The sequence below is a fragment of the Chelonoidis abingdonii genome, chromosome 1 (genome assembly GCF_003597395.2).
Source record: "Chelonoidis abingdonii isolate Lonesome George chromosome 1, CheloAbing_2.0, whole genome shotgun sequence".
In the NCBI taxonomy this organism is placed as follows: domain Eukaryota; kingdom Metazoa; phylum Chordata; order Testudines; family Testudinidae; genus Chelonoidis; species Chelonoidis abingdonii.
This window is the reverse complement of record NC_133769.1, coordinates 89,762,803-89,906,981: the sequence shown is the minus strand read 5'-3', so window position 1 is coordinate 89,906,981 and position 144,179 is coordinate 89,762,803. Positions and strand designations below refer to the sequence as shown.

Sequence of the window (144,179 nt, the reverse complement as noted above, 5' to 3'; positions counted from 1 at the left end):
AGCCTGCTGGCTAAGGTGGCATAGAAAATATAGTCCGGTGCTCTGGCCCTCTGGGCAGGGCAGAGCATGGAGCAGTCTTTAGCCCTGCCTTCTGGCTAGGTGTGTTGCATGGCCAGAAAGGGTTAAACATCCTGCAGGATGAATGACTCAAATTCAACCCTTAAAAACATATGGGGAGATAATGTTTGTTTTTTGTGTATTTACATATATATGGGAAATGGTCAATAATGTAATCAACAGTCCGTCTATGCTGTATTCTGTTAATTCAGAGATCAAAAGAACTTCCTAGCATTTAAATGAACTATGAACATTGGAAATCACTGTATTCATCTCTCTTTGAAGTGTATAGCAAATCACCTGTGAAAGGTGGAAAAACAGGCAATTGCCTTATGTTAATTCATATAGCTAAGTACTGGTGATAAACCTGCTTCAGAATCACCCTAATTACCTATTGTTCCCTGAGGGACTCCCACTTGTCAAAGAAGACCTGAATTGTATAAAAGATGTTTGGGTCCGAATCCTTCTGGTCTCAGATCTGCTTAAACTTCATCAGGGAAAGTTTGAGTCACCAGGTTTAAATCCCAGTTATGCTGGTACTCCCTGAAGGTGATATTGGACATTGGCTATAACCTACAGACTAAATTCTAAAGGATCTCTTTGCAACTACAAAGTTCACCATCTCTGCTATGAATCTGAACTTCAAGAACTGAACTTATGTCTGTATGTATATTGATCTTTTAACCATACTCTCTCTCTTTTTTCTTTTTAATAAATTTTAGTTTAGTTAATAAAAATTGGATGTGAGTGTGTAGTTGGATAAGCTCTGGAATATTCATTAACATGGAAGGTAATGTGTCTGATCTTTTGGGATTGGTAGAACCTTTTCTTTTATATGATGAAATAAGATTTTCAGAAATCTTCATCATATTTGACTTGGGTACCTGGATGGAGCTCTGAGACTGGGTTTTACTTCAAGGGAACTGTGTTGTTGGCTTCTGGGCAACCAGTGAGATAATAAAGAAGCTGTTTTATGCTGGCTTGGTAAATCTAAGTATTGAAAATATACACTAGCTTTGGGGATTATCTGCCCCATTCTTTGCACTTCACTCTATTTGAGTGACGTTAGCTGTCCCTCACTGGGACACTGGTCACACTAGGGCAGGCAGCAATCGACAGAGACAGGGCCCTGAACCTCTGGGTAGGACAGGGCAATAGCAGTCATTAGCCCAGCCCTCTGGCTAGCAATCAATATCATCAGAGCTCTGACTCTCTGGATGGCGCACAGCAATAGGCAGTCTATGGCCTAGCTTTTGGGCTGGGGAAGATAGCAAACACACACAGTCTAGCTCAGTCCTTTGGGCGGGGCAGAGCAACAGCAGTCTAAGGCCCAGCTCTCCAGCTGGGCAGACAGCAGACAAACACAGGCCACTCAGCCTAAGGTGGGGAAGCTGCCACCCCAAACAGCAAAACTGGACTACTGTTGTTTTCCCTTGCCTTCTTCCTACCTCACTCCAGGGATAGGGCTCTGTAGTTCAAGGGTCCTCCATCTCCTGGCGTGCTTGGCAGCCAGCAGTCCTAGAAGCTCTTCAGGGTACTCATTGGACTGCAGTCCCGGCAGCTCCTTGGGTTCCTCCTCCAAGAACAGGGGTTGGTTCAGCATGGTCCCTGTTCCAGAGGCCAGCAGCAAGGTGGAGGTGTCCAACTTCTTCCCTGGCTCTCTCCCAACTGAGCTGGAGGCTCTGCTTCTTATCCTTCCTGTCCTGCCTCTCAGCTTCTAGTGCAAGGGACAGGCCTGGCCTGGCTCCACCCACCAGGAGGTGGAAAGTGGCCCCTTTCACTCAGACTCAGAGAGAGGCCGCTCCGCCTCTCTACATCAAGACTGAATGTTTTCCTATGCTATGGGATATATTTGGGGGGATTTCTATGGCCTGTGTTATACAGGATGTCAGACTAGATGATCACAATGACCCCTTCTGGTCTAGGAATCTGGTATGAATCACTCATTACTGAATCTCCAAATGCACACTGATCCATTCACATAGCCCCTCCCTGGCCAACAAATGTAAGAGGGGCATCCATTGACCCTAGAGTATGTCCCTTCATCCATGCCAATTCACTGCTGAGGCCCAGCTGTGCCCTTCCAGTGGGAACTGGTCATCCCCCTTTGGGCCAAATGAACAATCACATGTCCAGAAATCCAATCACCAACTAGTGTGACCTGTTCTCTTGGTCCTGAAGAAAGGAGTAAAGAGGAAGACTTTAGCACATTTATACCACTGAATTATCATCCCCAATAGGGACCTCCATACCCTTGTATGCATTTGGATACCACCGCTGACAGCCCTCACTATTTAGTCTCCAATTCAAACCTATGGCGTGGATGTAACCAATCCAATCCTAAATGAATGGGATACCAATTCACCGGGGTAACCTCAACAACATGCGCTCTTTGACATCACCACGAACTGAAATTTTCTTTTCCCACAGTAACTCTCTTCCCCTGAAGAAAAAAAGGCCTGACGTCATCCTCACACTCTTGTAGTACTATGACTCACGTCACCATCCCTTAACTGTTTTTTTTGACTCTCAGAGCCAGGGTGTCCTATCCCCTCACTTATTGCCAATGAAACACCACAGCCCGATCTGAAACGATTCGACCTGCCACAATTCTTCCCAGGGAAGAGAAAGGGCTTATAAACCTTCCCCCCTTAGATGTGCAGGAACCAACAGGTCAGTCAGCAACAGTGATTCCCCTCCTCCAACCCATGAGGAGGGGAAAGCAGACACAATCCTTAAAGGAACAAAAGTCTTTCTTTCCCCTGCTGACCCTGACAGAGGCTCCTCACCTGAGGTTGTGGGGTGATTATTGTTCAAATAGAAGCGGAGAAATGGAATAATCTCAGCCATCTCTTAGTCCTGTGTTTATAATACATATCAAAATGACACTTCTGTGGGCAGGATAGGCTCTTGCTGAGCTATACAAACATATCAGCAAGGCTACAAAGGTTAATTTGGTCTTTTCTATCAAGCTTCTTCCAGAAATGAAAGCTGAGTGGAGGTTTTATTATAATCTGTGGAGACTTCCTCCATAGTGTAATAAAAAGAGACTACGGTATAATGTAACCCTTCTGCCAGGTGGTCTTGGGTACAGTATCTAGGGATTTCTCTTAATGATATAAAACTGAGCCAGCTCATACCCCACCAACAATTGTGGGAAAACTAAACAGCACCTAAGGGTGCTTCTATGAGGCAATACATCCCCACTGGCAAGCACTGAATCTGAATATAACAAAAGAAAAAATTTATTAAAAGGGAAAGGGAATTCAGCATTGTGGTGTGGGTAAACACCACAAACATGCTTCAAAAGCATGTAACCATAAGTAACATTGACCCAGAGTAAATGTCCTTTGCCTCAGTTTCCTACCTTGTGATTTGAATGTCTGATGAATGAATGTCCCTTTAACATGCCACTCCCCTTTCCCTCCGCTGCACCCCACTTGCAGTTGGTCATCCTTAGTCAGTGATGACTCAGAGTTCAGAGGTTCATTCGTGTGAGTTCACCTTCCACCCCTGAAAAGGGGCTTGGGGTGCCAAGCAATTCCTTTGCTGCTACCACCAGTGCGTCTGCTGCTGGCTTATTACTGCTGTTCCCTCTGTCGCCACTTGCCACTGCCATTGCTATCTCTGCTGCCGGCGCTCACTGCCAGTTCTGTGATGCTGCCTTCTGAGGTTCTGCCACTTAGCCCAACTTTTAGTATTTCAGCTCTTAGTAATGTCACTGCATAGCAGAGAACATCGGTGCTACTGTGTCTTCATTGTCTTTCTGTACAATGATGCCCCTGGCTCCAATTCACAGCTTCTTATTGTTAATATTTGGGCTAAAATGTTCTACCAAGCAATCCATTTGTCCTTCTAGGTCGGGGTTCTCAAACTGGGGGTCGTGACCCCTCAGGGGGTCATGAGGTTATTACATGGGGGGGTCACGAGCTGTCAGCCTCCCTTCTGAGCCTCGCTTTGCTGTCAGCATTTATAATAGTAATAAATATAAAAAGGTGTTTTTAATTTATAAAGTGGGGGTTGCCCTCACTGGCTTGCTGTGTGAAAGGGGTCACCATTACAAAAGTTTGAAAACTCTGGGGTGCTAGGAAAACCATCTTCACTTTCTCAGTTTCTTGTTGTCTGTTGCTCCTTGTACATTTTTATAGACTCTTGCATAAACAATCTATTTAAAGACACCAAGAAATAGAAACACCTATAGTAGCGTGTGATTGTGCTGGTGGTTGTGGAGTTACCTGCATTTTATCTTCCTTTACCTTAATATCAGCCAGCTCCAACTTAAATAAGATCTCTGTTAGCTGTTCCAGAACTGCTCTCAATTTATCTATATAGGGTTTTTTAGGAATAAGGGGAACTGTGAGATACTGTTGCCAAACCTCTTTTAATCTCCCTCTTGCTCTCCTGCAAATTTGCCTTTCACTTCTGGCTGTAGGTTAGCATCTCTGTCTTGTCAGTGCTCAGATTCAGCCAGTCTGTCCTGGAATAAATATACTGGGACCTTTTTATCGAGTGTCTTTTTTCCCCCTTTGGGAAAGAAATAAGGATGGATGACAATGAGGCACAGCCCGTCTGACTTTTGAAGCCCACACTAGTTAAAGATGCAGTGATGTCATCAACAGTGCTGGTTGCCCCAAAGTGGTCTGTAACATCCTGCAAAGGAATTTGCTGGTTTTCCATAAATTAATAGTGAAAATCCTTGCCACTGGAACAGGTTCACCACACTTTTCAGCTGACTGCTGTATATGATCTTTTGCCCATCTACACGCCTACCCATCTGTTAAGATGGAATGGTGCCTGCTCACAAATTGGACAGACCCTGGCACAGAGGTGCCAGATGTCGAATGGATACCTGAATAGCAGAGAAAAGTAGCTCACAGGCACTCCTGACTGCCAGCAAGATAAGGCTGTGTTACAGAAAGCACAGAAAAAATCAGCTGGGGCTAACATTTCAGAAAGATATAGCTGATTTACAGGTGCAAAACAGACCATTACCCAACCAATCAGATGTGTGAGTGCATCTGTAACATTTTCAACAGAAAGTGAATACGAATTAAGACTTATTGCACACAGAAATAAAAAAAACAATAGTAACTGGGTCAGCCTTGGGGCATTATTAACTCTATTATTTTCAACATGCATATGAAAGGTGAAAGGGGCACTGACCAGTGTCCAGTTATCAGAACAAAAATTCCTTACTGAATTTGCTGAAAATCTAATGATAGGTTGCACACACCACTGGGTCCACTAAGAAGTTTTACAGCTGAACAGTGAAAACACTCTTATTTCCAGCTGCACTAGGCACCTCAGAAAATGTTATTTGCATGCACAGCTTTGCACATCACTGCCCTAATTGTGTGCTTAAAATTACTTTTGAAAATCCTAGCCCTTATACGTGTCAAATATTATGTAGCAGAATCCACTCCATAGGCAATCGCGCCGGGCAGAACCTAACCTCCAAGGGGTGAATTCAACAGTGCTACAAAGAAAGGCAATCCACTCCAGTGTTAAGTCTGCAACTATATCAGGCTATGATTATGTTTATATTTCCCTTGGCACTAGACTGGGACTCTGGATATCTAGGGTCAGTTCCAGGATGTGCCTCAAGCTTCCTGAATAGCCTTCAGCAAGTCACTTAATTGTTCTCTGCCTTAGTATTTCATCAGTACTATCGGGATGATAATACTTCCTTTGTCTTACTTTTTCGCTGTCTGGTCTCTTTTTTGTTTTCTGGTCTCTTCTTTGTAAGCTCCTCAGGGCAGAGACTGTCTCTTACAATGCATTTCCATAGCACAATGTGAGGTCTCTAATTGTAGCTCTAAAACGAATTGCAAAGAATAATAATGAAGAGCAACTATTAATACTAAGTGACCTACGTTGGGTGGAAATTTGAGACTACTTAAGAATAGTAATTGGGTACCCTGTTAAATGTATGTTTTCTATTTTTATATCTATCTAGTTACTTTCATGTTCCTTATCATGATAATATTGAGCCACATCTAAGGTGCAGTAACCATTTGATAATTTATAGCAAAAATACATAGCAGTTCAGGGCAGGAAGTAAAGCAGAATATCCATCTACTTGAAATTGCAGGAGAAAAAAATTGGTTTGGCAGAATTGACCTAAACGACTGATTTGCTGAACAGTCTGAACTACCACTGAGTTGCACACTTAGTATTTCATAGGATAGTGCCGAACGTAATAATCTGATCTAGAAGCAAAATTGCACCCCTCTTCTTGCAAGACATGCCATAATGGCCACAGACAATCAAGTGGTACCTCCAGCAACACCTCATATCTTCTGAGTGCAGAGGGAAGATCAACACCCACTGAATTATAAGCTGCTTCATGGCTACTTTAAAAACAGCTCAACAGATAATCAGATCAGATAATCAGAAACGGGACATCAGTACTTCAATGAGAAATCTCCCAAAAGAGAGCTGGAAATTCGGTTGATGATTCAGTGGATGTTGATCGTCCCTTCTGCACCCAGAAGAAGTCAGGAATAATGTTCCTAAACTAAAGCTTAAATTCGTGGGCTAAATTTTCTTGGTCAGGGCTTTGTTTTGATCAGTCTGCCAGCAAAAGCATCAGACACCTTAGCAAGAAGCCACATAAGTAACCATGTTAGTGAGTTTGGAATACCTTTGAATCTTTCTGAGGATTGCAAAATCTGGTTGTTGACGGTACATATAAAAAAATCATCCAGTATTCAAACACAATCATAAATATGAATAAAACTTTAAAATGTGTGCTCTGGAAACACAAATTTAAGCTAGATATCTTCTTCAGTGTTGCAAGCTATAACTTTATTGTTTCTTCTTATGTTGACTGGGTCTTTTGATTCCAAAGATATATCCATCACTTTAAATGCTGAATTGTAAATCTGAATAAAGCTAAAGAACTTAAATGTCTCCTTTAGTTTTTTGATCAAGAAAAGACAAAAGCATTTAGTTGAAACATTTGTCTTCAGAATGTAGTGTCTTTATATACCAAGTGGCATATTCTACACTCATTATGTGTGTGGAAAGAATGCTGAATATTCTCCCAAGAACAGGAGGAGCAGCCATTTACCCTGTTAATTTAATACAAGTCATCTTAGATTGGTTATCCCTGAAAATCATCCCTTCCTTTTTTTGAGAGCCATTCAAGTAGTTCTGTTAGTAAATTTATACTAACCTTAGTACAACTTATAACAAAATATACTCCCCTTCCCAAAGTGTTGTTTCTGATCCTTTCTCTTTTATTTTGATGGGACCTTTAATTGTTGGTAATGGCTTGTGAGAAACAACTATTTTTCTGTGCCTACAAAGAAACATTAATTCTGCAGGCATCAACATCCTAGTATTAGAATGACTGATGTATTGGTTTTCCCTATCATTCATGAGTAAAAGGTGAAGTTGCTTTATCATACCACAAAGTTATGTGGTTTTGGAATGCATGCACATGAGTACGCATTTATTTTATTCAACCTTGAATTGCTCCTTAGCCATATAAATGGGGTCTTTATCTGTAGAAATGTTTGAGCTGCCAAAACATAGACTTACTCAGAATAGATATAGTAAGAAAGTAGCTTCTGTCATCAACATCTTTGTTCGTTCAATGTCTTCAGCTGCACACAATGAAGATAGCTAGAATTTATAGCCTATAATAATAACAACATTTATTTTACATTTTACTTACCATGGAGAACCACAAGAGAAACCCAGGTATGTTCTGTTCCAGACCTAATAGAATACTAAAAGCACAGTACACACTAACATTAACATGAACATTCAACCTAATTGTGCTAAATAATATACTGTTTCTTGTTACCTGCACCATATATTTAAGTACTCAGCTAAAGCATTTGTAAACAAAGGAATGAATAACCACAGAAGATTTTGATTCAGTCTACATCAGGAATGCCACCTCTGAAGACACCAGTATAACTGAAAGAAGAATCAGGTCCAACAACTCAACAAGACTCCTAACATGATGTGAGTTAGCATTCCTAATGAGAGATTTACCAAACTTCTGAACATCCACAGCAAGTTAATTCACTTCTTAAGAGATCCATCATTTTACTGTTTCATTCTAATTAGAGCAATTTGTGGTTAAGACAATATTGATTTTCGATTATAGCTTCCTATTGTATTACTCTAGGCAGCATTTCCCTATTTCACTATGTCAAATGCCACTAAAACCTATTCACTAAAGAGCACTGCAAAAGCAACTTTGACAATTGAGAGAAAAATCACTTAAATTGCTGTTAATTGTTCCACCCAATAAATAAATATAGGATTTAAACTATTAAATTAGGATAGAAAGGGACAGGATGCGCATGTTTGACTTGGCTAGATGTTTCTGCTGCAGCAGTGATGGTTTCTTGGTGGTTGTTTTTTTTTTACTATTGCTGTATCCTCTAAGATCATTGTTTGACAAATCTGCCCTGTGTTGAAGAGAAATATTTTTTTTCAGGTTCATATCCCACTGTTAAGTCTCACAGAGCATGCTGATCTCAAAGATGACAGCATAGTATTTACTCATCAGCATTTGCAGTTGCCAGCTAAGCATGTACTTTCAACACTCCTAACATCTATTGGTACAAAATGTTTGGAGCCCATTCATAAGGGTTCTGACGGATCAGACCATCCTTTTGGTCACAGCGTGGAGCCCTTCAAGATGCAAAGACTGGGAAGTTAGAGATTGATGTGCTTGTGAATGAAAGTACAAGAACAGCACCCTGGGAGTTCAAAAAAAGCAGCTGTGCTGCAGTGCATCAGGGTGATGCAAGTGCAGCTGTTTACCTCCCCAAACAGGCTTCATAGCTAGGAAATCAACTTGGGTGTGGACAGATGAAGTAGCAGAAGGCGAGCACCATGCCAAGATCAGCTCTCATTTTACACACCAGGTGCGCACTGTAAGATTGCGAGGGACTGGCAAAGGCTACTTTCCCTTGCTGAGGAACAATTCCCAAATGGAGGCTGTAGGGAAGCAGACCTATTACAGCCCGAAACCCACCCCACACATACACAGTAAAGAGGACAGCATCATTGCCCACTTGAGTGTCAGACTGTCCCAGGAGATTGGTGGGAGAGAATTCAAGGGGAAAAAGGGTGGGAAAGGAGAAGGTGGGGAAATGAAGGAAAAGGTTAGCATCAAGGGGGGGAGACTCTTTGGATAGATTGTGACCTGGTTATTTGAGCACTCATGCAGAAACTAAGAATCCACATGAAAATGGAATTTTTTGCAGAAGTTTTCCTACTTGCTTTAGTTTGCATGATTACACACACTTGCCGTATTGACTGGAATACCTTACGTTTTGTTACAGCCAGAAACGAAGCAGCTAGCAAAGGCACGTTCCTTAATCTTTAGAGTATTAGTGCAGCCCAGGCCATGCCTTTCTCAAACTACACATTTAGTATGGACTTGTGATTGCTGCAATATTCATAGAACCATAGAATATCAAGGTTGGAAGGGACCTTGGGAGGTGATCTAATCCAACCCCCTGCTCAAAGCAGGACCAACTAAATCATCCCAGACAGGGCTTTGTCAAGCCTGACCTTAAAAACCTCTAGGAAGGAGATTCGACCACCTCCCTAGGTAACCCATTCCAGTGCTTCACCACCCTCCTAGTGAAAAAGGTTTTCCTAATATCCAACCTAAACCTCTCTCACTGCAACTTGAGACCATTACTCCTTGTTCTGTCATCTGGGTCCACTTGAGACAGTCTTTCTAGATCCATCCTCTTTGGAATCCCTTTTCAGGTAGTTGAAAGCAGCATCAAATCCCCCTCATCTTCTCTTCTTCCGCAGACTAAACAATCCTAGTCCCTCAGCCTCTCCTCATCAACCATGTGCTCCAGCCCCTAATTATTCGTGTTGCCCTCTGTTGGACTCTTTCCAATTTTTCCACATCCTTCCTGTATGTGGGGCCCAAAACTGGACATAGTTGAGTTGTGGCCTCATAGTTGAGTTGAGCCAGATGAGGCCTCACCAATGTCTGATAGAGAGGAATGATCACATCCCTCGATCTGCTGGCAATGCCCATACTTATACAGCAAAATACCATTAGCCTCTTTGGCAACAAAGGCACACTGTGACTCATATCCAGCTTCTCATCCACTGTAACCCCTAGGTCCTTTTCTTGCAGAAACTGCTACGCTAGCCATTCGGATCCCTAGACTGTAGCAGTGCGTGGGATTCTTACCATCCTAAGTGCAGAAACTCTGCACTTGTTTTGTGACCTCATCAGATTTCTTTGGACCCAATCCTCTAATTTGTCTAAGTCCTCTGTTCCTATTCCACTACCCCCAGCATATCTACCACTCCTCCCGTTAGTGTCATCTAGAAACTTGCTGAGAGTGCAGTCCACGCCATCCTCCAGATCATTAATGAAGATATTGAACAAACCAGCCTCAGGACTGACCCTTGGAGCACTCTGCTTGATACCGAGTGCTTGGAGCACTCTGCTGAACTAGACAAGGAGCCATTGAGAGCCCGACGATCTAGCCAGCTTCTAGCCACTTTATAGGCCATTCATACTAGCCCATACTCTTTAACTTGTGGCAGAATACTGTGGGATACCATATCAAAAGCTTTGCTAAAGTCAAGGGATAACACGTCCACTGCTTTCCCCTCATCCACAGAGCCAGGTTATCTCATCATAGAAGGCAATTAGGTTAGTCAGGCATGACTTGCCCTTGGTAAATCCATGCTGACTGTTCCTGATCACTTTCATCTCCTTGAAGTGCTTCATAATTGATTCCTTGAGGACCTGCTCCATGATTTTTTCAGGGACTGAGTTGAGGCTGCCTGGCCTGTAGTTCTCCAGATCCTCCTCTTTCCCTTTTTAAAGATGGACACTACAGCAGCTTTTTTCCAGTCATCCAGGACCTCCCTCGATCGCCATGAGTTTTCAAAGATAATGGCCAATGACTCTGCAATCACGTCCGCCAACTCCTTTAACACCCTCGGATGCAGTGCATCTGGCCCCATGGCCTTGTGCTCGTCCAGCTTTTCTAAATAGTCCTTAACCACTTCTTTCTCCATAGAGGGCTGGTCACCAGAATAAAGAGGAAATTCTAGTCATTTGGATAATCTTTTATTTTTAATTTTTTTTAATGGGGCATGCTTAATAATTATGACTCTCACCCATGTTTTCTTGTATTACATTCCACATGGAGCAGTGCACAGTTCCTGCAGTCTCCGTACCCATTGGAATAATGGGTTAAGCTCTCAATTCCTGATGGGGCAAAAACATTGTTGTGAGTGGTTTGGGGTACATGTCATCACTCTCCCCTCCCTCCCTCCCTCCCTCCGTGAAAGCAACTGCAGACAATCATTTCGCACCTTTTTGCCTGGGTTACCCATGCAGACCCCATAGCACAGCAAGCATGGAGCCTGTTCAGCTTACCGTCACCACTGCTGTTGTGAGCATTGTAAACATCTCGTGCTTTATACCGCAGTTTGTGCAGAACCTGGCTAAGAGATGGCAGCACAAAGATGATTGTGATGAGGACATGGACACAGACATTCCTGAAAGCATGGGCTGTGGCAAGTGAGACATCATGGCCACAGTGGGGCTGGTTGATACAGTGATATGCTGATTCTGGGCCTGGCAAACAAGCACAGACTGGTGGTACCACATAGTGTTGCAAGTATGGGATGATTCCCAGTGGGTGCAAAGCTTTCGCGTGTGTAAGGCCATTTTCCTGGAACTCTGTGAGTTGCTGTCCCCTGCCCTGAAGTGCAGAAATACCAAGATGAGAGCTGCCCTGACTGTTGAGAAACAAGTGGCGATAGACCTGTGGAAGCTTCCAACACCTGACTGCTACCAGTCAGCCAGGAATCAGTTTGGAGTGGGCAAATCTACTGTGGGGACTGCTGTGATTCAAGTAGACAAAGTAATCACTCACATTCTACTATCAAGGGTAATGACTCTGGGAAATGTGCAGGTCAGAGTACATGCTTTGCTGCAATGGGGTTCTGTAACTGTGGTGGGGCAATAGACGGAACACATATCCCTAGCTTGGCATCGGACCACCTTGCCAACCAGTACATAAACTGCAAAGGGTACTTCTCAATGGTGCTGCAAGCACTGGTGGATCACAAGGGACGTTTCACCAACATCAGAGTGGGATGGCTGGGAAAGATGCATGACACTCGCATCTTTAGGAACTCTGGGCTGTTTGAGCAGCTGCAAGAAGGGACTTCTTCCCAGACCAGAAAACTACTGTTGGGGATGTTGAAATGCCAATAGTTATCCTTGGAGACCCAGCCTACCCCTTGTTCCTATGGCTCATGAAGCCATACACAAGCAGCCTGAACAGTAGTAAGGAGCAGTTCAACTATAGATTGAGCAAGTGCAAAATGGTGGTAGAATGTGCCTTTGGATGTTTAAAAGCTTGCTGGTGCTGTTTGCTGACTAGGTTAGATCTCAGTGCAACCAATATTCCCATTATTATTACTGCTCGCTGTGTGCTCCATAATATCTGTGAGAGTAAGGGAGAGACATTTATGGCGGGGTGGGAGGTTGAGCAAATCACCTGGCTGCCAATTTTGAACAGCCAGACACCAGGGCGATTAGAAGAGCACAGGTTGTCGTGCTGTGCATCAGAGAGGCTTTGAAAACTAGTTGCATGACTGGCCAGGCTACAGTGTGACAGTTGTGTGTGTTTCTCTTTGATGCAAACCTGTCCCCTTTGTTGATTTTAACTCCCTGTATGCCAGCCACCCTCCCCGCATCAATCACAGCTGGCAAAGGAAATAAAGTCACTATTGTTTTGAAACCATGCATTCTTTCTTTATTAATTTTAAAAAAAGAAGATAACTGATAAGGTATCCCGGGTGGGGTAGGGGAGGAGGGGAGGAGGGAAGGACAAGGCCACTTTGCTTATTATAGCCACACTACAAATCAAAACTCTTTGAATGACAGCCTTCTGTTGCTTGGGTCATCCTCTGGAGTGCAGTGGCTGGGTGCCCGGAGCCTCCCCTCCCACATTCTTGGGTGTCTGGGTGAGAAGGATATGGAACCTGGGGAGGAGGGCAGGCAGTTGTACAGTGGATGCAGCAGCGGTCTGTGCTCTTGTTGGCTTTCCTGCAGCTCCACCAGATGCCTGAGCATGTCCGTTTGCTCCCTTATTAGCCTCAGCACTGCATCTTACCTCTGCTCATTGCGCTCACTTAGTGCTTTCCTGGACTCTTGCACTGAATGCCTCCATGCATTCAGCGCGCCCTAAGTCAGTGAGAGACTGCATCGATGCTTCAGAACAAATTCATCACGATGCATTTTTTCGCGCTTCTAAATCTTGTGTAATAAGGGATGGAGATGTAGGGGAGCATGGAAATATTTTGCACCTATGGGGATAAAAAGGGAGGGTAAAATTAAATGATGAAATACATTCTGAAGAACAAGAGGAGACTTTCACCAGTGAATCAAGCAATTACACAGCAGACTCAGAACATGTGCCTTAGTTACAAGTCGCAGTTTCGCCCTCTTATATTGAGTCATCCTAACTTTTTTATTTTTACCTGCCGGTATGTGACAATCACACAACAGCTGCACACACAGATTGTTTCAGGCAGCCATGTGTCATGGTACCAATTCCCCATACTGAACCTTAGCGTTCCAATGAGATGGGTTACCAGCATGAATCTCTAAGTTGATTTCTCTAGCATGAATCCTTAAGCTGAACGTAGCGCTGGCCACCAACCAGGGAATTCAGTGCCTGGTACACTATGGTCCCTCAAACACATCTGCTGGGAAGCCCAAGGACCCGCGGAGACCGTCTGGATCTTGACACAGGACAATGAATATTCCTTTCTCCGCCGCACGTGCGTCGCCAGTTGGTTGCTCCTTGGCCGTGGGTACCGGGAAGATCATCTGTGATTCAAACTTCCTTGAATCTTTAAACGAGAGAGGAAATTCACACTCCCCCTCCAATTCTCTTTCCCTCCCAGATCTTCCTGAGAAGGCACAGATCCTGACAAGAGAGATTACCTCTCTCTCCCCACTTGCCCTCCTTTCTCCCACCATTCCTGGTGAACCAGACCCACAGCCCGGGCTCACCAGAATAAAAAAATCAGGCGAATTACCTCTTAAAAACTGTCTGAAATTTAATTAAAAACAGAAAAAATTATCTTTGTTAAATTTAAAATGAATAGTTACAGGGTTTTTCAGCTATAAGACACTGGAATACCCTCGCCGCCTCAAGGATTACAAGTACAATTAAAATCCTTCAGCAAAAAATACAAATTTTGAACCTTCAGCCAATATACGATTAACTCCTTGCAGCCAATGCACATTTGCAATAAAGAAACAAACAAGCCTTAAACTACTTTATATTTTAGTCTCACTATTTGGAATCTATAAGAACCTGTATCAGGGAGATTGGAGAGAAACCTAGTTGCACGTCTGGTCCCTCTGAGCCCCCAGAGTGAACAACAACCAAAAACTAACAGCACACACAGAAACTTCCCTCCTTCAAGATTTGAAAGTATCCTGTCTCCTGATTGGTCCTCTAGCCAGGTGACAGCCACGCCTACTGAACTTGTTAACCCTTTATAGTCAAAGAGATATAAAGTACTTCTGTGCTATTAACTTTTTTTATCTGTTTATGACACATGGTAAGCCAAAGGGTATGCGGGTTTGGCTTCTAATGCCTTCGTAACATGTGGGAATGTTTTCAAACTGCGGCACCCTCCTTTCCCAAAGCAAGCAATGCCAGTTTAAAAGGAGGGGCTGTGGTTTTCAGGTGGATGTGCAGCACATACTTCCCCCCATCCCTCCACATGGCTGTTTGGGATGATCCCTTCACCCCTCCCCCTGCCATGTGGCTAGTCTCAGGGATGATCCCTTTTAGCCAAGCACAAACAGCCCAGCATGAACAGGCTGTTCCCTTACTGTTCCCTTACAAAAAATCCCCTATTTCAATCAGATTACCGTGAATGATATCACGCTCCTGAGGCTAACACAGAAAGATATAGACTGAACGTTGCTTGAATGCAACCAAAACCCAGAACCATTTGCTACCATGCTTTGTGCTGCAATGATTCCAGACTACTTGCTACTGGCTTGGTATGGTAAAGTGTCCTACCATGGAGGATGAAATAAGGCAGCCCTCCTCAGAAACTTTCTGCAAAGGCTTTCAAAGTACTTCCAGGAGAGCTTCATGGAGATGTCCTGGAGGATTCCCGATCCATCCCCAGACATGTGAACAGACTTTTCCAGTGGCTGTACTGGCCACAAATGCATCCCAAATCTTCAGGGCAAATCAAACATTAAATACTATTGCTTTTAAAACCGGTACTGTAGTTACAAATGTACACTCACCAGAGGAGCCTTCCCCTGCCTTCCGGGTTGGGGATCCTGCCTTGGGAGGGTATTGGCTCCAGGGTGATGAAAAGATCCTGGAAGAACAGATTCATCACTTGCCTGCTGACCATTCTCATCCGTCCATCATGCTCTGTGCAATTTTGGCATATATGTTAGCATTTCTTCTTTTTGATAGGAGTTCTACCTGCACAGATTCTTCTTCCCACACAGCAATCAGATCCAGTGTCTCCCGTTCACTTCATGCTAGAGCTTGTTTGTGATTCTGGGGAGACTGCATGGTCACCTGTGCTGCTGAGCTCACCACACTGACCAAACAAGAAATTAAATTCAAAAGTTCCCAGGCTTTTCCTGCGTAACTGGCTAGTGCATCGGAGTGGAAAGTGCTGTCCAGAGCGGTCACATTGCAGCACTCTGGGATAGGTCCCAGAAGCCAATAATGTCAATTTGTGTCTGCACTACCCCAAACTCAACCCTGTAAGGTTGATTTTAGCACTAATCCCCTCACTAGGGAGGATTACAGAAGTTGATTTTAAGAGCCCTTTAGGTTGACGGAACAGGGTTGTCTGTGTAGACACATTCATTATAAAATTGACCTAACACAGCTAAATTTGACCTAACCCTGTAGTGTAGACCAGGCTAAGGGGAAGAAATTTTGGAGGCCCTGGTGTACAGCATACTGTTTCTGCATTTAGTTTTGTACTTCCTATCAGAGAGAGTGTCCTGTTTGAGATGCTTTTGGAAGAAGATAAAAATTATTACACCAACTCTAATTATAATAACTTATAGCTATATCTTTTTTGTTGATTTACGAGTAAGCCCACAAACACTAACACACATTACCAAACATAAAAGTTGCTGTAAGACAGAATCTTTACTGGGTCTCCAAGTGTATTTTCATGCTGTCCATTTATAATATTTAGGCCCAGATTTCTAAAGGTATCTAGGTGTTGCTCCACTTAGCTTTGCAAGTCCTAAGATATGGCCAATCCCACTTCCACAATTTACTTAGGTAGTTAGGGGCCTAAGATCCATTGAATTTCAATGACCCTCCTAAGTGCCTAGGACCCAGATCTTCCAAGGTATTTAGGTGTCTAACTCCCTCTGGACCCAAGTTGCTTTTGAAAATGAGACTTAGCCATCTAAATCACATAGGCCTGGCAACATTGAGCAGCACAATGCCTACCTCTGGGCCTTAGATTTTAAGTTAATTGTAGCAGAGGCCAAATTTTCTCTAGCTGTAAATTGTACAGTCCTAACCACTTTTTTTTACATGCTTGACAAAGAAAATTGATATTCAGATGAAATTTTTGTATGTAGAAATGAGGGGAATTGGTCGCTGATCTTGGATTTAAAAGACCCTGGAAAAATGAGGTGGGAAAAAGGTGATAGATGTTAAAATTAAGCTATAAATTATTATGACTAAAATACCTAAAAATAACTGGCGTTAAACTTAAAAATAATTTGGGTTCACAGGGTTGAAAAAGGTTCCTAATGAGTTGCAATATAGCAATGGTGGAACAAGATGGCTGGTGCACTTGGAACAAAGAACAGAGAGGAGAGGAGCTTAGAGGAAAACACTAATGTATGTAACTTTTGGCATTTTGCTTATCTGTTTTTTGTTTTGTTTTTTGAATGTCAGTGTTTGCTTGTTTTGTCTATTTAGAGTTGTAAGTTAGGGACTGTCTTTGTTTCACTCACTTATAGGATGCCTAGTCTAATAAGGGTCTGAATATCTGTTTGGGACTTGTAGACTCTACTGCAATATAATATAAATAATAATGACAAAATCCTTAAATGATACAAGAATGTAAATGTTAAACGATATATTTTTCCAATTCATATTAAAGTATAAAAAAGCCATTGTAAAAATGCTGCCATATAACATGGATGGTACTACGCAGCAGGAACAGTCACTGAGAACTCTCATACCATTAAATGCTATTTTATATAACATTTAACATTAGGAAATTGTCTTTCCCAGCACTAAGAAACCAATCTTGCAAGCTTGACTTCAGTGAGAAATGTACCTAGAGATGGATTGCAGGACTAAGAATAATGGGGCTAATGTGGTGTTATACAATTACTTTAAACGTTCCTAATATCAACAGTAAAAGGCAGGAGAGAACTGTAAATGGGCTAGACCCAATAAAATTACTTTAAAGCCATCCCAAGATAAAAGTCTGTGTTTTGAAGAGGCAAACTTGGAATAAAGAGTTGCTTTCACTCCTCTGACCATACAGGTTAACAAACCTGAAGATGATCTTTGACACCAACTATCTTCATTTCAGTAGCAATTTCCCTTCTTCCAATCCAGCTGAAATGTCCTCAGCAGGTAAACAAATTGTCAAAATCCTAAACTGATTGCTGGACAGTAGATAGTGTATAGTATGAATGAGTGGACTTCCAGATTAGTACAGACTGGATAAAATCTTCAAAAGTGCCCAAATGATTTAGGAGACTAAGTCCCACTGACTTTCAGTTTTGCCCAGCATGTCACCGCCAGCTTCAAAGAGAGGCATGTTCCTTTTTTATGGGATTAATTTTATCACCTGAAAATGTTCTGTCTGACAGAGGTAGAGAGAGTCAAAGTACAGTGCAAATCTGTTTTTCTTGGATCACACTGGTGGGGAGCAGAGGGTTTGGAAAGAGGTCTGGAGTGTTTCTGGTCCTGGGGTTCTACTGCATGTCCAAGAAAGCTGGTGCATCTTTCTCACTGATAAATTCAGGGATAACCTCTCTTGCAAATTATTTCCTATGAGAGAGAGACTCCAATGGATAGCTAACAGTGCTTTCAGATGGACCAGCAATTGAGAAGGAGTGAACTTTCTTTGTTTTATTTTCAGAATAAAGTCCAATTGCATGAGAAGATTCAGTGAACTACTAGCTATGCTTCTGGAATGATGACGCCTTTACCAGTCAAATGTCCAAATAAGGAAGGCTGTGGCTTTTTCATTGACAAAGGGCAGAAGAGTATCTTTGACACAACACTGGAGGCTGAAGCAAAATCAAAGGACAAAGTACTGTACTGAAAATTTTCTTGAGCTAGATGGCACCTCAGGACTATCCATTGTGCTGGGGAAATTGATAGAAATGCAGAAGTTTATTGATGCTAAGACACATCTTAGTTCAACTGCAGCTTCAATTGATTGAATTAGCTATACCTTACACATAAATTGAATCTCTTCTGGTCCAGGACAGAACCAGCTTCCCTTCCCTATATCCTCCATAGGAGCAGTGAACAAAAGTGTATTCCTGAGAACCAGTCCTGTTATGGTTGTCATGAGACAGGACGTACTGGGTTCACATCTGTTAAATCCTTAATATACTGCCATTTTACCTTTTGCTCCTTAGAGTAGTAAAAGATGGAAAAGGCACAGATCTTTCTCTTTGCTGGCAAAATTCAAGTCCACAAAACATCTTACATTTATCACTGACAATAGCAACAATCTTCCATTATACAATCTCAACAGAATCTCTCCAGTGGGCGAGAGGAAAGGTTTACACTTCCATGGGAAGATGTTACAGAGGAATGAAAAAGTGATTTTTCTTGTGGGGAAAAAGGGCAGTGTTAAGGAGCACAGTACTAGAAAAGCAAAAAGATACATTGCTATGAAAAAATTGTGGACAGTAGTTTCTAAAATGTGTATTTTCAAAAGTAGTAAAAAGTTGAATGAAGATTTCTGGGTGGTGAGAGAACTTAAAAGAAAAGGAGAAAGAAGAAAAATAATCTTAGATCTTACTTTTATTTCTTGTTACATTTGTGGGAAAGAGATAAAAGTCTTTTCCACAACCGTAACAAGAAAAAAAAAAGGTAAGTCCTAAGATTAGCCAGCTGTTCCCAGGTTCAGTTCAATGAATTGACTTGCTCAATTGTGACTAAAGTAGATTACTGTTAATGGGTTTCTTGGACAACAGCACATCTTGATAACATTTTAATTAAAATGAATATATCTGTAATTTGCTTTCTGGAGTCTCTTATGTGACATTTTAGAACATCTACCCTGTTAGATGCCAATTTTTTTATTAGTTGGTTTATAATTGTACATGAGCGGCTGGGAAGAGAGGAACTTTTTTTTGTTCTTGGTTTACTTTGATTTTTTAGTCTCAATTGCTGTCAGTGGGTGCAAGACGAATACTTTCCCCTTGCAGACAGGACACTATGTTTAACTTACTAACTGACATTGTGACTTTTCTCAGACTCAAGATGCCTCACAGCATTACAGACTACATATACACAGGTAGAACTTCACTCACCATCAGAATACAAGCACCCTTGTGGAGGCTACTCCCCAGCCATTACAATGCCACACAGTAATAATCCATAACAGTTTAGAGCAGAAAATACAGAAGAATACATTAACCAGTCAAACCCACATGGAGCCTTAGGGAGAAAAATCTATCTAAAATAAATTTGGCCAGGACACCAAGGGTTATAGCCCTACTTTTTGAAAAAAAGAGTTCAATGGAAACTTTATGTCTGTCCTGCTTAGGTACTTGTATGGCCCCATGACCACAATATCTGATCACTTCATTATCTTTAATGTATTTATCCTCACGACACCCATGAGATACATAAGTACTATTCCCATTTTACAGGTGGGTAACTGCAGCACAGAGACTTGCCCATGAGAAATCTGTGCCAGAGCAGGAAACTGAAAGTGGATCTTCCAAGTGCCAATCTCATTAACCATGGCCCAACTTTCCTTCCAATTTTAACAACCACAACTGATCAGAATCTGTTTTACGTCATCCAAAGGATGCCTTTTGTAAGACACATCTAGTGAGTGTTCATCTCTTCTTGGTCAGTTCCTACAACATGACCTTTTTCCCCAGATACACAGTAAGAAAGACAAGATACAAGAGATGTGGTTTAATTTGGCCATAACTTTATTAATTTAACCCATCTGGGGAACTATCTAGTGAGAACTAGGACAGCACAGGTCATCATTCTTCCTTAATTGTTTCTACCTTTAAACATCAGCCCCCCTACCCCCCCTCCAGTGCTACTCTGATCCCCAAGTTGGGAGGTGGAAGCACCAATCTGGTTGTTAGAGGGGGATCTGGCCAGAGAAACAGAGTTTATAGAGCCACTTTCTATGTACAAGGGGGTTAATGGCTTATACAAGTCTCACTGGCCAGATCAGCTGATCCTTCCAGCCCATTCCCAGCTCACCCTCCTCCCAAGTCTAAGGGGGTTGGGGGAATACCATAAAAGGAGCTGCTACCCTTTTTTCCCAGCACTCCAGTCAAAGACTTTGAGGTTGCCAGGGTGCATGCTTTCCCTTTCATAGTTAATTGTGTAGAAGTGAAAAAAAAATCCTCTGAGGGTACATCTACACAGCAAGTCCTAGAGTCTGACCCTACAGACTGCGGCTTGCTCTACAGTGCTAAAAATAAGTGTGTAGATGTTTGGAGTCAGGCTGGAGTTCAGGGTCTGAAGCCAGATTGGGCAGGGGTGAGAGGTGGAAAAATCAATCTTGAAATCCAACAGGAATAAATGCAATTTTTAAACACAATGGTTTCCTGAGGGATGATAAATTAATTGAACCCAAATATTTTATCATAGATAATGTTTTAGTTTACTGTTCAAGAGTTTTATGATTCTAATCCTGCAGATTTGTAAACAGATCTCCTATTGAAATCAATGGGAGTGAGGTTTTCAAAAGACGGGCTGAACTCACCCTAGGATGATATCAGACTGTGCATACATAACAGCTAAGAAATATGCAGAACACTACTCTCTATTGTGCCCCATCATAGATGTAGGTTTTAGGTGAACAGTTTATCTTTAAAATACTTTTGAAGTGAATCAGAAACTTTGAAGATTCTATCAGAATAAAATCATGTTTTCTATCAAACATCTGCATGTGCATTTGGCAGATGCCACACACCAATAATTTAAATTAAGGCATTTTTCATTCTTTTGCAATGTAATAATTTCAGGACATTTTTTCCATTATATTTGTAACCTATTCATTATGTCATTTTACTACCTAATGATGATAAATGTCAACAGTTTAGCAACAGATTTGGGCAATGACAACATGCACAGTAATACAGAATAATATGACCAGACCCGCAGGTTCTAATTGAATATTTTTTTTTGATCCTTTCTCCATTAATCTACTTTCCTCCTGATTCATGTTTAAAGCCATGTTGCTTTTATCCTTTCAAAGTGCAGGTACAAAATGTTTTAAAGAAACAGATCCTGTGTCTACTGTGGAACTGGGTTTTTTCCTTATCAATATGTGCTGTTTATCTGACGATGAACCATTGAATTTCTGAGGGAGGGACGAGCACATAACCTAGACATGGCACTTAATTGGTATGCTAGCCCACACAAAGCTATCTGCTTGCATTTAGTAACTGGCAGGGACAGAAAGCATTTCCAAGGGAAATAATATCTAGCTGTGAATGTGGGAATATGTGTGCAAGAACTGAACAGTAAACACTAACCTTAATTTTAATATCTCACATTATGCAAAACTTAAAAAAGATGAGTGCTCTGATATTCAAGCAGACCCCTGTGGGATAGAAATGTTATCATAAGAATATGTTGGGAACCAATGTCAAATACCCAACTGCTGTGAAAAGCACTGAGCATTTTAGTGGCATCAAACATTCCTGAATCACCATTTTCTTCAATAAAGGAAAGTATTTACCTATTAAGAGCAGCAAAATTCTGTTTCACTGGGCTATATGACTGCAGGCAACAGTGCCTTTCAGGTTAGGCTTTTGATAGGTCAGCTTTTAATGGCCTAAATAGCGCTTAAAAGCTGCAAGGTGGAAATGTAAAACCATAATCTAGCTCTAAATGGTCATTTTACAAATGATCAGCCAAAAGCTCAGGAGTGCCTTTAGCTGTTTATGAGGCTTTCCAGTTAAAATAGTTATACTAGAAATGTGTTGAGGCTGATATCTATTTAATTTTATAGTGATTTTGTTCCTCTACAAAGAAAAAAGATGGTTAGAACTACAGGAAGAGCCAAATTCTGCTCGCCTTATTCACACAAATAATCACACTGATTTACAATGGGACTGCTCTTGTAAGGCAAGCAGGATGTGGCCTGAACTCTTATTGCAACCATAACTTACCGTCAATTATTTTACCTTTCAAGCAGATTCTCCTTTTGTCCTTTGAGCTAATTATGTTTTAGCCAAAATGTTACTGTTATGTTTCCAAATAAAATATGCAGTAGACCAGTTGTTCTCAGCCAGGGGCCTGGGGACCCCTGGGGGGCCACAAGCAGGTTTTGGGGGTGGGGGGCCGCCAGGCAAGGACAGCATTACACTTGCTGGGGCCCAGGGCAGAAAGCTGAAGTTCCAGCACATGGGGCTGAAGTCCAGAATCCTGAGCCCTGCACCCCGGGGTTGAAGCCAAAGCCTGAGTAATGTAGTTTTGTGGAGGCCCCTGTGATATGGGGCCCCAGGCAATTGCCCTGCCTGGGGCCATGGGGTTTTTATAGCATGTTCGGGGGGTGAGGCTCAGAAAGAAAAAAGGTTGAGAACTCCTGCATAGACACCAGCAAAGATTGGACAACAGCAAAATGAAATGAAAGTTTAGAGCTGTAGATTCATATTTAAGCCTAAAATAGCCTACTGAACACCATTTTACCCTAGACTTCGAAGGAAATGGTAGGGAGAGATTTATATATACAGAACAATTCAGACTATACATGTAAGACAGAATCTTTAGACATTCAGATATAATTATGTGGAAATCCTGACACATTCCTAAAGCTATTGCAAATGTCAGCAAGTATTTATAAACTTTGGTTTGGGGGCTTTTTTTTTTTTTTGATTGTGCAACTAAAGATAATTAAGTGCTTATCTGATTGGACAGTACTTCAGACTAATGAAACAAGTAAGCACGAACTGCCTGCAATATATAACTTGTTGTGTAAAGACTGCCTGGTGTACAGTCATACCAGCTCATGCCGTGAGCTTTTCACTTCTCACAAGCTAAGCAAGGGCAGGCTGGGGCAGCACTTGGCTAGGACACCTCTAAGAAAACCTACATGGTGCTGTTGATGGTAGACTGACTTAGCACTTAATCAATGCTCCAACATAGCTTTTTGGAAGAGCCTTACATCTGAGGTTTTTATCACTTTTAATAATTAAAAATCTCACTGTCCCTGGTTGAAAGAGTAGGGGTGTTAACCAGTGTCCTGGAAAATTTCAGTTTGGATAGCTTCAGCTCTACCTGTCTAAATTCCCTCTGGAGGTTTAGCTGAAAATGGAAAATTTGTTCCTTGATTCTTTCCTTTTTAGGAGTGAACTCTCCCCTAATCTAGCACCAGTGGGCTTTGACTCTCTGTCTATTATTACTGGATGAGGAGGAGAATTGCCCTGGTTTGTGCACTTTCTTGGCGATCTTGGCCCTTCAGACTTTTTTTTTATTTCCTTGGATTTTTGGGGTGGTCGGAGAACCTCCATATCCTGGGGAGAGGAGTGACTCCTTTTGGCAATGTCTAGTTCCCTTGTGGATCCCTTATGTTGGGAAGAAATATTATGATCCTGATCCTCTACCTCTGACATATAATTAAGAGAGGAAGGCAAGAGGTCAATTTCCAGAAGAGCCCCAACCCTCATCTTGGGAGGATAATGAGTCAGATAAAAAGGTGGGCTTTTCTCTAGGGATTATGGGAATGAGGCAGACAGCACTCTGGAAATTTTTTCCCTTAGAGGAGGGTTGGTGCTTGGTATTGTTGAGGATTTCCAGACTTAACTCTGTAGAACCACTCAACTGAGCCTTAAAACCAGAAAAAGACTAATCAGCTGAGAATTTGGACAAGTGTATCTAAAGAAGCGGCAAAGAGTTCTGTGGCACCTTACAGACTAACAAATGTTTTGGAGTATGAGCTTTCTGGGTGAATACCCACTTCATCGGATGCATGTCATGCATCTGACCCTGCATCTGACGAAGTGGGTATTCACCCACAAAAGCTCATGCTCCAATACATTTGTTAGTCTATCAAGTCCCACAGAACTCTTTGCCGCTTTTGCAGCAGACTAACACTGCTATCTCTCTGATATGTATCTAATGAGTTTCTAACTTAAAGGATTTTTAATATTTTAGATTATTCATTTCTTTAGGAAAATCTATTAGTTTGTGTGGGGGGCAGTCCATGGCATCTTTAAAATCTATTCTGATATCTAAAGCTTTGAGGAGCACCCAACAAATCTCCCACAGATTACAAGTCTAATAGATTTTAAGGCCTGAAGGGACGATTATGATCATCTTGTCTGACATCCTGAGTATCGGAGTCCACAGAACCTCACCTATCCACTCCTGTAATAGGCACAGAAACTCTGACTTAGTTACTGACATCTTGAAATCATGACGTAAAGACATCAAGTTACAGAGAACATACTCTATAGACTCTACACTAGCAAGTGACTCATGCCCCATGTTTCAGAGGAAGGTATAAACCCGCAGGTTCATTGCCAATCTGAACGTCTGAAAAAGTCTAGTGGTGATGGAAAAGATCCTAAACTGATATGATAATGGGGAGTTCTTTAGAGGATGGGTGAATAACAAACCTCTCCTTTTCTTCTAAAACTGTACATTAAGGTTTACTGGAGATAATCTCTGTGCACTATTTTAGAAGCAAATTCATGATGTCAGGCTGTGTCAAGGCAAAAAGGAACGGAGATAAACGGTCACCCTGCATCATAACTTTGCTTATTGCAAATTAAGCACAAGTACAGTCCCTGTATTCCATGTAATGCCCTGACATTTCAATAGGTTAGGTTACATCTTTGAATAAAAGAAAGTTTCCATAATTAAAGGATTACAGAGTTGACAGAAATTCTTAAACTTCTTGCAAAACACTTTTAAAAAGGTTGACGGAATGGGAGATTAGATTTGTCTAAGCATAGATGTACTGTATGTTATTTGTCTGATGTTTCCCTCACACATTTTGCTATGGAATGCCCAGTAGTAAATTGGGAGAATATGCTAATCTTGGTGCATGTGGCACCCCATACTTCAAGATAAGATAATATTGTTCCTTGAGCAATTACTTTTGAAGCCAGAGGAGCAACGGTTTCTCCTTGAACATCTGCATTGATCAAGTACATGCATTTTACATGGTTTAAGGTATCTTCCTGTCTTGTCCAGCAGAATCCTGGGAGTATTGTGGTTTTAAAAGGCAATTTCTTTCTATTCTATGGGCATATTAACATTTAAGAGGAAAACATCCTTATGAAGGTCTTCAGAAAATCCATTAATCCAAGACATTTTTGTCCATAGTTTCTTGCAGTGTTATCAAAGTGGCTAGCTATTGACCTATAATTCATGAATAGGATTTTTAAGCATTCTGTTATGGGCACGCTTCAGGAGAGAGTGAACAGATGAGTAGGATGGTCACCTCATTGCCGTAACCTTTGCCTAACAAAGCTGATTAATTCAGCCTTTCCTGTTGATAAGGTATCAAGTGTGGTTTTGTCTACAGATAATTGACTAAGATATGAGGCAGGGAGAGTCAGAGAAGGTGGACATCAAAGTTATCTAGGTTAAATCCTTAAGACTGAATAGTAAAAGAAGAGGTGATTTGTATGGTTCAGGAAGTAAATCACCATACATTGGTGTAAGTGTATGCTAGCTCAAGTTAGTATAAATTACACAAAGGTATGGAACGGCAGAATGATGACTAAAAAAACCACAGAGAGAACTGGAAATGACTGTTTCCAGTTACTGGAGTTCTCCGAACACATTACCTTTCCAGCCTCACATTTCATTTATTAGCAGCAAAGAGTTCTGTGGCACCTTATAGACTAACAGATGTATTGGAGCATGAGCTTTCGTGGGTGAATACCCACTTCATCTGGTTAGTCTATAAAGTGCCACAGGACTCTTTGCTGCTTTTACAGATCCAGACAAACACGGCAACCCGTCTGACACTTGATTTCATTTATTATTGATCATGTTTGTTATAGTAGTGCAATCTGAGAATCGGGGGGCATTGTGTGAGGCACTGTACAAACATAATGAGACACAGTCTCTGTCCTAAAGATCTTACAAACAAATGTAGAGAAAAGAGAGAGAACATACAAGGAGAGAGAATAATGGGATGGCTGCAAACATCATGTTAGTTCTATGTTTGGTTGGTTGTTGTTGGTTTTTTTTGTTTGTTTGTTTGGTTGGCTTTTTGCAGGGGGGTGTTTGTTTGTTTGATTATTTACATCATTTCAGTGGGATTTATGTTAGAAATGGGCTTAGCAGTTGTATGTCTGGCCTTATAAGACATGAGCCATTTATAGCAGTGGCAGGGTGCATGCATTTGCCACTCTTAAAACAATCAGGGACACTCACCTGCAAACAGGCTCTCAGTTCCTCTGAACTTCAAGGGAGGCAAAATACAATAAAGCCTCAACAGGAGGGAATTGTGTAGCTCTGCAGAGGATATATATATATTGAAAGCACTCACTCATAAATAACCTTCCTATCTTCCTCATAAACTTACCTCTATGTGCCCCTTTAGACCATATTAGCTAGAATGTTCTAATAATTTTTTTATCATCAAGACAAACCCTAGGAGACTAAACAGTCACAAATCTCAGGAGGAGGGCTGAGGTCATATCGCTGTGGAAAAAAGTTGTTCGTTGTAAGGGTTAATTATATCCCATTTACTGAAGGGGGAAGCAGAATATTAGACTCATATCTTGGCAGGTAAATGGAGGACAAACTGTTTTTGAAATATTTAGTTTTACAATATACCTTATAAATATCCAATCCTGCAAACTGCTCTGCAACAGTGACTACCTGAAGAAGAGCCCTGCGCATGTCGGAAAGCTTGTCTCTCGCCAACAGAAGATGGTCCAACAAAAGATGTCACCTCATCCACTTTGTCTCTGCACAGGTAGTTATTTTTTGCAAAAAATGCCATTGAACCAAAATCACAATAGTCTGTCAAAAAACAGTTTAGATGGAAACATTCTGACCAGCCCTAAAAAACAAAACATGCCTATACAAAGGCTTTGGGTGCCTGGACATGTCATTAAAGTACAGTATCCCTGGGAGCACTAAAAAGCATATATTCTGAAATGGACAACAACTCAACTTGAATTAGATGGCTTTTGCAGCATTGATGGGCTACTTCAGACCAAGAGGTCAGGGAGCAAATTCCATAGCTGTGGATACCCTGCCGGCTGCCTCTTTTATAACAAGGGGAATCCAGCTCAAGCACCATTAAGGTTATAGTGAGAGGATTAAGCCATTGTCCACGTAGTTTGCTTTGCTCACCTCTGGAGCAGGAGTGGGTGCTATAATAGGATTTCTTTGGCAAGGGTTGTATGTCCCTGGCTCCATCAGACATATGCTGGCATGGATCTGAGTATTCTTTATCCATTCTGAGCAACTGCCTGGATTTTAAATACATTTATAACATAAAAAAAAAATCATAAATGCTAGCACTATTTGGCCATAAACTGCATCCTGCAAGCAAGAAAGCTTATCTGCAAACCAAGATCTTGAAACTTATACTTTATTTATTTAAGTCGCTTTATCACTTATAGTCATATTGTACCTTACTAACTGTAACAAAGCCAATTTCCAAGACAGAAGTTAATATTTTGGCATATTGCCGTCTTCATAAGCAGAGAAATATGCAGTATTTTGAAATGTTTAACTTAGCCTTAAAACATTTACATACCTCGATTTCATCTAGGAAAACAATAAAATGTCTTTGTCTGGCAAACAGCTGCACTCCTTGTGTTACAAACTATTAACGCATTTGAGTCCAGTGCTGCCTCCCACTGCATGTGGGCACTCCTAGGCACAAGTCAGTGGGACTCCACAGGGGGGGTGCACAATGTGCCCATGCACTGTGAATTATAGGATTGGCACCTTAAAGAATGATGCCATTTGGTAGTGGATAGTTGTGTGCATGACATACCACACAGAGGTGTGTGTGTGTATTAAAAGGGGAATTTTAGGAACTAGAATTTCAAGAAACATGCATAGACAAGTGATGTTGGCTAGTAAGTTATGTATAACGTGTTTGGAAAGGGGAGTATTTGGAGAAATTTTGTTCTCTTTACTCAAGTGAGTAATACCACCAATGTCAGTAAGGCTATGCATGTGAGTAAGGCAAGCAGGATTAAGCCCAGTGTCTTAATTTTAAAGCATGTAATAATCAAGAAACGAGCTTGAAAATTGGGGTAGACTTGAATATTTATTAGCACAATTATTTTTGCAACCATTTATATATTAGCCACTGTTTTTGCTGCAATTTTCAAATCATTGGCACACAATTTAGTAGCATCTTATCTTGGCTATTAGACAGATTCTCCTTAAATGGAAGTCATTAGCAAACACTCCATTATAATATTGTTTTCCATTATGTGCTCAGTGTATTGACTTATTTTGTAAAGTAAATAACTACATACAAAACAAATCACCATGCATCTAGTAAAAGTGATTTAGAAGTCTGACCTAATCTAGTCCATTTTTGTATTATGTTAACAAATATTTTCAGCTTTTCAACTAAATAGTGGAGTTTATTGTAGATCATTAACTATAACAACTGATTATTCTCAGACATCCACACTAGAATATGATATGTTAATCTTCTAAATCACATCAGGAATGAAATGATTATCCTATCTAGAAATTAGTTTGAGCCATATCTTTATTGGTTCTTAGTGTGGCTCATAACTTATTTTGAATTATTAAACTCATCTAGAGTCCTAAAGCAAAAGGAAAACCAGTTCAATGCCCTGTCCTGCAGTCCTCCTTCAGGCAAACCTCCCACTGATTTCAATTTTGTCAGAAATTTGCATTCTAAGTAGTTCAGGAACAAAACCATATCACTAGGTTTCCTTAGAAGAGCGACTCGAAGTTGCCAAAGATTTTTTCAGGAATGGTAATTTTCTTGGTCATTACAGCTCCTATATGATTTATTTGATTTAAACAGAGAACCAAAATGATGCATGGTCTCACATTCTGAACTTCATTGAAGGACAAGTTCTCAGGTTAACAGCTACTCTTTTCTATTTCAGTGGTTTCAAACATTTCCTCGCTGGGACCCCAAAACCACCAGCTTCGGTTTCTTGCTGAGGCCCATCCATTTCTCAGCCGGTGGCTGCAAAGAACTGTGTAACTGGGGTCAAAATAAGAAAACATGGCTGTAGGGGTGGAGTAGCTGGGGGTTGTTAGTGTGGTGTTAGTACATCCTGGGTACTATGGCTGCTGGTGGGGTTGTTGTGTAGGAATACTAAGGGGCTAAGGTTTAAGGGCATGGGAGACAGGTGGTGCTGAGTGGGAGAGGGTGCTCTCTTTTCCCCTCATCCACCTGCTTAGCACTCAACTTTAGGTCAGTGCGGCTACAGGTAGATGTGGCACTCTCCTGAAGTGCCTCTTTTCCTCCCCTAGGGCTGAACGATGTGCAGACAGGAGAAGAGTGAATAGGTGACAGCTTCACTAGCATTAGTTAGCAGCAGTAAAGGGTCCAGGGACAGTGTGGAGCAAGTCACCTCTTCCCTGGTTCCTGCTAGGCCCTGGCACCTATAGGACTTTGGGTTTCTTTTTTGTTAATCCATGTGCTTTGAAAGACACTTGTGGGCCATGCCCTACTGACTGAGAAACACTAGGGTGACAGTCTGTGCTGTGCTATAAGAAGTGCAGCACAGAACTCGCAGCCCAGGGGAGGGCTAATGTGGCTTTAAGCCACCTTTGAGACCTCCCAATCCTGGGCTGCTCTGGGAGCTGGAGAGACCCTGGCATAACTTAGACAGCCTAAGTTATGGCTGTCTCCTTGGGTTGTCCCGTGTGCCCCAGCACTGCCAGAATCTCTACTACAAGCTGCAGCTCTGCCCCAACATGCCCCTGACCCCAGCCTCAGCACTCCTTCCATACCAGGTTTTGTGAGGGGATCCTTGAAAGACAAACTTATGGCTGTCTTCCAGCCCCAACACTCGTTTCCCGGCTGGACTCTGCACTGTTAGGGTACATCTACACAGCAATTAAATACCCTCAGCTGGCCCAGGTCAGCACACTCGGGCTCATGGGGCTCAGGCTGCTGGGCAGTAAAACTGCTGTGTAGATGTTCAGACTTGGGCTGGAGTCTAAGCTCTAGGATCACACGAGGGGGGGATATTTAATTTTTAGCCCTGAAGCTCAAGCCCTGTGAGCCTGAGTCAGCTGGCCTGGGCTGGCAGTGGCTGTGCCATGGGTCTTTTATTCCAGTGTAGATGTACCCTTAGAACAAATCATGTCAAACCAACCTACTGTCTTTCTTTGACAGGGTAACAGGCCTTGTGAATGGGGGGAAATGGTAGATGTGGTATAATCTTGACTTTAGTAAGGCTTTTGATACTGTCTCGCATGACCTTCTCATAAACAAACTAGGGAAATACAACCTAGATGGAGCTATTATAAGGTGGGTGCATAACTAGCTGGAAAATCATTCCCTGAGAGTAGTTATCAGTGGTTCACATTCAAGCTGGAAAGGCATATTGAGTGGGGTCCCACAGGGATCACTTCTGGGTCCGGTTCTGTTCAATATCTTAATCAATTATGTAAATAATGGCATAGAAAGTACACTCAAAAATTTGTGGATGATAGCAAGCTGGGAGGGATTGCAAGTGCTTTGGAGAACAGGATTAAAATTCAAAATGATCTGGACAAATGGGAGAAATGGTCTGAAGTAAACAGGATGAAATTCAATACCGACAAATGCCAAGTACTCCAATTAGGAAGAAACAATCAGTTGCATACACATAAAATGGGAAATGACTGTCTAGGAAGGAGTACTGCAGAAAGGGATCTGGGGATCATAGTGGATCACAAACTAAATATGAGTCAACAGTGTAACATTGTTGCAAAAAAAAGCAAACATCCTTCTGGAATGTATTAGCAGGAGTGTTGTAAACAAGATAGAAGAAGTAATTCTTCCACTCTGTGCTGATTAGGCCTCAATTGGAGAATTGTGTCCAGTTCTGGGTGCCACATTTCAGGAAAGATGTAGACAAATTGGAGAAAGTCCAGAACAAAAATAATTAAAATTCTAGAAAACATTATCTATCAGGGAAGATTGAAAAAACTGGGCTTATTTAGCCTGGAGAAGGCAAGACTATGTGGGATCATGATAACAGTTTTCAAGTACATAAAAGATTGTTACAAGAAGGAGGAAATAATTTGTTTATATTAACCTCTAAAGATAGGACAAGAAGCAATGGGCTTAAATTGCAGCAAGAGCAGTTTAGGTTGGACATCAGGAAAAACTTCCTAACTGTCAGGGTAGTAAAGACTGGAATAAAGTGCCTACAGAGGTTGTGGAATATTTGTCATTGGAGACTTTTAAGAGCAGGTTAGACAAACACCTGTTGGGGCTGGTCTAGATAATAATCCTTACTCCTGCCATCGGTGCGGGGGACTGGAGTAGACTCCAGTCCTACGATTCTATGATTCAAGCTCCCAGCCCAGTGTTTTAAATACAGGAGAACATGCTCTCTTTTCTTCCATTGGTTTGTCTCACTCACTGATCGGCCTATGCCTCGAATGAGGCATGGGTCTGAGAGAGCAATATGTGATCGTGTAATTAAATACTGTATCATAATGCATATGCACAATAATACTTACATCTTATATAGCACTTTTCATCAACAGATCTCAAATGTGGATAAATTACTGCTAACATTAATTCTGTCATTTTCCAAGCACTTGCCTTTGTAACCTTAACTTTATTTTAATATTATCCTTAGTTTATTTTTTAAAGGAAACTGAAAATAAGAAATCCCATCATATAGAACCACAGTGATCCTAGTAGTGGTCATCAGCAGAGAGGAAGCCAGAACATTTAGCTTCATAGCATGGGCATCTACCACCACAGGTGCTGACTCTGTGGGTGCTCTGGGGTTGCACCACCCATGGGGAAAATTGGTGGGTGCTCTGCACTCACTGGCAGCTCCACACCCCGCACCCTTGCCCCAGCTCACCTCCTTCTCCCTCCGCCTCCTCCCCAGCTGTTTCACACAGCAAGCACTGGGAGGGGGAAGAAGGGGAATGTGGTGCACTTGGGGAAGAGGTAGGGCTGGGGCTGGTATTTGGGGATGGGATCGAATAGGGGCATGGAGGGGGTGGAGTTGTGGCGGGGACTTTGGGGAAGGGGTTGGAATAGGGGTGGGGAAGGCTGGAATTGGGTCAGGGCAAGGGGGGAGCACAAGCTCCCACCGGCACCAGGCAAAGTTGGCACTTATACCTGCCACTTGAACTAAAGGAAGAATAATTAATAACAATAGTAGTCTGTATCTTCTCTCTGCCCCACTAGGTAGGGCCATGGCAGCACTTTGCCACTGAATTACATAACTATTTGCTGCCTTGGAGAGATTTGTTGAGAAGCAAGGATCCTGGTTTACATTCTTAGCTGTGGAGGGAGGGTTGCCCTAGTGGTAAGAGACAGAACACAGAAGCACTTATATTTGGCATATTCATTCTGAAAGGCAGTGTAGATCAATGAACAACAGTTGCCACATTAGAAACCTGGGTTTTATTCCCAGCTCCACCAGAAACAATTTTGTGCAACCTCTCAGTTACCTTATTGTAAAATGAGTGTTACTTCCTGACTTCCTATGGTAGGTGTTATGAGGACTTGCTCAGAATTGACATCAGTCAGTGGAAGAACTCATGGTCTCCTATCCAACGTACCTTCTTCTGGGTCAAAAAGGTGGGAAGCTGGGGGATGGGCTGCTGCAGTCCAATGTGTAAATCTCTTGTACCTTCTATGCAGTGAGCTCTGTGTTACTGGAGCATTTAGGGAATAGTGTGGGCATGCTCAGTGCAGGTAGACTGTTCTGAAATTTCAGCAGCTTCATCTTCAGTTTCAAATCCTGCTCCTGGAGGAGCTAGAGCTCTTCAAAGAAACTGTTGGGGAAAAATTATCTTTGACAAAACTACTTAGTTTTCATTAGACTAAACCATTTTCACTGAAACTTGAGGGAAAAAAATCAGCCTGTGGCAGAGAAGTAAAAAAGATTCAGTATGAACCATTAAAAGTCTGACAAAGTTATATGCAATTTAAAACTGGAATTTATAACAGAAAGTTGTTAAGTGTGCTTAACTAGAGGCATCCCTCCCAGCTGCACCTGCAGTACACTGGCCAGCATCTTTCTGATAGGTGTAATAAATAAATAAATAAATAAATAAAACTCACCACACAAATCATTGGCTCTAAAAACAGTCATGAAAGAAGAGATTGTCACATCTGCCATGCTTACCAGCATGGTGCAGAGGAACTAATCTCTAAGAGTTCACTTTATAGCTCTTAGAATTGTTACAATATCATCATGTCATATGAAATGCAGGCAAGGCAACAACTCCTATCACACAGCTGGTTGCTTGTAGAACAACTCCTATCACATTGCTTTCCATTTGAAATATGTTTTAACATACATGTTATGTTCAATAACTCTTGGCTGATAGTTTAGGCGCACTGTGTATTTCCCAGTATATGTAGGCTTCTGTGTGTTTAAATGCTCAAAGCAGCCAAAACAGTTTGTGTGTCATGGTTTATTTCCCTTTGTTCCTCTTCAAGGTCAAACAGACACTTAATTGTATTCTTGTAGGTGGATTTTCCACATAGCATCTTTCTTCCTGAGCCTGTGTGATGGTGTTTTTCTTGTTAATCGAACTGCTAGGAGACAATTTGGCAACCATAAAATGAAAATAAACTAAATACCACTTTTTTAAAAAAAATTGTTTAAAAGTTAATGTACTTTGAATTCCTGGTAGGTTTTCAATGAGAATAGCCTTTGCCAATGAATGTTTTCTTTAAAAATTTTACTTGCATGCCTAGATTTATAGCTTTGAATGGTCTCCACCCATTTGCTGACAGTGTATGCAAAGAAAGGAAGAAGAAGCTAGTAAGAAATGGAAGAGATTAAGTGAGGTCATGCAAAGATGAAAAATGGAGAATAAAGAGAAAAAATGTCTTTTTAAATCCAACCTGTGTTCCTACAAGCTTTCCAAGAAATTTATGAAATATCAATGCAATGCAATATGTTTAATATGCACCTGTATGTCAGGTGTCCAAAGACATTAATTTATCTTAATTATAATGAAATTATCCTTATAGGAGGTGTATGATTATATTAGTAGTTTTACTTTATTCCAGTTTGGGTTCCAGTTTGCTTTAAAGCACTTTACACTCTTGTACAACATGGATATTGAATCCATTTTGACTCTGCCACCAGGCAATTTAATCCCGTAGCCACACAATGAGTTCCTGAAGGTTAACAGTCAAGTCAGATTTTTTTTTCCTATGGCATCCTCATGAACTTCCTACAGAAACAGGGAAAACAATATCACATTAAATTACAGGATATCGTTCTGCTACAATATCTAGGGGTTTGAGTCTCAATCCCTCAGACATCAACAAGTGCTTAATCATCATTTACTCATCAGTGGCTTTTTTTTTAATACACTATATCCCAGACAGCTACATTTTTTCTCTAAGAAACAATCCATTAGAAATTTTATTTCCATTGTTTACTCATTCATACTAGGCTTTCCTTCCTCAAAGGCAAAATTGGGAAGTTGATCTAGGGATGCAACCCTAGATCAACCCTAGATCAACTGTTGATCTATGGAGGCAAAACCACCATTTAATTCCATATGATCTATTACTGCACTTCCCCATCTGTCAAAACCACTGACTGCTGGCATTGCTTGTAAGTAGGATTTTGGAATCCAATCATGAATTTCATCTCCCCGGGGATTCCCTAATTTTCCCCAGGTCCCAGCACTAATTTAAGAGATACATTTTGCTATTGCACAAAAGTTATTCATTTATAAACTTTTCTGCTTGGCTAAAAAGGCTTTCTTAATTTACTGGCCTAGAGATGAAGCATCATCCATTAAAGTTTGTCTTAACTTAATCAGATATACCCTCCCTTTGGAGTGTTTCACAGAGACAGATACAGGCTTACCATGATAAAGGTACTCTTGCCTAGGATGACCCCGAATGAACCACTACAAGCAATTTTATTTCTTCCTCTAATAACATGAGTGCAGTTTTCAATCTTTGTTTGGTAGATTTTGAATACAGCTAAACAATGATCTATTATTTTGGTTTTCTATGCTACATAAATTGCATATGATGTGCCTAACACAGCTACTTCTCAGGACTTCATTTTCCTTTCTGTCATTTCCAACAGGTTTCCCAATATCATTATCTCCTTGGTGTTCTATTCTTCATCTTATTATCTTTGCTACACTATTCTAAATAGTATGTATAATTGTAGATAGAACAAAATGGAACAATTGTTAGTTTTTTAAAAAATTATAAACAAACAGTTTTTTCAACAGAAGCCAGCAATTTTCCAACTCATCCTAAGGGGGTGGAAGTTTCAGTCTTTAACTTAGTGAAAAAACAAAGACCAGATCATCCTGTCCTGTCGTAATAAGGCATGGGAGGGGCTCTGAGGAAAGCCATTTTCACAAGTAGGATGAACAATTTTGCACATCGGTGTCTCCCAATCAGCCAGCTGAAAAGGGCTGGGGCGGCAGGGTGGAAGGGGAGGAATTATATGTTTAAAAGAAGGAAAGTATCTATCTCTGCTGACAAGAAATCAGTGGTGTGACATTGCACTCCATATGATTTTATGAAAATATGCTAATGAGTGTGAATATAATGTAACTGGAATATGCTTCATGCAAAAGGTCTCTTGTAAGATATCATTACAAAGCTTATAGTTTACTGAGGATGGTTATCCAATTGGTATAAAAGTATCATTCTTATATCTGAAACTAGGAATAGGAAATATAACTCTGAGGTCCTATTGTAATTATGCAAAGTGTGGACCATTAATGGTGGTTTGGAATCTTGATGGCTCCTATCAACTAAGACAATTGATTGTAGCTGGCTTTGTTTACTTGCAAGCCTTCCTGTGAGTTAGGCCAGGAAGAATGAAGGCTTGGGGTCTCACAGGCCATGTGACCATGTCACCTGGTACTGGCATCCATCTTAAACCTGGGGCTTTTCCATTTAGAAAGAGGGGTGGGGACTCAGAGAGACAAAAGATTCCTGCCTGGCGCCAAAGCTATATACGGAGGTAGAACAGAACAAAGGAGGCTGCAGTCATGAGAAATCCCCTAGCTACAACCTGAGCTGGAACAAGAACTGTACCAAGGGAAAGGATTGGGCCCAGACTAGAAAGGAATCTAGACTGTGAAAGAAGCTTATTGGAACATCTCTGAGGGTGAGATTTCATCTGTAATCAGTTTCTTACTGTGTTAGGCTTAGACTTGTGTGTTTTTGTTTTATTTTGCTTGGTGACTTACTTTGGTCTGTCTATTATTACTTTCAACCATTTAAACCCTACTTTTTATATTTAATAAAATCACTTTTGTTTATTAATTAACCCAGAGTAAGCAATTAATACCTGGGGAAGCAAACAGTGTGCATATCTCTCTATTGGTGTTATAGAGGACAGACAATTTAGGAGTTTACCTTGTATAAGCTTTATACAGAGTAAAATGGATTTATTTGGGGTTTGGATCCCATTGGGAACTGGATATCTGGGGGCTAGAAACAGGAGCACTTTATAAGCTGTTTTCAGTTAAGTCTGCAGCTTTTGGGGGACGTGATTCACACCTGGATCTGTGTTTGTAGCAGTCTACCATGTCTGGCTCAACAAGACAGGGTACCGAAGTCTCAAGCTGTCAGGGAAAATGGGCTCAGAGGTAGTCTCAGCACATCAGGTGGCAGTCCCAAGGGTCTCTGTGACCCACCCAACCAGTCACAAATGGCATTTACAACATAGGTAGGACTGAGGCAGCAGTCTCATTAGCTAAATGTCCAGTTTGTGCGAGAATAGCTTGGCTTGAATCTGTGCTACTTGTAACTACTTAACTTTTATTAACTATTTTTTTTATATAGTCTAATGGGTGGACTATCATATGCCATGGCATGTCGCATTTGGTAGATAATTCTGAACTTCTCAGTCACTAGCAGTACTAAACATCAGCACACCAGCGCATCATCTGTTACATGCTATTACTCACAGTGAGGACCTCCAAAGTGTTTGTAAAAGTACAGTGTTCTGTACTTATTAGACAAGCACTGTATGGCATAGCAAAATATCACTCAACTGTAATCAGAAACCATGTACTCTGTTGGCCAGTGGTTAACCTAAGTATCTAAGGCTACACTTTATCAACTAGTTTAAATCAAAACTCATCAAAATTTGTTTTCTTCATTCAAACTTTTCAGCCACCTCACAAAAGACCCCCAAAATATAGCAGTTGATTGAGAATGCACAGGTGTGGATGGGATCAAATGACAAGAGTCTATTTTCATGTCAAGATTGCCATCCCCCCTGGCACAGCAGTGTGACGACACTTGAACTGTATCTGCCTATGCTATGATTGAGTCTAGTTAGTAGCAGCAATCTCTCACTGTTATAAGGACTAAATTGGCACCAACACCAAAGGAACAAAAATCATTGTGACTGATCTGACTGGTAAGGATTCCAGTGTCTCCACTGATTAATTTGAACAGAGAAAAAAGAAGCTAAATACTAATATTGTGTGTTGACTTGGCATTTGAATTTCTCTCGGCAGGTGCTGTACCAAAAAGCAGCGTTCCTGGAGAATTAATAACACATCATCATTATAACAACTTTTTGCAAGTCTCATGAGAGTGTGTAATTAACAAGTTAAGCTGTACTTAAAATGATATAAAGTATCATTATACGCGGGAAAAATAATTCCTAATTACTGAATTATTTGTCAGTAAAATTACTGAGGTAATTTTCCAAACTTTACTAATAAAAGGTTTCATGCACTGGATAGAATGAGAGCTTTCACAATTATGAAGTATTGCCTTATAAACCTAAATCCACACTGCACATGCTGTTGGGGAGAAAAACCAAAACCAAAACCAAAAAACCAATATTAACACTGGGCTAAATTCTAAAGCTATGTCTTCACTCCAAAAAAAAAAGTTTCTATACATTGAGATAGTGATCTAGAGTTAATTAAAATTCTAGTGGAGATAAATCACAGGTAGCTTTTATCTCAGGGTAACTAGTCAAGGTCAAACCCAGCTAGGACTATAGGGTTGGTTGGCTACATAGAGATAAAAGCTACCTGTGATTTGTCTCCACTAGGATTTGACACTGGGAACTGATGACAAAAGGGTGTGGCTAGCCCAAGCCCAGCTGGAATCAATGCTTATTCAAAGGCTCCCTGAAGAGGCTATCAGGATTAACTGTGCTGTATGCTGCAGCTATGGTGGAAATTAAAGTGGCAGCTCCTCCTCTTTCCAGAGCTTTTGAGGCAGATGACAGGTAGAAATACTGTCTGCTTTCCAGATGAGGGGTGAATTTCCCTCTAGAGAAACAGGCTTAGCGGGCACAGGATAGGGATACACAACTGGGGAACACTTTTCACCTCCTTACCCTGCCCTTCATGAATTTGGCAGATTAAATATACTTTGCTAAAGGCATATTTATGAATATTCTTTAAACAGTTTGACAAAAATACATAGCATCTGATCTTGTTATATTTAAACTGAAAAAATCTGTTGTTGGGGTTGCTTTTTTGTTTGTGTGGTGGGGCATTTTTTTTTTTTTTTTTACAAACCAATAGCTATTTTGGCACAATAAGAAAATACTGTATAATGTAAAAATATGTAGGCCCCATACACATACAACTGATACACTTAAAACTTGATTATTACTTAACTGTAGCAACTCATTAGGGAAGACACCTGTACCTTATCTATAAGTCATAAGTCTGTCAATACACAAAAGTGGTTCTGTAAACTATATAGAAAATTGCATGCAAGAAACATTAAAAGAATGATATGGTTGCAAAGTCAAGTACTTGAAAGTTAGGAAATGCCAGAATTAAGGTTGTCCATGCCACACATACCCCCCACCATCCCTTGTGTGTATGCATTATGATACAATCCTTAATTCCACAATCACATACTATTTTTTCCACAGAAGCCCCTCCTCATTCTGTGCACTGAATGGACTACACTTACTGAATGAGCAGTTATTCAATATTTCACTTCATTCCCATTGTTTGATGTGTAGCCCTAAGCTTTATTTACTTTACACTATTCAAGCCTCCCTTTGAACGCAGAATTATTAACTTCCTCATGGGATTTTCTCTAGTGCTCACCACTACAGTATCTGAGTGTTTCACAAATGTTAAACAAATTGATTTTCACAACACTTCTGGGAGGTGAGGGGGTGGTATTGTTATTCCCATTTGACAGATAGAGAGCTGAGGCACAGAGAGATTAAGGTCAAAAGTATCCACTAATTTTGGGTCCCCTATTTGAGATGCCTCACACCTGATTTTTCAAAGAATTTAGCATTTTATGTCACTTTACATTTAATAGATTCCAGGGCCAGAAGGGACCACTGTGATCATTAGTCTGACCTCCTGTATAGCACCGGACATAGAACTTCCCCAACATAGGTCCTAGAACAGATCTTTTAGAAAAACATCCGATTTTAATTTAAGCATTGTCAGTGAGTCGGAATCTACCATGACCCTGGGCAAATTGTTCCAATGGTTGATTACTTTCACAGTTAAAAATTTACGCCTTATTTCCATGCTGAATGTGTCTAACTTCAGCTTCCAGTCATTGAATCATGTTCTACTTTTCTCTGATAGACTGAAGAGCCCATTATTAAATATGTGTGTCCCATATGGATACATCAAGTTCTTTAAAGGTCACAGATTCAAAGCATTCTGAATTGCTTGGTAAACTGGGTATAAGCAAACAATATGCATTTTAATACAGTTAAATGTTCATCTAGGAACAAGAATGTAGACCACACTTACACAGGGGAGAGGGATTCTATCTTGGGAGGCAGTGACTCAAAAAGTTTTGGGGTAATGGTGGATAATCAGCTGAAGATGAACTCCCAATGTGACACTATAACCAAAAGAGGTAATGCAATCCTAGGATGTATAATCAGGGAACCTTGAATAGGAATGGAAAGATTATTTTACCTCTGTTTGGCATTGGTCTGGCTGCTGCTGGAATACTGTGTCCTGTTCTGGCGCACGCATTTCAAAAAGGATGGTGATAAATTAGAGAAGATTCAGAAAGGAGCCACAAGAATGATTAAAGGATTAGAAATCCTAGCTTGTAGTGATAGACTCAAGGAGCTCGATCTATTTAGCTTACGAAAGATGTTAATGTCGATTTCAGTTTATAAGTAAGGCCATGATTTTGTCATGCATATTTTTAGTAAAAGTCCCGGAGGAGTATTTCCAAAAGTGGGAGCTGAGAACAAATCCAAGCAAAGCTGCAGTATCTACTTTCCACCTTGACAACAGAATTGCACAAAACACTCGGTCAAGTTTTTTGGTGAAGCTATGCATTTTGACCCAAAGCCAACATATCTCGGTGTCATTTTTGACTATACACTGACCTTTCATGACCACCTCAAGACAGCAGCCTCTAAAGTGAAGACTCATGTCTCTGATAGCAGGGAAAATTTCAGCCTAAACAGTTAAAAGTTAGCAGTTATTAGCAACTGAAAAAAGGATCTTATAATGTAAAGAGTCAGGCAACCTTAACGAAAGGCTTTGCTTCCTGTCTGCTTATCCTTATAACAAGACTTAGCTCCTATATAGTGCGTTTCAGCCTTCGATTTCAAATCACTTTACATACATTTGTTGTGGCCCCTACTGGTTGGGATATGTTTTCACTACGAAAAAGGCATGTTCTTAACTTGGTTTGTGATACCCGTAGAATTCTTTTCAAGACTTGTGAGAGATAGCAGGTAACTTCCTCAGTGGGGAACTGCAGAGACAATTTCATGAGGGTGAAGCATTAGACTCAAATACTTTATTAATGTTAGAAAATCCTTGAGACTGAGATTAGTCCTTCTACACACCACTGTCAGGGAGTTTCGTCATTAAAATGCACGTTAACAGGACTTTACTGTCAATTTGTCTGTGCGCTTGCCACTAAGCTCCAATATGCCTGTCTCTGAGCAGCACTCTGAAGCAGAGCAGTATGTACAGTTAGGCATCCTCAGTATCTGCAAGTTTTTAATAGAACAAGACTTCACAGTTGAAGGGAGAGCAGGAGCTCTTTCCCCAGCTACTCCTCATTATCTGATGTTAAATGTATTTTGATGATGAACTGGCTCATCAGTGTTGAGCTGGTAAAAACAAGTGACCTTCAGCCCATCTTGCTGCATCTAAGCTGGACCCATTACGTTGTCTACATAAACACTTGACATTAAGTCACGTACTTCTTCCAGTGACAATAGAGGACAGCAGAAAATTGAAGTTAAAAATTGTTGTTAACCTACTGGATTCACAGACACATATGCCCATCCCCCAAGCATTCATTTGACAGGAAGCCTGGAAAATACCAGTCATGTAAGGGTTAAGAACATTTCTGACAACATATAGCGAAGTTCAATTTTTCTATTGGCACCAAGTGATAGGAATATAAACATCTGGGCACTTTAAAACGACCTCTCTTCACATGTTCTATTGAAATGATAGAAAATTGCATTGATACACCAGGGGAGGTTTAGAAGGAATGTGACACTACTGGTAAAAATGTGAACTGAAACAAAAATTACTCAGGAAAGAAGCATCTACAACCTTTGTTTCAAAGAATCTGCATTAAGCCTGAAGAGAGCAAATAATAAGCAATGAAAGGAGTCTTTGTTATTCAGTGATTTCAAAGCTCTGCCAAAATGTCAAATAATCCATTTAATCAATCAGAAAATTAAAGAATGTTGTAAATTCTCAAGGTAGCTTGAGGTTATAGCTCAGCCAAGTAATTCCACTACTTGCATCAAGCTTATGTCACAATAGCAATTATTTAATAATTCATTTTTGTCTAACTGCACTGATGTAAAAATACAATTCAGTTTCCAGATTATTTGCAGCTGTGCTCATATTTGAATTCAGCACACGCTACTCTCAGGAGAGTTTACATCAGCTGCTTGGACCACTGCTGTAATGAATTTGATTTTTTATTAGCAAACCACACCCATCAGAAGTGCTTGTTAACTGAAGAGAACAAGAAAAGTATTCCTTAAAACATAGCTTTAGGTGATCAGAAAGGAGACATAATCTGTTTTGTCAATGTGGGCTTGATCCTGTACCTTTTGAAATCAGTGGTAAACACCCATTCTACCCTAGGACCAGGCCCTCTATGAATGCTTACATTTCCAAAAAGTTTACCCATTTATTTTAAGAAAGAATGTATATCTGAGTCTTGTAACTGTCAGAATCCTAAACTAGCCTTTATACAATACTCCGAGTAACACTTTTATTATGCACTGAGCCTCCCCACTTGGTAAGGCAACTACCATCTTTTCATGTGCTGTGTATTTATACCTCCCTACTGTATTTTCCACTCCATGCATCTGATGAAGTGGGTTTTAGCCGACGAAATCTTATGCCCAAATAAATTTGTTAGTCTCTAAGGTGCCACAAGGACTCCTCGTTGTTTTTGCTGATACAGACTAATACGGCTACCATTCTGCAACTTTTGAGAAATCTCCTGAAAGGAACTAGCCTCAAATAAATATTTATTGGCATGTAAACAATTTTTATGTTCATACGTATTTTTTAGTTTATTTTTGCACTATCCCAAAGGGCAAATTGTACAGACTGGTTCCCATAGGGTACTGTTGCTTCCAACATCCCCAGTACAGTTACAGTCTAATTGGCAAACCTTTAGTTAAATACAAATAATCTATTAAACAAAAAGGTTCAATGAGCAGTTCAGATTCAGTAGTATATATAAATTATCATAACTGTTGACCACACAAATACTCCGCTACTATTACCACAAAAATGAAATTTCCAGCCTACTTTTCCCAGGTCTTCCCCCCCACCCCCAGCCTACTTTTCCCAGGCCAGCCCCCTTCAACTTTAAATTAGGTTTTGTTGTCCAAACATTTCTGAATACGTTTCCAGGGACTTTCTGTTTGAACGTGTAGTTATTAGTTGCATGGAACACACACTGTCTTCGTATTAGAAGATGGGTATAATCAATCCTTCCTCCCACACACAAAAAACCAAACTGGCACTACAGTCAGAAAAGAGCCATACATTCTGACAATTGCATAACTCTGCTTGAATTTTTAAGGGAAACCGTTTCAAAACAAAACAAAGCCTGACCTGAGTTCATAGCAAAACTCATACTCTGTCCCAATGGTAAAAATGAAAGTGAACCAAAAACTGTAAAATACATGCACTGAACATATTTAATAGCAATATACCCCCCATCCTATAGTGTTAGTAGAGAATGGGATTGTCTCTATAAAAAGCCAAAATAAATGTTAATTGAAAAATAACAAATGCCCACGTGGTGATAAAAGTTGTTCGTGCCTACTCAAGCAATGATCATTGGAAAATATATTTGCAACTGATCCTGCTCCACTGAAGTCAATAGCAAAAACTTCTATTAACTACAGTGGTTCCCAACCCTTTTTAGTTGGAAGCAAACTTGCTACAGGTTGGTTGATGGTTGCTCCCCCATTCCATCTATAGAATCCCTCTCCCTGTACTCTTATCTGATCCAGCTATTGTGCCTCTACCTTTTCATGTCCGTTCCCACCCTCTCATTTCCCTTTATGTCTCTATTCATCTTTCCCCTCTCATTTTTAATTCATTTTTCATGTCTTTCTTTCTGTTTCCCCCTCCCCACCCATTCTCTCATGACCAGCTTTGTGCTGCTCAAGCTGGGGTGGCATCAGGGCTAGCTCCAGGCACCAGTGCAGCAAGCAGGTGCTTGGGGCAGCCAATGGAAAGGGGCGGCATGTCCGTATCTTTGGCATTAATTTGGCAGCAGGTCCCTCAATTCCTCTCAGAGCGAAGGACTCGCTGCCAAATTGCCTTTGAAGAATGATGCGGCACGGTAGAGCTGCCGCCAAAGTGCCGCCGACCGTGGCTTTATCTTTTTTTTTTTTCTGCTTCGCCGCTTGGGGCAGCAAAAAAGCTGGAGCTAGCCCTAGGGACATTCACTGGTAGTTCTCCAGGGAGCTGTGTGCTTGCTGTGCATTGTGAGAGCAGACATACAAAGTTCAGGCTGGTGAACTGCTTCATGATCTTGTAACCTCATAAATGCGACCTGCTCCCGCATCTAGTTTAATTAGGGACCTCCATAGCAGCCACAGTGAGTGTTACAGAAGCTCATTTGTAGGGGTCAGGTGGACTGGATCCAGAGCCATGCAGCTTTTCTCAACTCCACTGCTCCTTTCATCTACCCTACATCCCTATAGCTCTCTCTCACTTATCCCCACATCTTTTGGACTAGTCTGGCTTCCACTGGGGAAGCCCACTACTTTGATGATATAAAAAATGACCTACAGTAATCTGCTGAAACTGTACACACAAGTTGAGAGCTACTTAGGGCTGTCTTACGCTTACACATCACAACTTTTCCAATAATTCATGCCAAATTTGTTTAGTTTGGCCTGTTCTTCCTTTGATTACATGTAGACACAAACAATCTCTTAAAACTGACAATTTTCTTCAAATGCATATTTGTTCCCAGCTGGAAGAATAGCAAAAACAAATGAGAAGCACTTTTACATTTTCCTCATTCTAATTACTTGGAAAACTAACATATTGAATATGAGGCATAGAATCAGAATTGAAAGGGACCTCGAGAGGTCATCTAGTGCAGTCCCCTGCATTCAAGGCAGGACTAAGTATTATCTAGACCATCCCTGACAGATATTTGTCCAATCTGCTCTTTAAAATCCCCAAATGATGGAGATTCCACAACTTACCTAGGCAATTTATTCTTGAGCTTAACCACTTTGACAGTTAGGAAATTTTTCCTAATGTCCAGCCTAAACCTCCTTTGCGGCAATTTAAGCCCATTGCTTCTTGTCCTGTCCTCGGAGGTTAAGTACTATAATTTTTCTCCCTCCTCCTTGTAATGACCTTTCATGTACTTGAAAACTGTTATGTCCCCTCCCCATCAACGAGAGCAGGTAAGAACAATACTTGTTATCCCAAATGAAGTTTTATAGTCTTTATGAGCTAACCAGTCGTCTGTTGTTCTGTTGGTTGTTCTGTTGGTACTAGTTTCAGAAGTAACCTAGAAGTATTATAATGTAAATGACATCATAGTGAGAGTTTTCATTTTATGTGATATATGAGCAGATAGTTGAGGTGTAGCAATCTAGAAAGAAAAGCTTCACATCTCTATTCAGAGGAAGAAAATACTAAAATTAACTGCAATACTTCCTAAGTAGTCAAATTATAAGCTGGGTGAATTGATTTAAATCAAAAAATGATTTTAATCATTCATTCTTATTGGCTGGAATAATCCATAAAACATGTTGATTTGGAATCAAATATAGCATTTATAATAAATTTGATGTTTCTTTTTGTTAACTAGAATATATCTTGTCCATACGCATTTCTTTGAGCAACCACCTAGCTTAACATACATGTAAAATTAATCTGAATACATTTGTTTATGTTTGAAACCAGGGGAGAGAAGTGGACAGGGGGTTGCAGACAGGGGAGTTTGAGAGGGAGTTTAACAGAGGGAGGCCTACGATGGTTAGGAAGACCTGCAACACCTGTGCCAGCACTGCTTCTGTCTCCTCCACCTGCGCCTGTAGCCAGACAGAGTGTCTGAGCATGGATGCTTCTACCCAGATCCTGGAGTAGTTTTGCAGTCTGTGATTTGCAATTCTCATTTACTGATATCCAGGCTGTTGGGACCACCCAGTGTCAAAGGTGCCTGCTGATGAAATCTCTCAGGCAGCAGGTGAGGGAGCTACAGGAGAAGGTGGCTAGGTTGAGGAGCATCCAAATCCACGAGCAATTCCTGAACAGTGTCCATGTGGAGACAGCTGAGGTAGCTGTCCCAGCACAGAGGACTGCTGACTGGTGGAGGAGGAGATGGTTCAGGGTTACTGGGAGCTGGTTACTTCTGGCAGCAGGCAGTGCACCACCCCTGCCCCAAACCCTCCCACTGTGGTAATAGGAAACTGTTATGCTCTTCTTGATACAGGAGAGAAGGAGAAGCCTTGTACTTCTAGGGCTGAGAGGTCTGCTGCCACCACTGCAAATAGGAAACGTAGGGTAGTGGTGGTCGGAGACTCTCTTCTGAGGGGGATGGAGGTGCCTATCTGTCACCCTGACATTTCATCTCGCGAGGTACGCTGCCTGCAGGGGGCCCATATCTGAGATGTTATGGAGGGATTGTCGAGGATTATCCAGTCCTCTGACTACTACCCCATGCTACTCATCCATGTGGGCACAAATGATACTGCAAGATGTGACACTAAGTGGATCAAGAGTGACTACAGGGCTCTGAGACTACAGGTGAAGATGTTTGGAGTGCAGGTGGTATTCCCTTAGATTCTTCCTGTCAAAGGTAGGGGCCCAGGCAGAGACAGGTGCATCTTGGAGGTGAATGCCTGGCTCCGAAGATGGTGTCGCCAGGAGGGCTTTGTCTTCCTCAACCACGGGATGCTATTCCAGGAAGGACTGCTAAGCAGAGATGGTGTTCACCTTTTGAGGAGGGGAAAGACTCTATTTGAACACAGACTGGCTAACCTAGTGAGGAGGGCTTTAAACTAGGTTCAACAGGGACAGGTGAGCAAAGCCCACAGGAAAGTGGAGAACATGGAGTCCTGGGAGATGGGTCGGAAATAAGAGGGAGCATGGGCCATAATGGCAAAGAGAAAGGAGGGTCAGAGCAAAACTGGGAGGCAGGATAAAATCAGTATCTTAGATGCCTATACACAAATGTGAGAAGTATGAGTAATAAGCAGGAATAACTGGAAGTGCTAATAAATAAATACAACTATGACATTGTTGGCATCACCAAAACTTGGTGGGATAATACATGACTGGAATGTTGGTGTGGATGGGTACAGCTTGCTCAGGAAGGATAGATGGGGAAAAAGGGAGGAAGTGTTGCCTTATGTATTAAATACGTACACACTTGGACTGAGGTGGAGACGGACATAGGAGACCGAAGTGTTGAGAGTCTCTGGCTTAGGCTAAAAGGGGTTAAAAAACAAGGGTTATGTCATGCTAGAAGTCTACTACAGGCCACCTAATCAGGTGGAAAAGGTAGATGAGGCTTTTTTTAAAACAATTAACAAAATCATCCAAAGACCAAGATTTGGTAGTGATGGGGGACTTCAACTATCCAGATATATGTTGGGAAAATAACACAGCCAGGCACAGACCATCCAATAAGTTCTTGGAGTGCATTGCAGACAACTTTTTATTTCAGAAGGTTGAAAAGGTACTGGGGGGAAGCTGTTCTTTTAACAAATAGGGAGGAACTCATTGAGAATTTGAAAGTAGAAGGCAGCTTGGGTGAAAGTGATCATAAAATCAGAGTTCACAATTCTAAGGAAGGGTAGAAGGGAGTACAGCAAAATAGAGACAATGGATTTCAGGAAGGAGGATTTCGGTAAACTCAGAAAGCTGATAGGTAAAGTCCCATGGGAATCAAAACTGAGAGGAAAAACGACTGAGGAGAGTTGGCAGTTTTTCAAAGGGACACTATTAAGAGCTCAAAAGCAAGCTATTCCGCTGGGTAGGAAAGATAGAAAATGTGGCAAAAGATCACCTTGGCTTAACCACAAGATCTTACATGATCTAAAAAATAAAAAGGAGTCATATAAAAAATGGAAACTAGGACAGATTACAAAGGATGAATATAGGCAAACAACACAGGAATGCAGGGGCAAGATTAGAAAGGCAAAGGCACAAAATGAGCTCAGACTAGCTACAGGAATAAAGGGAAACAAGACGACTTTTTATCAATACATTAAAAGCAAGAGGAAGACAAGGACAGGGTAAGCCCACTGCTCAATGAGGAGGGAGAAACAGTAACAGGAAACTTGGAAATGGCAGAGATGCTTAATAACTTCTTTGTTTCAGTCTTCACCGAGAAGTCTGAAGGAATGCCTAACATAGTGAAGATAAAATAAAAAAAGAACAAGTTAAAATCACTTGGAAAAGTTAGATGCCTGCAAGTCACCAGGGCCTGATAAATGCATCCTAAAATACTCAAGGAGCTAATAGAGGAGGTATCTGAGCCTCTAGTGTGGCCTATCAGGATATTTATTATTAATAATGATTTAATATCAACAATATTTCATGCTATTCAAAATACGCAAATAAGTCATGATCCATGATGAGATGGGATATAAATACAAGAAATTGCAATCCTTTGAATTATGGTTCTATAGAAGAATTCTGAAAACATCACAGAGAGACACATAACCAACAAAAAAGTACTGGAGATGTTTGGGACTTGGCAAATGCTAGTCAGAGATCTTATGAAAAGAAAGATTTGATTTGCAGGACATATTTTAAGGAGTTCAAGCTGATGAGGAATGTTTACAGGCACTGGAAGGGAAAGTTGATGGCAGAAGAAGACGAGGCAGAGAACAAGGTCTTGGATGGACATGTTGTATTTTGGGTGGATCAAAATGACTAGTAACCCACAAAATTTAACAGAGAATTGTACAGAATGGCTACCACAGTTGGAAACCTCTAGTAATGAAGATGTCACATAAGAAGATGATCCTTTTGAATATCTGGCCTCATGTCTTTCAAGTTTTCAAACTTACTGGTTTTCATCCTCTACCAGATGGTTTTTATTCATGAATTGGAAGAGGAAAACAAGCTTTCCTGCCTTTCCAGCTCCAAATTGGTTTCTCAACTTTGAATGAATTAATACAAATGATGAAAATACTCTCTCTAAAATTGCTAGCTAAACTGAACTAAAAGCAGTTGAGGAAAAAGATTTTCTGCGCAACAGAAACTGAAAGTACTTAAATTTGGAAAAATGTAAATACCAACATTTGCTCCATTGTAAAGACTGAAAATAATAAATACATTTAATATAATACATAACATTGTGAAATATTTATAAGGCTTGAGTTGTCCTCAAAAGTAAAAGATGTTTTCCTCTATTTTTGAATATAATTAAAAAAGCAATACCTCTTAACTTATTAAAATTTGAGGATGGTTCATTATGCAGCATTTTTAATGGTTATTTATTTACATTATTTTAATAGATTATGGTAAATTTAGACCCTAACATAGGTTGTGATCATTTCAAATTTAATTTTAAATGGGATTATTTATATATACATATTAAATAAAACATTGATTTAAATTAAAGAAATCATTGATTTGTATCCACTCTGTGAAGTGGTAATTCACGAAGATTACTGAATAGATATTCATATTATATACCGTACATATTATTTTAGAAAATGATTTAAGCAACATAAAGCTGCACTGTTAAATAATGCTAAGAGCAGTGTCATATCAAGCTCACAATGTAGCATGAGCAAGTGTCATATCAAGCTCACACCACTCAAATTAAACCCATTAATAAATAAAAGTCATTGAATAAACAAATCATAAAACTTTGGATCAGTATTTTAAATACGGTATATATATTATTATTATCAGTCATGTAACTGAGATACCATATGAACATTTTGTTATATAGTGAAGTGCCTAGTTTTCCAGTATCTAGCCAGTATAGGAGTTTGGATGGGTTGGGGGGATGGAAATTATTCCAGGAAAGACACAGGTAATGATAGCAGGGCAATGAAATAACAAGGTGGTATCAATGGCCAGAAGTTGCCCCTTCAATCTGCATTTATATGGATATTTGCAATGCACACACCCCTCTCTCAGTATGGTCCTTCAAGCCATTAACAATGCCTTTGTTACATCCGGCTTGGATAACTGTATTATATTCTATATGTGGTTACCCTGAAAGGCTGCTCTGAAGCTACAACTAGTGCAGAATGCAATTGCCCTTTATTTAGTGGTGTTGGTGTGACATTTCACTCCATATGATTTTATGAAAATATGCTAATGCATGTAAATATAATATAACTGGAATGTGTATCATGCAAAAGGTCTCTTGTAAGGTATCATTACAAAGCTTATAATATACAGAGTGTGGTCATCCTATTTGTATAAATGTATCATTCTTGTATCTGAAACTAGAAATATGAAATATAACTCTGAAGGCCTATTGTAATTATGCAAAGTGTGGGCCATTAATGGTGGTTTGGAATCTTCATGGCTCCCATTAACCAGGACAATTGACTGTAGCTGGCTCTGTTTATTTGCAAGCCTTCCTGTGAGTTAGGGCGGGAAGAATGAAGGCTTGGGGTCTCACAGGCCATGTGACCATGTCACCTGGTACTGGAATCTATCTTAAACCTGGGGCTTTTCCATTTAGACGGAGGGATGGGGACTCAAAGAGGCAAAATATTCCCACCTTGTGCCAAAACTATATAAGGGGGTGGAACAGAACAAAAGGGCTGCAGTCATGAGAAATCTCCTAGCTACAACCTGAGCTAGAACAAGGACAGTACCAGGGGAAAGGATTGGGCCTAGACTAGAAAGGAGTCAAGTCTGTGAAAGAAGCTTATTGGAACATCTGAGAGTGAGATTTCATCTGTAATCAGTTTCTTAATGTATTAGGCTTAGACTTGCATGTTTTATTTTATTTTGCTTGGTGACTTACTTCGTTCTGTCTTTTATTACCTGGAATCACTTAAATCCTACTTTTTATGCTTAATAACATCACTTTTGCTTATTAATTAACCCAAGTCAAATCATAATATCTCGGGGTACAAACAGCTGTGCATATTTCTCTATCAGTGTTATAGAGGGCGAAGAATTTATCAGTTTACCCTGTATAAGCTTTATACAGAGTAAAACGGATTTATTTGGGGTTTTGATCCCATTGGGAACTGGATATCTGGGTCCTGGAGACAGGAGCACTTTATAAGCTGTTTTCAGTTAAGCCTGCAGCTTTTGGGGAATGTGGGTCTGTGTTTGCAGCAGGCTAGCATGTCTGGCTCAACAAGACAGGGTACTGAACTCCCAAGCTGACAGGGAAACCGGGCTCAGAGGTAGTCTCAGCACATGAGGTGGCAGTTTACAAGGAGGTTTCTGTAACCCAACCCCTCACTGCTGGCCTCAGAGAGTACATTACACTTTCTTTCAGAGATCTATATTGGCTTGTTCTTCACTTCCATGTGAACTTCATGCTGTTTTTAGTGATCAGAAAGACCTACAGGTTAGTGCTTAAATCTTGGATACCTATAAGATTACCTATCACAGGGTTTCTCAAACAGGGGTCGCCGGAGGTGCCGCTTCCAGCAGCTCCCATTGGCCAGGAGCAGTGATCCGCGGCTGGTGGAAGCTGCGATGGGCCGGACCTGCGGATGCGACAGGTAAACACACCAGCCCGGCCCACCAAGGGCTTTCCTTATACAAGCGGCGACCTCTGTTTGAGAAACCCTGACCTATCATGCATGCTGGATCATGACTTATTTGCGTATTTTGAATAGCATGAAATATTGTTGATATTAAATCATTATTAATAATAAATATCCTGATAGGCCACACTAGGTAAGAAACACATGCTGGACTCTATCAGCATGCAGAACTTGTATTTACATCAACAGATTTTCTGTGAGTCAAATAAATACAGACTATAACTAAAAGTCTTTATTTTCAGATCCCCGATACATTTTTTTAAATTAAACTATGTTTCTACTGGAGGAGGCTGGAAAGCTCTAGCCTAAGTAATACTTTTCCTGGGTTCAGGCTCAGCAATTAAACTACATGTAATAGACAGAATGTGTACACTTATGGTATAAAAAACAATGTTCAACACTTTACTGGAGGAACAACTTTCAGTCAGCTTTGAATTTAACATTTCACCCCAGCGACAAAACATTCCTTTTTTCTGACAAGATACCACATTTCAGAAAATTGACTGATTACTCAAATTGACACAGAGGAAAATACTTTATTTGCCATCAGGCAAGGTGTCGCTTAGGACTGGAACACTGAGCCCTTAGAATGCAGAATTAAAAGATGGATTCTGATGCAGGCCTAAAGGATTCATGAACAAACAAATCCTTTCCCTTGGGGGAACCAAACAAATATCCACATCCTCGCCAGACATGTAGGGGAAAATAATTTGGTGAGAATAGTGAATTCTATACCATAGCTACCCATTTCCTTTCTTCCACTCCCCACAATCCTCTCTGAATAGATTATTAAGGTATCCCCAAATTGTCCAGTTTGAACTTAATTCAAACCTACATCGACACGACAACCAATATTTTGCTAATCCCTGGGACGGTCACTTAAAATCAGTTTCACTCCTTAGCCACAGGTGAGTTATTTATAAACCACAATCACAAACAAGTAAATACAAGAGACTCTCTGCTAGTGTAACTCCATTGACATCAACGGAGTCATGCCAGCAGACAATTTGGCCAATGTGTGTTACAGAAAGGGAAAGGTGCCATAGTGAAAAGGTACTATAGGGTCATTCAGGTAGCTTGGTCACAGGAACTAGTTTAAGATTAATGTTGTTTCATCATTTTATAACTCTTTTGGCATTCCTCTGTATTTATTTCTGTGGACATCTTTGCAACTTTAATACGGGGGAACACGCCATAGATTTTCTTTAGGTAGATCCAGGAAGTCACCACTCTCACTTTTTAAATCTTGTGCTATATCTCAAATGGCACACACAAACCTGGCAAGGTGAAACCTTCTACCACTTATAGGAAAAACACCATCTTCTTCCTACTGCATAAACCTGCCCCATGTGTCAACAAATGTATACGTATTTTTCTGAGAGTGTTTGTGTCCCCTTCTGTGCTCAATCCACAGAGGCCGAGAGCCTGTTACAGACCCCAGCTGTAGAGCCTGCTCCTTTAGCTCAAGCTGCAGGTACTTTCTGCTCTGGAAGTCCTGAGTTCAGCCCCTCTTGTTGACAAAAGATGGAGAGAGGCCATTAAATGTAGTGGGGTTTATACTGCACTCAAAACACAGTGTCAAGCTTGGATTACCATAGTTTTGCACTGCACCAGATTGCCTATTTAAAAATGACATATTTTTACTCAACAAATCTGTACCCTGTGTGTTTTCAGAGTCACGTGTACTTAACTTAATGACAAAAATAAGAGTTCATGGCTTTTCACCCTGTAGAGCCAAAACGGCTAAGAGAGACTGATCTGGATTCTGTTCATTCTTGTGAGAGTCATCAACAGATTTATTTACGAAGTTCCAATTAGTCACACCTGTGCAAATCCACTGAGAGCAATGTTTTTGCATAAGTATTGCTGAGGATATAATTTGAAGACAATGGTGGTAGGGGGTTGCACTGCTGTAACTGAGGGCATGATTTAGTCTAAAAAATCCTTTCTTACTAGTGATGCTGTATGTGTGAAAAGGAAAATACTCTGCTTTATTTTCAGATCCCAAATTCAGTCTGCAGGCTGGACAGTTAGAAAAAATATATTTTTTCTTGAAAACTGAGCACATTTAGATCTTGAAATCATTTGGAGGCAATACATATAGAGCTCTCTAATGTCATTTGTAGAGTTAATTTTCAGAGTATAAGCATACATACATTAAGAGAGTCTGTCGTGTGGTACTGAAAATGAAAACAAATCCTCAGATTGCATATTATTTAGAAGTGACAAAAATGAAATTCAACTACAATTTATTCTTAGGCAGGGAATAGGGAGGAAGAGAGAAAAAGAGGCTAATATGTTAATAATTAGTCCATTTGAAACAATCTTCTCCCAGATTACCAAAAATGAGCTGCCACATCCATATTTCTGAAAATGTTTGGAGGTAAATGATGAAGACAATTTTTATCTGTATAATTTTTCTTCTATTTTGGTTAACAAGCTCAGTTTACAGTCTAGGTAGTACAACCTCTATAATTTTGGAAGCAATTTCACTAAAACACAAGGAAGCAGATATTTTGTCTTTTAATAGAGGTCTGATTGTAACTTGCTTTGCAAATTCCGCAACTATTGCTCCACAAGACAGTAATGATATAAACAACATCTAAGATCTTTGTAAACCAAAATGGTAATTATCAAATTCAAACTGCACTCGTGATTTAATTAAGGTTAAAATATTTGGGGTGTTATTTTATTCACACTGACAATTATTTGTAAAAAACAACAACATGTAAGTTACAAGTGAGAAACCCATTGAAATACAGGGGGAAATATCTCTTCTATTTAATTGTCTCCAGTGTTTTATATCAGAAGAAGATTTGCCTATTTATAATTAATGGAAGTCTATCCCTTTTTTGAAAACAGACAAGAAATCTACAGTTTTGCAGAGAAATAAAAGAGGCAAAGTAACAAAAATATTTTTATTAATGTGCATTAGAGAAAGAATACAGAAAGAAGACTGTAAAAATAAATTAGTTATATAAGAATGCCTCACATTCACAGAAGCGTCCCACAAACAAAATGATACCCAAGACAGAAAGATATACAAAGATTGACAAACTTGGATAGTGAAGCAATATATGGGATGTTGGCACTATTATGAATATTCTCACAGGTGATTTTTCTGCCCTTGGAGCCATAATCCCTTATTTTATTTCCGGAATAGGAAAAGAAGAGAATGTATACTTTGAGAAAAACATGTCAATAGAAAAAGAATTATTATTTACAGGCTAGCTCATCATTCAGGTCTATTACTGGGAGTAAAAAAACCTGGACCATGGACTAATGGGATACCTTAGTTTGTTTCATTCTTAATTTAGGTAGCAATAACATGAATTTGGAAATTCACAAGCTGGGTTTTTGTTTTGTTCTATTTTTTTTACAGTATTAACTAATTAGTTTAGTGTTTCATGTACAGTGTTATTTAAGTAGAAAATAAAAAAAAGAGTATAAACAATTTAAACATTTAACACCGATGTAAAGGTGAAATCCACCTGTTATAAACTCATTTCCTTACTTGCCAAACTACAAGGGTGAGGGATGAAGAAATAAAATGCAAACATGGTAATCAACATGGTGACATACTAAATCATTTTCCAACAATTTTCAATAGCTCTACAACTATACCTTTTTCTATACTCATGGCCCCATCTTAGTTGATGATTTTTCACAATGTATTTCATGGCTTCCATCCCTACATGAGACTTTATTACTATCACATAGGAATAAAAAGCCATAAAACACTAGAGTGAATTTATCTTGATCAGATGCAATACTTATTTTCTTCACATGATTTCACAACCATTTCAAAACTAACTAATAATTTCATGCTACATTACTGAACATTTTAAACTACATTTCAATGACGAGAAACACACTGAAATTGTTACATCACAAATTAACAGAACTTTAGCCTTTAAAGACATTCCTACCTACAAAGATCAGGAAACAATCACAACACAAAACCAAGTAAGTCACTGAAAAAGACAGGACATCACAGAAAAAGATCACTTCCACATACATCTTTAAACACAGATGGAAAGACAAGAGACAAGAGAAGCACTGGCACAAATCAAAACTATGAGAAACACTACCAGAATCCTTTGTTTAAAAAAATCCTTTCTCAAAGTAGCTTCCTGGCATGACCATCACAAGGATGGACTTTGCATTGTAAAGAATTCAGACACCAGCACCATGGAATCACTAGACATCTGAGCTTAATTGGGGAAAACAAGCAATTTTCCCCATTATGGCACTTTACAGGCACAATCACAGGGCCAGTAATGTGGCAAACTGATCTCTAGACCTTATACAACCTGCCTATGATAAATTTACTCGGCATCCAATGCTCATATTTCTACTGGTCAAATACTGCATAAGACAAATTATAACGTGCTATTATATTCTAAACCAGACTGATTCTCTAGGTCCTGGGCTGAATACCATTAGTTATTAATGTAATTACTATTCATCTTCTGATTATCTAATTACTACTAATCGGCCAAGTTGAATCACAAGTCTCTAGGGTCATAGAAATGTCAATACAATAATTTAACTGCCTTTCATGGCCTTTTGAAAATAATTTTGCTTGTACATTTACAAGCATACTAAGCAATATCCAAAGTGTCTGAAAAGGCTTAGAGTATATACTTTAACTAAAATATTTTACATTAACCCAATTAAAGTAACACAAATATTAATTTTTATTTACAGTTGACATTAGACCTAAAAATTAACTCAGTTTTATTCATATACTCCTATCCTTGCTTGCCTATCAAATCCTATTTCTTGGATAGTACAATGTGGATAGCACAGGAAAGAGCAGGAAATTATTAAATGAAAGGAAGTGCATAAATAAATTCAATTATAATGCATAAAACATGCAAATGATTTAAAGACTGCACATGAAACTCTATTTTATATTCATCAATCTCAGGTTGCACTTTTGAGGGAGAAAGAGATGCTAATTGGGTCCAGATTAATGCACTCCCAAACCTTTCCATTTGTTTTTAGGTGAGGGTTAAATGAGATGTATTAAAATAAACACAGCTGCTCATCTCCCTCTCTCTCTCTCTCTCTTTTGTTGGAGAGAGAGAGAGAACTAAACAACATACTGCAGGTTTTTCAGTATGGTGAGATCTGCCTTTCCTAGTTCCTCATAACTGCATATCTCATACCTACCACAGCACTCTACCTCCAATGTTTTTCCAAAGAACATAACATTGTACTTAAAATGAGTACAAAAATAAAGTGTAATAATTTTCTTTGGAGAGTAGGGAAGGAAGTATTTGTGCCTAAATAGTCTCTGTCCTTACTCTCCCCTGACTAACCGTGATGAACTGTTTTAAATTGTGTGCAGTCACTTTAAAAAAGATTAATTCTAAGTTGGCATGGTGATATGTGGCTCAGTTATGTGAGAAACAGGGAATCATGAAAAGACTTGAGCTGTTTTATTTTGCTCACCCTGCCAGCAGAAACTCGGCACATAACAGAAGTAATACTCTTAGTGAAAGTTCACTCTCAGTGCCTTTGACAAATTTCTCCTCCTCCCCTACACCACAGAATCCACCTTGGAAAGAACATTCTGTGTGTGTTTTTTGTTTTTGTTTTGTTTTTCCTCTTCTCCCTTTCTAGTATAAGGTATTGCTTTTCTCAATTGTATACCCTGGTTGGCTGATAGCCTGAAGCGAAGAGAGGGGCAAGAGGTAAAGGGACAGATTTAATGGGGCAAAAGCAGTGCCTGCAATAACAAGAGAAAGGAAAGATGTGTACCTGGGGCTGATTCTGTCTTGAAAGAAGGAAGGAGGGACTGGAAGTGGACTTGGCCTAGAATTGTATATCAGAGGAAGGACCCACTTTGATTGTGTAGCAGAGGAAGGTAAAAATAAAGCAAACAATAAAGGTCATCAAACTAATTCCACACTGAAATAGATTAATTTGGATCATAGGCCCCAGGGGGAAACGTTAGCATATTGTCAATTAATATTTCTCTTCCCTTTGCTTAATATGTATTGAAAATTAAGATTTTTTGGGCGGGGGGGGGGAAGGGGCATGTAAAAAAATCTCTTCACGTTCCTTTAAACTACTTTGTAAAAAAAAATCTATCTTTCCAAACTATAAAAAATTACAGGGAGAAAGACAACAAAAATACATATACATAGACTTGAACATATAGTCACATATATGCTTTCAGACACACACACTTTTATTAAGTGTCTCACACACTGATAACCTCTTTATTAAAATTAATTTTTGCATGTTTTCACATGTCAATTAGTTGTAATAAATAACAACAATAAGGCTGATATTCAATCTGTCAAATAATCTGATAAATTGTCAGAGAGCTATTTACTTAGGAAATATGCTTATGATATTCCTTGCTCCTAAAAGAGAAAATGATTATACAGTAACTAACCCCTAAGTAAGAGCTAAAGATATTCACCTCATGAAGCCATTTCTCAACTAGCCCCTTGGCACTTGCTGGAATTATTCGCAGCACGGGCTCTACTTTTTCATTTTCTGCTGACTCCATGTGAGTAATTTCTTTCTCATGATTAAAAGTGAGCTTGGCAATTCCTTCAAAGCATTTCTTTAGGTGTGGCTGGTCTCGGAGTGGATCCTTTGTCTCAGAAAGGATTTCTAAGAGCTCATCGTTGCACAGAAAGAAAAAACCTAAAGGTGATAAAAAACGAACTTTATAGATATTTATATAAACACATTTTATACCAGTGCCCACAGCCAACAGATGAAATGGACTGTTTACCTTAGAAAGAATAGTCTTTTCTTCTCCAAATAATCATTCAGGTCTTTCTGAATGTCATCCAAAAGCGATTTTGCCTCCTTCAACTTATCCAGCATCTGGGGCTGTGAGATAACCCTCATGCCATGGGCCTCCTTCACTGACTCCTTCATTATTAACCTCCTGGTGGGTGAGATAGAATACAGTGAATGTAATAACCATACTTCACACAACAGGCTCGCTCTCTCTTTTAAATTGAAAATCTCCTTATTACAAAACAAGGGGTGTTCTTTTTCTTCTACCTTTAAGTAGAACTGCCACATTCATTGCTTTTTACAAAAACGCAGCTGCTTTTTAAGCTACAGATAAATAGAATCTGCTAGGCGGTAATTCCACTCAGTCTGAATGCATTATTTTCTAAGACACTTTGGTAAGGGACTTTTTATTATAAACTGGAATGAACAAGGAAAGTCCTTTTCTCATCTAATTATGACTGTGCTTTGTTCTGTACTATTAACCTACAATGCCAGATTGATCTGGTATTTTTTTGCTTCAGCCAGTTCAATAAATCAACATGTTTTTCTGGCAAATTACAGAGCTAATTATTAAGATTTCATGGATTAATGATAAAAATAGAAATAACATAAGAAAATAGAGAATGCTGTATCAACAAAGCCAGACAACACATCAGTCCTTTGCTGTGCACAGTGCAATCTCATGTTTTAGCATCACTGATTAGTATAGATGGATGCTATTTGAACACAATATACAGAATTTTCTTTCAATAAAATATTGATCCACTAGGTATATTCTTCTCTGGACTGAAGAAAAAAGATAAAACTGAAATGCATTATTTTGTATATATGTATGACTGTGCATCATTTTATCGCTGCCACTATCACATTTCAGTATTGTAAATCAGGAACGAAAAAATAAAATCAGCTCCAGTAATATACTAAAATAAATTAAAATCAAGAATACTGATATGGCTTTTTTCCTTAAGAATATATTTATATAATTTGGGATTTATAATAATACTAAGAAAATATATTTACTGAATTTAAAGAATGGCTTAGTTTCGAAAGAAAAGGTAGCTATTTCCAAATAATGCCCTTAAATAGGCCATGACCCAAGGCTCCTGAAACCTAATTGATCCAGAATGTTTTACTTTGACAAATTAAAAATATATAACTGCATTTCAACTGCAGAAAAATAAATTCTACTCTAGTACCGGCAATAAGTCAAAGCTGCTGCTACACAAACACCTTCAATAAATGAAATTTACAGATTTAGACATCACTGCCAGTTTTCTTTTATGCAACAGACACTGTCAACAACTGACAAAATGTGATGAACTGTGTGAAAATGAATGAGAAATCCTTTCTACTTACTAGTGTAAGTTTATTTTAAATGCTTATGAGACTGAAAACTTTCAGAGTGGTAGGAAAAGCTCAAAGATCCCTCAGAACTGTATCTGCACAACATTCATGGTTATAAAAACAAGCTTGATAACACACATGTGCAGTAAAAGAAAACTCATATTGTGACAGTCTTAAAATCTTATATTGCACTCAAAATAATGCCACCCCGATGTATTATAATTTAAAATATTATGAGAGGGATCATAATAAATAACTGAGTTGTTGCGTACATTTTTCAAAGCACGTACTGCAAGATGATATATAAATACAGCCAACAGTGGTGACCTTACTTTGAGATTCTATATCTTGCTACTGCCATAAGGCATTTCTCAGTGTTCTGATATTTTTGGCAAACAATGGGTCCTTTAGGTTGCTGGTCTCAGTATCAGGAGGCAAATCTAATGCTATAGTACCAAGAGAAGCCTAATTTGCTCAGAATAAAGAATAGCAAAGCCTTTCCATGAAGAAATAAACCTAAGTGTATTACAGAAGCTTCAAAGCTGTGAGATTAAACAAACACATCAACATAAAAATCAATTTAGCGGACTTCATTGAGCAAATATTATCTTAAATGAGGAAGACATTCAGTTGTATTTGTTTTTTAAAAGTTTCAGTTTAGTACCAATTAGTTTAGGGTGGTAAAATACATGTACTCTCTGTGTGTGCACGTGCCTGTGTGTGTGTGTGTACATATTTATAATAACTATATTTGATGTTATATTTGTAGCAAGGATATTCACCACAGAGTCTAGATTTAGATGAGATAAACTTTGCAGCAAAAAGAAAAAGTAAGATGCCACTGTGCAATCTTGTTTCCTTGCAAAATAATTTTGGACTATCCATGTACCCAGCCTTCTTTTCTTAGACAGGAAATCAAGGCCATAAAACAATTCCCATGCAAACAAGGAAGTTCTACTCAACAGGGAGCGTTACTTTGTTTCAACTACTTTCAAAATGTAAGAATCAGTGTGAGTGGACTATTCTGACTGTTTTCTGACTGTTTTCCAGAGTAATTTGGAAATAAGGGTGTCCTACAGATTAAAATATAGAACACACATCTCTAACATTGCAAACATCAGTAGTATGCAAGCAACTGGATTAAAAGTTAGATGTAAAATCTCCAATTTTCCCACAAAGCCTCAGCTAAGTGATGGAGAATGAACTGGTTAGGCTATACTCTACACTAGTCCAGAATTAGCCCTATTTATTAGAAATTGACAGATGCCAAAACATCGAGCGCTCATTGCAGTGATAGTTTTTAGATACTGACCACAGTTTACTAGATTCCATTTTGAGACCATTAAACATATATTATAGAATATAAAACCATAGTAAGATTTGACTTGCGATTGTAATGGTGAAATGTGAATACTCTTTTGACACATCAAAAGAGACTTCAAACCACAGTTGATTATTAATCACATTTATTAAAGCAGTGCTTCAGGGCCACCCAAGAATGAGGTCCCATTGTGCTAGGCACTGTACAAACACAAAGCACAGACAGTTCCCACCCCAAAGAGGACAAGACACAGTGTGGGGAAAAGGTGGATCACACGCAAGGAGAGTGAACTATGTGATGCCAGCAAAAGATTCGTTACAGCAAAGAAAAGTTTAGGGTGAGGGTTTTTTTAATTTGTTTTTTAATTTAAGAAAACATTTCATGTGAAATGCTTTAGAAAAATCATGTTCCTCAAAGAAAAATACACACTTTTCCTTATAGTGACTTCATATTTTTTCTTCAAACTTTCACTTGATGTTCTTATTCACCCACGAAAGCTTATGCTCCAATACGTCTGTTAGTCTGTAAGGTCCCACAGGACTCTTTGTTGCTCTTTATTTTTTTTAAGTTATCTTGTTTGCAAAAAAGGGAAGTAGATTAAACAATTAGACATGCAAAATATTTTCTTACACATCAAGAATGCTTTATAATACCACTCTACTCTTCTATACTGCCTTCCAACTAAGGATCTCAGACTATTTCAAAAATATTAAATAAGTAAGCCTCACTACATCCCTTTGAGGCATGGGAGCATTATAATAATAAAAATAGTAATAAGTGTAATAGCAACAGTAATGATAATAACAACTATATACATCAGTAAAAGTATTATCCTTGTTTTTACTGATGGAAATATCATGCCACAGAATGACTAAATGATTTAATTAAGACACACAACCACAGACCTATATACAAAACACAGATTTCCAAATTCCTGGTCCTGTGCTTTATTCAGTAGACCATGTTTCCCTTCACTTCAGAAAAAATCACCAAGATCTCCTAAAGCAGTGGCTGTCAGCCTTTCCAGACTACTGTACCCCTTTCAGGAGTCTGATTTGTCTTGCGTACCCCCAGGTTTCACCTCACTTATAAACTCATTGCTTACAAAATCTGACATAAAATATGAAAGTGCTATTACTGAAAAAATGCTTACTGTCTCATTTTTATCATATAATTATAAAATAAATCAATTGGAATACAAATTTTGTACTAATATTTCAATGTATAGTATATAGAGCAGTATAAACAAGTCATTGTATGAAATTTTAGTTTGCACTGACTTCGTTAGTGCTTTTTATGTAGCCTGTTGTAAAACCAGGCATATATCTAGATGAGCTGATGCACCCCATAGAAGACCACTGCATACCCCCATGGATTTACTAACCATGGATGAGAACCACTGTCCTAAAGAACGCCTCAGAAAAAATCATGGTATAAAGTTTAGAAAACTACTGTTCTATACTATGCATATATAGAACTAGCTATATTTACATTCAAGAGAAAGTCTATCATGACTGAAAATTAAGGTAAGAGTACTAAGTGTTTTAGACTGATACAATTAAAGATTAAGCAAAGCTAAGGAGGACCTACTGCAATAAGGGCCCAGTTCTTCATACCCACTTGCATGCAGAATTTTCATTGAGTCTAAAAAGCAGCTCTGGAAACAGGATGTGGAGAGGGAATCAGACTCTAAGTAGCTAACAACAACAAACTTACCAGTTCCTACTGACAACTTCAAAGTGCTTTCCTTCTACCGATATTTGGTTACATGTATCGTGTGAGCAAAACATGGGTTCCCGGCATCACCAGGGCCTTTTGAACTTGCAGCCAGGTTTCCATAATCTCCTGCATTAGTCACGCTGGAGACAACAAACATGAAATTTCATTCGTTGCAAGCAATGAGGAATGTACGTGTTCCCTTACCACATCCAATAAATGCCACTTATACTACATATTAAAAATAAAGTGAGCTGTTACCAGATATAAAATCACTCAACACCACTATATTCTTACAAAGTTAAAAGAAAGTGGTCTCCACTTCTGTTTTCGGCTCTACTTTGTGAAGCATAATGAAGAATGGACCAGCACAGCTGCCTGTTTGTGAGTCTCACTTGGTTGATTCACTTACTTACCGGATGACTGTGTCTATTGCATTTGGGCTCACATAATAAAAACTAAAGTGAAATCAATTTAGCATAAAGAACTTTATGCTGCATTCTACACAGTGCAAGTAGCACCACAAACTTTGAAAACTTTTATATAATGAAAATTACTGAAGCATAAATCACATAGGGTGGTGAAAACTGAGATGTAGCATGGAGATGAAATTTAAAAGCTAATTAAATTCAACAAGAGCCTCTCAAAAGGCAACATACCAGCTTAGCCTCCCATGCTAATATTTCGTTTTTGAAGGGTGCAATAAATGGAGGGCCTTTCATGGCTGTAGTTTTCACAATGTGATCCTCCAGCAGAACCTGAGAGGGGAGAAAAAAAGATTAGATGCATGGATTACAGTACTGAATGGATGCCAAGGCCATGATAAAAAGAATAGATAAGTTAGGGCTTCTGAGGAGCTAAATTTGAAGCCAACCAGCAAAACGGATTGAACCTTATTACCTCTAGTCATTGAGAAATTCCCCAGACAGTTGGATGTAATTTGAAAAGGTCAGAAAAAAATTTCCTGCACAGTATTACGGCTTCATGGTTTAAAGGTGTACATTTGTGAGATGCCTGCTCTAATCATTTTTATCGACTTGGTATAGAGAGATAGACTGACATACGAGGAGGCAAGACAGATGGATCAGATAAGACCTACCGTTTGTTTCCTATTCTAAAATATCTTAGTTTTAGGTAACTTTTTAGTTTGAACCATTTCAACTTGTCCTTTGCTTTATTGAGAGAATATGCCTTCTTTCTCTACGGCACACAAAAAGAGAGAGAATGCATATGTTTCTTAGAGAACCTGGTGTAATTTTTTTGTATTTGTATTCAGTGAACTCCCTATGAATTGGAAATATACAACTGAAGCCCAGTAAGTACAATAAGATTTTCTGGATAATTTTAGGTAGGTTTTGTTTGTTTGTTTTTGCTTTAAGCTGACAGTCCTCCCTGCAAAAGATTATAACAATGACCTTCAACATATTCATAGTACAAGCTTTGTTATCAATATGGCGGTTTTGCAAAAAAAACAATCAAAACATTTAATTCTTTGGTTTAGCATACACAAGAGGCTTGTAATCAATATGAACATTTGCTAACATTACACAGTTCATTTTTCATGCAATTAAAATGACAGGCGATTTGCCACCACAAAAGTGGTATTATTCACCCAAACCCTGAAAAAGTTTTAATTTACATTACACTTTCTTTCACTAAGAAGTCATTCATCTTCCAGTCATAACACAAACACTATTCACTGTGCACTTGCTTGGCATCCACTGCAGAGACATTTTTAACAGGCTTTAAAGTATGGCTGTGAGAGTTCATCTACTGTATTATGTTTATGGGATCTACTTAAAGGCTCACTAAAACTGTTTCCACTTTGATAGGGAAGATATTTCCATATGGCCATTTCCCTCCCCTTAAGCCCAAAACATTCAGAACAAGAAATTGCAATTGAGAGTAGCATACATCATCAGACCAACAAAACCTTTAAAGCAAGTCAGAAAGGGTTAATTGTAGCAAGGAATGAAAAGGACTGTGAATTGTTCCACTAATGGAAGTTGATACTCTCAGCTGAACTGAGGCTGTTCCTTAGAGGAAAAAAAGATACATGGGTTCCTAAACACAACACTTTCGTCAATAATTTAGGAAGCTTCAAAGGAAGACAAACATCCTTGCATATACTGGAGGAAACAAATCACACACTAGGGTTTAAAACAACTTAATTGGACTCCTCAAATTCAGCATTAAAACTTAAATTAGTATTTTATTAGCTACTGTTGTCTTCTGGGTCTATGGAATACAATGAGAATCTAATACTTTAACGGGAGAGATGTGTAAAGGCATGGGAGCCCCCTAACATTCTTTGTAGGCTACATACCAACAGTATTTTGATTTTCTCTAACATTATTTTGCGAATAGAAGGACTACGCAGAAATTAAGTTTCTGTCACTCTCTTGCTTTGAGCTCAGCCAGTGATGAGGTCATCCAGTCTAGAAATTTCTCCACAGGAAAGCTCCTGCATGCTGAAAATTAGGACTGTTTAGATATCACAATTTGAGGAGCCAAGTCTCAATTTTTTAAAAGAGTGTCCTGTCTACATATTTTAACGCCATATGCTGGCTGTCCCTACTTGGTTCCCTGTTTGCAAAAGTGGCCACCTTCTAGCCTACTTCTTCTGGGTCCTGTACATTTGTCTTGACTCCTCCAACAAGCAGTGTTAGTAGCTGCGAAGAAGAACAACTTCTAGAGGAGCGACTCCGTGAACTAGATGTATTAAAAGAGCTCAATGGCATTCACTATTTTTAGAAATATTTGTTTTGAGAGCTTTGATACCATCAGTAATGAGGTACTGACTTGTCTTTGGACTTCAGCAGGAATAAGTTGTGCAGCACATTTATAGTGTTGTTCTTTTCTTGTTGAGCATTCCCCAGAAGGTGGTGTGGGGCAATTGCTCCTATTTCTGAAAGGGCACTGTAATGTGGAGTTGCATACAGTCCCATCTCTCCTATTTCCACAGGTATTTGGCACAAATAGGCTTATGGCATTTTCAGTACACCGCCAGGACCAATCTTTCTCTTTCTCAACTGAGCAAGCTAGCCATTGGGAGACATGGATGGGAGCCATCTTGCTGAAGCTTGATCCAGAGAAGACTGAAGTGATGCCATCTCTCTAGGTTTTTACATACTTGCCCATTGCCATTGTATCTGAGTGCCACCATACTGAGAGAAGCAACCAGAATAAATGGTGAGGGTGAAACTGTGCCTGCCTTTTGTGATTCATACTGTGATCCCAGTGTTGAAGACTGGAAGTTGAACTCAGCAAAGTTCAAACTGGAAATAAGATGTGACTCCTTAACAGTGGGCTTAATCCATCACTGGGATAGATTACTAAATTTGTGGAAGATTTTGGATTAGTCTTGATTCTTTAAATCAAGATTGAATGTCTTTATTTTTTAAAAGATATGCTCTAATTCTGATGCAGAAATCAGACTGGTCCCTTCTCGACTTAAAATCTGTGAATCTAGGAGCAAAGTTAGATCCCCAGATGTTGCCAGATGATCATATAGGATCAATGGTCAGGCATGCTTTTTTCACCTGTCAGGCCAGGAAACTGCAACCATTCATTTCACATGCAGACCTTGTGCTACTGTGATCTATGCCTTTGTCTCCTGAAGACTGAATTACTGAAATGTGCGCTGCATAGCACTTCACTTTTAATCAATCCATAAACTGAAAGTGGTGGAGGTGGTGAAAGTGAAGGTCTGTTTAGTAGGTGTGCTTCATATTGGCGACACATCACAGCAGTGCTTGGCAATCTGCATTCGCCGATTACTGGTTTCCAGATGGAGTTTAAGGCATTGATTTTAACCTATAAAGTCCTAAATGGCTTGGGACCTTCCTACTTGAGGGATTGCCTCAGTCCTTTTGATCAGTAGAGATGCCTGAGCTGGATCTATCTTGATTACTGTGTCCTCTATGAGAGACCTGTGGCTTGGAACCAACTTCCTCCACTGCTCTAGCCCAGTCAATGTTGTCCACTACAAAGAACATCCACTTACTCTGCACGTAGAGGCAGGGGGCTGAGGGTTATGTGTGGGTGGAGAATCTTTGTTGAGTTGACTCTGATGATCAGGGTCAGCTGTTAGGTGCTAGTTTTATTATTTCTCTCTTGTTAAAATCCTATAGATGGAAATAAATAAATGGCAAACCCTTTCAAAATAAAATGAAAAGTGCTCAAGGAAAGCACAGAAGAAACATGCAGCTCTGGATAGTATACTGGGGATAGCTCAGTCAGACTTGATGCCTTCAAACTATGTCCATTCAAATATTCACCGTCACCAAACCTTTCTATTTTAAAAATTACTCTGAGGAACACAGCTTTTTGAATCCCTGATTATTTTTTATCCGTGATAGTTGACTGCTCTGAAAAAAAGTTATCATTCACTGGTTAGTTGTAATGTTTATGTTTTAAACAGCAACTCACTCTTAAAAATAAATTACATCTTCCTAAAGACAGATAATAAAAGTAGTTAGAAAAAGCTGGTAGACTTATTGTGTATAAAAATTTCATTTTACCAAATCTCTCATGTGAGCACTGATTCAGCTCAGGCACTGATATCATTAGAATTAACTTTCAACAAATTAGGTTTGGGAACAATGAAATGCAATTAAAATATTGTATGTGCTTCAGCGGGAGCTGATAATGTTTCATGCATGTTTAGAGGGGAAAAAAACCAAGAGAAAGCTCTCTCCTCCAGTCATTAAAGGAACTAATTAAAGCTCTTCTAACAAGGTAAAATAAGATTTTGTATACAGTTTCTTCAGCATTTCAATTTAAGATTCATATGCTTTTATATGCATACCTCAGCTGTGAGAACAAGAATTCCTCCATCTATGTAAGATGAAAAACTAAAATAAACACCTTTCCAATGCATTTTCATTTTGTTAAGGACTTTCTCCAAAGCATGTTCTTTACTGGCTTGGGGGCTAAAATGGCTTAAATCTTCCAAATACTTTTCAAGGGCAATCTCTAAAACTTCTTCCAGAGAAAATTCTTTCTGGAGGGTCATGCTGAATCCAACCTAAGTAGCACAAATTGAAACTATAGTGTCTTAGCATGAAAACAATTGAAACTCTCTTCAATCTAAAAAATAGTTACTACTAAATACAATTGACAGAGAAAAAACTTCAGAGGAGATTCACTGCTTTTCACTGAAAGCAAAGAAACCCCCAAAATGTATGACTAGAAAAAAAGACTAGCTAAGGAAAAAAATCCTATATGGAGATCTGAAGTTTGGCCCTAAATTTGGCCAACTGACAGATAAATCATTTTGCCCATTCATTGTGGGCCACATTTTCAGAGACCTCAACTCAGCCTCTAAATTTATGCACCCAAACTTGCACAATTATTTACACAGGGAAATAATGTAGTTTGGGAATGCAAACTGGATGTTCAGCTACCCAGTCTGTGTGCCTCTATCTCAATTGTATGTCTAAATTCTATTTGCCTACGCAAGTGAATGTGAATAATGGCAGATGAACATTTAAAGGCCATTTAAAAATTATCTCTCAGGGCTATGGGTTTGCATCTTCATCATGTGGAAAAAAATCTACAGCTTCAAAAATTATAGAAATTACCGGGCTTTGTGTTCTGCTGCGAGGGAACCTGAAATGACAATTTTGAAATTATTCTTACACTATGAAATGTTTCACTCACACTGCCACTGCCTTACTAATGTTTTAAAAAATTCACTTTTCCAATTCTAAGCCCACTTTAACTACCTGGAATTGGGTTATTAGTTCTATCAAAGTCCAAACGATAACATTTTACATCACATAAAGTATTATTTACACTTGTGCAGCCTGAAATGCCTGTCTTTTATAAAATCATTTGTGGTTGCATAGTTGTGACTCAAGTTCATGGGTCAGATTTTCAAACACTCCCTGCATTGGCCTAATTCTACTCCCATTGAAGTCAGTAGAATTCTTTCCCTGGGAGAAGAGCACATGACTGTGACGTGCACCTTGAATAAGGCACAGAATAAATACATGTGGTAAAAATGAGGCCCTAATTTTATTAACTCTGAACATCCAATTAGAATCAGAAAACGCTCAATCACTTCTTCACCCCTATGCTAGCAAGCAGATAAATACCACTGTACACCAACTGCAGGACCTGCAAAACATCAAAGAGGGAACAAGCCAGCTGCACCCCTGCAATGATAAGGAAATTGGCCTTGCAACCACATTCCTACCTCACGATGAAGTGATGGCTGAACTGATGAAGGGAGGCCTTAGAATGCACAAATCCTAGAGAAACACCCTGCTTAATATACCAAACCCTCCAGCTGCCAGAGCCTAATGGGTCTGTCAACCTGCCAGTTGGACTTTGCAAACTCCTATATGCTGGACTCCTGAAAATGTTATGACAGAAACATTTAATCTCACTGTTATCAATACTTAGAAGTTAACTGTAGAACCATTTACCCCATAGCTGTGGCAAAGAGACCTTTTTGATCCCAAACTTTCTCTATCGTCTAATATTAGTGGAGGAATTTGATGTCGATAACTTCACTTCTTTAATACTGCTGAAATACATTGCTTTTTGTGCCTTCTCAGTTGATAAAACATTGGCTCCTGGTTTAGTTGTATCATTATTTCGACAATTGTAATATTTATTTCCTTTTAGCCAGCCACCCTTTTTTCTTTATGCCCAGCCTCCAATCTTACTAGTATTACATTATTTAATATTTGTATTACAACAGCACCCAGAGGCAATGATCAGGATCAGGGAGCTGTTGTACTTTGCACTGTACAAACAGAAGTAGACACGGTTCTTGCCCTGAAGAGCTTGCAATGAAATTTAAAATGATGCTTTTAGATAATTTTCCTATTGTTCTTGCTATTCTCATGTCAGTCCATTATTTGTTGCTGACACGTAAGCATGAAGCTTAAAGTGGTACCGTTGGCATTTAAAGATATTTATACCTCTGTTCTATATCTCCCCATTTATGTGAATTATCGTTATTTTTTATTATTTGTATTTCAGCAGTGCCTGCAGCCACCTACCTAGATTACTGGCCCATGGTAGCAGTGTACAAACTCATTAAAATACATCCTTTTTTTCAACCAGCTCTAACAAAGAGCTTACAACTTAAATAGACAAGACAAAGAAAGGATAGATGTGAAAAAGAGAGGTGGTGAAGTGACTTGCCCAAAGTCCCTTTTTAACTGAATGAAGGAGATGCCCTGCAGGGAAAAGTAGTATGTGATCACGTAACTAAAGACCATACAGTGCATACGCACAAGGTGCAGAATTAATGTTGCATATGTTTATTATCTGTTACTATACTCGAGTCCAATTGTACAGGCCATAGAGGGAGATGACAATTATAAGCAACTGCATTTAGAAATCTCTACAAATTAACAAAACCAGTTTGTCTCTATATTATAACGCCCAGATTTTGTGTTTGACATCTCAGGACCTGATAAGGTTACAAGCAAGTATTTTGCATTCCATTGGGAATCTCTTTTTTCTACTTTCTAAAGATATAATTCTCATTTGGTAGGCTTGGTGGGTGGAGAGATATTGGATTTTATAAGTGTAATTGATTCAGACCTGAACATTTCCTCATCCTGCTCCCGAGCCCAATATAACTAAGGAGAGGGGGGATCCCCATGTAAGGGGGAAGGAAAAACACTTCTCTGGCAGGTTATTTTGTGAAAAGAAAATGGTTGCTCTGGAGCATTGGAATGTTAGTAGTCCTAATTAGACGAACTAAAGGAAAAAGGGCAGGTGAGGTGCTTAAAGGGACAGCATAAAAGCAATTTTTTACATGGTTACTACCATCACATATATGCTGAGGGTGGCTGGGGGTGCACATAGGTATATCACAGAGAGAGAGGAGAATATTTGCAAGCGCACATTTGTGAGCACGTACACACACACACACACACACAGAGTACACAGTGTGAAATAGCAAAACTACGTAGACAGTTCTTTCATCCTTAAAAACACACCATAGCATAATTGAATCTATGCTTGCAATATTGTTTTTGAAATTCTGTCATTTCAGAAAATTACAATTATACTAAAATGGAAAAGTTTGAGCCTATCACCGTATAAAAATGCTACATCAGAACTTGCTCACAACTGAAAAGAAATTCTTTACATAGATATGGTATGTAAATCTCTATAGTCTGATCAGCTACTAAAATGAAAATTCAAACTATATGCTAACAAACACAGCCAGCTCTAACCTCAATTCACTGAGATGACAGAGGAAACATTTCAAGTGTTTCATTATTAGACATTTCAGTCTATGGATGTCTGAAAGAAAGAAAGAAAGAAGTTGAGGTAGTGAAGGGAACAATAGGGTAACAATAGGAAACAAGACCCAAGATAAAGACTGGAGTGGTTTTACGTGAGGTCTTGAAGATGAAGATGCAAAATTTGAACTTAATATGGTATGCAAAGGAGAGCCAAATAGACTGATTAAAGAGGGCAATTGTGGCACATTTAGTTACATAACTAGTTTACTTTGTACTACACCTTTAAATATATATGAACACTGCTGCCTACAGACACAGGGAGCCACTGTGAAAGGCAGAGTTGATGCAGAGTCTTAGGAGACACATTCTCTCATGGAGACTCTATTTTTGTTCTTTCTTCCTGTTTCCCATAATCTAAAACAAAAGTATGTTTAGATTGAAAGCATGTGTTTCCCTCTGTGTACAGAAATGCAACATGAATGGTGTGGTCCGATCAAGGGCTGAAGAAGATAGTTTCTAAAATTATCTTTTGAGCTGGCTGTGAGGTCAAAAAGGATAGAGATGAAGAAGTTGCAGTAATCCAGATGTGGGATAACCAAGACATGGACAAATGTTTCATTTGCACAGAGTTGGACCAACATTATGCAAATGATACACAGCTCTACTTATCCTTCACTCTATATGATCATACCATCAAGATGGCCTAAAGCTTGGACAAGATCAGCTCCTGGATGAAGAACAGATGGTTGAAGCAGGTTACACCAGTGGACAGAGAAAAACATTTGGAATAGTGTGCAGTCATGGTGCAATCTCTTCTCTTTGAGTGCACATGCTCCTAATTGGTCAATTCACTCCATAGTTTAAGAGAATTCCTGGATTCAGCATTGATGCTAAGCACTCACATGGCAGCATCCCAAAACAACACTTTCTATCATCTGCATCTGGCCAGGAAATTGTCCAATCCTGGCAGATTGTCCAATCCTTGACCTCAGTTACACATGCCTTCATCACCTCCCATCTGAACCACAAAGATGCAATACACCTGGGCATAAAGCCATCAGTCCACAGGAAATTCCAACTAGTCCAGAATATTGCAGTGAGTAATCTCAGCAATACAGGGTATCGTAAGCACCCATCCTCCATTCCCTACACTGAATATTGAGTCAAGTTCAAGGTCTTGGTCCTTAACTTCAGGGTGCTCAATGGTTTGGGTCCTGCACTTTTAAATCATAGCCTCAAACTCCAGGATGAGGACCATGGTCAACAACTCTCCTGGGGAGAGGATGAGTGAAAGAATGATGTTAGTCATGCCATTGAATTCACTAGTGGAAGGCACCCAGAGACTATGGTGGTGGGGCAAGCATAAGAACCTATATAAAACAGGCAGAAAGGAGGATCTGGGAGTAAAGGAGGGTACCCAGAACAGAGGCCACTTTTTCCTCCTTGATATTCTGATCTCCCTTGGCTTTCCTGGCTCCTTATTCTCCAGTCTCTCAGATCACTCCACAGAAAGATTAAGGAGAATGAGTACAGAGTAGAGTCCCTCAGATTTGTCCAGGAAGAGGTAACCAAATATTTCACTGACAGACATTTCAGTAGAACATAAGGAATGCCAGGAGGGAATAAGGAGAAAACGAAATGCCTTGTGACAAGGTCAGTGCCTTCTTTTAAAACTATTAGGGTGCTAGCTAGCAGAAACAAACAGCAATAATACTTGGCATTGTCTGCCAAGGAGTTTAAAGATGAAGGGAGGTGCAGCAGCAGTTTAACAGACAGGTGGGTTCAAAGCTCAGCATTTGGAGGAGGGATACTACACTGAGGGTAAGGAGAATGGAGAGAAGATGCTGAGAGGATTAGGATGAAGGTGAGGGATGTGGTTAGTTAGTGAGGAGGTAAGGTCAGGGGCATGTAAAGGAAATGGGGTGAAAGTAATTGTGAGATAGTGCAAAGCTAGCAACTGGAGTGAAAGGAGAAACACGGTATTGAACGATGTTTCCAATCTTCTTAATGAAGTTGGTGAGATCCTGGGAAAGGAGGGGCACAGGTCTGAGGATGGACTCGAAGGCATAGAACTCCATATAGGGAAAAGGAGAATTGTTGTTAAACAGTCATACTCAGTATTATGCAATACTCAGTATTATGCACCTCTCAAACATACCTGGATAAAGGATGGTGATAAAAACAAAGACAGGAAATAAAATTTTAAAAGTCCTTATTTTTAATTATGTAATTTTATACATTAAACCCAAGAGTAAGAAACATGGAAGTGCCTAAAATTATATAAATTGTAGGAGGACTATCTCTATTCCCTCACATTAGCAAGAAAACCTACGTGTTTGCTTTGGAAAAAGATAAATTTAGACCCTTATAAAAAGACCGTTATAAATTTAGGAGACAATCCGATTGAAAAATTAATCCACAGGGACACAGCTGTTATTCTTTTTGATACTTCACTGTGGAACAAGTTATTAATAAATCTACAACAAATAGATGATGATGGATTAACCTGTGTCTTGAAGATCTGAAAGGTTAAAAACAGAGGAGTTGTTCTATGTCGTATGTTACCAATGAAAGCAAAAGCTCAATACCTATAGCCTTTGAATGAACAGCTGTAGGGCCCAGTTTTCCATGGTGTTGAATGCCCTCAACTCTAATTGTTCTCAGGAAGTGCTCAGCACCCTGAAAGTCTGGGCCATTAATGAATTAAAAATTAAATACAGACAAGCCTTTATCACTTTTGTCTATCCTGCTGCTAATGAATAATTATTTCTAACAGTATATTTTTGAGTGCTATGGTTCAATCTAATTTGAAATTACTCTTGTAATAATGCTTCCAACACTTCCCTCAGAAGACTTCTTCACAGGTTAACTATCCTCACCATTTGGAAACATCCCCCAACATCTGTCTATAAAGGTACTTCTATCTGATAGCCATATACAATACTCAGACATTTCATCCTAAGCTTTGTGAGATGCATTTGTCTTGGTGAGCCACGCATGAAAAGTAGTCACTGATATAGTAGAGTACGGGCCCATTTCTAGTTCTGAAGATCACAACCAAGGCAGTGGATTGGCACAGAAGAGGCCTGAGATCCAGTGGGGGAGACCAGAACACAATTACTGTAATGCAGCTGCTAGACGACAAATACAGATCATTATGGTCAGATCCTTCTGTGTGCAGAAAGGATGAAGAAGGCTGTTTTCTGCAACTGATGCAGGCTGGTCTCCTGAACTATATAAGGAGTCAAGCAGGACTCTGAGAATGCACATTGCTCAGTGAACGGATTGCATTTTGCAGGAAAGTTGCCAGGTTCAATTCTCTGAAGGAGCCATTGATAATTTCCATTAGCAATGTACACACTTGTTCTTTCCTGGCATTCACCAGCCTAGACGAGCACTGATGTGTTTTAAAGGTGGTGGGTCAAATATTCCTAAACCTTCTTGAGCTTCACCTCACATGATGAGAGCAAACTGCGCTCGTGGCTGGTTATTGCCAAAGGGTCTGTTATGGCTCTGTAAATTCCTGTCATATTTGATTTATCTCCCCTGCAAAGCAACATAAGAGCTCTTCACAGCAGTGGCACCACTTAGGAGAGGCTGGGGGAGGGGGAAAAACATCTCACCTTCCCCCAAGTTTTTGCACTTGCTTAAAGTTCCACAGGCTGCGGAGCTGGGGGGGCCAAGGTCCACAGCTTTAAAACAGTGTTCCCATGCTAAATCAGTACAGCTGCTGCTGGAATGGTCGGAGCATCACTCCATCTTGCATGGTCACACCACCACTGAAATTTGACTCAGTTGCCCCTCCATACAGATGGAGGAGATGCCAAGCTAAATTGCATTGCAGCCTGATGCACAGGATCTCAACACCACTTAAATTTGGCCTCGCTGTCAGTCTGGCCAGACGACAGAGGGGCAGCTAGGCCAACTGGTGTTGCAACTTGGCACACAGGGAATCTTTTCCTGTACAGCAGAGCACAGGGAAGCCTTTGAGAACTCGACTCCAGGGGGCACAGACTCACACACTGTGTGGATAAGAGAATCCTTGTGGGAAGTGCAGGGGGGGGCAGAAGCAAAAACCAGAATGGGGTCCCTGCTGTGGGAAGGGCTGGAATTTTCCCCCCTCCCCAAGAAGTATCTGAATTTTCAGTAGTTAGTGCTTGAGTCAAGTACCTATATTATAGAGTCTGGACTGAAGAGCCCCTTCACTATACAGAATAGGTTAGCTAGTCATGATTTTGGAGCGATGGTGGTGGAGTAGAATTTTTGCTTCACTTCTATTACTGTAGTGGCACAGACTTGGCTTACATCATTAACATTCTACTCTTTTGTCTCAGTAATTTGTCAGTGGAAATCTTCATGGTTGGTGAGAAAGGAGGGCCTTGCAGCTGGATAATTCGCATTTCTAGAAAATATTACAAGATAGATAGATTCAAGAACCTTCAGGGTGAACCAGTTTTGTTGATTTTCTCTGCTGATGGAAGGAGGAAAGTAATGATCTCCACCTAGATGAGAGAGTGATTCTAGGCTAAAAGATCAGTTCAGCATCTTAAACATATGCAACCAGATATATTTTGTGTGAAACCTATTGGTTCCATGCAGGAGTGGAGTTCAGATGCTAGAGTCTACATGGTGGCAATCACCAAGAACAATGTACTGGGGATTTACAGGTTTTGGCTTTTGTATGCATTTTAAGACAAAGTGAAAGTATATATTTAAACTTGCCAGACAAGTTTAGAGTATTATCTTTCAACTCAGTCTCTTAATTTTTCATACATACACATTATTGTTAAGTTGCTTGTAAAATACTCAGTATATTAAGCACACACTGAGGAAAAGTATAGGAAGTAATAATTAGATATGCTAGTTTTCATGTGAGGAGAGCCTATCTAAGTAAAAGAAGACTTGATTGAAGTTTCCTGGTACAACCTCTAGTAAATTACTAGAACATATAGTGATGTAGATAATGCCTGCCCGGTTGATAACATAATTAGTAGCACACATTTACTTGTGCAAAAGCAAGACTGTTGTACCTTTGAAAATAATATTGTGCATCCAATACACATACAATACTAGGGACAAATTTTGCTCTCCATTACACTGTTGTAAATCTGGTGTATCTTCATTGAAATAAATGGAGGTACTCTATATTTACCCTGGTGTAACAGAGAACAAAATCTGGCTCGCTCACCAGGAATAATAATTTGGCAACAATTTTTAAAAATACAACCCTACATGTGTAAATGTACTAGTCCTATTATCAAGGTTGAGAAATTATGGCAGAGATGTCTAAATCTGTCAGGCCATTACTACTGTAATAATTCTTTTCATATTAATAATTAGGCACAATATTTGTAATCTGTGCTTTGAGAAAGCTTATGAAGAAATTTTTGGGCAATGTATTGAAGCTGATGGGGCCCCATTACAGACTTGCTGACATTTTAGCTCTCGCACAAACATAATAATAAATAGGTTGGAAAATGTGCGTATAGAGTACACACATTATTCTGAAATTCATTCTTCACTTTGGTTTAAGTCATTCCATATGTGCTTAATGCTCTTTGGTACTAGACTGCAGCATAGTTACATTGTAGTATCCACTATAACTAGTGGACAACACATTGTCTGTGTACCAGATTTTGCACTGTTGAAATTAAAATAAAATAACATAAAAATACTCTTGTATGTGACTTTTGGAATATAGTTTAATGTATTCCATTTCAAGGTCTACAACTGAGATCAGTCACCCATGTTGTCATTACTGGTATTCTATCATTTTGTTTCTCAGGAACACAAACTGTGGTATAAGAAAGGGGCTCATATTTATAATATTAGGGGTTTCTGCTCCAATGTAAATATGTAACTCCTACTAATAGTAACAGTAGTTATTCTCATGATCAATGGAAGAGAACCTCAGACAAAAGGTAAGCAAAGAAATAATGAATTTTCACTTGTTTGTGATATTAATTCTTCAATACTCTGTCCCATGACAGGTTTCAGAGTAGCAGCCGTGTTAGTCTGTATCCGCAAAAAGAACAAGAGTACTTGTGGCACCTTAGAGACTAACAAATTTATTTCAGCATGAGCTTTGGTGACAACAATTTAAAAGACAAAGAATGTGTATTTGCTAGCACACAGCACTCCTTCTCTTAAACCGAAAGCTGACAGGTTGTTGTTGAAAAAAATGAAAAAAAAATTTCATGGAGAGCAGCCTGTTTAACCTTTCTGTTACATGGTGTGATTAAATTTACTAACTGATTTTATTTAAATTTGCAAAATAGTATATTTATCTTCATTTTGGGGACAGTGGGTGGATAAAATTTGCAACTACATTGGTCAAAAATAGACCAGTCTCAATGCACTGGGTTGGCATATGGTCAAAGCACAGAGTGAGTTTCTCTCTCTTCCCCTCACACTCACACACAAACACACACCATGAATGTTGCCAATAGAGTAAAACTTTTACATTAATACTGGAAGCAACTCAAAAGAACCCCGGCCGACATCCCATCTGTTCTCAGGAATTAAATTTAGAAATCATATGTAATATAGACATTTCTGTCTGAATATTATAAAGCTCTGACACATCCAGGCTTTCATTAAAAAGCTCTGAGATGTGACTTGAATAACAATTTGTCTTAGTTAATTAGTATTTTCAGTTTAGCATATTCACTTTCAGACGTATTGCTGTTTGCACATGGTAATTTAGGTAAACAGATCCCATCCACAGCTGCATCAATTAACACTGCTAATCAAAACCGAATTCAGGTAATTAGGCACATTTATGCAAAAAGTGTGTAATTTGGGGGGAAAGCTAGATTCTTCAGTAATATTCCAATAAGCATGAGTCTCTTTTTGCAGATAAGATGAAGAAATAAAAAGGTAAATCAGCACTAATACATACCTGAAGCAGCCTCAGTGAAAAGTATCTAAATTAAATCTCACTGTTTAATTGGCCTGTATTTTCAGAAATAGGACTGTATTTTTTGTATAAATGTATTTCTCAATGTTTCCATATAGAACAGTTGTTTCAAGTCTGAATAGAGGTTTAATGATCATCAGATAGGACTTGCAAGGTTAATGTTTCTTCAAATATTTGTGTATTTATGGTCTATGCTGGTCAAACATGCTCTCATATCCTGTCTAGCAATTTCTTAATGAAAAAGCCCTCAGCACACTTTCATTTTATTTTCTTCAGAGAAGGTATATGTTAGTTATCTTAAAGAAAACTCTCTTTTCTACCATTTATGTAAGAGCTCTCTTCCCACGTTCATCTCATCTTAACAGTGTAAAATAGTAAATACCAAATTACATCAAAATACTCCCTGGTACAAATTACTTAACTTTTAAATTTCTACAGCTCTGTTTTCAAAGCCACTTACTAAATACCAGTTCCCCTGGGTTTTTTTCCTACATTTTCACCAAACAACATTTAGTAAAGCATAGCGACAACTGTATATTAATGTCAAAGGCAATATTTAATTTGTACTAGACAATACATTCAAAGTAGGAACACACATTATGACAATAAACACATAGTCTTTTACCTTTTGACTCATCATATTCCAGAGTCGTGGCTAAATCCCAGGTGTACACAGAGCTTTTATAAGTGACATGTTGATTTTAAATTTTTCAGCTTTTGTTTTCATAGTTGTGGGCACTTTCAAAAGGCTATGCAAGTCTAGTTGACAAAATAGCTTTGTCAGTTTGTAGCTAGTCTTCCATAAATTCTGAACCTGATGAAAAAAATTGACAAAGGGAATTATTGACTTTTAACAGCTGTCCAAAATTAATCTACCATTTTGCCTACCTCAGGCTAATTCTTGTTCTCATAAGAGACCAATATAAAGTAAAATTGATTTCTCTTCAAAATAGCATGTTATCTTTTCTTAGACTAAAGTAGATCTCTCCTATCCTGTAGCTCAGAAATACTCACTTTCAAATAAACTTTTTAACATCCACAATGTATACTATGAATATTATAAAATTACTCATTTCTACTAAAATATTTATGTTACTATATTAACTCTTTGTAATTATCAGTGTAAAGACTAACCCAATAAAGGCTTTGAAAATGCACAGCATTTATTTGAATCAGAAATATACATATATATACACACACACATATATACACATACACACACTGTACTGCATAATTTGCTGTTGTGTAGAACTTATGAAAATGCTAAATTTTCAAGTACTGTAGTTAAATGGGTTAACAAACCTCCAGTTTTAATTTAGCTGTCTGAGTTGAATACCACTAAAATGTATTAATACATTATCGAGTGCACCTTATCCATCTTACAAAGAATTCAAAAGAAAACAAATTAAAGTGTATGGCAGAAAATAGGATTCTGAAGTATTTGGCTGTTAAAATATCAATTAGCCACACTGACTGCTGTTACTATGATCAAATCTTGGAATTTAGGATAAGGCAATTTCTAACTTTTACCAGAAGAAACTAAAAGCATACAAAGTTCCCCCTGCCATCCTGTCTGAAGGCAGTATGAAGCAACGATATAACCTCACCTCTTTTCCACTTCCTCTGCATTGACTTGTAAGAGAAGGACATTCACCCACTTGTCATACAAATGTTAAACTGAACAGCAGTTGTTATCCATAGTCTCTCAAATAGTTCCTTTACATTGACATACAGTCTATTTCATCAAAACAGCTGATTTGTCCTGTCTCTGAAAGAACTTCCTTCTACTTGATTAATGTTTTCTTAAGAGAGCAAAACAAAAGCCGTAGTCACTAATGCTGCTTTAAACAGTACACACTGTAGCGAAAACACTACAGTAGCAAACATAAAACCCAACTGGTGCTTTCCCTCACCCTAAGTCATTACAGAGCTGGTTTTGATGGAATGTGTGCAAGTACTGTACACAGTTGGCTTGGCTGTTATGCCCTGACTACATCAGTAAATATAAACAAATACAGTTCAGAGCTTCTCTTCACTGAGCACCATCACGGCACAATTCACCATTCATTGGAAAAATTAATACTCTATTAGAACACCAATATTTGTTGCATTTTGCATTTATTAATTGGTATTGAGATTTACTGAAATTTAAGCTGGTATTAACTAATATTGATCAAAGAATTATTGCTTATTTGAACTAAAAGAGGTTCACATTGACGTTGACTAGGACATGAAGAATTTCTCACACATGCACGCTTAATTTGTCTCCCTCTCATTTATCATTTAATTTTACAATATGGGAGGGAATGGGCATATTTAATGGTAATGAAAAGAAAAAATGCATGAGATTATAGAGGTATCCTTTATTAGCAAAATGTGATGGATACCTAGTCTTAAAAGAAATCTTATTAAAGAAACTCAGGTCTGAGAAGACCAAGCTTGTTCAATTTACAGTAGGTAGTACTAAATATCATACTCTATGTATTTAAATGAATTTGGACATTATAATTGCAATATTTATTTGGTATATCTAGTGTGGATTTGATTATTCATGATATTTCAATACAAATTAGTTTTGCAAACATGGGATCATCATTTTTATACAGTAAGTTTGAGAACTGCAGAGGCAAAAGCTGATAGCTAATAATTAGTAACCCTCACAAAAGAGAGACAATGAGCTGTTTATAAATGTGGATTGGAATGCAAGTCCCATAATTAAGAATCAGGCAATGATCCTTTCAGCAAATGGATCTCTTAGTTCAACACGCTGCTAATCCAAGCCTCAAGGTATAATTCATTACTCTGGAGGATCCCCTCTATATTTTTGCCAGCTGTTCCATCTAGGTCACTCCACCACAAGTGTAGTTTTCATCTCTGCCTCACTTTCTCCGTGGGGTCCCACAAGCAGAAGTCTGTCTTTCTGAAGGTTGTTTAAAGTGTAAATGAAAAGACTAGACAGCAGTGAGCTGCTACCTCAGGCTTTTTAATTTCTGCACTACAATGCCTTGGACTGCTGTACCTTGGCAGATTCAGTATGAGTTCTTCTTTGATGAAAGAGAGGAAAAAAAGAATATGGAACGGAGATAGCACATTTATTATCATTTTAATAGTGTAGAGGATAGACAAGGATAGGAACTTTTTACTATGCACTGAGCCACTAAGGGCTGGGTTAGTGAAGTGGCCCTTACAAAGCTGATCCACATACCTGCACTGTGGCTAGCCATGCATTGGGAGAAGCAGGTGGCCTGGAGAGAACAGAATAGGGAAGGGAATGGGAAAAGACTTGAGCCCTGCAATCTACTGGCACACCAGGGAACCTAAGATGCACTGGATGTTAACCTAGTACAGTTTACTCCTTCTCCAGATGAGTGGAGGGAACTGGAAGGGAAACAGTGACCATTTGAGGGTTTGTTTACACACAAACTGGGTCCAAAATAACTGTACAGGTTTTAATTCACACACCCTGATATTTTGGTGAAAGCCTCTTACCCAACATGTGAACATCCCACACACAGATTTATACCGAAACAATGGAAGGTATGAATTTAAATGGATTGAATTATTTTGATTCCAGTTTTTGTGGCAGCAAGCCCTCAGACAGTCACTATCTTCCTCCCGAACTGCTTCGGGGCAGCCCAGCAATACACAGATCCTTACCGGGGGTGATTTGTTAAGACACAATTTAGCTATAAATGACTACAAAATTATTCACTAACTTGGAGTTACTGTTTATTTAAAAACTAAATAAGAAGAACAAGTCAGATAGTTCTGAAGCCATTTCTGAGCCAAAGAATGCAAAGAAGATAAGTAAAAATCAAGACATTACCATTTTATACAAATAAATTAATAGGGTTTAAAACTCTTTGTAACACGTAATTTTAATGCAAAACTAAACCAATGCAAAACCAAAATCTATCAGGAATTATGTTGGAGACTGCTGAAATTTTCTAAGGCAGTACAGTGGTCCTTGCAACCCAACCCACAATCCTGCAAACAGTTAAGCAAACACAAAAACTTTATGCATGTGACCAGTCCCATTGGTTTCAATGAACTACTCAAGTAACACATGTGGTTAAGTGCAAATGTACTTTTGGGATCAATCCTGCCATATGATTTTGGCCTCTTTGGAACGTAAGCATATTCTTAATATTAAACAATGTGAGCAATATCACTGAAGTCAAAGCATCTAAGCATGTGAGTATATCTTAACTTCAATGGGACTACTCATATGCTTATATTTAAGCAGGCACTCGTGTTTATTGATCCAAAACCAGATTTATCAGTCCCCTGCAGGATCAAGATCGAAATGCTTGTGTGTTAGATAAAAGTACATTTCTTACTTACAGACCAATCTTGCAAAGGGTTGCACAGGTCAGCAACATTACTTATGAGAGTAGTCCTGTTAACTTCAATAGGACTACTCACAAGAGTAACATTGCTTACTTGTGTAAAGTCTTTGTTGGATCAAGTTCTAAGGGAGACAAAACACATCAATATGACTTATATAATCATACCTCTTTAATGAGTTCCCATTTTTTTCCATTGATATCATCTAGCTCCTGCATATAAAGATTAGCTTCAGACAGTGGTTCTTTATTCCGGAATTCCTTTACCATGACAGCCACATCAGTTCTGCACTTTGCCACTGGACTAGTTTTGCAAGAACTAAATTCTCTCTTTCTGCAATCGCATCTCACTGACATGCAAAAATGAAAATTAAAACATTTTTTTTAAAATTGTGAATGACATACCACTCTTTTCTGTGTTTGCATTTAAATTGGACAGAATAATTTAGCCCTGGCTTTTAATTTCAGAAGGGTTAATCACCCTAGCAAAGGTCAGTAGAACTTTAATCTACAATAAAATCGCTGCAGCTCCAATCACCTGCAGGACATTTATTATATTCTTATTTCCATGCAAAAGAATGCATTACTAATCTTCTAACTCTTTACATTAGCACATTCACCATTAACATTTTACTAACATTATTAATTCCTCTAAAACTATTACAAGAGTTCATTTCTTCACATCTCAGGAGATAATCCTGTTAAAAACCAGGCACATCTGCTGTGACACTGCTTTAGTGGACCCCTCTAATCCTCATAGCGGTTTGATACTCCAACTGAGATCTAACAATGCACAGTCTCAATTACATAAAATATTATGGGGTTTAGGTTAAAACAACAATACACTGTTTTCGCAACTTAATCTTGCCTATTGCCTGCAATTACATCACTAATCTATTTTGCTGCTATTCACTGCATTTCCTATTCAAAACAAAATATTGATTTGTAATTTTTTTAAACTGTTCTTGAAAAGCAATAGAAATACCAGGCTGCGTTAAAACCACTGACAGTAGGAAATTGACGATAGGAATAACATTTTCCAGCCAGAGCAATGTCCTATTTTGATAGGAAGGCATTGTCCATTAAAAATGAGGGTTTCAATTGCCACTTATTTTGTCTATTAATTAAAAGTAATATCTTACTGCATTTAATGTGGCTGAGGACTGCAAAATCTCTCTCTAAAATACTATCCAGAATTACATTCCATTATTAATGATTTTAATGTATCTTGAAAACCATACAAGACTTAGCTGCTAACAGAAAGGGTCTGCATAGATATTTCCATTTTTTATCCAAAATAAAAATCAATCATATTAGCTAATTTGTAACGCAATCCTTCCAGTTTCTAGTCAAACAATACCATTTGAATGCTCCTAACTGTAAAGGTAAAATTTACCTTAAGTATGTAGAAGTCCAAAAGAACACCTAATGAAGACCTGATATAAAACTAGAGTGCATCACAAGGAATTCACTTCCAAAATTCCAGAAACTGACATTGAAAAGTTACAATTACTTGTGCATACAAAGAGTAATAAGCAAAAGGCTCCTATACTGGCCTTACTAATCCCTGAGAGGAAGTGGAGGAACCTTTGTATACTATCCCAATTATATTTCAAAATTATTGTTTAACTATAACAATAGCATTGTCACACATTGTAATATAAATATAATATTCTTTTACCTCCCAATATTTCCTTTTCTGTCTCTCTCTCTTCCTCTTTTGTTTTTTTTATATGGCACACAGACACACATACACAAACGCTCCTGTCACTGTCAATATTCACACTCATTAGCAATATGTCAGGCTGGCATTTTCAACACATACTCCGGCACATAACTGAATAACCAAGTAGAGCACACAAGTAAATAAAAATACAGTTGCAAAGAAGAAAAGGCTCAATGGAATAATTTTTAACTCTGAGAATCAAGCAAATATAGAAAAGAATAAGTGAAATGCTTACACAGTGTTTTATAAATGCAATGTGAATTGGGTCTCTAGATAGCCGCTCAGACATTGTTCTCAGTTTTTACATATAGACTTAAATACAAACATATATTTTAGCAATACCATCTATTTAGCAACAACATTTCTTAACATTAAATTATAAATGGAAGAACTCTGTGCTGTAACTGTTTCCTTTCATCTTTTAATCGGATTCAAACTAAAATAAAAACCCTAAGAAAATATCACAAAATACAAATTGAAAAATATTTTTAGTTTCTAAATGATAAGCTGCCAACATTTTTGTAATACCTATATCGAGAAAATCAGCAATGACAACAACCACATTCACGATTTTGACAAATCATGTCTGATAAGATAATGAGTAGTATAAAAATAAGGTGCACAGTGCCAGACTATATTTTTGATTATTCAGCTTTTTATTTTTGGGTAAGATTTATTCTTGGTTTCTATTATAACTGCTTTAAAAATCCAGTGATAAAGCAATCAAATTTCTCCATGTGGCACCATGAAATGACACCTCAAAGTCATAAGAACATTTGCCTAAATTAATGAGAGACAATTAGAGCAAGTGCTATTGTGCAAAGAACAAACATACCTTTAGCTGTACAAGTGCGTCCCTTCTCAGCACATCTACATAGTTCTGCAGCTCCCGAGTGCAAAAGTCGACTCTGCAATGCTTATGATCTTGTGACAATGGCATCACACTGCTGGTAAATTTTTCGATTATACTTCTCAGACGTGGTAGCAACTTTGTTAATTATGATATTAGCCAGCTGGCGGGTATGATCAATCATCCACTGTAAGAAAGCCAGACAACGAGACATCTAATCATTGCAACCAGAGCAGATAAATTTTGTTCCTTTCTTATATGTGTCACAGATTCTATCCCTCCTGACCCTCTACACAGCCATCGACTGTCAAATTTAGATTCAGCAAGCTCCCAGCTTTTCTTTATCCCTGCCTTAGATCTGAAACTCCTGGTTATCAGGAAGACAAGCGTCACCAGCTGTCTCAGAGCAGGAAGGCAATCAGGTGAATAGTACTTATTATCTTTCATTGCTTTCTGAGGAGTGACAAGATTGATTTGGGACCCAAAGCACATCCATATCTCTAGCACAGTGACTAGGGCTTCAAGTTCTGACTGTGGTGCACATGTAAAGCTGCAGTGAGGAACTTCAACCCTGACCTTATTAATAATGTATCTTGAAAGTTTAAAGAATCGAAAAAAATAATTTGAAAATTTCCAAAACTCCCTTTTTTACAGCTACACTGGATATTCCCTTCCATCCTCTCCCCAAAAGTATGAGTAGGATGACTGCTCTGTTACCCAAGAGACTGTGTTTCACAGTTGGATAGCCTTAATTGGGCCCATAGAAGCAGTTATCTGCCATTAAAGGCTTCTCTGTAGACATCATCCTTCTCAACTAGTTTGATTGTCTATAAATTCTGACTAGTGGAGCCTACACTGTGAGACGGTTAAAACATGCAAATAAATTATAACCTCATAATATAAAAGCATCCTAACTAAATTTAATCTGATAGTTAATTTCAGTCTTGCTCTAGGAAGCAACACTATGTTTGAACTTCTTTATTTACTAGAAAATTGGACAGCTTTGCATCCTGGCTTCAAGATTGTTGTTAAAAACTAAGCATATTGTGAAGTACCAAAACATGAATTAAATAATGTGGAGTTGAAAAAGTAAACAGTATACAAGTAGTGAAATAAAAAAACTAATACTAAACACGGTTGTACAATAGTAAGGGTATGGTGTTATTACATTTAAGAAATTAGGCGTAAGTACTGTCCATGATGATGGTCAATTTATATTAACATGCAAACATTTTTGTGGACTACTCTTTTTATTTTGTAGCATTTACCTAGGAACTATAGTAAACCTCTAGGATGGACTTCAGTTTTGCAGTGGACACTGCAGTGGACACTGTTTGCAGTGGACATTTGACTATTTGGATCAGAGCCAGTTTTCCAAAAAACATATCCTTTCAGAGCTCATGTACTTAGCTTTGTTTATTCACTTTCAGTGATCATATTGAAAGTCATTTCTTTGTTTTTCTTTAAAGTTTTCAAAGATTGATAAAAATTTCACACACTTTTGAACACCAGGGAGAAAGTAGCTGCAGATAGAACATGTAACAGTTTATGAGAGTATCAGGTATAATCTAGTTATGCTGCCTTGAAATTACAATGCTATCAGAGCTTGCTTTGTCCTTCTAAGTGTGAAATTCTGCTTTTATGCAACTGTCTGATGTGGAGAGTTTAAGGGGTCTGGATGTAACTATCATTTAGATACATCTCAATAATCAAAACACAAATTGCCCAAATTGATCCTTATAATAGAATTTTATTCTGCTACTTATTGGACTAAAAGTAGGCAGGAAAATATTTACAGCCATACAAAATGCTGAAACAGGGACCTCTGCTTATAGAGGTAAACCCTGAAGTAAATGACAAAACTCCCTTTGACTTTAGTGGAGCCAGGATTTCACTCGTAATTCAAGAAACCATTTGTGCACTGTGTCTTTCATTATTTATATGTATTTCCCTACTGCATATAGGCCCGAATCAGTATCAGACCCTACTGTTCTAGGCACTGTACAAACATGAAGATGAGACAGGCGCTAGACCCAGCTTATGGCTTGGGTTTAAGACCAGATGCAACAAGCGAGTGTAACAAACAAACAGGGGGAGTGGTGGGAGGCTGAGGCAACAATAATAATATTATTTTATTTTATTCTTTGCGCAGATGAGCTACATGCACCATATGTTGGTAGCTAAGTCTCTCTCATTTTTAATAATATGAAATATACAAACATATCGGTAGTGGCATCCCCACTTGGCTACTTTCCTAGGCATTGTCAGCTGTCTGTATACTGTAGGCATCACAGCAGAAGGGAGGAGCGATGCGACGGAGAATAGATAGTGGTTTAACTGCTGAATTTGGGAGAGCTGTACCATCCATAAAGGGCAGCATGAAAGAATGTTCAAAGTAGTACATCACTGGCATTGAAGTTTGGCCATTGTGTATAAATGTGACAAACTTTTTGGTTTTTTTCATTCACTACACAACTGTACTCTAAGGATCAAATTCTCAAAGGGGCAAAGGAAGTTAGGCACCCAACTGCTATTGAAAATTAGTGGGATTTAGGCTTTTAATTCCCTTAAGCCTTTGAAAATCCCAGTCTCAGCTGTTCTTCCTATTGACATCTAATATCAAATTGTATCTTAAGAAAAAAGCAAATTGGCAAGGAGCGTATGGGGCTTGGGGCGAGTTCACAAAGGGGATGCACAAGGAGGAAGCAGAAGAAGAGCACTTAGCAGAAGGTGCTAGACATTATGCCTAGAACAGGAGGAAAAAGAGGTATGGTGGAGTAAAGGGCACAGAAGATGCACAGCAAGAAAAGAATTAAAGAACAGATTCCAGGGAAAGAATCCTCAACCAGGAGGAAGTCACAGCATAATTACTGTGCAGCAGCTCCAGATTCAGAGAGTGGAAGACACATCTACTAACATCTCACAGGGACGATAATTGTGACCACCCAGATCAAACGGAGACACCTGCTTTGAGCATAACATGCTCCCGAACTTTCCACAGAGATTGCTGTAGCAAGCAAGGTCCCAGATCACAAAGAAAAGGCAAAACAAGATTAAACAACTTTATGAAGGTGCAGGAACAACCAACTAAAGTAAAAAAAGCTGTGATGAGGATTTTAAGTTGTTTGGATCAAGATACCTGTCAAAACTGCACTGCACAAGCCAGCTTAATATAAGCTCATTTACTTTTAAATAAAATAAATGTACTTGGCAGTTTAACTGTAAAAAGATAACTATAATAAACTTCCATTTGTTATAACACCGTATTACAGAATATTAAGTGAAATGTAAATGATATAAAATGAAGTATGTAAATACTATATTCAAATAAAAATGAAAAATGTAATTAAGGGAAAGCTCTTAATATTCAAATACAGTAGTTTTAAAAAATTATGTCTTTTTGTGTCAAGTGTCTGCCAATTAATAAGGACCCTAAGATGCTTGACTATGATAAAAGGTACAGAGGGGAGCAAAGGAGCAATAGAAGGGCAAGAAGCCAACGAAGCATGGCGAACTCTGTAGATTTGGAGGAACATATGGGGCAGGAGCACAGGCAGATCTAAGAAGGAAACGTCTCTACATGGTAAATGTCTTTCCAACCCATCAGGAGTTAAAACAGCTCAGTGCTGCATTAATTCCCTCCTTTAAAGTTGCTATCCTCTGTGTGCAACTGCAGAGAAACAACCTATTAGAGGCGATCAGGACTTTTTTGACAAAAGTTGTGTTTTGTTGTCAGAAAAATGCCAACACACTGAAATCAAGTTTTGTAAAAGCAGCAAGGAGTCCTGTGGCACCTTATAGACTAACAGACATATTGGAGCATGAGCTTTCATGGGTGAATACTCACTTCGTCAGATGCAAGTTTTGTAGAAATGTATTAGTTTTGACAAAATTTTCATAGGCACGGCTTCTCAGGTTCAGGATAGAATTTCTGATCAAAGTGGGAGAGAGATGGCGACCCACCTCAGAATAGCCAATAGCCAGTGGGTAGGGCATTCACCTAGGATGTGGGAGACCCATATTTAAGTCCCTGCTCTCAGGGTCTCATATTTCCCTTATATTGTTCTGTACTTTGTAACTATTCCAGGGTGGGTCTCTGTGACACACCCCCAAATGCACACACTTTTTCATGAAAAAATTCAAAAGATCTGTTTCATTCTAGAACAAAAATAAATGTTAAAACTTTCATTTTTTAAAAACAGAACTATTATTTTTCAGCCATCCCTAGAGCCTGTAGCAGTTTGGTTCCTGAGTGAGCCAAGAATCAGGCTTTTTGCGGGGGAGGGATGGTATACAATGGTATAAAAATGGATATTGTTTTTTTTACTACTGCAGATCATGAATCATCTTGCATGACAAAATGTATGTATATTTTATAGAACAGAATAAAAATGTCAAATTTTTTACAAAACTCAACCACCTCTGAAATAAATCACACTTGGCATCCTCAATCATAAGCCCTGTGAGGGAGGCTATATGTTTGGCTAGCACCTAGCCCATTGTGGGTATTACTATAATACAGATAAATTATAAGAAAACTAATACTACTTACATACTAGGGTTTGTTTTTATAATGGCAAAAGACTCAACTTTATTCAGTAAGAAGATTGTTGACTTGAAGGGCTTTGATTTTATTGGGCTGTAGCCAAGATGATAAAGGAAAAGATGAGTCTGAGAGCAGTGAGAAGAGCTTCCTTTGCCTCTGTCAGCCACTGCCCTTTTCTTGTATTGATAAACCTGTTGAAGAGATCTCCTTGGTTACTCTGGATAGTCAAACACTGTTTGCACCAGACACAATATTAAGTTCTACTACACTGAAGCAGACTACCAACACCAACTGTACTATCCCTTCTGGCTTGCAGGCATAGGACAGGCACCATCAATCCAGCAGGTGGATGGACTGATGTCTATTCAGCCAGTAGAAACAACATACATCTTTTCCCCAACAGGGCAAACAGGCAATCTCACTCCCATTGTAGTTATCTGCAGAACCACTTTCTTGCCTAAGTCACTGCATAATGCAAGAAGGATTTTAATAAACCTTCACTATGGCAGGGAAAGACAAAACTCAGTAACAATTGCACACAAGAAAGCAGACAAGTCAGCACATACCTGTGTTATAAGAAAATTCCATATGATACAAAAAATGAATTGATGCCTACTAAAATAAACATATTCAAGCCAGAAAAGAGAACTCTATCTCTGATTCTGCAGACACTGAACAGTCTTGCACAAAAGAGATGCTACCTGTGCCTTATTCAATGAAGAGTGGATGGAAAAGATTTGCATCATCCTCAGGAAGAAGAAATGATGCTTTCCACACGGGGAAAACTTTTATCGGGAATCAAGCATCAGTCCAAGTCAACTTATCACAGTCCTATGACCGTAGGCAGTGCCATTACTTCTTCCTATAATGGTAGGGCTTGCAGCACTGTGTGTGGATTGGTGGCTGAAGAGTCATTCTCCCATACCTTTCCCCACAACTTTCAGGTTCTGGCACACTTCCTAAAACCTGTGAGCCTCTCCTGATTAAAGGCCAGACCCACACCCATTGATAGAAAACTGGAAAGAATTACACTGTGTGATGGTAAATATGCATGGTGAACGATAGCTGCACCTAACCTAAATTAAATGGATATTTTTACAGAGATAATGAATATAACCCATTTTGTTGGGGAAATATACTGAGCTATTCAAGCAACATAGTATTCTATTTTAGACATATTAATTTTCAAAGCAGCATTTTATATTTTTCCAAAAATAAAGGTGTATTTACAACAGAAGCCTCTTCTCAAAAGAAGACATTTTATCTCTACTAAACTGGAACATGCAAAATAATACAACAGAAACATGTTCTAGTACATGACTCTTAATAAAACAGTTGAAAGAACACATCTGCAGTGTTGTGAAGCAAATCAGTATACACTAAAATACTCAAACGATCAGGAAACAAAAAAGTATTAGAACAGCACATCTGTTGTTCACAAGGATTATCCTCTCAGGAGAAAGCTGAGAAAGCTCAACTACTAATATTTAGGACCTGGATGCACCTAAAGTTGCATCTCAATGAAAGCATCAAACTGCCCAGCTCTGACCAGTCAGGGACTTAATAATTTGCCAAGTTATTTTAATGGACTTCTTAATTTTAAGTCTATTATTTAATTTCCTGCACCTGATTAATCTCAGAGAAGTTAGAGCAGCAGCACCAAAGGCACAAAAATGACCAAATGGGCCAACTCAGTAGCTATTTTCTTCAAAGCCTCATTTTCCTTTTCATAAACTCTAAAATGAGGCTCACAGAGAATGAATACATCTAAGTTACTCTTAGTGACTGGGGCCAGCAAGCAGTAACTAAAAGATGATCAAACCATAAAAGGAACAAAATTGGTTGAAAGATGTTTATTATACTGTGGGAAAATACATATTTTTTAAGGATGTCTAATTTCAAAATAACCACATTATAGCACTTTCTTTTCTACAGACAACTATTCTTATGACGGGGGGAGTGATAGATCAGTGGTTTGAGCATTAGCCTGCTAAATCCAAGATTGTGAGATCAATTCTTGAGGGGGCCATTTAGGGAATGGGGGCAAAAATCAGTCTGGGGATTGGTCCTGCTTTGAGCAGCGTGTTGGACTAGATGACCTCCTGAGGTCCCTTCCAACCCTGATATTCTATGATCAGCTCTATCTATCCATGATACAATGACCTCAAGTAAGCACAAAGTAAAATATGATTATCTACAAAAAATTATATATATATACACACACACACACACATACACAAGCATTCAGAAACATCTATGATATCTGACCAGTTTTATAAATGTGTGTACTGCATTCAAGGTCCTGGCATACATATAATGGATGGTTCATATGTATGTACTATGTGGCTGACATTTTCAGAACCATCTAGAAGATTTGGATAACCAACATCAATTAGTATTAAAGCAACAGGTGTCCTAATCAGTTAGGTGGTTTTGAAAATTTTAAGCTATATTTTTAGGGGAAAACATATCTGAAAAAAACAGTAAAAGTTTTAATTTAATTAATTTATTTGTGGTGTATAAAAATGAACTGTTCACAATATCTCATGTACAAAAATATTTTTAAAAGTATCAATATTTAGTTGATATACTATACTATATTATACTATACTATATCATACTATACGCAACATTACTGAAGGACTAACCTTTAGTCCTAAAAAAATCCCCCCTTCAGACAGGAGTCTGGGACTTTACAGATAGAACTGATGGCTGGGCTTTGTCAGACCAACTACAGAAGTGAATTTCAGCATTGGGAGCACTCCACTAAGAAATGCACTCCCCAGTTGTTGCCTATTTCCAAGAGATTTCTTAAATCAAACTAGGTTCATCATTCTATGTGGGAGCATTCTATGTGGGTGGACAAAAGCAGTAAATTCATTTCCCTGTAGGTGAGATCTGACTTCAGATCATTCAAACATTTTTGTATATGCTGTTTGTGATACATATTTAGGACAGTGCATGACAATTAAATATGCCAGTAAACCCCTCATGAGAAAAGACCCTTTGATAACTCTCTTGAGCTTTTGGCTGTGGAAACCCAACAGCTCTTTGCTCACTTGTAAAAGTTCTTGCAGCACTGTACACTACCCCCACACACAAAAACTGGACTGTCACAACTGAACACTGACTAAGTGTTAGAGAAAACAAAAGAATTCACAAACTCTCTGGTGTAAACATAAGAATCAAACATACAATTACAGAATGCTACACTTCTACAGTCTTTCAGTTGAACTAAAAGAATAATCTAAATTGCACGTTTCTTGGTTTCATTAAAACAACAAAAGGAATCCCCTATTATCTGTTGTACTCGAAGCTAAAAAACTGCTACCAATGATATGGAACTTAACAGAGCTACTACATAGTTTTATGAATATTTTTAATCAGAACTGTCTGATGTAGATTAAAGCCATTATTCAGAAAAGCGTCCCTATTCAAGACAACATTTAAGCACTTGCTTAATTTTAAGCACGTGTTCAAGCGTTGTCCTGAATAGGGAAGGACTTACATCTAAGTGCTGTACTGAATAAGGGCCTATAGCCTGAAATGTTAATGGGAAATCTCAAGAATGCATTATACGATAATAGTTCTAGTTATACTTCTAAGCACTCTTAGAAATCCGAACTTACGAGACTTTTAAGTTTGAGTGGTGGGCTTTTCCAAATGTGTGTGAAATTACATCTTCTTCCCTTTCAGTACTGGGTCTGTTAATTACACACATTGTATACAATAATTTGCAAATCTGTAAAGATCTTTATGTCTCATTTAAAGATTTTGATCAAGTCTCTGGAAATGTTTCTAAATAAACATGGTTGTCTTGGTCTTCCTCTGTATTTTTAAATACAAATACCAACTTAATTATCATGATATTAAAATTATGCAATCAAGTTCATTGCACATAAAAAGGAATGCCAAAAAAGGAGAACAAAGTAAAATTGATAGATTCAAGTGGGAAAATAAATAAATAAATAAAGCACTAGCTGGAGTTGTGAAGATCATGCATTAAGATGAAAGATGAAACAGATGCAATACACAGAAAGATCAAAGAGCTCTATCAATTCATTCTGAGAGTCAAAATCCAGCTGAGCATCAGAGCTCTGTCTGCATAATAAGAAAGGTTGACTAAAACATAAGGATTAAACAGATGAGCTGTCTCCTGTGAACGCACGGCAGAGAAGCCCCGCTGAGCCACTTTTAAAGACACTCTGGAATTGTACACCTGCTACTCCACAGTCAAGCCAACAGGAAGCCAGGCTGGCAGGAAAAAAAAATCCACTAATGGACTAAATAGCTATCTTTAGCAGAAGGAAAAAAGTGTCCCGAATGCACATTTTTGATAAGAAATTTTCAGCTCAGGAAAATTACAAATTTATAGATTTGTTCTTTTTACCTTTAGAGTTAGTTGGTTTACCAAACATTTTCATTAAAACATGGATTTAAAGCAAATATTACCATCATCTTCACATTCACTTATAAAGGAAACAAAAGCCTACTAAGTATTGTTCCTGTGATAGAAGCCTAAGAACCCACATAATAGGGTCAGCCTAGGACTATGTACAGAAATATCAACAACAATATTTCTAGTTTAGAATTGCTTACTCTGTAAATATGATGCTAAGTGGCAAAACTATCAATGACTTCCTGGGGCAGAATGAAACTTCAAGATCACTGAAAAATGACCTAATTTCATATAAAGGAATCATTTTAAATAGTATCGTACATAGTCCCCTTTCTTGATTTAACGATCAGATAGACTAAAAAAATAAAAATTAAAAAATTAAAAATCTCAGCATAGCACACCGATCATTTTGCTCTTATTTTTTCTCATTGGTAATGAGAAATAAAACTAGGAAAAATATTATAATGTTGAATAGTGGCCGTGACAACAAATCAATTAAGATAACATGTTTCAAGTGATGCTGGGTTAGAAACTAGATTAATTTTAGTATTAAAAACCTAATTTTAAACTATTTCCTATATTGTCCACTACTTTTAGTTCCAACGCAATCCCTATATATAAAAAATTAAGTAGTAACAATAATTTCAGTACTTGGAACAAAGGCTAAATTGCTGAGACTTTACAAATTTGTGGCATCCTTAACATGCTATTCCCGGTCTTACTCAGAGTAAAGCCTGCAATCCACAAACTGAAAGCGAGTATTGTACAAAGCAAAATAAACTTACAATAAACTTTTTTAAGGCTTTGACTTTATTTTCACCAACTTTTCAATTAGATTTCAACTGACTGCCATAGGTGGCTTCTCTCCCTTTTTTTCTTTTATATAAATGTCACTAACCTGTTTGGCCTATGAGTGTTATTTACAATCCCATCTTTCACTCTTGTTTTAGCTGACAGGACAATCTCTTCATGGATTTGTGTAGAGCTGATATATTTGATTTCCAGGTTATCTATTGCCTGCAGATACAAGCACTTCGATTGTTTACAATGCAGGAGTAATTGGTAACAGCTAAATAACTCCACAGAGACTGATTTAAGAGTGCTTCATCTATTACATGAATGCCGGGCTTGATCCTGCAGTCCCTATTCTGGCAAAATTCCCATTGACTCCAATGCAAAACACAAATAATTTTAAAAAAAGAAAGAATGAATTAATACAACAATAAGTTAATTATCAATCACACACATTCATTATTCATAACTTTACTTATGGTATGTAAAATGGATTTATATTTACAAAACAAACTAAAATAAACGACCTGCAGTTTACAAAATTTCAACTGATTTCAAAATACGGCTGTAAAAATAAGCAGGTTCTGTATGAAACCATTTAATAAACAAAATGGAATACTGACAGTTTCTTTCAGAACACAGCCCCAAAAACTAAAATGTTCATGACGAATTACAGCAAAAACAGCTGCAAAGGATTAGATGGCCCTATCCTCATTCTTCAATAGTTTTGGGGTACGTTTCTATCAGATCCCTTAAACACAGAATATGGTTTTTTACACCACTTATTATTGAAATACCTACATTATTCAGTTTCAGTTGAATTATTCCAAGCATCAGATTCTATGGGTAGTAGATAACACTTTGGGTTTTTTTTGGCCATTTAATGTATTGCTTCCTTATTGCAAGTATTGGTTCAAAATTTAATTTTAAAAATAACTTAAAAATTGTCACTGAGGCATAAGCAGCTAAACATATTGTTTTTTAACAGAAGCAGTGCAAAGTCTCTATTTTAAAGGGGAGTAATAGAGCTTATTTTAACTTTCACTCTCTGTAGCCATTTTATGATCACCAAATTTATTGCTTCACAAAATGGTGTGGATGTGCAATTTTTTGAAGACATTATATTAAGAGGTTATTAAAATAAAAAAGGGAACATAATATATTGTACTGTATTATCTGAGAAACAGTAGGTGATCATGTAATTACAGACTGCATAGTAACATGTATATTTAAGGAGGGATAAACTAAGATTGTGCCTGCAACCTCAATATAATCATTTCCTGAGTTTTCAGAGCATAAACCTGCAGTGTTCATGTACCCCTAACATCATCATATAATTGACTAGTTTATGTTTTTCAGGGTGGGAGGGGGGTGTATTTTAAAGAAAAAGATTTCCTAATTTTGGCTTAGTAGAAGATTATATCTGGCTACTTTTACCACTGAAATATCCATCCATTGCATCCTGTCTTTCTTCTGGTGTAGCCAGACAATGGATAAATTCTTTCACTCTCCTCTCCTCTGAAAACAGCAGGACCTTCTTGTTTAAACTTAAAAAAAATCTCCTTTGGGCAGAGACCAGGCTTGGAAAATGTCAATCTAATACATGAAAAGAGTGGCTAAACACAAACTGGCTTCATCGTTCTTTTTAATTATTACTGAAGTCCCAGATAGGGGTGTTAGAAATAGTGGGTATTCAGGTCTTGGCATCTGCTACTTATTGACAACCAAATTTTCCATTATAAAATTATATTCGTGGACAATTTCTTCAACAGATGGGGAAAATCTGACATGTGACTCTTTCAATGGTAGTTCCTTCAGAGCAAAAGAATTTGAACTTGTTAGTTTTAAAGTTATGTTTTGACTATATTGTGAACAACAAACAAGAAAATCTGAATCCACTTTTTAATACTAAAAATTGGAAAAACATTGTTCATCCATATACCATAGCAGGTTTTTCTTTTTTTATGTTTGGTATCAGACTATAATCCCTCTACATACTAATGTTTTTTTAAAAAACACACATTGATTTTGTTTGACAGAAAGTAAGAGCCATGATTAGCCTTCAGTTCGTTAGACAGGCAAGAGTATATATTTTTTTAAACTTCATGTTTTCCTGTGTCATATGTGCAAAATGGGAAAGTTCATAATTTGCTTGCACTATGATCAAGTTTGCACCTGGATATCACGCACATTGTTTTGAAAATTTAGCTCAATCTCTAGATTTTAAATGTAAAACTTTATTCAAGTACAGTTGCTATTCTTTACATGTTTTTCAGTGATAAAAGCATAAAGTTTACTGCAAACTACAGTAATAAAAACACTTTTAATAAAGGGGGAGGTAGCCATTAACTAGTATGACTTTTTTCCCCTTTGTCTTATTTTCAGCCTGTGATTCTGAGCTAAACTGCTATTCACACCTCCTCATTTTTAAAAAATGCGTATGTATAGGAAAAGATAAAATATTTTCTAAAATGGAAATAAGAAGGATGAATATACAATCATTTTAAACATGTTTTTACTTTTACAAAAGGTAATCAATAAGAGATTATCAGCAAATATTACATTACTGGACTAAGACAACCAAACAAATAATACACACATGAAATTTCAAACCCTAAGAGCCTCACTTAAATGCTCAGAATAAGTTTTGTTGGTATTATAATTCACTTTACTGTGGCGTCAGTGCCATGAATAAGCTAACTTTGTGTCAGATTTAGATGCCCAACCTCATTCATACGCCTTGCCCCGCTATGGCTTCACTGAAGTTAATAAGGGAATAAATTTTTACAGTGTGAGGGTATAAGGGTTCAAAGTTAAACATGACAATCAGAAAGTCAGTATCTAAGAACATTTGTCTACGGTAAATGGAAAAAGCCTTAAAGGAATTGGTAGTTCTTTTTGTGCTTAAAATGAATCACACAGCACAAAAAGCTCAAAATTTCCTCACTTTTTCAGATTTATTTTGTATCAATAAAGATACGACTTTGGTCCTACATTATATAATTACATGTGCTTTAACAGACAAAGAAGATTTTGAAGTCACGTTTAAATTTGGGCTCCTAAAGATTGCAAATGATTTCAGACACCAGCTGCTATAAATACATTTAAGCTCGCCTCCCCACTCAGCAATGATCGTGCATCTACAGTTTCATTATTTCAAAAATGTTTTGGCTTCATCAGCAACAGATGAATTCATTAATTTCCTTATTAATTCAAATGATTTTTTTTCAATTTTTATATGCCCCAAGGTTGTCTCTGCAAGATCGGCTCCCTCTGTGTTCCATAAAATTGTAATCAATCTCTATTATAGTCATGAAAATGGTATTTGTCACTTTGCTGAGAAAAAAATAATCAATATGTCTTGCAGGGCAGAACAGGCATTTAATACAGCGAATTGATGCCTGTTAGAGAAATTCAGCTTGCCAGCCATTTGGGACAAGCTAACAGAAATACAGAAAATTCACCCAAGGTTGACAGATGAATATACAGACATGCAACAAAAATTAATATTTGGGCACTTTGAATGGCCTGTCATTTCATGTGTTGGAGAGAACATAGATTTAGATACTCAGATCTCAAAGACAAAACCCCAAAAACATGTACATAAAAGGAATTTTTGACTTTGTTATCATTTTCTTATTGTATCAATACTGGAAGAATAAATAGTCTCCTCTACTTTAAACCATAGCTCCAGACAAGAGACTGTATCAAAAGCACTGTTGAGTTTTAAGCAGAAAGACAATACAAAGATTATGTGGTGGCACTGAATACCTGAACGCTTTGGAGTGCACTGTAAAGCATCAAACAGAGCAAAGACAGGCCTGCGTATTGACGAAATAGCAACATTCTCACTATGGCACTGTTCAAAGTCTTCTGGTGGACAATATGAAAAATCCACAAGTAAAATTGTTGTAACTTAAAGATCTAGAAAAGGTCCAGCTGTAAGTTTAATAATAACTAGTGTCAAATTCTCAAAAGACAATATGTAAAACACTCCTTAATTTTAACATAGGTAACAATAACTACTTTAGGAATGGAGTGTCCCTTCTTCCCTCCCTTCTACTGCCATCTGCAGAACTGTCAAAAATACGTCACCCTTGATTATGCCTGTCTGTTTAATTCCGTCCTTTTGTTGTTTTTAATAAATAATGTTTAAAGCTGTAGCATAAAAAGCAAAAACTGCAACTGCATGGAACATTGCATTTATGTGAAACTATATTTGATTTTCAATGTATATTAATCTGCCCCATCCTTTGCTTTACTCTATCAGGCTATTATTGCCATCCTGTTTAATACTGAAAGTTGTATTTCAGTTTACAGTCATGTTAGAGATTTTGTGCCTCGTAGATAAGTTTGTAAGTGGGTTAAATGTTAGTAGAATTAGTAATGTATTTGGAGGAAAGTGTTTTTGTCTTCTTGTACGGCCAACAAAATGAAGAAGAAGAAAGTATGTGACGGCATAGAGAAACCTACCAGAAAATACTGCCAGAGTTGGAGTGATGGCAACCTGATATCCTCTACAATGGTTATGATTTGTGAGTTTACAGTTTAAAGCCCCCCAAATGAGAAATGGGCAGACTTCTGAGCATGGGCATGGGGGTCTGCCTAGGCATATGCACTTGCAGGATTGAGGCCTAAATCAGCCATACAGGCCTGAGTAGGCTGAATGCATGAGGCAGTCTGTTATGAGGAACTGTGGATCTCTTTAATTGCTTTAATTGTATTATGTCTTCTTTTATCATTAAATCTGCTTCTGCAAAAAAAAACTCATTAGAAGGTGCAAGCATTCCATTTATGGCAAATCTGAAGCATCATCCCATACATCGCAGGAAGACAAGACAAGATACCAGGAATGTGGTTTAACCAGGCTGCAATTTTTAAGTAACACATCTGGAAACTATCTGGCATTAACTTGCCCAATGCAGGTAATTCTTTTGTAATTTTTTTCATCTGGTGGAGATCTGATAGCAGCTAACCTGGTCTCAGCGATGCTGCTGAGACCCCATCATCCTCCCTTTGAATGAGGGCTAAGGATGGTGGGGAAGAGGGGGCTATCTCCCTACTGTAACCAGACATTAGGAACCCAATTTCCCACTTTCTTTAGGAGATGTCTTCTAATCTGCTTCCATTTCCAGTTCAGGGAACCAGACCCACTTCTGAACAAGTACCTGCATTGGACACCTACCAAGTTGCAACAAAATAAATTTTACAACCTAACTTAGCCACTGGGTCCCTGGGCCGCTGAGAGGAAGATGAAAAAACCTCACATCACTCTGGCCAACCTGGTAGTCAAGGGATAAATTCATTCCCAGCACCCAAATGGTTACTAGCATGATACCATAGCAAGGCCACCAAACCCAGTGCTATTCTAACCCAATGGGGGAGGTTTTCTTCCCTGTGCAAGTGGTGCTGCTGGGGCACGAGGAAGGGTCTATTAGCCCTGAGTGGGAGCCAGGCAGGGTCGGCTTTAGCAATTGCGGGGCCCAATTTGAACAGTTTCAAAGGGGCCCCAGCAGGGATGACTAAAAAAAAAAAAAAACCCACGTAAAAAAAACACATGGGGCTTGTACTCACCGGGCGGCACTCCTAATCTTCGGCGGCAGGTCCTTCACTCACTCTGGGTCTTCGACGGCACTGAAGGACCCGCTGCCAAAGTGCTGCTGAAGACCCGGAGCACCGCCGGGTGAGTAAAAATTAAAAAAGAGCCTCTAGCCAGGGAAGGGATTCTCGGTCACTTGCCCCCCTGGCAGCCCTGCCACTGGGCGCCGGACCCTCTTAGGCGCGGGGCCCGATTCGGGGGAATTGGTGGAATAGGCCTAAAGCCGGCCCTGGAGCCAGGAGGCTTATGCTGCTCCAGCCAATGAACCACAGTATCCCACTCCTCAACTCTAGACAGGGGGCACAATCATGTAAGGGATCAACAGTTTTCTTCCCTCTGCTGGTCCAGACAAAGCCCCACACCTCTAAGTCTGCCAGGCGAGAGGCATTTGTGCTAAAACCACATCATAAACGTCCTTTATTATTATTTTTTAAAATACATTCATAGAATGAAAACTTTAAATGTGAGTCTCCTATGACCTCTCTTCTCTTCACCTTTGTGTCAGAAATACTCAAAGACACCTGTACATGTTAGGCCTGATCCTTCTACTATTGAAATCAATGGGAAATCTCCCATTGAGTTCAATGGGGATAAGATTGGGCAAAAAAAGTATCTGACAATATGGCTATGCTCCTTTTTTCATATTTATTTATTTGTTAAAGCTAGTTTTTTGTTCTCATTTTGTAAAAGAATTTGATCCTAAGGCTGAAAACACATCGGTCAAATTTCTTTGTAGCCAAGTAATAAAAAGTTCTTGAAAAATCAATTTACATTTGAACATGATAATTGACGATTAAATAGTGCAGTTCTCGCAGGAAGCTAAAAATAATTCAATTAAAAATATCTCTGCATTCTTAAACAACAGAAGTCAAACTACACAGAAGTCCAGCAACACTGACATATGTTTCCCCCCAAACAATCTGTGTAGTTTCTATTTTACAAATAAGCTTCACCTGCTATTGTACATGCAGTGGCAAGCTATTGGTAAGGATGACAGAAGTTAGTGTTGCATGACATTGTCAACATTTATATTTATGCTTTGCATGAGAGCAAACATTTGTAATTCAGCCTAGGAAAGCTGAAGTTTCCTAGGCTGACAAAGTGTTACTACAGATAGTTCAAAACATAAGATATTCCTATCTACATTGTCAGATCTGCTGTGTGTCAGATTTACACATATGGTTACAAAATGGTCATGTGTACGTATATACAACCCCTTCAAAGATAGACATGAATTTGCATTCAGCTGTCTTTCCCCTTGCTCCCTTGCACTTTTGTCCAAAATGTAAATCTTCTCAAACAAACCAGCATTTGAAGGACTTGCACACATCCTATATTCCTTATAAAAATGGATAAGATGGATCTTTATATGTTTCAGTTGCAGAGATATGAGAGTAATAAAGGTATTAAGTATTAATATTTTTATAATCAGTATGCTAGGCCTTGAGGGATATATTCCCATTGATTTTTCCTTGGGCTTATTGACATAATTTGCACACTACTGATAATTGAGTTTTACCTGTTTGAAAGCATAAATCCCACTGAGAAAAGGGTATTTTTCAATTAAACTATCTCACATTAGCTTACTGACAAAGTGAAATAAATTTGAACATACCATGAAGATTAAAATAAGATGAACTTTGACTGGATGTCCTCAGTTTTCAGATGGATAATCCCCTCATTCTCATTTCATCTGCCATATTCTTCATTCATCTCAATGAGGTCAGTCAAAGATTCGTCCTAAGTAGAGCGGACACATATGTTACAACAACACAGGCAAAGAAGTGGTTCATCTTTTTTCTTCATCTTTCCCTGGGTATAAAGCAGTATAGTGAAATGTGATATCACTGCAATGTTTCTAGAGCTTCTTAGGTAACAATGCAAATACCCTCTGCAGGAGTTACAATCTATTTAAAGAGTTTTCTTCTCTTATTTTGTAAGAGAATCTAATAAACCTTGTTTTCTCTGTATTATTAAATTCTTTCAACTTCTAGGTCATCTATTTCTCAACAAGAGCAATGAAATTACAACATAAGGGCTTGATTCTGCTTCCATTACAGTCAATAAAAAACTCCTGTTGATATGAATAAAGCAGACTTCAGGCCTTTTTCAAAAGGTAGCCAAAGTGGCTTAGGAAGTGTTCAAGCTTAAACTTACATTTTTCAACATTTGGCTGGATTCTAAATGAGCAGCAGCCATGATCATCAAACAAGGAGTGCCTTATAAAGTCTTCAGCCCCACTCAATTTACAATAGCAAGCATGCTACAGATTCAGAGAGTGCATCCTGCTCAGTTTATTTCCAATGGAGAAAAGTGGGCATCTTATTTTCTCATACTCTATTTATTTCATGTAACTTTAATATACCAAAAAGGAGGTTTTTCTGCTAAAAACAACTGCCCTGCCTCACTATTTTACTCCATCAAGAAGTCCTTATTCCCCATTTTGCTATTGACCAGGTAGAGCCTAGTCACAGCTGTTAACAACTTTTGATCACTACCAGTCTGGATTGGATCTGAACTTGTGATACATAAATCAAAGACTCCTGTAGCCTATCCCTGAGTCATTAGTTTCCCTTTCACTTACTATTTATTAACATAGCCTATTCACAGGTAAAAAGAGTACTTTATGCATAAAATTAAAACCTATGAAAACCATTTTCGATTACGCTTTTTACATATTGTACACGAAGCTAGGTATAATTGTGACTAGTCCTTTTAAATAATTTATTTGAGCAATTTATTACTTTCTCCATTTAGGGTCAGGTTCTGTCACCTCTACCCACAATGAAAAGGGCCCTGCTCCACTACAAGTCAAATAAATGAAATAAATGTGACTGCTTACAGAGTAAAGAGGAGTAAAGGGGACAGAATTTCATTTTTTGTGTAATTCCACCCACAGAAACAGAGAGTAAGAAACACTGGTGACAAAATCCCCAGCAAAGCATAACCCAAAATAGATTAGGCTGACTGTCTCTCAGACTATGACAATAAAAATCACTCAGTTTTCCCCCAGCCTGAGTTTTCCTTTTCCTACATGTTCCACCCAATCAAAAAGTTTCATAGTTAAGAATGATACTTCTTTTCCTATGTTTTGTCATTTTGTGTTAAGTCCATGGGAAACTCAAATTACTGGCTTGAGGCCAAAGGGTACTGAAAGATGGATAAGCAATATCAATGATATTTCACTGCAATGACACACACAGCAGAACTTCACTTATCCACGGTAGCAGAGGACATACCAATACAGATTAGTTAGGATGCAGAATGGCGACTGCTGAGAGTACCAGTCGTTTGGGTGACACTCATTTCTCCACAGAGAAGAACACACATTTCCTTCAATATCTCTTACTGGCACTCAGCAAAGACCTGAAATAGGGTTTCTCTATGTACAACTGATCCTCCCTTCCTTCTCTGGTATGTGCTACTGCTCAAAGAGGCAGGATGAGGCTTTCTGGTCCCACAGTGGCCACAGGAATTGGCCAGCAACACTGAGCTAAGTGGGCAAACTTTAGAGATATTGCTACAATCCCATGCCCTTCCTTTGCAGCAGTGGCTCTTAAGAAACCTGTTTCCATTGCCACCTCAGTTCTTCCTTCAGCATGGACTTCAGATGTGGGAAGATATTATATCTAGTCACAAGTCCTGTTGCTGATATGAAAACAGAATAACTCCCAACTCTTTCCCCAGGGTGCAGCTTTAATCTCTTCCTGTGGTAGTACTCAATGCCCTGGGCAGAATGTTGGACCCTAAAATAACTGCCATCACCATGAGTGAAGAGAAGAGGGGCAGGGCAGCAACATCAGCCTTTGTGTAGACCTTCATGCACCATGCCACAAATTGGTTTCTGAGGCCACAGTAGGAATGCTATAAAGCTGCTCCATCTGCCTGAGCAACAGCAGCACTACTAAACTGGGAGAAGGCCAGAGTCAGAGGAAGAAGAGACAAATCTAAATAGAAAAAATTCACTTCAGGGCTTATAGGGAACTTGACATGACCAAAGCTGACCCTACATATGGCACAGCAGCAAAACTTTACATTAGGTGCTCCAGTAAACTGCAAACCTGGAAATCTGCTTTCATTGTGGCTTGCCAAATAATACAGTAGGTTAGATTTTTGATGTTGCTGGTATTAACTACAGAAATAAGAAAACCTCTCCCACTCTTATCCACAAATTGAAAGAGTAAGATAATATGTATACACCTGAAACTAGGACCAGTCTGTTATTCATGCTGTATGTGGATGCAGACCAACGAAACCCAACTAAGTATGAGACACTACAGTTGACATCTTTCACCCTCTCACTGTGTTTTGTTTTTTGAACAACATGGATTGAAATCCTAACCACACCCTTTAAAACGGGGCAGCCAGATGAAAATCACAGGTTAATACAGCTGTCTGACAAAGCCATTACCTTCTTTATTATTAAATGAAGTTGTGTGGAGTGCTGACACAAGGAAAGTTCTGATTTGCAGATAAAGAAGTGATTCAAACTGTTTTGCAATGTATGAAAAAGACATTGTATCCTCCCCCTGCTTACTTACTCCGTACTCTGACTTGAATTTTCTGAAAATGTACAATATGCTAATTAATGTATGAGTTAAAGTTAATTAAAAACTGGGTTCTTCAGGAATTTTCTTTTATATCGTTAAAAATAACTAATGTGCAAAGGCTATATTTGAAAAAAATAGGTTGCAATTAAACTAAGTTATTAATGATTCTTTTTTCTACTTGTCTTGATTATTTAGGCTGCAGATGGTCAACAACCATTGTGATAGTATAGGTAATTGACCCAATCTCCACCCTTCCTCTATTGCTAATTTGCATACAACAATTCTATTTATTATAATGAGTCAGTAGTATAAGAGACTGGATTTACGACTCAAGGATTCTCACTGGTCAGTTACGTGGCCCAGTCATCACTGCTCTTTAAGGGTATGTCTACACAGCAAAGAAAAACCCATGGCTGGCTCTACAATCCCGAGGGGTAGAAGAGTCCCAGAGCTCAGACTGCGGCTTGAGTCCAGCAGGCTACACAGCAGTGAAACAGCCCCACAGCCCGAGCCAGAGTCAGCTGGCACAGGCCAACCATGGATTTTTCTTTGCTCTGTAGACAGACTCTAAGTGTTCAATGGCTGCATGCTAGCTTGGATATCAGTGTTTGAACGGCTCCTCACGGCACCGTTGCCTTGGCTCCACAGTGTACTGCCAACAACACTGCTGGGGAAATGGAGACAGAAGCACAGGGGAAAAACATTAGGACTGAGGGAACTGGCTCCCTCTGCCCTTCCTTCACATAGCACTGGTCTCACTCAGAAAGCCCTCTAAGTCAACAAGTCAATTGCAAGATTCATTGGTACACTTGGGCTGCTTTGTGCTGCTCTGTTTTACAGGTGAAATTGCTCTAAAAAGTTAAAATGAATAAAGAATTTAAGGTTGGTATTACCGTTCAAAATGTCATTTAATAGTATTCTTTTCTGCGCTATTAATTAGTGTTCATTATGCAACTTTTAACAATTAATAAACACTCCCCAGGGTATCTAAAAGACAGAAACTATGTTGAAGTGGAGTTATGGTTGAGAGTACATATCAATAACGTCAAATTTAAAAAAACCCAACAGGGATGTAATAATAATCCCCAAACCCAGCATTACAATCCCAGGATTTTCAGAGTTAAATTAAGTTAAAATAAAGAAATCCAAACAGGTTAAGAAAAGCACAATCAAACCACTTCAACTTTGCCCTAAAGTGATATCCTGAAGACGAAAATATGTAAAAATGAATATAAATTCGAGAATTAGTTTAATCTATTCTGGGACCACCACCTCTGAATGCCATAATCATAATTATATGATAATTGCATGGCATCAGTAAAGGGCAGAGTTAAATTTTTGGGGGTGTCTTGACTCTGCATTTCTATAGTATTTGGATTTCTTGTAAGTATAACCTCAATTCTGAATTTCCTGGGTTTGTAAAGCTTGGTTTTGAGGTAATTATACCATCCATGCAATGTTTTTAACCCTTACATTACTGATACATACACTCAACCTTAATGCCATTTTAAAGGTTTGTTGTTGGTTTTTGCTGCTGGGTGTGGGTGTGCACGCATGCGTGTGTCTTGGAATAGAAAATTATAGAAGCCATAATAAAATATTTGTTAAAATGATTTACCTGAAACAGTGAAACACCACAAACAGAGCACATACATAAATTTGTTAAGTGAAAAAAAGCTCTACACAGGCAAGAGATATGTTATACAATTATAGCACTTTACTGTATTCCCTTAATGTAAAAAGCAGTCATTATATTTACATACGTCCTTCATTGTTGTACTACAGGTTTGTTTTATTTATTCTAAAGAGGAGAAGGTTGCTAGAAGTTATGTACTATGCTTGTGATGAAGTCTTGAAATCCTAGTATACTATACTTATCTTTCATGATGACTTTTGATAAGATTGCTCTAGTAAACTGCTAATTATATTATTCCTCTATATTAAACCCTTTAAAAAAATCTAAATGTAGTCTTTAAAAAAGAAAAACATTTAACCCCTCCCCCCCACACACACAACACACACACCCTGTTTTGGGGCAGCTGCCCTTTATGGGGCGCTAGGGCTCAGCCTGCCTGTGATGGCCTCACCTGGGAATAGCTGACTGCAACAGGTGGCTGATTAGCAAATGAGCCCCTGGAACTAATAAAGTTTACCAAAGCTCGGTGAAGCGGGGATTCCCAAGGGAAACAGGAGGCTGTTGTGGAGAGGAGATCCCAAGAGATGCCTGAGTAAAAGGGCCAAGCAGGGAATCCGGAGGGTGAGTTCTCCAGGTAACCCACTAGAATGGAGAGCTTATAAGAGGTGCTTGTAGAGTGGGGAGCTTCCTAGACAGAGACTGCATATGGCAGGCATCCAAGAGGGCATGGTCTGAGCCAGGGGTCTCGCAGACACTGGCCAGCAGCCCAGCCTGGAAAGGATCACCTGCTGTCCCTGGAAGAGTTGCAGTGGATGGCCCTGCCTGGACCCCTGACTCCAGAGCAGGATCTTGCTCCATAAGAAGCAAGAGGTCTAATACCAGGGGAAAGACTGGAACTGAGAGAACCCCTAGTGAAAAGTCTGGATAGAGGTGAACACTAGGCTCAGTTCAGGGACAAATGTACAAAGAATGACTGGGTCACCCAGCTAAGATGCGGGAGTGAGCATTTTGTTTATGGCTTTCCTTGGCTTTTCTGTTAAGAAATGAAATCCTCCAACACGTGGTGCTCTTTAGCATCTAACAGTCAGTCTGGATGTGCTGATACCCTGGATAAGGGAAAAATCAAGTAAGGACTCACCTGCAACACCATGACTGCCTTTAAGGGGCACCCTGGGTCAGCCTGGGATGATGACACCCCTGCCATCACTGCTGCTGGTTGGGCCTCTCTTTCCTTAAAAGGTCTATCTGCCCCAGCCCCAGAAACTGCTCTCAGCTGCTGACTTGCTTTACTGTGGTAGTGGATGTTACTCATAGGGAGATTTAAAAAAATGCTTATGACACTCAGGGATAAAAGGCGCAGATGAGGGTTTTTCTTTTGTTTCTTAGCAACACCTCCTAAGAAGAGATCAAATGGCAGCCAGTGAGGGCCACAGAGGTTGCTTCCCTGTGTGTTACTCTGAGTGAGGATGAAATTAAACTGGGGAAGTGGCAGGAAAGAGCTCTGGAGTGAGGGGCAAGAAAACGTTAGGTGGTAACTGGTCATCATTCTGCCTGTTGGAGCGAGTGAGCAGTAGGACCCAGAATCTGCGCTGTCATAGGCTGAGCCATAGAAGTAGCAGTACAGAAGCACGTGCAAGAAATATATATGGGCAATGTTGGGGAGGAAGAACCTAAATTAGACAATCATGTAAAAAAACTGAATGACAGAGACAATTTATGGTGGGCTAGTCTAGATGAAAAAGTGATTATCAAGAGAGAAGAGCTAACCACCCTGAGAGAAACTGCTTGGGAGACTGGAATTCTCCCTGTGGAGTGTGAAGAAGAGAACAGACGAGGAGAAGACTGGAATACATGGAGAAGGCCAATTATCTATGCTAAGCATGGCACTGAAATCATATATGTAATATGACTGATTGACTCATGTAATAATGATTCTACTTTGTTCTGTCTACTGAAATATTGACTTTTACAGCACATGCTGAAAAATCAATATTCCACTAAATGTAACTAAATGGCTGTAGCAGAGTAGAGCCCTGCCCACCACCTTAACACAGAAAACTTGCATCCAAAAACTGGAGTTTGAGATAACAGAGAAGGTAAAAAGATAGGGATGAGATGTTGTAAATGTGGGGAAATGATGGGGAAAAGGAGAAAACTGAGGGTGGTAAAACTGAAGGGAGAAAGAAAAGGACATTGTATTTGATGTAGCCTATAAAGCAGTGACTCTGAAAAGGATTTAGGAGAGATAATGGACAAACAACTTAACATGAGCTCCTACTGTGAGGCTGTGGCAAAACGGGCTAATGCCATCCTTGGAGATATAAATAGGGATGTAATGAGTAGGAAAAGGAAGATGATTTTACTGCTGTATGCAGCGCTGGTGAGACATATTATAATAATATGTCCAGTGCCGGTATCTATATTTTAAAAAGGATTTTGAAACACTGAAGGGAATTCAGAAAAAAAGCCATAAAAATCATTTGAGAACTGGAAAAAAATACCTTACAGTAAGAAAATGAAGGTCCTCAGTTTGTTTAGCTTATAAAAAAGACAACTGACATATTACAGTGTGCGAGTACCTTCACGGGGAAAAAAATTCCACCTATTAAAGAGCTCTTTAACCTGGCAAAAAAAACACAATAAGAACCAAGGGATGAAAATTAAAACCAGATAAATTCAAATCAGAGATAAGGCTCTGATTTTTAACAAGGAGGGCAATTACCCATTGGAACAAACTACCAAGAGTCTGAATGCTTTCCTGGAAGGTATGGTTTAGTCAAAACACAAATTATTGAGCTTAGCACAGGACTATCTAGGTGAAAATTCATGACCTGTATTATATAGAAGGTCAAACTGGGTGTTCTAATGGTTCTTTCTGGCCCTAAAATCTATGAATAATAAGGGACAGATGTAAGGTGAGATTTTTTTTTTGAAGAAGCTGAATGGAAACAGAGTTCAAGAAAAGGAAAACTTTACTTTAAAGCTTAATGTAAACATGCTATGCTATACAGTTTGGAATTCAGATAATTGGCTTTTTTTGACACGACTTATTATTTAGCCTGTCCCTTGTATTGAATATGCCATTATATACACAAAGGTGTGGAGTTGCTGGTACTGTCTTTATATTCAATAACATTGTAGTCTCATGCACATATCCGACTGGCGTGAAAATTGAAAAAAGGGAAGAAATGACTAAGGAAACATAAAACTGAAGGATGGAAAGAAGGAGCTACTACTAGCCTAATTTAAACATACTGATGTTATTAAAGATACAGCAGTGATGAGGGAGAATATTTTGCAGCCATTTCATCTGTAATCAAAATTGAAGGAGAAAAATTATTTGGCAAATCTAATAATTCCAATATATGAAAGAATTCCTGACTTTTTTCAACTGAGTCAATCCATTCCTGATCTTTTCCATAAAAACATCACTGGTACTCACTGGACTGAAAAGAGCAGAGAAAGCCAAACAAAAACAAATGTAAAGTTAATTATGCCCAAGTACAACTCACCAGTATTACAGTATATACACAGCTAAGGTACAGGAGCTAGGTGGTGCAATGACTGCATATACACTGAGCATTGTCAGAAATTCTCCCACTATTGCTCCAGCACTGATGGGAGTATTAGCATTGATGGGAGTAACACAGTAGATTGATCACAGGCATGTGTATCACTATGCCATCTAACTCTAGTCAGGTCAGATCTAATTGACATGCTGGTTGAAAATGCCAGGAAATGCTCATTGAGGAAGAGGCCAGTGACTTAATACAGCCATCTTTCACCTGTGCAGAACGAGATTCAAATTTAGTTTACTTCATAAACACTTATAGATATGTGTCAGACTTTTAAAAACCTCAAATTTCTTTTTGAAAGTTTTCTGAAAATGCCCCCCATATGGGAAAATTATTTCTAATTTTGCTTCTCTGAAGTTATCATTTTACTGGTCTTGTGCATTTAGTGTGACAGGAGGAAGCTCCTACAGAACGTTGACCCTTTGGAGTGCTTACGATAGTTCTGGGTCTTTAGTGGCAAAGGTGAATGAAAAATCAGATTTATATGCATGAAGCTGCCATTGAACTCCTGGATGCCTAATTCACCAGGATATAGCAACAGCAGCCATTATTTCTGTGATTTCATTTTGTCATTTGCTTCACTTCACGCAGTGCTCCAGTGATTAAAATGTTGCTCATTATAGCAATATGCAATTTGGCAATCTGCTAGGTTACTTTATGCAAGTACCGAATGAGGAAGAAAGGAAGAGTGCCCTATCTGTGTCCATGGTGGCCTCTAAAATCAACTTAATTACCATCAAATCCACAAAATAATGGCAGTACATAAACATATTTGAACAAAGCTTTTAAATACCAGGCCACTTGCTTGACAGGAAATATTGCTCTTGGTGGAAATACTGTTCTCACCAAACCAAATAAATAGTAGAACATGGGGTTTTCTCCAATTAATTTAGTCAAAACAGACCTACATATTATATATACAGACAATTAAACCCCTTCCAAATTAGGTTATCTACGTTTTGTTTATTTCTATTCCAAAACATTCATCAGAGATCCCAAAGCCTTTCCTGTTAAACTGAAATCTCTGTGCAACTCTAACTGTGGTCTCACGACCACACGTGTATACAGAATAGCAGAGGCCAGGACTTCATGCAGATACGGGTGATACTGTCTAGCCCCATCAGGCCATGTATTTTTTTTAAGATTATGTTTAGCTCCTGGCTTGAAGGAGGATCAGGAACAAATCTTATCGGTGGCCAGAGGCACAATGAGCATTCCACAGCAACAGGTACCCCCAGTGGAGGACCAGACGGGTGGTATTCTGTATGATCATATCTAGATTTCAACCTAGGTGGTTATTATTTATATTATTATTTAGGTATTAAAATTTGTACTTGAATAGGAAATAAATTACGGCAAGGTCCGTGTTCTAACTGTCAGTCTGAGACTGATGGTGGCCATGACATCTTAATTTAGATTACAGTAATGATAAACCTAGACATAAGGTCAAGTGATTACACATTAAAAATAAAAGAATAATAGCCAGAAATCCTTGCATAATAACCCGAATTAGAATAAGCAAATACAGAAAAATACTAGTAGGCAGTGACAGCAGCAAAAATAATTTTAATTTACTTAATAGAATGAGAAATCCCATCTTGAAACTAGCACAATCATATTTTCTTACTGGAAATCCAAATGTAAAGGTGTAGATGTCCATGGACAAGTGATTAGAATTGTTCCTCTGGAGCCTGGCTCCCTCATGAGAGAGATAAAGAGCTCCCTATCCCCAGAGCATAATTTAGAACCCAAATAAACACACACACACACACACACACACGAGAGAATGAGCATAAAGTCACTTTATGAGGAGAAGGCATGAGGGCAATTATTAATCTTGTGAAATTATACGTTTAGAGGAGCAAAATAACAGGCAAATAATTTTTCCTTGTCTAAAGATAAAATATTCCTGTTCTTGGAGAGGAGATTAAAAAGTACGAGGGACAGTCTCCACAAACAAATTCTCTGAACTAGAAAGACCCTAATTCCTAGGCAGTTTCATATTTCCAGCTGAATGCTGAAATCCCTTCCACAAACAGGATATGGGAGAGTTAGGGGAAAAAACTGAATAGATGGTGAATCAGGCAGCCAAACCAGGACCGTTAAGATAAAAAGAAGTATACATATGAATATATTATGCATGGTAAGTCTGATAAATAAAAGGCTATAGTCTTCTTTACATTAGTACCAAGTCACTTGTGCCAAACATTAACAGGAAATCCTGTAGACTTGTTCTTACTAGTTACCATAAAAGCTGGCAGAATTAGCCCAGAATAACAAGAGAAGATCCTCAAACTAGGACATTAATCTAATAAAGCATATAGGTCAAGTCCCATATAGACTTTTGATTGGAACACTGGTTTCAAAATTACAGCAATCCTCAGCTATCCATAGGGAACTGAGCATGCAATGGAGACTTTGTTTTCCCAAGGTAATGACAAACTCTTCAGCTGAAGAAGATCAACACTGGATTTGATTCCACCTGCAATAATACATAAACAAATAGTTGGAAGTATTGAAAATGTCCTCTGGGTTTCCCCTTGACTGCTTTACATCTCAATGAATTAAGACAGATCTAAATGCTGACCATGCAAGCCTTCCACCTCCAAGATAAAATTCATTGGCATGGTCTTCAAGCTGCAGGCTTGTCAGGCTACAGCATTGTGAAAACCAATCAGTTAGTTTTTCAGAAGTGTTTTTTTATGAAAATTACAGTGCCTATGGAACATCTGTCAACAGAAACATAAACCTGTCCTCAATCAGTACATCTACTTTGAAAGGAGGAGAAGGTAAGTTAATCCAAACTGCCTTTTTCTTGATAAATAAAACAAAGTGGATATAGAGTCAAACTTGTTACTTCCATCGATGCAGGAAGGGACAAATGGTAAGTTCTCTCTGGTTGAATTTAAGTCAGTGAAGTTCACTGAGGCATTGTCACAAGTCTTCCATTCCACAACCTCCCTTTGGAACCAATGTCCTTCCTGGTTTCTGGTCAGTGAGGAAAGAACTCGGGCCATTACTAGCCATGACTTTCAATTCCTCCCCAAGGGAGAGTAGGGTGTCATCTTTTCTTAAGGAAGTTGTTGTATGACCTTTGTTCAATAAACCATCACTTGATGCTGGAAATCTGGCCAACAATCATCCACTATCTAATCTTCTATTTTTATTTAAGACTGTAGAGAAAATTGTGGTGAGATAACTATTAGCGCCTTTAGATGCCTCACATGACCCCTTGTCATTCTGAGTACAGATATGAAAAAGAGGACAGAAACTGAGGTGGTGGTGTAAATGAAAGATCCCGCAGCCTGAGAACAGATGAAGATTGGGTGATCATGCTGCTATTTTTAGATTTATCAGATGCATACAATAGCAATGATCACAAAGTTCTGATGACTCACATGAAGAGCATACCAAGTATGGACACAACTGCTCTGGGACAGCTCAGTTTCTTCATGGTAGTTTTCCCAGAAAGTGGCCTTGTGCAATTGCTCTTCATCTTTAGGGGAACTATCATCTGGATTTTCATAGCATCTCATCTTGTCTCACCTGTTGAGAGGGTGAGTGAGGATGTATGGGCTGCAGAGTTATCAACATGGCGATGATGTCAAAGTGTATCAATCTCACCTAACCTAGACACTGCTGTTGAATCTCTGTGTTTGGCTGAGATTAAGAAATGGATTAAACTTCTGGTTGATATCATTGGCAACTGGTTTAAACTCAATCCAGATAAGGTAATGCTGGTAACTTGCAGGAAGCAGCCTGTAGATATGGCAAAGATACCTTCCATATTATACTGAGCATGTTTGCCTACTTTATATTGAGGATGTGTCTCAGCCATTTGTTAATAGAATTCAAACTGATGGGATTGTTAGATTTCAAAATGCTGCTAGATTAACAGATAGCAGCAGTTTCAAAAATGACCATTTTTCATCCTCACTTAGCCAGGAGAATGTGACCACTTCTTTCAGATGTAGATTCTTGCTACTCTGATGCATATCTTTGTCACCTGGAGATTAGACCACTACAATGTGCTTTTCTTCCAACTTTATCTTAAATCAACCCAGAAACTGAAACTAGTGTGAAATGTGGCAGCCTGCTTATTAAGTGATGTAATTCTCTGAATTGGCTACCTGTTGGTTTCTAGGTGGATATTTAAGGCATTGCCTTGGGTTTATAAAGTTCTAAATGACTTGCAACCTGCCTACGTGAGAGAAAACCCTCTCCCCCTATGCAAAGCTGCAGCATGTAGATGTGTTCAAATTGAAGCTTCTTTGGTATAATAAAAGAGAGCGAGCTGCTGGCAGTGTGCTTCCCAGGCTGGGCCCTCAATTTTGAAATTCACTCTCATCCTTGGTCTGAAATAGTCAGGATCTGCTAGTCTCCACGGCAAGTTGCAACACCCATCTGTTGATCCATCTAATCCCTTAACCACTGACAATGATCATTCAAGAAGGTTAACTAAATTCAATCTAAAGTTTAAAATTCAATCTAAAGTTTAAAAGCTGTTTATATTTTATATAGTTAATATAAAATATAAACAGCTCCTCATGAGTACATTCTACAAATATGTAATGAAAGTGCACAGTAAATACATGCAGGAACATAAATGAGATGTTCTTATATTGTGTTTCATGCTGCATGTGTTATGATATAACACCAAATAATTTAATAACAGTAATTAAATGCATGCCTTAACTTTCATGGTACTGTGGCAACCGTACTCCCAATAACCTTGGAACTCGTCACAGTTAGTGGTGTAGTCCAAAAAACCAACCCACACACAACCAACTCCTGCTGCTTCACAGGGATCCCTCCAGTTACTGATGTGATTCTGGCACTGGAGATTAGCTAATTACTATATTAGTAGATTTCCAAAATCTTGTATGTCATTTTCTCCCTGTTTAAGGCTTCTTCCATCTAATGGGGCTCCAAGTGAAAGTTCTTGTTTTAAAAGTGCTACAGCACTAGCCCATGGCAACAGCAGCAAAGTGCCATTTGTAACTGTGCTTCTTCAAAGGATCGAAGTGTAAAGGAGCAGGAGGCACACACTTCACCTTTCTAGTCCCACAGCATTTCAGGCCCATTGATCTGACTGGAAATCCAAAGATAACAGGTTCTTTCTAATTAAAAACACCGATAGGCTTTGCATGGCCTTTCCCACCCACACCTAAAGACATCTGGAGCTAGTACATGGAAGAGACAATGCTATGATTCCTACTCTGAAATGCTTTACTCATCTCACATGCTGCGAGTAAAATGGACTGGGTTTGCAGAATACTAGTCAGTTTAACTTACAGCTGGTGTCAAAAGTCATGTACATCAATAAAGGACACCAGCACCATTTTCCCACTGTCCAGCTGTTGGGCAGAACCAAAAAGGCAGAGAGATTAAAAAAAAAAAAGACTATGCATAGGTTGTGGGTGGCTAGGGCTAGAGATCTATTTTTGAGCCACCCTGCCCACCCATGCACCCGCCCAGCTCAGCAGCTGAAGCCCCATGTCTGGTGGTGCCAAGGCCAGGAAGGCGGTAGGAAGGGTGTCATGGGCCTGCCTCCATGCTGGATTCCATTTCCCAGCAGGTATAAACATAGGCGCTGACTTCCCCTCTTTCACATGGGTGCCCAACCCTCACTTTGACCCTGGCCCTGCCCCTACTCCACCCCTTCAACGAGGCCCCACCTCTGGTCTGCCTCTTCGCACCCCTTCCCCGCCCCCATTCCAACCCCTTCCCCAATGTCCCTGCCTCAACTCCACTCCGTCCCTGCCAATATTCCAACTCCTTTCCCAAATCACCGCCCTGGCCCTGCTTCTTCCCTGCCTCCTCCCTTGAGCACTCCACATTCCCGCTCCTTCCCCTCCCTCTCGGAACGTGCTAACGCTGCCAAACAGCTGTTTGGTGGAGGTCAAGGGGGGGAACGCTGGGAGGTAGGCAGAGGGGCGGGGATATGGCGCGCTCAGGGGGAGAGGAGGAGGTGGAGAAGGGTGAGGGAGGGGAGCTTGGCTGCCGGTGGGTCCAGCCCCAGCACACCCACAGAATCAGCGCCAATGGGTGTCGATAGATTCTGCCATTCTGAAAGTGGCATTGGGTTCTGGCTCCTGAGTAGCACTCCCCAGGAAAATTTGCTGGGATGGAGCAAGAGTCCTGGGGGCAATGGGAATCCTGAGGTGATGAGCAGGACGACACTTCCATGGGAATGGGAGAGATCCTGAGACCCCATATCTGGCAGTGCTGGAGCCAGGAAGACAGAGCTGCAGAGCATCATAAGTGGAGGGCCCTGCCTTCCTGCAGATGTGCATCAAGTGATGCTGAAGTGGACTCCTCCAAATCTGAGACCAGCAAGAGTCAACAGGCTGGATCAGGGAGCCAGGTCCTGCCCTGTGGCACAGGAGCCACTGGCTGCAGCGTGAGTGGATTCAGCCCCTCTCTCCCCCAACCCCCAGATATTTTCACCAGCCTCTTATTAGACTAAGATAGATGGATGCAGAAAGAAGAATGGGCAGATACTTAGAATGAACATAAGGGGGAAAAAACAACAGTGATTGTCAAAAAACATTCCTCTTCCCTCACCTCCAGCTTTGGGATTCCTAGAGCTGCCATTCCAAAGACTATGTTGATTACTTAAGTTTAGACATAGGATATCACAATTTGCCTTTTCACACTGAACTGGACTTTGGCACCGCGCTATAATTGGATTAGTTCATCCCATGACTTGATTAAATAAATTAAACTATTCTAAATAATACCAGGGTATTTACTGTCAAATCACATTTCAGAAGAATGACGTTTTAATTAATTTTGTAACATAGAAGACAATGGGTAAAGTGCCTAACTGACTTAAGAGCCTAAGTTCCTTTTTCAGATGAGACCAAGGCACTTAGGATCCAGTTTCACTGACCGCCAGTGAAACTTGTGTGGCCCCTAAAGGTACGTCTACACTGCGATTAAAGATATGCAGCTGACTCGGGCATACTGGACTAGGGTAAAGGACTGTTTAATTGTGGTGTAGATGTTCGGACTCACTGAAGCCTGAGCTCTGGGACCCTGCCCCCTTGGTGTCCGAGCGTCCAGGCTCTAGCCCAAGCTCAAATGCCTGCACCACCATTAAACAGCCCCTTAGCCAAGCCCTGAATCAGCTGGCACGGGCCAGTCGCAGGTGTTTGATTGCAGTGTAGAGAACACCCATTTTTTCATGTTCTCTGTGTATATATATATCTCCCTACTGTATTTTCCACTGCATGCATCCAATGAAGTGGGCTTTAGACCATGAAAGCTAATGCCCAAATAAATCTGTTAATCTCTAAGGTGCCACAAGTACTCCTTATTCTTTAAGCCTGGACTAGTTTACCTGGCTGAGGGCAGAGGTTAAAACAGAGCCTAGGCTCTAACTCAGGCTGGAACCCACTCATTTTGAAGTGAGGATGCACACATAATCACTTGAGTGCTGACAGTCCTCCAATGCCTTCCCACAATTCCTCCCAAGTTCTTCCACAATTGACTGGGAAAGAATCCTAGAGCATCTCAACACAGAGAACCATGGGATATGGCTCTAGACACACAGGCAAATGCAGAAACAGTGAGAGCACAGTAACACATGTAAGGAGTTGCTGCAGGGACACTTGCACCAGGCTAAGTTAACTCGGGTGCTAAGAGCCACATGCCAATTACCCGGGTTAATTATGCATTGAAGCCATAAGTCACTTTTGAAAATGCGCCTTAGGCTCTAAATCACTGAAATGCTTTTGAAAATTCTGCCCTATATCAGTATGCAAGCATGGTTTAAAATACACAGAGGTTTTATTTCCAAATATGAGCCTTTGACAAACAAGGCATTTAAAAGAACACTGCAAAATAGGTAAAACCCAAAGTTTAAGCTTTAAAAATATTACAAAAGACAATATCAATAAAAAATATATCCTTTTTTAAAAAAATTGAAAACAGTTTTGTGTTTGGATTTGAACATTTTCTTGCAATGTTTGCACTGAAAAAAAAATTAGTAAATTGTATTAGTGAAACTGGATAAGAACATTTTTCTCCTGCCAGAGTGAAGTATAAAAAGTAAATATGCAGCAAAAAAGGCAGAAGAGTAAATTAGATCATAAAATTTAATCTAAGGCAAATACAAGTTTTACCTGCTTAATTTCTAACCTGATAGTGTCCTAGTAAGGCAGAAAAATAGCACATTATATATTATATTCCATTATATTGTTTTTCCTACTAATACTCCCAAATGTCACCTACTGTACTGGACCTTTTCTAAATTATGTTGTTTCTGCAACTAAAGCTGTGTCTCAATATCTTGATTACCAGTAATTATAGACTGAGTGGTAAAAATAAATGTTTGTACAACCATGGCCCTTTCTGGAAATTCCCCAAAACCTCAATGATTTAAAAATGTCATTTAAAAACAATATTGTGATTCATTTCAATATCACAAAATTACACTGAATACAAGATATATATTTTTTCCTAAAGTGCACTTTTTACCGAATTACCTAAGACATTATGATCATGGCCTAGAAATTTCAATAACCTGAATTCTGTTACAATTAGACAACACAATAGTAACGCAATATGAAGATTTACTGTGTTAACATTTCTGAACAACATTAGTGCCATAAAATGTTAAACATTAAATATGAAGACAATGTAATATAGTTCAAAAATAATCAGTCCCATCTGAGAGATGTGTCAGTGAAAATAGATTGCTTGTAAGCGAGAGTCAGAAGGGTAAGAATATTGAGACCTAGAGACTCCCATTTGCTTTATGTCTCGCACACATTTGGTCTCCTTGCTCCATTGCCCATTGTTAAATATTACTGGACAAATTTGCTAACCTTTATTCTCAGGCTTGGCCACTACAGCATTAGATGCTAATTCAATAAATAGACAGCCTGACATTATAATCTACCATTACATGATGTTTTGATTTTAACTTTAAAACACCTTCACGTGTCATTGTCAGGCATATAGTATATGTATACGTACCAGTTTCATATTTAATCCACTATCCATTCTTCTGTTTATAGCTATTGATTAGTAGTGATTTTTTCACAAGAATAATGCTAATCTTGCTTGATGTTTCCTCTAAACTATTTTATCTTATACTGTTTTTCACTTGCATGACATAGAACATTATGTACATCCTCATGCATTGTGCACTACTAGTCAAAGCTGCAGACTAAGCCTATGCAATACAAAGCAGAAATATATGAATGAGTTAATGCATTCATATGACATTGAACACTTCCAATCATTTATGACTGCAGAGCTGCTGTTTGCATTTCATATTCCATACTTTACAGTTGCCTGTGGAAATAAGGAAATGCAAAACTAGCTGAAAAAATAAATAAAATAAAACAAAACTGTTTCCTAAGGGACATTACAGTCTCACCTTATTGTCCTGAAGCATCAGGAATTCTGTATTGTCTCTGTTTTTATTAATAATGCAACAACAGTCTTTCAACAATTCTTCCTGGAGGATAAATGCTCTTTTTTGGCAACTAAAGACACGTGATTAACTAGCTCATAGGCTAAAACCTGACAGAGGTTCTCAATATTTACCAGTCTGTCCATCTGGTACCTCGAGAAGAAGTAATATATGGGTTATATATCTATTCAAAGGGGTTTTTATATCCTCCCACAAAGTCATTACTTTAGTAATATGAACTTTGCTCTATTGCTCATAATATAATGAAACCATTCTTGTTTACAATGTCACCTGAAAGTGAGAAAGGGCTTTTGCATGGCACAGTTGTAACCGGCGTCACAAGATATTTATGTGCAGGATACGCTAAAGATTCATATGTCCCTTCATGCTTCAACCACCATTCCAGAGGACATGTACCCATGCTGATGATGGGTTCAGCTCGATAATGATCCAAAGCAGAGCAGACCGATGCATGTTCATTTTCATCATCTGAGTCAGATGCCACCAGCAGAAGGTTGATTTTCTTTCCTGGTGGTTTGGGTTCTGTAGTTTCTGCATCAAAATGTTGCTCTTTCAAGACTTCTGAAAGCATGCTTCACAACTGGTCTCTCTCAGATTTTGGAAGACCCTTCAGTTTCTTAAACCTTGGGTCGAGAGCTGTAACTATTTTTAGAAATCTCACAATGTTACCTTTTTTGTGTTTTGTCAAAGCTGCAGTGATAGTGTTGGGAAATCAAACAACATGTGCTGGGTCATCATCTGGGACTGCTACAGCATGAAATATATGGCAGAATGTGGATAAAACAGAGCAGGGGACATACAATTCTGCCCCAAGGAATTCAGTCACAAATTTAATTAACACACTATTTTTTTAATGAACATCGTCAGCACGGAAGCATGTCCTCCGGAATGTTGGCTGAAGCATGAAGGGGCATATGAATGTTTAGCATATCTGGCACATAAATACTTTGCAATGCCAGCTACAAAAGTGCCATGTGAATGCCTGTTCTCACTTTCAGGTGACATTGTAAATAAGAGGTGGGTAGCATTATCTCCTGTAAATGTAAACAAACTTGTTTGTCTTAGCGATTAGCTGAACAAAAAGTAGGACTGAGTGGACTTGTAGGCTCCAAAGTTTTACACTGTTTTGTTTTTGCGTGCAGTTATGTAGCAAAAAAATCTACATTTGTAAGTTACACTTTCACAATAGAGATTGCACTACAATATTTCTATGAGGTGAATTGAAAAATACTATTTCTTTTGTTTATCATTTTTACCATGCCAATATTTGTAATAAAAACTAATATAAAGTAAGTACTGTACATTTTGTTTTCTATGTTTAATAGAAACCAATATATTTGAAAATATAGAAAAACATCTAAAATATGTAATAAATTTCAATTGGTATTCTATTGTTTAACAGTGTGATTAATCACAATTAATTTTTTTAATCACAGTTAATTTTTTTGAGTTAATCGCATGAGTTAACTGCAATTAATCAACAGCCTTAAAAACACTAGCCTTAAAAAATATAAAACATGCAGAAATTACATTTCCATACAAAATTATTTTTTTATGAGGAATGGGACAATTATTGGAAAAAAATTAAAATGCTGGTGAACCTCCAATAACCTTTAAAAAAACCCTACTTGGTACAAAATGTGTACAAGTTTTCTGTCTCATTTTGGTTTCTTGAAATGCATTATAATCAGAGCTGGGCAAAGGTTTTTAGTTGACTAGTTTGTTTGCCAAAAATGTGGTTTCAAGTTGACTGAAACTATTCACAAATTCAGGTCAAATTTGCTGAATAGTTTCAGCCAAAACATGATTTTTTTAAAAAAGGTCTAAATATTTCATTTTTAACGTGTTCAAAACCAAATGTTCTGACTTTTTGTTTAGTAATGATATTTTGTTTAGAAATTCATGTAGATTTATTTAAACAAACAAACAAAACAAAAATAAAATAACCCAAAACTAAATAAAATAAAGAAACAGAAAAAAAATTAATTTCAGGTCACATTAAAAGGATTTTTTGTTTAATTTTTTTGGTTTCGTCACCAAACTGAAAAAAACAATTATCCACTCAGCATTACTTATAGTGTGACCAACTTACAGGAACAAAATAAAGGAATAGTACGGTTTCAAGCACTATTCTATTTCTAATAAAATTAAATTGTAATTTGTATTTTATTTCTTCAGGCATGAAAAGGATCAACATTTTCTTTACTTACCTTTGGAGGTATTTCAGTGCAAAGCCTCTTTTGTTCTCCAAGACCTATGTGATGTAGTCCAATATTCATTTATTTATCGTACCTGCGTAAACATCTCTGCTTCCTATGCAACAACATAACAACAAAGAACATGCAGTCGTTAAAAGCATTTAAAAAATGTCACTTACTATATCACAAAATAACGTGTAATAATCTTTCAGAATTTGTTGACAATAGATGATGGAACACAACTTTCTTGTTTAAGTTCTGAATATGCTACTTACGCAAAACTCTGAATATGAAGCCAAAGTATAACAACTCGGGCTTAGTTTTAAGCAAACATCTCATATATATATATGTTTCTATATTATCTCACATTATCTCATATATCTAATTATCTAAATCTATTATCTCAGATTTTATCATACAATTGGACCGATAATCACTTGCTTAGTGTTCAAAGATGAAAAGTGAAACACTGAAATCTAACTATATCCTAAAGACAAGGAAACACTGTAAGAAAATGAATATATTTACATTCAAGACAATGTCATGCTTCCTTCCTTGATTCTTCAAGAGCACCATATACACAGGGGAAAGAAAAGCCTAATAACCGAATGCTCCTGCCCATTCATGCTAATTTCGTTATTCTAAAAAAATTAGAGAATACTAATGGGGAATGGACATCTCAGAGGAGAGGTAATGGGATTTAGGTCTCGATCCTACAAGCATTCCTTTGAGGTGTCCAGTTCTCACAACTCCTGCTGATTTAAATGAAAGGTAAGTGGACTCAGCACTTAACAGAATTGAGCCCTCATAGCTTTCCACTTCTAGACTCCAGGTTAGAATGAAGTCAAGACCAGGCATGACCAAAATATTTTACTATTTGATGGGGCTGTGCAGTGAAAACCCAGTTGGATGACTTGATCCATTTGTCACTGAACATGTGTCTCCACCACAAAATTGGTGTTGATTGTCACCCATGTAGAGATTTTGAAAAAGGAACTAGAAGAGAATGGACATGGAGGTCTCTATCCACTCTAATGCTGGTCCTATATCAAATCTGAGGTTCACTGGCAAAGCAGAGTAGGGAAGCTTGCCAATTTCCTTTCTCCAATTCACATCTTCTGTGGATGGGGGACATCAAGCTCTAGAGTTACTAAGTAGACACTTTAAATTAATACTAAATTCACATGTAAAAATCATAAAAAACAATGAAAGGGGAATGTGTGTTCAGGTTTTTCTCTATGAGAGGCAACAAACGACGAGTTATGGAAAAGCCACAGTCAATCTGAAAATTCTGGGTGAGATTTCCACACATGCTTATTAGTGACCTTTCTTTCTTCCCATTAAAGGCAATGGTAAAACTCTCATTGACTTCAACGGTAGCAGTGTTAGGCCAACACAAAGCATGCTTCTGAAAATCCCACCCAGTGCTGCAGAGACTCTCAATATTATGCTGAATCTTGTGATATTTGGCATTTTTCTCAAATACGCAGCTCCTGGAGTCAAGTGATTACATGAGAATCTAAGCTGTCATTATTATTTGTAAATAGATAATCTCTTAGACCTCATGATTGCAAAGAAACGTTTGACAACATGACCCAAGTGCACCCCTGTCAAGGTTCCTTCCCCACTCTGAACTTTAGGGTACAGATGTGGGGACCTGCATGGACACTTCTAAGCTTAATTACCAGCTTAGATCTGGTATCGCTGCCACCATCCCCCAAGCACTACTTTTTTCTCTGGGTAGTTTTGAGGGACTTCACCAATTCCCTGGTGAACACAGATCCAAACCCCTTGGATCTTAAAACAAGGAGAAATTAACCATCCTCCCTCCTTTCCCCCACCAATCCCTGGTGAGTCCAGATCCAATTCCCTCGGATCTAAAAACAAGGAAAAATCAATCAGGTATTAAGAAAAAGGCTTTTAATTAAAGAAAAGAAAGGTAAAAGAAAACCCTCTGGCAGAGATTAGCATACCAGCTACTCTCACAGACAAAAGATTCAAAACACAGAGGATGTTCCCCTGGGCACAAATTTAGTTACACAAAAAAATACCCAAATACCCAATTTGATTCTACCTCTAATTGCATAAGACAGGTTACAAAGAAATAAACACAAACCTATTTATTCCTTTCTAAAACTTACTACTCTGATAAGAGGCTGGTTCCTTGATCTTTTTCACTCCAGCTGAAACTGAAAATCTAAACAAAGGAAAAACTTCCCTCTTTCCTTTTGAAACATCTTGTTCCCCCATTGGTTCCTCTGGTCAGGTGTAAGCTAGGCTAGGTGAACTTTTTAACCCTTTACAGGTAAAAGAGGCATTAACCCTTAACCACCTGTTTATGACAACCCCAAAGGCTCAGACCACCAGAAGGCAAATCAATTTTGTGTTGTTTTTGTTATGTTTTTAAAATTTCATCGCAAATTTTTTTTGAGGCTTGACTCACAATTTGGATTTAGTGATGCTCTGTAGCGATTACTGACATGAGTGGCCTCTGTGATTATTGCAAGCGAAACAATATTTTCTCTATTTTTCCAGCTTGTTTACTTTGACATATGGTCATGGCCACTGCTCTCTTGTTGCTGCTCACCCCTTAAGTCACAAGTGCCCCCAACAGGGCACTTACCAGTAAGGGCAGCAGCAAAGCTGAAAAGGTGCCTGAAACTAAGGGGGCAACATACAAGTGTGTGCAGAGAGAAAGAGAGAGTAGGATGAAGTAGGGTCTGAGCATTTTGGTGTTGCTCTTGAGCCCATCCAAAACGCTTCTAGTTCTAAACATCTACCCAGAGCAAAAGAAAACCATATACATTAAAGGGATTTTTAAATATTCCAGGACACACTAATTAACGTGCGCTCTGTCAGAAAACCACATTTCAAAAACTTCAGGTTAAAAATGTCCCTTTAAACTCGGGCTTTTCAGAGAGGTTAAGCTATGACCATTATTGTATAGAATGGTACATTTCTCAATGGCAATAGCCATTAGAATATTCCCCCCCACTGTACTTGTCAAACATTAGTGTAAAACCAGTAATGAGTCATCTTCCCACCATTTTTCACACATCTTTGTTAAATCCTGAAGGGATTTGTTCCAATCGGTGTTGTGTTCTACTGGGATGTTTGAATAGTTTCCCTGCAGTCATTCTGCACTAAGTGGACTCACTACAAAAGGGTCGATGGATTGTTCAATAAGCCTGTAGTATCTGTAGAATGAAAATGCACTGTGAGAGAAAGATGATTTCTGGTAACTTTGCTGCTCTGTCAGCAAATCCAGAGAGAGAGAAAGCATAAAGGTTGTTTTCTGCAATATATGTGACATTCTAGTTTGAAATGGCACCGCTCATGTTATTCTGTGACAAGCCCTGTATTAAGACATGACGGATATAAATTCATAAGAACAGCTATCCTGCCAAATATAGATCCATAGATTAATAGATTCCAAGCCAGAAGGGACCTCTGTGATAATATCACCTGACCTCCTATATAACACAGGCCATTGAATTTCCCCAAAATAATTCCTAGAGCAGATCTTCCAGAAAAACATTCAATCTTGATTTTAAAATTGTCAGTGATGGAAAATCCACCATGATGCTTGGTAGATTATTCCAATGATTAATTACTCTCACCATTAAAAATTTACACCTTATTTCAGGTCTGAATTTGTGTAGTTTAAGTGTCCAGCCATTCGACTGTTATATGCTTCTTTACTAGACTGAAGTGCCCATTATTAAATATGTGTTCCCCATGTAAGTATTTACTGACTGTAATCAGTCCTTCTCTTTGTTAAACTAAATAGACTGAGCTCTTGGGTCTCTCACTAGAAGACAAGTTTTCTAATCTGTTATTCATTCTCATAGCTCTTCTCCGAATCCTCTCCAATTTATCAACATCCTTCTTGAGTTGTGGGCATCAGAACTGGACATAGTATTGAAGCAGCAGTCACAGGAATGCCAAATAGATAAAATAACCTCTACTCCTACCCGAGATTTCCCTGTTTATGCATCCAAGGATCTTATTAGCCCTATTGGCTACAGCATCACAATGGGAGCTCATGTTCAGCTGATTATCCCCCATGACTCCTATCTCTTTTTGAGTTACAGTTTCACACGATAGATTCGCCCATCTTGTAAGTATCACATACATTTTTTGTTCCTAGATGTATACATTTAGATTTAGGTGTATTAAAATGCATATGATTTATATGCGCCCAGTTTACCATGTGATTTAAGTTACTCTCTATTAGCAACCTGTCCTCTTAAATATTTACCACATCCCCAATTTCTGTGTCATCCACTAATTTTATCAGTGATGATTTCATGTTTTTTTCCACGTCACTGATAAAAATGTTAAATAGCATAGGGCCAAGAACAGACCCCTGCAGGACCCCAGAAGAAACACATCCACTCAACATTGATTCCCAATTTACAATTATATTTTGAGACCTTTCAGTTAGCCAGCTTGTCAACTATTTAATGTGTGCCATTTTAATTTTTATATTGTGAGTTGAGCTCATGATAAAGCTTTGATGTCATATTTTCTGGCTTAACTGTTGCCAGAGTGAGTGTTGCTTCATTTCAAATTATAAATTAAGTTAAACTGATGATAAAGTGAAGAAAAAGTCTTGAACACTCTACAACAGGGGGCCCCAATGCGGTGCCTGCGGGTGCCATGGTGCCCACGGGGGCATCTAAATGCACCCACGTCCTGGCCAGCGGTGGAGCATCTGCCGAAATACCGCTGAAATTTGGCGGCATTTTGGCAGATGCTCCACCACCGCCATGGTCCTTCATCTGGCACCTGCCAGACAAAAAGGTTGGGGACCGCTGCTCTACAAGTTTCAAAATGCTAAGCAGTTTACCTGATGATGAAACTCTGCTGAAACATTTTGATGTAATCGTTAAGAGTCACAATTATGAAAGAATATTAGTTAACTGTAACTGTTGTTTTCTGAGAAAATGCATCATAAAAGATCACCTACTCCTGCCTCCACCTCCCTACGACAAGGCCAAGGTGGGAACTCCATAAGCTCAAGATTCTGAAGCTCTGGTCCCACAAGGGGCATGCTTTGCCAGCCACTGCAATGGAAGGCAAGCACTCCCTTGTACTTTAGTCATCAGTTCCTTTTAAAACAAGATGTGAAGTTACTCACACAGGTGGCAAAGGGATTTGAATGATAAAGATAGAACAAGTTATCAAAGCACCAGCTCTCTTCTGGAAGGAGTGGCGGAATGCTGATCTGTTATGATGTTCAGAGGAGAATTATTATAGGTGACTCATCCTCCCTTACAAATACTCTATAAAATACCTTCATACTCCTGCAGACTTAAGGGCGCTGGGAATGAGTATGAACAAAACGCCAGTAAAAGGCGGTGGAAGGTAAAATCATGTGAACGCTGGTTTTTTTCATCTTTTTATAAATTTAAACTTTTTAAACAGTTCCCACAACAGCCAGAAAAAAATAAACACAGAGAAACAACCTAAAAAGAGAGAGTTCGTGTAACCTTGGTCCTGGACCCTGTATGGAAAGAGGTTCTGTGATACACCAAACCTCGATTCCTATCTCCATAAACAGCATGGCTAAGGGGTAAGCTTTACTTCTCATCCAATTTAGATTCTTCAATTTTCTGTTTTGAGGAGCAGGGCTAAAAGATTTAACTCCCTTTAGATCCATGAGAGGTTTCCACCACCACAAACTGACAATTTGTTGAAGCATCTAGAAAAGACAGAGGATTTCCAGGCCACAGATGGGGGAAAAGGAGATTGTAACTACAGCTCCTAGCCTAGCTGTAATGTCTAAATTGACTAGGAGAGCTGTTGTGTCGTTGTACTTCAATGTTAGGATACCAAATAGTTTGTGAACCTTCTCCCAGCTACACAAGGCAGAAAAGTTCATAGCTTGGGTCAATCAGACCCCCATCCTCCTAAAGCACTTATCAATATAGGAGGTGATAAGGAGGGAAATTTGTACTGAGCTATCCTATATTCTAGACAGGGTAGTCACTGCCTCCGTGATCCATCCTCTTTCTTCTACTTCAGACCCAGAGAAGTTACTCCTGACAGGGGCACACTCAGGAAATTTTTGGACAGGATAGCACAATTTGTTTAGAAATTTATGTAGATTTATTTTAAAACAAACAAACAAACAAAACAAAAAAGGGTAAAAATAACCCAAAATTAAATAAAATAAATAAACATAAAAAAAATAATTTCAGGTCAAATTAAAAGAATTTTTTTATCCTGGGGAAAAGGGGAGAGAGGATTATTGTGGTATCTAACAGTGTCTCTTGATAGTTCTATAGACTCACCTTGTCAATAGATGCTGGAGTCCGACACAGAAATGCTAACTTGAGTCTATTGACTCACTGTGGCAGGTGTAGCTACTTGCACTCCTGGCTATAAGGGAAGGACAGAGGAACGTAGCAATCTTCTGGGACTAAGCAATCTTCATGGAGGAACAGTAGGAACAGCCAAGTACAGGGACATGGCTGGGGCTGGAGTTTACATTGTTAACAAAAGCCAACTGCCAGGAAGGGGTTGAGTTTTGAACATGGGTGTTTTGGAGCAGAGCATGGGATGAAAGGCACCTGATCACAAAGTCACTGGTATTTCCATTTCCTTAAATGTTGATCATCATCTTAGATTTGATTAATGCTCATAATAGCTCATTCATACAGCATCTTTCATGCTGAAGGATCACAAAGCACCATATAAACTATAGCATATAGGAATCACTTGAATGCTGAAATGCAACCATGTTTGGGGTGGTTGATGGCAGCCAGCTGACTAGCTTGCAAACATATTATGCAAGAAGTAGACGTTTGGCCAAAGGGAAACTTCTACTGTTTTGAAAAGAGCTATGGGGTTCTTTCATGTCTACAAATACCAGCCAGGAACTTGGTTTACAAAGGCCTTACCCAGATGCCCATCACAAAGAAAATTTAATAGAGCTCATATTACACTCCACTGGAGGATGAAAGAGCGAATGGTCCCTTCTGGGATTCAAACTCACAGGGAATTTAGGTAGTTCAAAAGTAATGCTTAGACCACTAAGCATTCCCCTTCAATATTAACTGATGAATAATCAATATTATGCTGAAATGCCAGTATCCTAGCAGCTACTTCTAAAGAAATGTACTCATTGGAATAAACTATAAAAGAATTTCAAGAATCATTATACAGAAAATATAGAACAGATATTATGTAAATAAAGCACAGAATATTCAATCAATTTTAAAATAATTAGCACTTGTACATCTTAGCTTTATATTTTCAAAGTGCTATATAAACATTAGCTAATTAATCCTCACAACACCCCTGTGAGCTGGGAAGCTGTTACTACCTACATCTTACAGAGGGGTAACTGACTTGCCCAATGTCACAGAGTGAGCAAGTAACAGAACCTGGATTTTTAACTCAAGAGCTCCTAATGCCCAGTCCTCTTCTCATTCTTCTAAATATTTCTATTGGGATCTTATTGTTCTATGAAAACAATGAGATCATCAGAAGAATGATATTTACACTTAAAACAAACATGGTCAGAACTTATTCTGTCACACAATATGCATCAGCTACGATACTAAAGTCTTTGAAAAAAGTGAACTACAAAGAAATTTATATCATTCTTTTATAACTGTGAAAATGGAAGTTATAGGACACGTATTATAATTTGTCAAGTTCTGATGAAGTCTACTTGAAAAGGTAAAACAACATTTACTTTAGCTCATAAAATAGAGTTTTCAGATCTTACTGCCACATGCTTGCTAAGCTACTTCCATTTTACATATTTTTGAGTTACTGAAAATTAAGGCAAACACAGCAGAATCAAAAACAATTTTCAGTGCAGAAAATACAGTATTCAGAATAATGTATGTTCATAGGCTCAAAGCTCTCCAAAGTCCTCAAGAGAGTATAACAAATTCACAGGTATCTCTGAGACCTAAATTTTGCATTCTGATCTTTGATTCAGCTTACGAATGTTTAAAAATGCATGCAACCAGACAGCTCCCTTTTGGCTACATGTCTGAGTAGGCTCAAACAACTAAATTATTCTATCAAAGGTCAACTGTAACAGAGACCCAAAACTGGTTTCAAATCCACCTGGGAAGAACTATGGAATACAAAGACCTTTGGTGTTTGAGCATTTTTCTCCATTTTTGACCAACACACATTTCTTTTAAGGAATCTGCTCCCACAGGTAGACACCAGTATTTTGAAGAATGGAGGAAACCTGGAAGTGTGTAAGACAAGCTTATATCTTATGTTTTCAGAATCACATTCACTTAAAACCCACATCACAAACAGATACACAATGCAGATATGATGGCAGAATTTCAACCTAAGCACCATATTGTGGTATTCAAGTCGTAACAGTACTAGAATTTTTCAGGTCATTGGACGTAGATGACATCAAATACATTCATGTCTGAACACTGACATCAAAAATGAGGAAAATTACAGCCTTACTGGGCCTTTAAAAAAATCTCATAACTCTACCCCATTTAATATCACTAAAATACTTATAGCAAACCTCTGAGGAACAAGGGACAATCTCTATTCTGTTACACTGGTGCAATTCAAAAGTAATTCCATGAAATTCAACAGATGTACTCTAAATTTCCACAAGTATAAACCAGAGCAGATTTTGGCCCAAATTCAACCCTGGAGTAAGGAGGAATAATTCCATTGACTTTAATGGAGTTGCACTCATTTACTGCTGAAATAATTTTTACTCAATGCACGACTCCCAACATTGTGAACAGCTCGTGACTTGAGGAAAGTTTTAACGTTCACACTCAAAAATAACCTCACACATAATATGAAAGGTTGCTCAAACTGAAAAATGTTTCCAAATGGTGAATGGTATTTCATATGGTACCAAATCTGTTGACATAGGCACAATGCCAGGGTAAAGGAAGAGCCATGGAGACCTCAGTAATTTTGTTTTTCAGGGATTCATGTGAATCATTATTTCAGTTTTGATGTATATACATTCACATCCCTTGAATTTTAATTTGCATGAACCCCAAAACCTGAAAGTAAACCTGGATTTATGTTTCTCTGAGTGTACTGTGCCCTAGCACTGTGCCAAAAGCAGAATTACCACTGGTAAAAGGTAACATGAAATACAATTCCCCAAACCTAAAATGATTATCATCCTGTGGTGAACATACCACATTTCAAAACTATTTAAACTGCTATCAAACATTTTAGGGAGATTGGCGCATCTAAAGAAAAAGCAAATAAACCATCTGTTTTCTCCAGTACTGTTAATTAAACACACACACATGCACACAAGATACTCTTTCCAATGTTACTCTAATGTGCTACATTCCTATTTAAATACGCTGGTAGAATGTAACATATTTCACTAGGGACGTATGATATAAGAATGGATGAAAGCACATTCATTTACTTGTTTTTATCTCAGTAAACTGAAGAGGTTAATCATATTTTGGCTCTATTATCAGTATAACTTAGTTGTAGCAGGTCTAAACTGGAGAATTTTTTCAGCCAACACATTACTACAAATGTTAGAATACCTGCACTAAGTACGCTTTAATCATTTTTTTTCTAAAGGATTAAAATGACTGCCATTGGCCAACAATTTACTGAACAAGTAAAGAATTTTATAAGAGGTGATTCCTACTGGTTTGAGTATTTCTTCCAAAAATCTCTTAAAAACAATATATCTTAAAAAAACCTTCCCCAAAAAATAATTTAAAATAAACTAATAACCACCTCTATTGTTCCGTTCCTCCAAGTTGTTGCTATGACACAGATTCTTTTAGTGGTATCTTCTATCTCCATGGCAGAAAGCTAAGACAACTGTGATGAAAATGTAACAGAGTGAGCCTACCAAGAGACTCAGACCCACATTTTTAAACATGGGTGCCTAAAGTTGGGCACCTAAATCTGCAGTTTGGATCCCTTACTGCATTGGTAACCTAGCATGCCTCCCTAGGCCTGTGCAGAGTCCCAGTGACTTCTGTGGGGCTCTGCATAGGCACAGAGGATCTACACTACCAGATCCCAGATGCTGCATCAAGGCTTTCAGCACCTACGTAATTTTCAGAGGCACTGAGCATCCTGCAGCTCCCACTGCACTCTGTAGGAGCTGCAGGATGATCAGCACTTCTGAAAATCAATATAAACTTAGATCTATAAGGTGGACTGAGTACGTATGAACTTAGTTGCACAAATGTAGGCATCTAGGTCTGAAAATAGTGGAATCTGATTCAGTTATATACATATTTCTGAAAGTAAGTATCAGCATGGAACCATAACGATTCTTCACTGGCTACTCAAAACAACTTTTGTTTTTCTTTTTCCAAGTTAGACTAGTAATTAATTAGACTAGTAATTGTTTGAAGTTGTTTAATAAGTAGCAAATTTCTAACCTAATACAGTATTTGACACTCTCTGAAAAAATGAAGTAAATCCACAACCTATTTATGGTAAAACTTTTTTTTTTTTTTTTGAGTCTTTCTGAGCAGATTTACAGACAAATAGGTTTTTGGAAAAAAATTTCTACATCAGATAAAAAAAACCCATTGTCCTTTCTGAGAAAAAAAACTAAGTACATTATTAGTATGCAATTAAGGAAAACAAACCAGCAGTTTAAGATGTGTTACTTTTTAAGGATTTAATCTCCCATAAAAGATGCACAGACTGTTTGGGCACATTAGACCTAGAAATCTGTCTATGCCACTTGTGGACCAGTCTGACCTATACAGGAGACAGACTATGTAATGGCAAATAAATAAATCAAATCACACCATGACTGAGAGCTACAAAGTTGTTCTGCGAGTGAGCTCATATAAGGGATTCTGGCTCCATGATCACTGTTACTCCCCATTCAAATCTGCGCATTTTCTCCTCAAATAAACCACAAGAGGGGAAGACTGAGGAGACCTGGTCAGTTCTCTTGGTGTGTTATTTAAAAAAAAAATACATGCAGTTAGAATGAAACGGAGATCTCCCATCACTGGAGAGAAGAACTGACCAGAGGCAGGAGGCCCTGTGTACGGTGTCTTTGAACAGCCCATGATGTGAGGAACTTGATGATCTTGTCCATTTCCTAGTTTGCCTCATTCCCCATTTCATCTATTGCCATAGGTGTTGTGTTGGTGGGGAAATCAGCTGCTTGATAGCTCCCCTCCCAAAGCCACATGAAAGAGCTGTCAACTGAAGAATTTCTTTGGGCCATGGGGCTTTAATATTTTTTCTGACTTGACTGACAGATGTATTAGATATTACTATAACCAAATTAACTATAGAAACTGTAGATGTTGTAACTACTAATTATGTTTAATTACCTCACCAGTTATTTAGTTTTCCTGGTTTAAAATAATTCAGAAATCTATCCTGTCCTAAGCTTAGTCTGAAGTGATACTGCTTCCTTAGAAACCAAGTATCCCCGCCCCGCCACACACCTTCCCCCATCAGGGAAAGAGCACAGAAAGAAACAAAGAAATTGACTGGAATGTTTAATTTATAAGGAAAGATTAAAAATGGTAAATATGCATCATTTGTCTAAATGATGACTGTGTGGACCATAATAGTCTGTAAATATTTGAAGGGATTCAGCACTAAAAGATTAGTGAAGAATTATTCAGGATGGTACAGGGAGCTATAACTAGTAATAATGGGATGAAATGAAGAAAGGGAAAATTAAGAGGAAAATGTATTAGGAAAGCAGGTTCTGTTAAGGTATGGAACCAGGTAAAAGGTCAGGGTAAAAGCTCAATTTCTGGGGATATTAAAAACTAAATGCGAGAAAATGCATTAAAATGCATTGGCAACAGGAACTAGAATAGGCCACCTAATAGATTTGTTTCCATCTCCAACCTCAATGATTCGGTAATAAATAGCTGACTCTAGCCTTAGACAGCCACCTCAGCAGAGTTACAGAGTCTGACTGATTACCATACATATAGCACAGTACATAGCTCTCCAGCACAATAGAAATGATGCGGAAGGGTGCCTGGGATTTATCCTAGAACTCTACAAGACGTCTTCTCTCATTCACCATAACCATTGCCTCCCATGATGGCTAAGTTCCACTGGAAAAATGAAATGGTTGAGCAGTAGAGAGAGACTAAGATCCATGGAAGACAGAACTTTCACAGGAGCATAAGGAACCCACTCCTGGCTGAAATAAGAATGGCTATTAGCCTTGTTGGATTCCAGAACTCATGCTTTTGCACTAACTGTACTGCAATAGCACTCTTATATGCTGAAATTGCAACACTATCACACTTCATATATAAATACATTCATTTTAAAACTACCCCTGCTGGAATGACTCACACTAAGAAGAAATAAAAGATAGCAGTTTTGCTCAAGGGAGGTGCTCAGATATTATGGTGATGGGTGCTAATACAAAAACAAACAAACAAACCCAGAGAGGTATATAGATCCTCAGACCACATTGGTAAAGGTTTAGGTACTTCTGCCAATCTCCCCTGACATTAGTCCCATCATTGACACTTTGCAGAAGCCTCAAAAGCAAACTGGGTAGAGTCAGTGAGGTAAAATTTTCAAAAGTGGCTAAGGGACTGAACAATCTGTGTCCCACTTTCAAAAGTCACAGGCACTAAGGCCCACTTGCTCAAACGTATTTAGGTGCCTAACTTCACCAATGAGAATTAGGCAACTAAATACCTTTGAGAATCTGGGCCTTAGGAGCCTAAGTCTCAATGAAAGAATCAGGAGGAAATGGTAGCTTTAAGTATTTTCACAGGGCCAGCTGCAGTTTTATGCAAACACTTCTGAGAAAGGAATAAAATATAAAAGAAAGTCCTTTTGTGGACAGTGCAAAGTGGCAGTTTTGGTAAAGATTATTTTAAAGCAGACAAATCATATGATTTTGAGGTACGTTCACCTATTATAATAGCTATATTATCACCACACACTCGATGCTATTCAGAGTACTCTACAATCATACCTGTGTGTATGCAAACGGAGTACACTATTGCTACTGATGTGTTATTTAGCAGCTAACCATGTTTATAGTTTTAGAAGCATTTCAACAGCTATAAGCACAATATTTCAAAAACTGTATGTCAAATTTTCCATGCCTCTGGGAGGACAAATCTGTATGTAGAACTGGAAGCACAGCAACAGCTAAATATATTATAATCAGCAGCAGGAAGGCAGAGTAAATCAAAGGTAAAAGTAAAGTTAATATCGTAAACAGAACTCAATTATTTCTTCTCTGAAAAATGCTAAAGATGCTGAAAAATGCTTAAATTAAAACTGTACATTTATTTATGCTACGCTTTTTTTTCAAAAAATAAAAATTTAAATTATTATCTGTATCATTGGAGGTGTTGGTAGAGTCTCCATAGCAAAGGTTGCTTTGAAATTTGCACTGAAAGTGGAACTAAAATCCCTTTGTTTCACACTTCAATGAATACACTGAAGATCTTTAAATTTGGCCCAATAACTCTTCAGAGGATAACTATATTTTCCATGTAAATTTTAAGAAAAAACATTTACTAACTTGTGCTGAAGAAATATTTTTAAATGTCACTTTTTGAAATTTTGCCCTGTTTTTCTCACAATACTTTGGGTTCCTCTAATGAAACAACCAGAGTCCCCACCATCTCCAAACATTTCTCCCTCCCTTTCTGTCACATACACACACTCAGATATCATGTTAGATCATAGGTACTTCTGACATTTTTTTAATTAGACACACACATTTATTCCTCTGAACCTGAGTTTGGCCAAGATAGCTGACAGAATTGTCAAGTTCCACTGGCTATTTTGAAAAACAAAACCTAAAATATTAATTTTCATGTTTGTCAACATTTTCTCACCAGAAAGTTATGCTATGCAAATAACCCAGCAGGCTGGGAAGCAGAAGGTGTGAGAGTGGTCTCTGGAGAAGATACAGGCCTCAGCACGGCCACAGGTGGAGTGAGGAGGAATATATGTGCGTGACATGGGGGACAGGGAGAGTGGAAATTTGGGGAGGGAGCCCTCTGGCACATCAAAGCAGCAGATGAGGCTAGATACATGGCTGGTGTAAAGGAGGTAGTTGAGGCTGAGAAGCAAAACTGATGAGTAGCACAGACAAAATGTTACATCATTCAGCTGCATATTTCATTATGTTTTAGGGTTTTCACTGGCGGATTCTGCAATAATAACCTTAACACTAAGCTGCTGATATATTTTGTGTGGGGAGAGAAAGACAGCTTGCTCTTGCTCTCTCCCCGTGCCCACCCTCAAATGTCCTTATTTCTTTTGTTTCAAAATCTCTGTTTAAGTGACTAAATTATTAAAGAAGGTTGACCATTAGGAAATTACATCATAATTCAATCCCAAGATCACATTCAAAAAGTAAATAAAAAATAGATTTAGCAGCACTCAACTAACATAATAACAGGAGCTATCTACCAAACTAGAAAGAGTCGCTACACTTAATTCAGCCCTGTCATATGCATGTGCATAATTCTTACTGACCTAAATGGGTGCTGAATTTAATCTATAGTCATTTTTTTAATTTTATACAGAAAATTTTACTATAGGCCCCCTCTGTAAAAATATCTTAAATAAAAACATCAGAGCAATTAAACAAACAAAGGTTTAGTAATGAATTCTCTTTTTTATCAAAACTTAGTGACCTTCACATGAGATATCACTTGAGAGACTCCAGAAAAGTTAACTTGAAACATTATGAAACTGGGGCTAAGAGACCAAGACATGCTAATGCAGGGATGATATTAGCAAAGATGAAAAGGAATAAGACAAATTAAAAGGAATAACAAATTAACCATATTCTTTCTTTTCCATCCAGCCACATACACAGTTAAGAACATGGATACATCTGGGTTTCCTCTGAGAATATATATTATATCTGTATCTATTTATAAAATGTCAGTATTATGCAAGAAGAGATTTCACAATCTATGAAAAATATTCTGACCATGCTGGTATCTGGTGTAACTTCATAGGTTGGAAAAAGCTAACATGCCATCCTTGAAGTCATTCCATTCAACGAAGGGGCAAAAATAGTAGGGGGAAAATACCTTTAAAATGCTTTTCACTCTTTTTTTTCCTTCTGAAATTACAATTACTACACACTTTATGAGCCTGCAGCTGGTTTTAGCAAACTGGCATTTGCAGGTCTCGCATGACAGACAGCTGATGAAAGTGACAGCAAGAGTTTTCATTCATTGCTGCTGGCAACCTACTGCCTTTCTGATCCCTTTCTATGGAAACAGAGATTGGATGTGGGGGAATAAGGTAAAAGGTTATTTTTAAAAGTCCATATTATCAAATCAGCATCCAGCAGCTGAGTCTGAGCTCCTGTTAGCTGCCTCAGCTGGCTCCCATCATCCTCTTCTGTTTCCATAGAAACTGTAGCAGCAGCATTCCTAGTCTCACCAGGACTGTTCTGGAGTTTGCACATTCGGTCATTTCCAAATCCGGCCTGGCCATACCCCTGGGAACAATGGCTGCTGCAGTCTGTTAAAGTCTGCATTGCCAGCCTCCCTCCACAAGGGGAGGCTGTGCAGATAGGAGATCAACTAATGATTCTTCCTCTCATTCTGTGAGCACAGTGGGACAGGATGGTGCTCAGAACAGGGGCCACCTCTTGAGTGGTTGGCACAGCAGCTGCGCCTTCCCTTCCACTGCTCCCCACTGAGCTGCAGCAACCAACTGAGATGAGTGACAGAGGGAAGAGATGACACCTTTCTCTCCTCCAAAACTTACAGCACAGGGGACAGAAATGCAATATCTTGGTGGCCAGCACAATGAAGGCAGCTGTGCTGTGGCTCCTTAAATCAGAGCAGTAGGAAAAAGGGATTTTTAAAAAACACTATTGATCCCACCTCTGAAGAGAACAATGATCAGTCATGGAAAGAGACATAGGGACATTCACCCACTGGAGCAGTCAGATTGGCTGGCCATTCCTAAGTGCTTTGTAATAGCACTTTATTATTGTAAAACATCTTTCTAAAGCACTCATTACTGTAGTATCTAGCTGCTCTACATCAGTTATCCCTAGAAAGACACTCCAATTTAAGACACTTTTACACAGTGAGCAGGTGCCAGTGGTCAATTTTCCAGAAGAATTGCTATCTCAAAGAGGTTGGGGGGGGAGAGTGTGTGTGTTGGGGGAGGGGAAGGATTATACACAGATGTTCAATCTACTGCATTCTCCACCAGCTACCTTCAGAGTTGACCCAAAGATGAATATATTGTGAAAGTGGAATCTTGAGCTGACAAATATGAGTCACTGTCATTAAATCAGCAACAGAGTGTGACTGCAGCAGGGTAGCTAACAGTAAAAGAAGGCCTTATTTGCCACTTGTCCTTCCTGGAATTCCAGAAGCAGCAATGAGTACAGTAGGATGCAGAGACTGCATCCCTCTGATCAAACGGGAGCAGACACATTCAATGAGGTCACTGTTTTAGCCAGTGCCTCAAAATGGTTTCCTCTGCCAACCAACATCACTTCCATCTTATGTAGATTAAACATGAGCCAGTTACTCTTAGCACAGGTCTCATTTTCTCTCGGGCAGTCTGTCTTCAGGGGTTCTGCACTGTTTTTCTGTCGAAACAGAGACATTGAACGTAAAAGGGTATCGTCGGCCTATTGGTAGCAGTGGAGTCTGCACAGATCACAATCCTTACTAGTGTTCTTACATACAGTCAATGTTGAATAAGAGGTGGCAAGAACCATCCTTGTGGGAATCCTCAGGGAAGAGGAGCAACTCTCCATCACTAATGTCTGGGAACTATTTAAAAGAAGTGAGTAAGTGATATCTATTGCAGATTTTGCTGCATTTGAGTGAAAAGTAAGGAGGATTTGTCTTGTCTTGGTAGCAGAAGAATCATACTTGGCCCATTCAAACAAATCATGATGCTACGAGAAGAGGGACTCCGAGCCTCTGAGCTGACAGACCATAGATCCTTCAATCTGTAATGTGCCAATCTTGCAGCTAAGAGCATGCAGATGTTGGGCCATGTGGAATACCACTGAAGTCAGTTGCAGAATGGAGGCCCAAGTCAGCAGCTTAGGGCTGAAAGTTGTCACTACTTGATGGCTGTTTATAAATTAATATTCTTTGCTAAAGTAATATATCTCAGGCTTGCTGTGTAGAGAGGTGTCTGCTTCACAACGGGCATAAGTGGCACACTGGTTTGAACATTTAGGATGAAATAGTATGCAGTCCTATTTCAGTTGTGGCTCCTTTGGGCTAGGTTTGAGGCGTATTGTTCACACTGCTGCTGCCTGTGTCACACCTGTTCTGTGACCAGAGGACCTCAATTTAGCACCTTTCACGAGTCCTAGAGAGGAAGGATGGTCTAGTAGTAAGGGTAAAATAGGGACAATAGTACTTCCCTACTTCAGAGGAGTGTTGTCACGATAAATGGATTAAAGATTGTGGAGCGTTCAGATACTGCAGCAATAGCGGCTATATAAGTACCTAAGATAGACAGATCCTCTCTCTCGCTTTCTTTCAGAAAAACACGTGCATATTTTACTGATACAGGATCTCCTCCCTTTGCTCTCAGAATAGGGCAACTTCTGAGAAGTAGATTCAAGCATTTAAAATGCCAAAAGGCATGAATAAAACTGAGAAAATGGATTTCTTTATATTCAAGTCTATGCCCTCAGCAGTGAGCACACTGCTGCCATTTTCTGCTGCTGCAGGCCCAGAAGAAGATGGCAACTGCTGTTGAAGATAAAGATTATTTTGTAGAAGTGCTTCAGGAATTACGAGTGAGAAATGAAAAACTGCAAACTTCTCTTACCTCTCTAGAGCAGAGGTTTGAAAGCAATGCAGCCATGATCAACACACATGATAAGAGAGCAAAAGAAGCTGAAGGAAATGCCTTGATGGCCTGGAGGAAAACCACAAGACGTTAAAAAGAAAGAGAGAGAGAGAGAGAGAGAGAGAGAGACTGGAAATTTCACCCAATCCATTTTACTAGTGTTTTCACAATTTGAATATAGAATAGCATATTGAATATGCAAATAACTGAATGCATATCTAGCACATCTGTATACATTGGTTATGAACAGGGAGAGAAATTCTTATCCAAAAGACTGAATTGTGGATGGATCTACATTTTAATGTGATAAATGCACTCAGTACACTGTTTGGGGAGAAATCTGATCAGATCCTTTTCAAGATGGAAAACAGAAAGCAAGAGGAGGGGTTCTGCTGCTGCTGTCTGACACTAGGAGGTTTGAGGGCAGGCACCTGGGTATGCATAGGCTGAACTGCAGGCAACCCTTTATGCAGGGAGAGGTGAATTTCAGTCTTAGGGCATAAAGTATTGTAAGGAGTTAATTTAGTTTGCACATCATCTGTCACAGATACTTTAAGGCTAAGGAATCGTGGGCTAAGCACAGATAGATTCTGGAGCTGTTAAGATGAACATCTCTGGATCAAAGAACTTATAAACGCCAGAGGGCAAATATAGTTGGAATTATTTCTTCTTTTTCTTTTGTGGACACAACCTCAGAGCTTGTGATGTTTGAATAGTCAGCAGTCATGCAACACTTGAGAAATCATCCAGCAGGTCACTAGCCAAAACATGTTTCCTACTCACCTCCAGCACAAACTGAATAGGTGGAGAATGAGAGGAAAGGTACAGTACTGTTATACCGCTTTCCAGTGGTGATTTTTGACCAATAAAATTATGTATGTATTCAATTTTAAATCACATGGACACTAATAAGTGCCCATCCAATCATTCTAGCAGCTTTTACACTTAACACCCTCCCCCCTACAAAAAATACAAACATTAAGTGCGAGCAGGGATGCAGATTCACCAAGGATTGTTGCAATGTAATAATAATACCTAGCTCATATATAGTACTTTTCATCAGTAGGCCTCAGAGCACTTTAAAAAGGAGGTTGGTGTCATTATTGCCATTCCAGAGATGGGGAAACTGAGGCACAGAGAGCCAAAGTGATCTGCCCAAACTAACCCAGCAGGCCAATGGCAGAGTCAGCTGCTGTTGGCCAGTGGCAGGGGGAAGGAGAGAATGGTGAATGAGAGGAATAAGGGGGGAAAAAAATGTAGGAAAACAAAACACAAACAACCTTGACAGTGCAACATTACAGTTGAGATTTTACGTGCACAAAATTCATGATATTGAAAGCTATAATTCTCATGGAAACTGTAAATTGGCTTCAGTGTGTGTGTGAGTGTATAAAAACACACAAAAATGACATTAAAAGAGTATTACCAAGGGAAGCCAAGCATTTGAGATAGGAAATGCCAGAATTAAGGTTGCCTGTGAAACCTCAGTTCTGTCCCCTTGTATGTATACATTATGATACTGCCTTTACTGACATGATTACATACTGTATTTTCCAGAAGCCCATTACCACACTTAGTGCACAGGATAGTCTTGTGCTAAAGTGGTGGGGATACAGTAGGGCTATTGTACTGAAGGATATTTTAAACAGACGACCTTGAGAGTAGGGTTTTGTTCTGGAGAATGGAGGAGCAGAGCGATAGCAGTGGGCCTGGCTTGGAAGCCAAATCAAATCCAGCACCTGTGCTAGTGAAGGGGCAAGGATCTACAGCAAGCAAGAAGAGAGGGGGATAGGAACCAGACTGGTGATGCTGTGGCCATACAGCCATCAAATGGTAATAAATCTTTATCACCAACCTGTGCCATGTTCAAACATTTATCTACGTGACATACCAATCACTTGAGTCACCCAATCTTCTGCAAAAATATCTTATTACAGTGTAAAAGAATCCAGGCCGGAAATTAACATATTCCAGTAAGTTTTAGGAGAAATTTGTTTCACAAAATTTTTTTACCTTTCTTACAGATAAGTTAAGTTCCATCACAGAAAGTCACTCAGTTGAAGAGTCTAAAGAACATGCAATCACCCAATAGCACATGTATGTGTCATAGGATAAATATGAACGACACTATGCAACTGACAATTTTCAGTAAGATTATTTTGTTATAATTTCTATATTCTTAAATTTCTCTTGTGAAAATACAGACTCAGAGTCAAATTTTCAAAGCAGAGCACAATGGGTTTATCCAGCAAAATCCATGTGTCTAAGCTAAAGGTTACGTACATTTGCAAGTGCCTACTTGTTTATATATACACAATTAGATGATCTGAAAAATCAAATACAGGTTTCCACAGTGCTACACCCAGATTTCAAAATCTGGCCCTTAATATACCAGTTAATCTAGTGAGAGAGAAAAGAACAATGATTAACTGTATTAACAGAGCAGCACTGATTTTATTTTATTTTAAAAATATTTCCAATTTTCCTTCAACTATCTGCACCTTTGAAACATATCTTGATTACATTATATTTCCAAAGGAGAAAGTCAGTATATTGCTACAAACATTAAAACCATACAGCAAATAAATATGACCTGGTTCATAAGTTCCAGGGAGCCCCAAGCCCAGAAATCAAGTCTCTCGTTATGGACCAGTGGAAGATGAATCAGTGGTGAAAATGATGCACTCAGTCTCCAATGAGAGTGTGACAACTGAAACACTTAAACAGCATTTCCTCTGATTAATCAATACTGCTGTATTTGGCATCAGTTAAGTAAGAAGATAAAAATGTAAAATGGAGGAATTCTAAGTAGAAATCTAGAATTTTGAAGCAGTGGTATCAGTGATTACTTGTATTTAAATGACACTGGAGAATTACAGGTATAATAAAAGTTGCAGAATAAAAACTGTGCGGCCTGATGCTGCTACTCCTGTGAGTCATGGTTACCCACAAGAGGAGCCCACTTGACACACAACTTGGTTTGAGTGTGGTCACAAATATACACCAGAAGCATTCAATGCAACTATTCTAATCTCTGTTAAATTGCTGTGGACTCTGTGAAATACAAATTTTACATACAACTAATAAACTGGGGGAAAAAATTATAAATACTGTAATACCAACATGGGCAAACTGTAAACTAGAAAGGATGATGTTTGCACTCCTGTTTTGAAGATGAGAATATTGCAGATTAGTTATTTAAACTATGTTTTTACATTACATTCTGCTTTTATTACATCTTAAGTGAAAGTCATCAAAATGTCATTAAGGCCTTTGTGCTTGGTACTATTTGAATGTAAACATTTCAGCAAGCTGGTTCTGAGACAGGCAATACTGATTTTTACAGTTATAAACATCTAATAAATGAAAACCTGAGTGTTATGATTAGAACACTAAAAAAAGATTAACCAGTTTATTTTCTGTCTCCTGTCTTTTAGACCAACTTTAGCATTAACTACTAACACAGTACTACTCCTAGAAGCACTGAAGCAGTAGTCTCATTGTATACTAACCCCAAGGAATGTCCTGCCAAATTCTACCATCAATCCAATGCTGAAAAGCAGCTCAATGGTGCTGTAAAGCTCCACCTTACAAATTCCATTTCTTTGGGCATTGATTCTAGTGGCAATTATTACCTGCCTAATCTAATGAGAAACTTTCTGCCATTGCAGTGAATTCTTATTTGAAGCTCTGAGATTAGGAAGACTAAACAATAGTTTTATGTGTTCAAACAAAACACTAACCCTTGTTCTATTCTGTGACTGAAAGCTACTGAGAAAAACATGCATCAGATCTTAGTAACATGAAAAGATCAGCATGCACTACTTTGGTTTTAAAAACAATATTTTAAAGACAATAAACAGAAATTCTCAAATTGTTTGGGGAATTAATTTTGTTCTATCCAAGTAGGATCTGGGCCATCATCAGGACTGCTGAGAGGAGGTGAAAGGGGGACAATTGAACAGGGTCCCAAGCTTGCCCACCCAACATGTTTAACGTCTCTGTAAATAAAGTGAAATGGCTGGGCATGGAGCCCCAGCAACCCTGATGTACTGGGCCCCAAATTTCTCTCAACGGGCTGTGGTTTAGCCATTGAGCCAGGCTATTATATTTTTCTTACACTTCTTATAAAAGAGGGATTTTTTAAAAAAGAGTAATGACTTTCTTCAGAAACTCCTATTTTAAGCTATTACATGAAGAGAAAGAAGAATAGCCTCAAACTCACTTTGTGCTTAAAAATGTGTAATTACCAGTTAGGTTTCGCTTTCTTTAACAATGTCAACTACCAGGTACAACACTTGATTTGTTTAATTTCCCCCCTTCATAGTAGTAATCTAGGTAGCCAATTTAGTACAAAAATTAACAATTCATTGAAGAAAAGTACTATGAAGCATTATCAGTATTTGAAATATGCTATAAACAGAAAACAATTTTGCCTCTGCTAATCTGGGATCATTATCACATTAGCCTAGCATGCATACGCCAAATGACAAATCAAACCAGTAATTTTAATATAAGAAACATTTTACTATTCATCTCCTAAAACCCACTCTGCATTCAATAACTGTTAATCACAGTAGTTTCTTTTGAAAGAGATTCTGTAATACATTAAGGTGCAAGCACCATTAAGTATCACACAGGGAGAACATTTCTGGTAGTAACAAAAATCTGATACTATTTGAATTCAAGGTACTTGCCTCAAACTGAAACGGGGAATTTCCCTGAGCTAAGTCCCAGTTTGTTTGACTGCATGTACTTTAAGAGTTAGTGATAATGAAGTGGCAGACAAACACTATCAGAGAAAGC

The 144,179-nt window shown here is 38.7% G+C and overlaps 1 long non-coding RNA gene across 1 annotated transcript; it reads right to left on the bottom strand.

The window, feature by feature from the left end:
* Positions 1 to 58,070: 58,070 nt before the first annotated feature.
* LOC116829617 (uncharacterized) lies at positions 58,071 to 121,652 on the bottom strand. Its single transcript, XR_004374784.2, has 10 exons — positions 121,599 to 121,652; positions 112,283 to 112,422; positions 101,795 to 101,919; positions 84,829 to 85,030; positions 82,436 to 82,617; positions 78,547 to 78,735; positions 63,443 to 63,541; positions 62,784 to 62,926; positions 58,392 to 58,550; positions 58,071 to 58,300 (listed from the first exon to the last, which is right to left on the bottom strand). It is a non-coding gene; the product is annotated as an uncharacterized LOC116829617 (long non-coding RNA).
* Between the last annotated feature and the right edge of the window lie 22,527 nt (positions 121,653 to 144,179).